General features: G+C 45.7%; 1 protein-coding gene and 1 long non-coding RNA gene across 4 annotated transcripts; one reads left to right on the top strand and one right to left on the bottom strand.

Annotated features, from left to right (window-relative positions):
- The first annotated feature begins 8,903 nt into the window (after positions 1–8,903).
- On the top strand, positions 8,904–99,213 carry GRIK1 (glutamate ionotropic receptor kainate type subunit 1). Of its 3 annotated transcripts, XM_085077611.1 has the most exons (18): positions 8,904–9,106; positions 50,533–50,700; positions 52,960–53,217; positions 55,399–55,580; positions 61,222–61,275; positions 62,814–62,987; positions 65,184–65,327; positions 72,581–72,688; positions 73,359–73,403; positions 75,899–76,012; positions 76,987–77,190; positions 77,569–77,792; positions 80,695–80,813; positions 85,031–85,248; positions 88,569–88,794; positions 91,671–91,921; positions 93,882–94,047; positions 98,758–98,885. In XM_085077611.1, exons 1-17 carry the CDS (start codon positions 8,980–8,982, stop codon positions 94,029–94,031), a joined length of 2,766 nt encoding a protein of 921 aa, XP_084933737.1. In that variant the 5' UTR covers positions 8,904–8,979; the 3' UTR covers positions 94,032–94,047; positions 98,758–98,885. The 3 variants fall into 3 exon arrangements, with proteins under 3 accessions (XP_084933737.1, XP_084933730.1, XP_084933743.1); XM_085077604.1 differs by lacking the exon at positions 93,882–94,047 and having other exon boundaries at positions 8,911–9,106; positions 98,758–99,213; XM_085077617.1 differs by lacking the exons at positions 73,359–73,403; positions 93,882–94,047 and having other exon boundaries at positions 8,912–9,106; positions 98,758–99,213.
- LOC146445621 (uncharacterized) lies at positions 81,720–84,016 on the bottom strand. The gene is made up of 2 exons (XR_014855585.1): positions 83,878–84,016; positions 81,720–83,731 (listed from the first exon to the last, which is right to left on the bottom strand). It is a non-coding gene; the product is annotated as an uncharacterized LOC146445621 (long non-coding RNA).
- Positions 99,214–113,299: the final 14,086 nt, after the last annotated feature.

Raw genomic sequence — 113,299 nt, 5'->3', positions numbered from 1 at the left:
TGAATGCAAATCTACTGAAAGTTCAGCTTCAAGGTGTGTCACTGAGTGAAGGGAATTCTGGTGGTGTCCATCTGTGACACCATTGCCTTCCACCCTTTCCTCCTGTCAGCAACTCTTCCCTCCCCTCAGACACTTGAGATGGAGATAACTGGGATGAATAAAACACCCCAAATCATTATGATAACATGGTTCAGCAGAAATAGGATGTTTCACTGGTTTTTCTGCTTGCACAGGGACAACCACGCTGTTCAAGCATTCACAGGAGCAGAAAACTGAAGGACACATAATGAGAATTTTGTGTACTCTACTCACTTAGTGCATTTGAATCCTCATAATAAAATTAAATGACCCTTATTACCTCTTACCCCCCTTTATTTCTCAGCACAGCATTTAACGCTTTCAGTCATTGTAAGAATATCTGGTTTCTTTCTAACAGTAAATATTTTAAAGTTATAACAGTGATGCTACTAACAATTTATATTTCTTTTTCAGAGAGATGCTGTTCACCACCTTGTACCTGAAAGCCTTTAAATGTTTCTCAAGTTTATTTTTAGGGTGGATTTGGGAAAACCATTCCCTGTATAGTGCCTAACCAGGGGGCTCTGAACGTGACTGAGGCAAAATAATAGAGATAATAGAGATAATAGAGATAATAGAGAATGGAAATAATAAAATGACACAGCCAAGGTCTTCCAATTAAGAAAGTTCAGGATAATAGCAGAGCACATTTTACTGAGGTCATGTGGCAAATGACAAAGTTTTGTCATTGTCTTCGTGTCCTGCAATGCCACTGACATCCCAGTTCTCTAAAATAAATTCCCTATTGGAATATTTTGAGCCTCTCCCCCCTGCAATGGGAACTTCACCAGGCTGACAAAGCATGAATTAAATCTCACCTCTATGGCACATGGCTGGAGGGTGCTTTTGTGCAAGAAAATATTTCTTTTGACATTTCCGATGAAAGGGACTCATTTGGGTTTGTTCTGCAGGTATTTCACACGAGGGCAAAGTGCTGCTTTACCCACAGAGTTCAGGGGGGTTTACAGTCCCCTTTTATAGCTGTGAACACACAGTTCCTGTGCTGCACAGCATCCAGAGTCAAAGAGTCTTCCTGCCACAAGCCAGACCCAGTTTATTTTTGTGTCAGCAGAAAGCTTTGCTTCCTTACATTGCTTAGGATTAAAATAGCCTGGTTGGTTGAGAAAGTCACAGGTTGTTATGGCTGGCAGGTTATTCAGGTAAAAACACCCACAGTGCTGTGCTGACTTCACCAGAAAAGGGAAAGGAATGCTTTTTGAGATTATGGAATGGTTTGGGTGGGAAGGGACCTGAAAGATGATGCAGTGCCACCCCTGCCATGGCAGGGACATCTTCCACTATCCCAGGCTGCTCCAAGCTCTGTCCAGCCTGGCCTTGGACACTGCCAGGGATCCAGGGGTAGCCACAGCTTCACAAATGAATCAAAGCAGGACCCCCTGCAAAAGCCACAAAAGCATCTGAGGGCTCTGACACAAACAGAGCTGAAACTCCAGGCTTTGGTGTTTGTCTCCTTCCATTCCCGAGTCAGGCAGCAAATGATGTTTGACTCCTCGTGAGGCCACGTCACAGCCAGCCTCTCTCTGCCTGGGGCAAACATGAAAACACTGCATGGGCCATGCTCCCAGAGGCTGAGAGCAGCAAGGAACCAGTTCTGGAATTCTGGGCACACATCCTGCTCCCCAGCTCTGCAGCACCATCCCCGAGCTGGGGAGAAGGGAGCGGATTGGGATATTGGAGCAGCAGAATTATTGGGATATCAGAACAGCAGAATGATTGGGATATCAGAGCAGCAGAATGACTGGGATATCAGAGCAGCAGAATTATTGGGATATCAGAACAGCAGAATGACTGGGATATCAGAACAGCAGAATTATTGGGATATGAGAGCAGCAGAATGACTGGGATATCAGAGCAGCAGAATGACTGGGATATCAGAGCAGCAGAAGGACTGGGATATCAGAGCAGCAGAATGAGAGGAGGGAGATTAGGCAGCAATAATTCCTGTGAGGAAACCACCACCCCTGAGCAGCCAGATGGAAACAGGCCTTGCCCCCAGCCCTGGAATTCAGGATAATCACAAATCCAGCAGCAGCATGGCTAAGGACAGAGCTTCCCTCAGTGTGAGATATCACCCCACATATTAATGCTTCTCCTGTAAGATTTGTTTGTTGTTTTATAACCTTGGGGAAATATTGACATTTTTCTCCTGGAAATGGCCAGGCTGCTTCTTGTTAACTTTTCCAGGAAGAAGAAGCTAAAAAGCAAATTTATTCAAGCCCTAAGAAATTGCATTTACAATTTTACCTGTATCACTACTAGACAGTCATTAGTGACAAAATAAATCTTCGGTGATTGCCGAATTCCTGTTTAATTTATGGACATCTTTTTGAAAAATGAAGGCTAAAATATACACAGGTACCAGATAATAAATTATAGATTTGAAAAGGGATATGCAAAGGCATGAATCTGAGCAATCATTTTTCTCTTTTCCCTCATTTAAGATGGAGAATCACCCAGCTACAATGAGCTCTGTATATCACAATCCTGCCTGGAAAACTTTTTAGCTATAATTATTACAAGTAGGAAATACTAAGCTTTGCAAATATTTTCTTCTTATTCTGTGCATTCTTGCACACGGTGATTTTTTTTTTTTTGTTTGCTTTGTGTGTTGATTTGGGGGTTTTTTAACCCAATTCCTTGTCAGCCAGTCTGGTTATCCTTTTTATGTGTTTATAGGGATCTCATCTACCATGAGAATAGTTCCATTGAGATTGTTGTCTCCACAACCTACAACAAATGGAAGGACTCTGATATTTGCTGTGGATTCACTGCATTTAGGGTTTGGGTTTTTTTCCCCTGGAACTAAAGGGTTAAAAGGTGTTTTAAAGCTATGGACAATACTCTGGCAGTCCCTCCTCCAAGGCAGAAGGATGTTCCTCACACCTGGACTTTTTTTAGCAAATGCCCCAACCCTCCCAGCCCTCCTTGACCTGGTTTTAGCTGCACTGGGGAATGTGTAACACAGGATATAGAAAAATATGTATGGACTGTGACAGAGAGGGGCTTCACTTTGGATTAAATCATCCCAGGTGCCCCCAACTTGTCACTGAGGCTCTGAGAAGCTCCTGGGCCAGGGGTGGGAAGCTGTTCCCAGAATTGTGTCCCTGGTGTCACTTCCAAAAGATGTCAGACTCTCATGTTCACATTCCAAGTCTCTGGGTTTGTCTTGGAACACCTCTGGGACAGGGAATTGCTGCTCCTGGTTCTTCTCTGTGCTCAACAGGTTGCTGAAAGTCAGATTTTACACAGGGCACTTCCTCTGTGAAAAAAAAAAAAAAGACAGGAATAGTCTAATTTCAGCTTTGGTCTTTTAATAGAAATACTTTCCACAATTGTGTGCAAGATTTTTCCCCTCTGTCAATTCAAGATTAATGAGATTCAATACCAATTAATGTGGATGCTTCAGAAACTCGTGGAGGACTCGGTGATCTTAGAAGTCTTTTCAAACCTAAATGATTCTGTGATTTATGGGATGTGAGCAAAGGTTCTGAGCTCAACAAACAAGAGAGTGCATATGTAGGTCACCCCTTGTGGAGCTCACACTTCTCCTGCTGAATAAAGGGAGAAAATGAATGTTTTTTTACCTCATTTTGCTGTTGCACAGAGGAAATTTTTAATCTATTTAGAAGATTTTGCAGCACAAACCCTTTGTCCCATTTTTAATCTGGTTTAAGATGGCTTCTCAAGACAATCTGACTTCAGAACACAAGAAAAGAGGTTTTTACTGTCAGAGTCATCAAATACTGGCACAGGTTGTCCCTGTCCTGGGAGATCCTGGAAACCAGACTGGCTGTGACCCTGAGCATCCTTGTTTGGTGGCCCTGCTGGAACCAGATGATCCCAGGGATGTCCCCTAGCTTCAGCCACTCTGGGATCCAGAGGAGCTGCTTGCTTTTGAATGTAGAACCCACATCCCTGAATTTATTGGAAACCTTTATTCATTATGCCATAAAAAAAAGATATTTTTTTCAAGTCAGATAGGAATACAAACATGTGAATGAGACCTACCATCCTGACACAGCCTTCTCCACCAAGAAATTCCAGGTGATTTTCAGAAGGGAACCTGCTAGCCAGAACACCTTAACAACACCATCACTTCCATTTCTTTTCGTCGATATTTTAAATCAGTAATCTCCCCTAAAATATTTACACCTGGAAATGGCCCAGCAAGGTTATCACAGAATTAGCAAAGCTAATAAAAATCGTTGTGCAGGAGCTTATGCCACCATAAATAACATCAGGGTGTTTGTGCACGTTAATAGCATAATCTGAGAATAAACCCAACCCCACTGAGGCTGAAATCCACTGCAGGGTGCACCAGGTGAGGATACTGAGCAGAAAATAGCAGAATAATGGATGAGGGTTTTTGGTCTCTGCCTGCTTTCAGTGCAATATATAATCTGAGGGAAAAAAAAGAGATTTTTGGAGCCCAGTGCCAGCAATTTAATCCCAAAGGGAAATCCCTCACTGATGCTGGTGAGGATGTATTTATTTGGGTTATTTAACTGCCCCATGGTTCACCTTTGGTGTTGTCCCAAGGACCCTGAGAACTCCCTTCCCTGCCTTGGGGATAACAGCAGCTCATTATTTTGGATGGCACTGCCCCAGGGAGGGAGCTTGGGCTCTGGGGTCCCTGGACTGTGTGGCAGCTCAGGATAAGGATCTGACTGATTTCTCATCATTATGGGTGGATTTCAAGTCGTTTTGGCTCGCAGCACTGAAATATGACAGCAAATGGGCAAATTCCATGGGTTTGGGAGATTGGATATTCCCTGGCTGTCCCCACCACAGCTCAAGGGACACTGCCAGCATGGGGCTGGGTGGCACAGGCTGGCACAGGGCCAGGAGAGGCACACAGAGCTGCTGGGAATTCTCCTGCCTCGGGTTCTGTGCACGGGTGTGATGCTGTTAATGTGGATAATCAGGGAGGCTTGTAAGCAGATCCACTTACAGGCATGAAATAATGAAGCTTTCTCTGCTGCTTTGGGGTTTTGGGTTTTTTTTCAGTATTTTTTGCAATGCCTCTCCATTCTTCTGTCCTCCTTGGTCAAACACGTCAAACCAGGAGTGAGTGAGAACCAATTTATTTATTGTGGTGAGAAAATCAGATTTGTATAAATTACATAAGCAGGAGAGAATCAGGAATTAGTGCTGTGAAGGAAGACTTAAGTAACCCAAAGCAATAAAAAATAACTGTGCTGATTAACTTCTCAGCTTGGGGAAGCATTTTATTCATTCCTAAGAGACTACAGAGCTGCCCTACATCAACTGGAATATTTCAGTCGCACTTCAAGCTGCTTAAGAACCACAAAAAAAGTGATCTAGGGATGCTGGCTGGGGGTTGCTCAGTTACAACTTCATGGTTCCAGAGCTGATCATCTCCTCCTGTCTTGGGTCACAGGATCAGTGCCAAGGCTGCAGAGGGAAAAGGTGCTCAGAGGCATCTGAGTTAGTTATTACAGGGCTTTTCCCACAGGGACATTTCAGCAATTGGTGATGCCAGCCCTAATTTTTTGATGCAACGCAGGGAATAAAAAAGGGTTTGGGCTGAAATGTATTATGCTGTCCTGTTTGCAGCAGAAAAGGACTTCCAGTGGGTCAAATAATGGCCTCTCATCAGCTCTCTGCAGAGAGCACTCATGCAGCAACACAATGGAGTGGGCAGAATGTGAATTAGTCAGAACAGAAAAAGCACAAAACCAAACCAAAGCAGGCAGGAACGGAGGGCAGAGGGAATGTGACTCTTTTCACCTCACAGCATCATGCTAACGCCAAAGCCTTCAGCATCAGTAAATGTGTGAGAGGCAAAAGGCAAAACATGCAAGGAATTGGTGTGCAGATGCAGCAGAGATTAATGTGAACTCTGCAGAGGAGAGGCACTTCAGAAACATTCACAGAAATGCAGTTTGTGTTGGGTTTGGGCTGCAACAGCCATAAAAGAACATCCCATGAACACACAGCTTTTAGGATAACAGTTTGTTCACTTCTGTCCAGCACTGAAAGGAGGTCTCCTCATCCTGATTGCATTAAACACTGGAATTGTGCTCATGTAGGATTCCTTTTGCAATTACAGGGGGTGTGTTAGATGAGAAACTCAGTGCAGACACCAGAATATTAAAGAGCTTGGTCCAAAGCCCGGAGCCAATGGAATGGGCACCCCAAGGAGCAGAGCACAGCTGGAAAGGGAATGTTCAATCTCAGTCCCAGCAGGATCACCGGGATCTGAGCCACCAGGGAAGGACCAAGAGTCACTTGCACTCTGTTCTTGCTGTTGGAGCTGGGGAAAACATCTCCAGGCTGAGCTGTGGCCTTTCCCACATCTCTACATGAGTGGAAAAGGGTCTGCAATGCCAGCACCAAGGTGGATAAAGTTAATAAAGTGAAATCCTCTCTTGTTGTCTCTCTTTTGAAATAAACGTGGAATAAATTTAAGTCACTCTTTAGAAATAAATGTGGAAGGAGAAAAATGAGTTAGGACACATTGAAACGATGCTGGCAGAGATTTGGGAAAGTCATTAATTTACCCCACCAGCTTGCTCATAATTAATAGTAACTAATGGCAGAAGAGAGAAATATGCACTGGGAAAACAGGGCAGTGGAATAAAAATATTGAATTAATTCTTCTCCCTTCCTCATTATCTGCACAAAGGTTGTTGGGTTTTGGGTTTTGTTCCTTTCATAAAAAGGAATGTTGGGTTTTGGGTTTTGTTTCTTTCGTAAAAAGGAAATATGGAAAGAACTTCTCATAGCAGAAGTGTTGCCCTTGGTCAGAGGTTGGAGGCTCACACTCATTTCATGGAACTTTCCAGGTTAGTCCAAGTGTGACTAAGCAGAAACAAAGAGAAGTCCCTTCTTGATGGAGGATGTGCCAGGATTCTCTGTGGATAGACAGGGCGAGTTTGCTTTTTCCAAAAATCTCTGGTGTATCGTATATTGGAGAGAAAATGCAGTAAGTCTCTGGCTGAGGAAGGTTTCCAGTGGGTTGTGCTTGATTTGTGGGTTATTTATGGCTTTTAGCTGAATATTGTGGTGGAGAAAAGTCCCCACAGCTTGGGGACAATCAGCTCTGCAGACTAATGTTACCCTGGGTCAGTGGAGCACATCAATGCTGGTTTGCTCAGAGTTTCTCTGAGGCACTTTTAGTGAAAAGGGGACAACTGCATTTATGGGTCTGGGGACATAAATGAGGACAGCACTTAAACCAAAAAGAGCTTTTTAAAATGTGGTGCTTAAACTTGCTGTAATCATGGTGCTCTTTTCTTTGGGAGGATAATTTGTATTTGCTCTCTTATGTGTTCTGGTGCTTCAGCAAAAGTACTTAGATCTTCACATTTCTAAGTTAAAAAATTAATTTCACCTCCTCATTTATATGGAATTCTGTGGAGTTTTGGTCACGTGCTGTTAATAAGAGAGGAAAAAAAACCTTATAAAATAGTTCTGTAGTGCCTTAGACTGGATAGGGTCTGGTAAAAGTCCTGAGGGCAACACAGTTAAAATTTCTCAGAACTTGACCAAGAAATTGAGAAAATTTCCAGTGTTTTTTTCCTTTTTTTTGAAAACTTGTAAAACAAGAGTAAAGACTTCAAATTCCTGTGTAAAGGACTCTGTAACACTGGTGATGTTAATGTGCTAGGTGACAAGAACGGATCATTGTTATTTTATTTTTATTTCTCTTATCCACCTTACCTTTTATCCCCAAGGTATTTATCCCAAAACATGCCTGAGAAATGCAGAGTGGGGCTCTAACTGGAATCCTGGCTGCGAATCTCAGCTCTGGGAACTCCTGCACAGCCTCAGTTGCCCTGTGAACAGAGGCAGCTCTTTCCAGGATGCATTTGAGGTTGACTGGGAGATATAATGTGGATGCTTTCCTTTCCATTGCACTCCAGCATGTGCTGCCACTGCTCCGAGGAGCTCATTTCTGCAACAATAGTTAGAGAGGCTGGAGAGGAATACAAAGTAAACAAATTCAAATTATTTCAGTTTTGGATGTCAGCTGTGCAGTTTTAGTTCTGTTGCTAGGTGGGAGTCATTCTCCTCTGGCGCTGTTTTCTTTTTTCACAGCAGCTCAGGACCCATATGTTTGCTCTGTAGTGTGAGTTGCACTGAACCTTCAAAAACCCGATCAAAAAAATTATTTGAGAGCCCCAAATCACCAGGGGAAAGCGATCTGGTGGTCACGCCAAGGACGGGGGGGGGCATCTCCTGTCCCTGCCTTGGCTGCAGAGTAGCAAAGACACTGCTGAAAGTGCTTCCTTGCCTCCGCCGTGTCCCCAGGGGTGTCCCTCAGCCTGCAGACCCTGGGCACTGCCACCCACCACAGCTCTGCCTCTCTCCCTGCCCCTGTCCCTCTCTCCGTCCCTGTCACAGAATCCCAGAATCCCGGGATGGCTGGGGCTGGAAGGAACCTCCGGAGAGCACCCTGCCGCCACCTGGAGCAGGTGACACTGAACTCTCCAGGCGGGTTTGGGATGTACCCAGAGACGCAGATTCCGCGCCCTCCAGGGCTGTGTCCCTGTCCCTGTCCCTGTCCCTGTCCCTGTCCCTGTCCCTGTCCCTGTCCCTGTCCCTGTCCCTGTCCCTGTCCCAGCGCGCCCGGGCTGCTCCGCGCGTGTGCGCGCCTGCGGCCGCGAGTGCGCGCTCGTGTCCCCGAGTGCGCGCCGCTGTCCCCGAGCGCGCTGAGCCGCCTGGCCCCGCCCGGGGCCGCCCCGCGGGAGGATCCTCGCCGTCCGTCCCTCCCCGCTCCGTCGCTCCGTCCCTCGGGCGCGGGGGGCGCGGGCAGCGCGGCGGCGGCGGCAGCGCGGAGCCCCCGCGCCATGGGCGGGCGGCGCGGAGCGGCGCGGAGCCGGCCCGCCCGGGGGTAGCCGGCATGAACTGAGCATGGCGAGCGGCCTCGGCCCGCGCTGGCCCCGCCGAGCGGCCCCGGGCGGCGCCGGGGGGCTCCTGCTGCTGCTGCTCTGCGCCGCGGCGGGGCTGCCCCGGAGCGCACAGCAGGTGCTGCGGATCGGTGAGTGCCGCCGGGGCGGGCCGGGGGCCGGGCTGGCGCTCCGGGCATCTCCGGGGCCACGGGGAGCTCGCCCGGGCGGGCAGCGGGACCAGAGCAGCTCCCGATCCGCCGATCGGGGCCGGGGATGCTCGAGATACGCGGGAATATTCGGGGATGCTCAGAGATGCTGGGAGATCCTCGGGATGCTCAGGGATGCCCAGGATGCTCAGGGATGCCCGGGATGCTCAGGGATGCCCGGGATGCCCGGGATGCTCAGGGATGCTCGGGATGCTCGGGATGCCCGGGATGCTGCGCTTCCGGGGGTCACTCCCCAAAGTTTCCTCGGTGAGCGGGGCCGGGGGTCCCGGCGGAGGTGTCGGCTCCGGGGCAGGGCGCGGTGCGAGGAGCCCCAAAGCTGGGCGGCTCCGCTGTCCCCGCCGCAGGAACGGCTCGGTGACCACAAAATCCGTGCCGAGGAGCGCGGGGTGTCCCGGCTCGGAGCGCAGAGAGGCGGCTGTGGCGTCCGGAGGGGAGCTGGGAGGATGCGGGACGCGTTAGCTGTCGCTGCCCCGGGCCGGGCAGCTCCGCGGGGCTGCGCGGAAAACTCCGGGAAACGGGAATTTATTTTTAAGTAGAAAACTCCGCACCATGGAAACGGGGCTCGGCTCACAGGAAGCCTCTCTTCCTACAGAGGGTTTCTTGTGTCAGTCAAGCGCGACGGTGAATACAAAGTACGGGAAGAGTTCGGGGTTAGGAGAGACTGTGGGAACGATGTAGGCAGAACGTGGAACGCTTCTGTCCCTGTCTATCCTTCTTTCTCTTGACAAACAGTGAGCAGGAGGCGGAGGGGGAAAGGAAACAAACAAAAAAAAAAAAAAAAAAAGGGAAAGGAGCTGTTTTTGGCTCCCAGGTAGAGCATCCCGCCATTCCCAAAGGCGCGGTCCCGTGCGGAGCGAAGGATTGATGCCTTTTGGCGTTAACCCCGCTCAGCTTCCCCCATCAACGCTCCTCAGACATTGTCCTCAGGGAATGTCCCTCGTGCTCGGAGAGCAAAGGAGCCGATGGCCCGAACATTTAAATACAGGAAGGGTGCAGCCCTTCAAATTGTGGGGCTGGGGGGAGCAAAGCCGGCGGCACTCGGCACCTTGCAGCTGAAAATCCAGTCGTCCATCAGCTCCCGGCTGGCCCCGCTGGCTGTGTGCTCACTGTTCCCCTCTGGAGCCGTGCACACACCGCGGAGAGCTGGGAGATCCCACAAACACAGCGGGAATTCAGGGCCAGGGAAAAACCCGGGGAGGGAAAGAAACCGTGCTCAAAGCCCTGAGCCACAGGCACCAGCGGGATGCTTTGGAAATGCACACAATGCTGCCTTAACTTTCTCTGGCTCAGCGGGAATAGCCTCTGCAGGCAGGAGGAGCGTGCTGGAGTTTAAAGGGCTCCAGTTCAGCCTCAGTGCCTGTGTGCAGCGGGGAATTTCGGCTTCACACTGCCACCAGCCTCGCAGGGAGCCGGGCAGAGCTGCAGGGTCCTCCCTTCGCCGCCCTGAACTGCTGTGTGTGGTGTGCAGAGCCTCTGCTGCAGGGCTGGGGGAAATTCTGGACAGGATTTGCTCTCTCGGGGCACACAGGGATGGGAGCCTCTCGCTGACTCCCCTCTGGTACTTCCAGCAGGACAGAGAGAGCCATAAACCTGATGAGCTGCTCCACTTTCACTCACACCCATCCAGGGGGATGTGCAGGGGAATCAGTGCTCCCTGTGTGTTACGTGGCTGGGAATGCATAAAATATTAAGTGTATTCTTATTGCTGTAGTTATGCTGCCTATAAAGTAATGATGTTATAAAATATTAATCCTTCACATCCGCTAACAGCAGCAAAGTTTCTCCGTGGAATCTGTCACTCTTTGAGGTGGCAGAGAGGAGTAATGGCAATAACTCCTCCAGATCTCTTTGTGATAACACAATAAAACCATCCCCAAGCATTTCTGACAGTGAGGGAAATGCTATTAAGCCATCAGAGTCTCTTCTCCGTGTTTTAGTTAATTAAGGGAAGAAAAGCACTGCCATACAGTGGTGCAGCAGTTTGCTCCCCAATTCATACACTGAGAGTTTAATTGCATTTGCTACTGTCAGGGAGCTTTCAGATTTATTTTTTATTAATATTTTTTTCTGGCTTGTAATAGAAATGAATGGATTGTCTTGCTGGTGTTTAATTAGTTGAGAAAGGATGTGTGAGTGATATGAATTCTAGTTATTCCTCAGCATCTAACTAATGACTCCTTTTCCAGCTCTCTAAACAAAAAAAATGAGGGATGGCAGTATGACTGGTAAAACTGACTCATTAGGATAGAAGTAATGGATTTGGAGATAAGACAGAGTTTTAAGTTTCAGTAATAAAATAAAATGCTGGTGTCTTAGTGGGTATTTCTTCCCCACTCTTGTTCAAAAGCTTTTCCCGTGACACATGAGCTAATGGAGCCATCCAGGGAAATACCATCTTTATCTGCACATTACCCACCAGCCTCTATTATATAAGGTTGTATTTAAAGTTCATGACCCCAATATTTTTTATTCAATTGCAAGGAATTTTCAGTTTTTACACCAAGTCCTTCTTATCTATCCTACTTGTACCACTTGTATGTAATAAATGATCTCCCAGGAAGAATAGAAATGAACTGGAGCAGCTGCTCAGGTGCAGAAACAGCTTCCAAAGACATCTCAGCAACAACAGAATCATCCATTTGTGAGTGCTGGGTGCAGAGCTTCTCATTCCTCACTGGACATCCACTGCAGGTTCTGATTGGGTTATAAAGGTGTAATTCAGTGATTGTATGGGAAAACTTATGGATGGTCATCATCTGAGCTCCATTGTGGGTTAGAACTGAGCAAGAGCAAGTTATGAGCAAAGAACTGGAGTTATTGAAAAGAGGACGTGGCAGTTTCCAAAAAACACCTCTAGGAAGTTGCTTGGATGAATCTCGGAATTATCTCTGAAATTAAGAGCTCCTGGGAATGAACAAATGGGTTGGTTTCAGGGTTTGTAGGAACTGCTCCAGGTGATGAGATAGAAACCCTTCAGTTTGTACCAGAAGTGATTTTCAGGAATTTGTGTGCTTCTGAAAATGGAATATTTAGATATGGGTTCATCCTTTGCGCTCCTTTACTCCTTACTCAAGCCAAATTCCCAAATTCAGCACACTGTGTTTTCCACAAGGCAGGATTAGCCCCATAATATTTATCTCCAATTGAGAAATTTGAGATTTAAACCAGACTCACGGAAGTCAACCTAACCCACAAAATATCAATTCCTAATAAGTCAAAATTTTCCATATAGGTTTCAAAATCTCTGTTGGATTTCCCCAAGCAGGGCTAAGGCTGTGAGTTATTTTCCTGTGTGAAATCACCATTTCCCCCTCATGAGAATGATAAAGACAGAAACCTCAGTAATTTCACTGCAAATCTGCTACTTTTTGCCAACTCTTTTTGAGATTTTGTTTGTGAAGGGAATGATTTTAATACACATCTGAGCTTCATCAGTGTAAAATGGCAAAAACCCTTCTTGGAAAGTCTCTTATGGTATTCGAACATCATGAAAAAAGTTCATTTTCAGTATTTCTTACTAGATGTCTACAAGTTATCCTCCTTTATGATATCCTAGGAAGTGGGATGTATTTTCTCACCAGATGATGAGACATTGGCTACACTTTGCTTGCTGGACTCTGAATGCTCAGTGGTTTATCAATTCACTAGGATAAAACTCACTCATTCATTCCTCATTCTACGCTTCAGAGAAAACTATTTTGTTGCAAATATTTCTAAATGTTTTCTAATTTCTAAATGTGTTAACAAACTAGAGGGTCTGAGTGGCTTCTGTCCTGCACCACCTGCCTCTAAAAGCTGGTGAAGAACAGCAAAGAGAAGGTCCTGAGGCCACAGAGTGGAAAATGAGGAAGAAAGGTTGGATTTGTCCAGCCTGGAGCAGAGCTAGGGTGGTTCAGGCAGTGCTGAGGGAGATAAAAATGTGGAAAATACGTAATAAAGTCCAATATAAAAGTGGCAGTCCTGCATTGAAGAGCACGAGAGGTCCGTGGGTGACCATGGCACTTTCCCTGTCACTCTCTCGGTGTGCAGTCAGCTTGCAGGAAAAGGAAATTCAGCATTTCTCCTCCCTTACGCAAGGTGTATCCTGAGGTGGCCCCGGGCAAACCCTGCAGAGGGGCTGATGGAGGGGAAATAGAACACCCTGCGTTGTGTAACTGTGCTCGGGAGGCCGGGATGCTCCTGAGCATGGGAGAAGTCCTGGGGGCGATGGAATTGCGGGAATTCCGCCCAGGGAGGAGAGTTTTCCATGGGATATTTTCGGTGCTGTTTCAGTGATGCTCCTGAGCACGGGGAGAAGTCCTCGGGGAGATGGAATTGCGGGAATTCCGCCCAGGGAGGAGAGTTTTCCATGGGATGTTTTGGGCACTATTTCAGCCATGCTCTTAAACACAGGGAGAAGTCCTGGGGGCGATGGAATTGCGGGAATTCCCCCCAGGGAGGAGAGTTTTCCATGGGGTATTTCGGGTGCTGTTTCGAGGCACACACAAGCTGTTGCAGGAGGAAGCTCCCTTACAAACAGGATAAAATCCAATTTCTCAGAGTTCCCTCCCTTGCCCACAGCCGGTTTGTAGCGCTCAGGTGTGATAATTGTTGTTTTCACTCCCCTGGCTTCCCCACAGCACCAATTCCACGGATTCAGAGGGCATTTCCCTGGGCACCAGTCCTTGCTGGAGCTCTAAGCTCCTCCATATGGCCCTGTCCTCCCTCAACATTTTCCATTCAGGCTGCAAATACAATCCCAATACTGTTTTTTCATTACAGTCTGTTTTGTATATCCTGGTCAGTAATAAAGCTTAAATCCTGCTCCCCGCTCAATACTTTAAACAACTGCCTCTAATCTTCTTTTCTCAGAAAGGCTTGATTTGACCAACTAAACTATAGATTGTACTGCAGCAGAAGAAAAAAAAAAAATCCCATCCCAGAAGTGATTAGTTTTCCTGCACAGCTTTGGGGCTGTAACCAGCAAGCCCAGTGTGTCCTAGTTTTGAGTGACTTTAGATTTAAGTTTGCACTAATGAGTTTATGATTTTGGGCAAGCTTTGCAGTGGGAGTGTTATTACCCTTCGTTCTCTCTCCCTGCTGAAGGTTTTAGGGTATTATCTGGGAAACGATGAGCTCTCAAATGATGAATTTGCTTTCTCGGGGCAAAATCAAAATTCCGAATTCAAACAGTTTCATTATTCCATTTTGTCATTGTTTTCACTCCAGCTAGGAGTGAGTATCTAATAGGGCTAGTAAAGTCACTTCTTTTCGGTTCTTTTCTTTTCTTTTCTTTTCTTTTCTTTTCTTTTCTTTTCCTTTTCCTTTTCTTTGTTCTTTTCTTCCTCTCCTCTCCTCTCCTCTCCTCTCCTCTCCTCTCCTCTCCTCTCCTCTCCTCTCCTCTCCTCTCCTCTCCTCTCCTCTCCTCTCCTCTCCTTTTTCTTCTCTCTTTCATTTTCTTTCCTTTCCCTTTCTCCTGACAGTGCAGAAGGTTCCTTAACTTATCTTTACAGCTCCACCTGTACTGAGACACTGAATTAGGGTGGCACAAAGAGTGGGAAATGCGAATCATTTCTATGGCCAAAGAGGTGTCAAAGGCTCAGGTTTGAGCTCCTTTTCTTGGCCCATCAGGCTTTTTTTCAGGCACACCTTCTAGCTGGGTTGTTGATTTGTTCCTGTTTTGTTTTTTGGGGTGTTTTTTTGCGTTTGAGCTTTCAGGCTGCCCAAGTTTAAAAGAGGCGAGTTATAAATTCTCTCAGCATGGAGGTTGTTCCCACGTCCTGCCCCCGGCTCTGCACACCCAAACTTGGCCTATTTCGAGGCAAATTCTGTTTGCAGCACACTGATTCTGGCTGGGCTCCAGGAGCAGCCACCCTGCCATGCTGCTGGGTGGCACTGAGGTCCTGCTGGAGGCTGCGTGGGTGGAAGTGACAGTCACTGTGCAAAGACACCTCCAGAAATACAGAGTTTGGGTGAGGAAAGTGCAGAAATCCCCCACGCAGCAGCAGGGAGATGTCCCAGGGCTGCTGAGTCCAGGTGAGACCTGCCTGGGCTCTCAGGAGGAGCAGCAGCACATCAGACATGCTAAAATACAGCCAGAGCCACTCAGAACACTCTGAATAACACAGGCTGCTCAGTTCTGAGTGTCTGGGGCAGAATAGGCAGGGAGAGCCTTTGCTGTGTGCTGGGGATCTGAGGGTTTGGGGGAAAAAACCTATTTTAGAAGGACAACGTCAGGCAGGTGTAAGGAAAGAAGGAAAACCATCAGGAGATGCAAGTTTATTGTCCTCCTCCCCTGGGGAGAGGGAGGAGCAGAGTCCTGCCAGGGTGTTCTGGGTTATAAAAGTCAGGTTTGGTGTGATTCTGCAAGGCAGGACTGAGAGGAAAAACTTCTGTACTCTTGGATGATCTGATTAGGAGGCAGATCCATGGAAATTGGTGCTTTTGGGGTCTTACAATGCACATTTTTTTTCTGAATTTTGGTAGTCCCACAGACTTCCCCATGGCACACAGGTCTGTGCAATTACGCAACAAACCCCAAAAAATGCAGCTCATGCTTTCCCAAAAATAACCTTTTCCGTGCTCACCCTCAGGAAAAAAATACAATAAAAGCCAAAGCCCTTTCAGTCCTGCTTGCCATGGCACCAAGAGCCTTATTCTAGATATCCTGAATATCCTGGGCCAGCCCAGCCATTCCTTCAAGTTCTGGATGAGGGAGGGGCAGAGGGGTGGATTTCAGAAGTAGTTTTCCGTGGAACAGTCCCTTCATTTCCAAGAAAGTGCAAATGAATCCCGATTTCCCTGGAACAGTCCCAGGGGATTAATCTGAGCCATCTGAGCCCAACTCAGGCAGAGCTCTGCCTCCTGAGCAGCCAGGTTGCTGCAGCAACAGAGTGACACGTGTAAAAAACTCTGTTTGATGGTGTCCCTGCCTCAGGGGAGGCTGCTTGGGAGTTAGGTCAGGTTTTTGGAGCTGTACTACACTTTTCCAGGGGCTGTCAGTCACTGCCACGTCGGCCAGGGATGTGGAATGTGCCATGAATAACTTCAGCAATCCCACGTGGATCACAGCTCAGCTGGCCATGGAAATAAAGGAGCAATAAAGGCACCTCAGAATTCCCCCCCGCAGCATGGAGGCAAAATTACAATTTCTGACTGAAAGGTTTTCGCTTTGGTTTGCTTTTGGTTGCTTTTATTTGTCTTGGAATTTGGAAAGAGCATAGGGAATTGGTTAAAAATCAAAGAGGTGATCCTTGGTCGCCTGTTGGAATAGGAGAGGAATGAGCACAGGGCAAGGAGAGGAGTTGGACTGGATGATCCCAGTGGATCCCTACCAGCTCAGAATACTCTGTGATTCTCAGCAAAATGGCTCCACAGGATGCTAAACCCCCAGTTTATTTGCCTGTCCTTCCAAATACGAAATGCAAAACACCACAGTAAAAGGGTGCAGTAAGTGAGGCAGAAATCTTGCAGAATTGGTGTGCAGTTGGGTGGCAAAAGTGGGATTTGGAAGTTGCTCAGTCAATGTGAATATGGTGTTTCTCATCCTCTGGGGTTTCATTTTCAGTCTCACATGTTTACAGAAAAAGTTTGAGTGGAATTCTCTGTAAAGCCCAGCCAGGAATATCCTTGGAGCTGCCCGGCCTGACCCCTGTGTCTCTGCTCCCCTTCTCTCCCTGTGCTCTGTGTTAGAGGCTCAGCCCTGCCACTGAGGCCACTTGCAGGGCTTCCCTGTGAAAATGATGTCTTTCTTCTCCTATCTCTGATCCGACAACTTGTACACAAAAAGCTTTTTCTTCTTGCCGAGCTGCTTCCTTTCAGCCACCCCAAAACCTTATCAGTGGGGCACTGCAGCTGCAGTTTGCTGTCAGCTCTGCTCCCCTGGCTGCCACTATCTCGGGAAGTTCCAAATTGTTTACTTATCTGCCAGGAACACACGCCGAGGGGAGTTCAGGCTCTGCTGCCCAAGGTGCATTTTAAATCAGGGGGAGAACCGCTTCAGATATTTCACATTACATCTCCCGGCTTTATCTGCTGCTGTAAATTATGAGGCTGCTCCATTGAGCTGAATGAAGATTAAATTTTTGAGCAGTGTTTCCTGAAGAATGGAGATTTTTCTCTTTGAAATGAAGAGCCTGTCGTGCCCCAGCGTGGCTGGCTGCTCGCTCTGCTGCCCAAGCCTTCCTCTTTTCCATCGGGGAGCAGGGACTTCCCTGGGGACCACATCCTGTCCCTGATCCGTGTCCTGGCATTAAAGGAACTGCAGATGGAGTGAGGGTGGGATGTGCCCTGAGCAGCAAGGGGTCTAGGGAGCTGTGATCCTTCTGCTGTTATCCTGAAATCCCATGAGGAATAGTAGCTGGGAAAATGGATCTTCCCCTCTGTGCAGCCCTTCCCTGGATGTGGGATACAGGGGTGTTTTAAATAAACCACTGTGGAACACTCACTGCTGCTTTGCCCAGGCTGAATTCCTGGCTCCCAGCTCTGCCATCATGGGGAGATCTCAGCCTGGCTTTGCTCATTCCTTGCTCAACACAGAGCCCTGGCAGGGAGCTGAGCAGGTGCTCCTCTAGAGCAGCACAGCACCCACGGGATCCAGGGTGCAAAACAGCTTTGTGGCCTCTTTAGGAGCTGAATTCAGTCCTGTCTCCTCTCAGGAATGCTCTCCCATGTGTGCTGGGAAGGACATGTCCCAGGGCTGGAGGGTGTTCACATGGGAAGACTCCCCATAGCCACTTCTCCCACGCACCCCAAATTCCCCTGCAGAGCTGCCCCAAGGGAAGGAATTCCTGGCTGTGAGGGTGCTGAGGCCCTGGCACAGGTTGCCCAGAGAAGCTGTGGCTGCCCCTGGATCCCTGGCAGTGTCCAAGGTCAGGCTGGACAGGGCTTGGAGCAGCCTGGGACAGTGGGAGGTGTCCCTGCCCATCTCTGGCTCCAAGGGGTGATATTCCTGTGTTTACACAGATCCCTTGGGTGGCAATCAGGCTGTTCCACAGGCAAAGGCGATTCCAGTTTTCCAGGATGCACTGAAACACTTTGCACAGTGAGATAATCAGAAAGAACAATTCTCTCTTCCCCTCAGCAGCCTTTTTTTCCCTCCCCAGGGGCTGGTGTGACAGCTGCTGCTCTAGGATGACTTCTGTGCTAATTGATTTCTACACGTCCTTGGGAAGGTGAGGAGATCCCACCTTCCTCACTTGGCTCAGAGGTGATCTCAGGGAGCTGCTGGAGGAATCCCTGCAGGACTCTTTGTTCCTGAGGATTTCTGTGAGCACTAAACTGTCAGTGAACAGGGCAGCTGGGCTTGTTCCCAGCACTCCCCCTGGAAGTGGAAAACAAGGATTTCTCCTGGTGTCCTGGTGAGGAGAGGGAGTGGGAGAGCACTTGGGAGGCCAAGTCACCCCTCCCCAATGAGGAAAAATGGGGAACTGTTATTTCCATGGCATGTTCATTGGAATTGATGGTTTTTAGCAGCTCCTAATAAGAACAGAGTGAAGCTTTTAAGTGGGGCTGAGCTGCTCAGTGGTACCAGCTGACTGTGCATCTGCACAGGGAGAACTGGGGGGTTTAAATAATTTAAATAAGGTAATTTAGGAGAGGCAGAGCAAACTTTGCTGGGGAGCTTTAATTAATGCTAAAATCCCAGACTTTTATGTTTGCACTCATCTGCCTGCAACGCCAAGAGTGTATTTTATTGCAGTCCTTAGAATGAGGCTTGATTCCTACGGAGTAGAGTAGTGCTGACAAGCTCATGCATCATATTTAAAACCACTTTCTGCTTTTGGCAGGGCTGAAGAAAGGGGGCACAGGCTTTCAGAGAGTCAAAACATGGTCCTTGCCCCATGGGAGTCACTTTGTTAAAAACCTCATTGGCCACAGGTAGAGCCAAATGAATTCACATCCAGCTTCTCCAGGAAATTTCAGTGGCAGGAGCTTTACATCTAGTAAATCTGACTGCAAAACTTCTTTGAAATCCAAGGCCTTGCTCTTATCTGTGAGTTCTTACAGAAAATCTGTGAGAAAATTGGGTACAAAATCATCTCTGCTGGCTGCCTGCCCTTTGTTTTAAGTGGCAGAACACTTTTCAGAAAAAAAAAAAAAAAAAGAACAAATGACCCAAAGGCTCCTTTAGCTCTGCCTGTGCCGGAGCCAATGGAGCTGCAGCAGTTTATAGTGATGAGGTTCTGGCAAGTGCATTATTCTGGCAGAAGAGAACAGTTGGGCAATTTACTGCAGCTCATCCAAACTGCAAATGAAGGTTCTGTATTCCCTTAGTTTGAGGAAATCAGCAGGAAAAAGCCTCCTATTTTTTTTTTATCTCCAGCTGCTGATTTTGCCAAGGTCTCCCACTTTTGCAGTTTCCTTGTCTGCCCTGCCTGTTCTCCCCACAGCAGAGGCAGGGAAAGGATGCCAAAATTCAGTGGTTTGTAGTAAGAAGCAGTGCTGTTGGGTGTGAGGAATTACTTGAACTGAAGAGCTGGGATGTGTTTTAGCCACAGTCCCTACAAACAGCATCATTATTTACATACAATCCCAGGGCAGCAGGCAGTGAAAGCACAAACCTTTCTCTATATAGGACAGTGTCTTATTCTATAGAAAAATGTCTTATTAGAAAGGGAAAAATATCTTATTATTATTGGTGCTGCTGGTTCTGCACAGAAATATATCAAATGGGGTCAAGTATGATACAATTGTGGTGTCATGCTGAATTCATGGTGCAGCTAATATTGTCACAGCCCTGTTGTGAGTGACATAAACCTGTCACATCTTCAGCAGGGTGATTCATGAGAGGCACGGGAGAATCAATGGAGATAAAAATAGGGAATGCAGTAACAGCATCCATCTCGTCGTAATTTTGCTTGTATTACACCGAGTAACCTGATTAAAAGGGTCATATTTAAACATCAGCTGGCACAACTGCTGAGGAAAGTGAGAGGGGGAGAGGATCAGTGCAGCTCAGCTCTCTCTTCACTGGAGGCAAACCTGTGTCAGGAAATCAAGGAGCAGGGGAAGCTGGAAGTGCCCTGGTGTTTGTCATGCCAAAGGTGTGATCTGCATCCTCTCACAGCTTGGAGTTTGCACTGTTGTGTTGTGGATCATCAGCACGAAATCCAAGAGGGAATTTCCCTCTCCCCTTCCAGAGGTGCTGGTTTTCTGGGATTCAGTGCCTGGAGTAGCTCTGAACTGCAGGCTTGCTGTCTCCTGGCATCATGGGCTCAAGGATCGGCTCACAAAGAGGATAAAGAGAAGGAAATGGAACGAAAAAGCTCTCAGATTTGGCAGGTTGATGATAATCTCAAGTGTGTAGGACTGTGTTTATGCATGTTTTCTAGTGGAACTCCAGTGCTTTCCAGCGTGCAATGTGCTGAAGAGATTACAGGGTGTGGGATTTAGTGCAAGAGCTGTCAGGGAATTCTCAAACACTCTTCTCTGATCCTGGCACATCGTGCTGTGCCCCAAACCTGAGAGAACACCGCAGTGGGAGCTCAGACATCCAGCAGATTGTGGGGATGTGCTCAGGAAACCACCAGGGCTGCACCAGAATGGATTTGCAGCTGACAGGGAATGAAGGATTTGCCCGTTTTCCTTTCAGGGATACCTTTGAGTTAAGACTCAAAGATATTCTGTGTTTCTTGCCAGGGTGAGAAAAAGCCATGACCAAACTGTGAGGGACACAGGGAGTTTCCTGTCCTTGGAAGAGTTAAAAGCTGAGGTGGTGGCAGTGCCAGGCAGGGCCAGTCTGTTCCTTTCACTGTCACCTTCCAGGGTTTTATTCCTTGGAATAAAATCCCCAGCTGGCCCCGTGGAACAGCCAGGTTGCTGCAGATGACAGGATCTTTCCAAGGGGCCATCATGATGGCATTAGTGTTTATCCTCAGCAGCAAGTGGATAAATCACAGCAAATGGGCTTCCCCTCCGAGCTGGAAGCTGCTGGGCTGTTTTTGCCCAGCCACAGATATTTATCTGGCACATGGTGGAATTGCCAGGCTCATCCCAGGGCAAGGATCAGACCCACTGCTGCCTGTGGCTCAGAAGCAGGAGGTTAATCTGCCCAGGTAAATGCTGAAATGCAGTTCTACCTCCACATTCAGGCAGTTTGTTTCCAGAGAACAGGCACTTCCCAGAAATGGTTACATAAATCAGAGGAATTACAATACAAGCATCCTCCGGAGCTTTTTCATTTCAGTTTTCAATGTCAAGCAACGTTCAGTGTTAGAGGTTTGAAAGGATGAAATTAGAAACCCTGTAATGGAGCTTTATGGAAAGATATCCCTCAAGAAAGCTCATTCCCACTCCTCACCCTCTGGTGTTTCGCCCATTACCAGCATGCATGAGTTCTGCATTTAATTTTATCTGCTGTAATCAGAGCTGTTCTCCCTCTCCCTGAGTCTCCTCTCCCCTCAATCCCACTGAACCCTCAGCTCTCAGCATCACCTTGTAGCCTCACGTTCCCTGAGTTAATTATCCCTTGTATCAAACTGCATTTTCTTTTATCCCTTTCAAATTCGGGGCTTTCCTATTTCTCCGAGCATCTGCCTGGATCCACACAAATGAAAAGGATCAGCTGGGGAGGATAATCTTCTCCCTCTTGCTGTTTTCTGTATCTGCATCCCATTTTCTCTGCTCCTTCCATCTGTTGGCTGCTCCATCCCCAAAGGCTGGGAGGTTTCATTCCACTCAGAACTGACTTGGTCCCCAATTTTATTTGTGGGTAGTCAAAAGGCTTCTCTGCTGAGAGGGAAGGGCCAGCTAAGAGAACAGAGGGTGGTGGCTTTTCCTTCTGGAGGCATCCTGATGGGAATTTTTGTGTCCTGAGGGGAAGATTCCAAGGTTAGACAAGAGCAGCGGGAATTTCACAGCTTGGGGTGTGCAGCTGTGCTTTTGGTTGAGCTCTCTCTTCCCTTTGCCAGGAAAGGATGCCCTGAGAGGAGCAGCATCTCCTGATATCCAAAAAAAATCCCATTTTCTGGCTTTGTAGTTTTCCAGACCCAGCACTCTGAGGTCACCCAGTGAGGCAAAGGAAATGCTGGTTTTCCATGAGTAAATGAGAATATCAGGGACAATGCCAGGCCTTCCATCCCACACAAAGCTCCCTCTTCTCCAGCTGGGCTGTCCCACCTGCCAGGCAGGGTTTCCTTTGGAAACAACCTCCTGCCTTCCATTCAGTGCTCTGCTTTCTGGAGCTCTCAGTTTTCCTGTTCTGAAGGAAGAACAGTTGGACTCACGCTCCCTCTGTTTGTCCATAGACAATGCTCTAAAATGTGTATTTCTGCACTTATATAAAGAAGACACAGAGACCTTGTGGGTGCCCAGTCCTCTCCAGCTATATGAATATTTACCAATCCCATCGTTTTTAATTGCCATGCAGGAATTCTGGCAACTGCAGAGCTGCTGAGAATCCAGTTTTTTATATAAAAGGAAGAGCAGTTCTTTACATACTGAGAGCCACGTCAGGAAGCAATACTTGGATTTGTTGCTGTGGGTTTTTTGGGGAAGAGAGGTAACTACAGGAGGAATTTACACTGAAGGACTGCTGAAATCATGAGAGTAGCTTGTGTGCCTATTCCCAAAGGATTAGGGTTTGAAAGTGCATTTTCCAGCCCCAGTGAGAGGCCAGTGCTCCTTCCTCTCCTGACAGAAGATCTGGTGAATCAGTGAAGGAGTGAGTGGGGTTTCCTTTTCCCCAGGGTGGGGGGACTGTAGTGATTCCCTGAGGAATGCAGAAACACTGGGGACACTCCCTGCTGTGTGCCAGAGGATCACAGAATTATTTTGTTTGGAAAAAGCCTCTAACAGAATCAGGTTCAGCCCCTAACCCAGCAGAGCCCACCACTAAACCATGCGTGCTAAAATCACATTTTCTTTCCTTGCCTTTCACCTCCCTGGAAAACCTGTTGTTTCTGCCCTCTGAGAGGTAGGAAATAATCCCTATTTAGCTGTGCCAGTCCCCAGAGGGCTGTGGGGACACACTTGCTTGGAGGTGCAGACGGAGCTGAGCCCAAGAGGTGTCATTAAATCACTGCAGGCTCAGCCCAGGCTGCTGTTCTGTGTCACAGGAGCTTTTCCTGGCTCTGCTCCAAGCCCTGCTTGTATTCCCACACTTGGGATGCTGATAAAGATGCTCAATACCTGTGTAGACAAGCCCTAGCAGGATGTCTGCTGAGCGAGGTGCCAGCCAAGCACGCACTTCCCAAGGAAGCAAAATGCAATTCAGAATGTGAGTGAAATGCAACAGCATCGAGTTTCTATCCCTTAATGGACTAAAGATTGCAGATCAATAGAAATAGAGATGTTTGTGTCACTGGGTGGCCTTGAGCCATGCTAGCAGAGGAGTAAGAGAGGAAACATTGGGGAGCTGCTTAATTTATATCTATTGTAAACAGAAATAACATTTTAGTTTAGGTAGAAAAAGCCCTTTATTGCAAATAGAAATAACCCTTTACTGGAAATAGAAAGAACCCCTCACTGCTCAGGCCCAACAGTTCATTTGTCCAATAGTTCATTTTGATTTCTTAGAAGATTCTTAGAGTTAGCCCACATCAGGGCAGTTGCAGGGTGGATTTTGAGCTCCCCAGTTTCTCCTGTTCCCACAGGGAGTGCTGGGAGAAGGGAGAACACAAACCAGGCTGTTGGCTCGTGGGGCTTCCCAGAGGTGTTCAGGGCATTCTAAAAAAAATCCTCCTTTGCCCTTTTCTCTTTTCCCTTGTCACAGTGTGAGATGCTGGTTTGGACACTCTGTTCCTCTTTGCTTCAGTTGTTTCCTAAAATAAGCTCAGGAAGGAGATCCAGTGCGATGGTAATGCTGGGATGGTTTTTCCCCAGGAAGTTTTTCCCAGGAAGCAGTTTGCTGCTCCCTTTGGTTCAGCCTCACAGGGACTGAAGAAATGCAAGTTTTATTCATGCCTAGCAGATTAAACCCCTATTTATATATTTCAATCCTATGAGCTATAAAGCTCTTTTTGGCTTTTTTCGTTCTTTTTTTTTTTTTTTTTTTTTCTAAGCTTTGTTTTTATCTGTTTTGTGGGGTTTTTTTGAGGTGTCAGTCCCTCAGGTTTGGGAACTGTGCTGGAGCTGTTTGTTGTACAAATGAGAGCACCATGGGGAAACTCATAGAGGAGACACTTCAGACAGGAGCTCACAATCAGTGCTTTTGCAATCTGCAAACACATTTCCTCCAGACCTGTCTGTATAGAGAGGAAAAAATAGTGGCTAAATACATGAATAAAAACCCAAACAGGCAAATAAAATACTTAGTGAGCCTCTAGTGAATATCCATCCTACACACAGACCCTGCACTGATGGCTCAGCACCATCTAATGAGTTTTTACCCACTGAAATGTCACCTTTTTATTTAAACTCCAATAATTTTTATGAGAAAAAGCAGAGAGGAGTGTGTGGCAAGTCACTCAGTCTCTGTGCTCCCTGCTGATGGGATGGAGGAGGAGGAAGGCAATCCCAACCCAAACTCTGCCCCTGTCCCACCTCAGGTGTCTGTTTTTGAGGAGTCTCTCCAGGAGCCCCCAGTTTGTGCCAGGGTTGTGAGAACAGTGGTGCTTTTCCTGAGAAATGGCATCCAGCAATGTCCATCCACAACCTGGGCTTCTCCCAGCTGCCTCCAGGCTAAATGTGGTTACAATTCCCCCTCTGGGAATTCCTTTTTGAGTGTGTGCTTAGACATGGATGTAAGTCTGCTGTCCTCCCAGATAAACATTTATTTTTTTTATAAATAACTGTATCCTGCTGTGGGGGTGTTCACCTGCTAAAACAGAGTTTGTTCTGTTTTAATCATGTGGGAATAAATAATGAATTTGATGGTTTGTTTTCCATTTAATCCAACACCTCCTATTTTCGGATTCCTTAATCAAAGCAAAGTGAAGGATAAATTGCAGATTTATCAGACAGGGAAAGCTTTGATCTGCTGAGGCATTTCCTAGATGCTGGATCAGCCTCGAGGGCTAAACTGACCACAAAGGGAGTTTGTGGGGAAAAAAGAAGCCAACTTGACAGCACTCATTTGTCAAGATCAATGGTGTGCAGCCGTGATGGAAAGCTGGTAACTGCAGGTTGTCCATGTGGAATTGCAGGGATTTTTTTTCTGCTGCTCTCCTCAGAAATATGAACAGTGCCACCAGGACCTGTCCAGGCTGAGAGCTATTATAAGTGGCAAATAAAACGTAATTCTCTGAAGAGGTTTTTGTTGTAAGCATGGATTTGACTTAATAGCTTGAACATTGAAAAATTACTGCAAATTGCATGTCGTGCTTTGATTCTGGTCCAGATATTTCTAAGCAGATGTGGCATTCGAGCAAAAATGAGGTTGTTTGCCCTTTCCTGTGTTTATTTAGTTTTTCTTGCTGCCTTGTGGATACACCCAGTGGGTTTTCCAGAAGGGATGCAGCTTTGCAGACACACAGCAAATTTGGCTCTTCACTCTCAGCAAAGCCCAGGGTGGACTCAGCAGGGGGAAAAAGCAGCCTCTGGCACAAGAATGGTTTTGCTTCTCTTTTTGGGTGTGCTGAGTGCCAGAGGAGAGGGAGGCTGGTCACAGGGTTGGTCTGCAGAGCTGTTTGCATGTGGAAGAGAAAAATTGAGTGTTCTCAGATATGCTGGATCCTGCAGGGATGTTGGCTGCTCCTGTGCCAGTCCTGGGAGAGCTGGGAAGAGTGAGGCCCTTGGAAGGCAAAGCAATGGAGTCATCTGTGGAATAATTTCAATTTTAGCCATTTTGAGGAACAATTTTTTCAAGGAAAGGCTGCCCAGGGAGGTTTGCAGTCCCCATCCCTGCAGGCGTCCAGGGAAGGCATGGATGTGGCACTCAGTACTCTGGGCTGGGGACAAAGTGGGATTGGGCACACCTTGGACTTTGTCTTGGAGACCCAAAGAGTAACTCTGGCCACAGCTTCCTGATGGTTCCCTTCCCTCAGGCACAAATTGAAATTTAAAATTTCAAATAGAACTGAAAGCTGTCAAACTGCAGCTTCCTTTACCAGGCACAGGGTGGTGGCATCAGTGACACATCCTGTGATGTGTGTCCTGCTCTTCCCAAAGGCGCCATCAGCTTTAAGGAATTAATTTTCACTCGGGAGAGCTGATAGCTTTTTAGTGTTATTTAATTACTCCCACCTGCCTTTCCCACCGTGCTCTGTGACCTCTGCAGCACTGACCTGTGTGCGAATTGGATGTGCTGCTGAGAGCAAGAGCACAGCTGGTGCAGAAGGACAAAGCTCACCAGGCTCATGTCCCTCTCATGGTGGAGCAAAGCATTTCTCCAAAAAGATTTTCTGCCATGCAGTGGAAAATACCTTTCAGTAGAAAATACCTTTCATTTTGTAGTCATCACTCTGGAGCGGGTGAACAACCAGGGAGAAAACCTGAATCCAGAAAATCATTGTATAGATGAATATCTGACATGGGAAAGATCCCTTCTGAGAAATCAGGCTTTTCTTCAGTCCTGCTGTGGATGCTTGCAAAGACACGAAAATCAGTGTATTAAGGTACCTGAGGACACATAAAGCATCCCTTTGTTTTCTTCCCAGAGATTTAACATCATTGATTCAGGGCAAATTTGTTTGGACAACACTCCCAGGGGTGCACAGGGTGGGATTGTTGGGGTGTCTGTGCAGGGCCAGGAGCTGGATCAACAATCCTTGTGGGTCCTTCCAGCTCAGGATATTCTGTGATTTTATGACCATCCAGTGCCAAGCTGGCATTTGAAGACAGTGCTGCATCTCACTGGAAAAATCTGGCATGGAACAGTTCAGAGCAGCTCCACCTGCAAGGCAGAACCACAAATGTGATCCTTGATTAGCTGTCACTCACTTCTTCAGCCTCCCTTTCATGGTTCTCCCTTTTTTATCCTGGATGTTTGGCCATGATTTCTGCCTTGGAGAACTGGAATATCCACAGGAGTGGGCTTTGGTGCCGGTTTAGGCAGCCAAGGGACACATTGTCACTGGAGATATTTGTCCCTTAAGGCAATGCCCTTCTTTCCATTTGACTTGATCAGACTGAGGGTTTAAACACCTTAATTTCTTGTCTGAAACACAGGTTGTGAATTCTGCACTCTCTTGATGTGATCCTGTTTCTCTCCCAACCCTTCTGTCACTGCTCTGCTCTGGCTTAGTGGAGTCTACAGCAGAAATACAAAATCCCAGGGAATTCCCTCCCTAAATGTGTGGAGGAAAATGAAAACAGTGAGCCAAAGATTGTATTTCTCCCATGTTGTTCTGATCTGATTTTATTCCTCTTTCTGAGGAACGTGAAAAAAATGAATAAGCCCCAAATTCAATCCCTTCCTTATGTTCTTACCACAGACATCTGAATGTGGTGTATTTTTTTCTCATCTTGTGTTTACTGTGAAACTGGGAAGTTGAAAAGTACGAGATTTGTCTGTACTCAAGAATTCTTCTGACACCCCCAAAAATACAAATTCAACCCCAAAAATGGATTATTTGCTCTTGTGGCAAGATAAGGAATTTCTCTGTGCTAATAAATCCATGACTTTGCATCCTGCTTAATGAAAGGACAAAATACAAATCAGATTGCAGATGATCAGAATTCATTAAAATGTAATTATTTGTGAACCACCCTGAACTGATGCCCCTGATGAGCTGAGCTAATCCTGTGCCACTTTCAACCTGAATGGAATTGAAATGTAAAAGTCAGGACTCAGGGAATGCTTGGGGAGTTTTGGGTGGATGCAAACCATGAAATGATGAAACATTTCCTGGGACTTACAGGCAGAGCCAAGAGGCCATAAAAATCTTTCAGCCTCATAACTTCACTGCAGTTTTTGAACACTTAGAAATTAATGTGATTTTTGTTTTGAGGCTAAGTGTGACTTGGTTAGGTGGCAAACTTTGGAGGGATTTGGGTTTGGATGTGAGCTCTTGGTGTGGGATCAGCACTGTCTGCATGGACAGTTCCCCAAGGGACAGGCACTGATTATCCCTCTTTGCATCCTTTCCTGGTGCCTTTGAATGCCTCTGTGGACAGAATATATACAGAATATAAATCTTCTGTCGAGAATCAGTTGTTTTTCCCTCACAATCTGGGATTGAATAGGAGAGGTAAAGGCAGAGTCCAGGCTGAGCTAATTAATGATACCCTAAATAATGATGGATTGATATCCTAATACAGAGGCTGCTATTTTCCCCTTGGTGTAGAATGTTCCTCTTAAACCTTTGTGTTTCTTTATTTCTTGTGTTCTTTTCCAGCTTGTCAGAGGGCTCCACTTTTATGTGTATTGATAGAAGGAAATTGATTGTTAATCCAGGCTTAACATCTTATTCAGGTCTCTGTGCCAGCAGCCCTGTCTGATCCCTGTTTTGGATCCTTTGGATCCTTTGGATCCTTTGGATCCTCTGTTCAGTGTGAAGGTGGGCTGGGAGGAGGAACAGGGCAGAATAAATGGGTGAATTCTTTCTCAGTGCCTGTTGTGCTGTGAAGAGCAATGTCAGAGGCTCTGCTGACACTCAGCATTTCCGTGCTGATTGATTCACTGCACGGGTGAGATCCTCTGGGCAGGATGGTTTCAGGATGGTTTCAGGGTGCTGCTTCTGAGCAGTGGCAGGGCTGCTAGCAAACCCTGCTGTGGAAGGCAGGAAATTCCCAATTCCCCACACGTTTTCCCACTCCTGCTAGACCATATGCAAGCAGGCAGTTTGCATCAAGCCCTGGTGCCAACTTCCGAGTTGCTGCCTAAACAGGGAGGATTCTGATGGAAGCAGAGAGCTTTCTGATGGCATTCCATGCCCAATTAGGAGCAAATCACTAACGGGGTTATCCCAAAAGTGTGCTTATCCCTGCTCTGCCTCCTCCCTGTGCCCAGCCTTCCCCATCCTGATCCATGGCAGAGCCAGCAGAAGGAGAGCTCTGACCATGTGGGAGTGAAGTGGCAGTGCATAACTCAGCCCTGGCAGCTCTCTGGAGCTCTTCCCAGCAGCCTGGAGAGGCCCTCATGCTCGGGAATTTCATCCTCATCAGCTCCTTGTGGTTCTGCCTGGGTGGAGAGCTCATTGCTCAGGAGGGAAGAGCCTTTCACAGGCACTGCTGGAGTGCACGGGAAGCACAGCACTGCTCTGGGCTCAGTTTTTGGGAATTTCTAGCCCCAAAAACTGGTCTGATGGAGAGTTCCTGCTCCAGCTCAAAACAACACCTCCAGCCAAGATCCAGGTGCCTTTGGATTGGGAGGCCCAGGCTTGGGCATTGACACCTCTCCAGGAAGCCTGGGCCAGTGCCAGTGCCAGTGCCAGGGTTTGAACACTTTTTGGTGAACAAATGCCTCCTAATGTCACATTAAAAACTTGTCATAAACTCATAAATGCCCTTTTAGCCCCATCCTGCAAGTGCTGGCTCTCTGATCTCCTGGAATCCCAAGGGAGCCAGAGCAGGGAATCCCAGGGAATCCAGGGAGGTGCAGAGGCTGTGACCTGCAGCAAAGCAGGAGTCAGGGCTGAAGTTCTGTCACCTGGGTGTGTTTATAGATTGTAAATTTAGGAGCACCACGCTGTCAGCACAGGCAAACCAACCTCTACCCTGACAGCTCGTGGGGCTGTGGCTGTTTGCTCCTCGGCATTTATCCACAAGAATGATGGAGAGGGACTGGGGACCAGGGATGGAGGGACAGGACACAGGGAATAGTTTCCCACTGCCAGTGAGTAGGGATAGATGGGATATTGGGAAGGAATTGTTCCCTGTGAGGGTGGGCAGGCCCTGGCACAGGGTGCCCAGAGAAACTGTGGCTGCCCCTGGATCCCTGGCAGTGTCCAAGGCCAGGTTGGACAGGGCTTGGAGCAGCCTGGGACAGTGGAAGGTGTCCCTGCCCATGGCAGGGGTGGCACTGGATGAGATTTAAGGTCGCTTCCAACCCAAACCATTCCATGACTCCCTGATCTCCCACAGTCATTGTGTGTAAGTCAGGACCCGGAGCTGCAGTGGGAACAGATCCAGGTTTGGAACCAAAAGAGTCAGCTGAGTGCTCTTTGTGAGTCTCTTTGAGTTTGAAGCTCCATTTTATCGACGGGGTGTTTTTAAGCATTCTGAGTGAATGCTCTTGTGTGCTGTGCTCAGTGGCTCCTTGCTATTCCAGGATGGTAATAACAAGGTTTATTATGTTCTTACCCAGCGTGTTGTGACATTATTGCAAAATTATTGTTTTGTTTCTCCTAAACTCAAGATTTTTTTTGTAACGGTAATAATAATAAAAGACGTACTGGCTGATGAATTATCCACCATGTCAGACTGCAGCACAGCGGAGTCTGAAATAGCCGAGAGAGTAAAACAGAAAAATATCTCAATTTACGAGTGAAACACTAACACACACTAAACTTTTGCTGCACTATTCCTCATCTGATTTTTAGTTTGCTCTTCACAAGCAGGCAAGACTCACAATTCTCAGGTGATAAATCTTAACCAGATCAAAGGGATGTTCAGCACAGGCTTTCTGTGGAAAGCATAAGTTGTGATTTTTGTGCAGGTCAGGCTCAGGGAAAAGCTTCTCCTTCTCAGCCTGGTGAGAGATGAATTTCCAAATGAATAAATAATCACTGTTGGTGCACAGCTAGATAATAGCTAACTTCTTGTATGATGTATCAGGTAGAATAATTTGGAATTGAGCTGCTGCTGCTGACCACATGCCATTAGTGTTTTTCACTGTGCAGTTCCTGGGAGGTTTACAACTCCAGCCACTGGAGCATGGATAGGGAAGTGTTGGTTGAAGAAATTCCTAGGTAAAGGTGGGAATATACATTTTCTGTCACTGTGGCAAATATATATGTCTTCCAAAAGGAGCCAGGTGAGGTTTAACATCCCTTTCTGTGAAAAAATCCCCCCTGACATCCAAAAGCGTAACTTATGCAAATCTGCTTCCCTTCCCTTCCTATTCATCTGCCATATGCTCAGTGTCCTCCTTGGCTGCTTCCCTGCGTGCAGAGCTAACAGGAATCCTCACTTTGTGCTGCAGAATTGGGAAGACAATTTAGCTTTGATGAATTCTAGCCGCTGCTGATTGCGGAACATGCACGGGGATGGCTCCCCTCTAATCTCTGTCAGCCCCCAGGTTCCCAGCACGGAAATATTAATCATTATCTCCCCAGCTGCACAGGATAAAGTGCTGATTATGGGGGAAATCATTTTATCAGCGGCAATTGGGAAGGTAATGCTTGGTGTTATTAGGCTGCAATGAAAAGGTGCTTTTCTGTGCTCACATCCTTGAGGACTGTAGGAGAAAAAAAAACAGGGAAACCCACGGGATTTTTCTCCCATTCATCCCCTCCTCTTCCAGCTTGTTTGGTGCCCCAGAACCCTGTGGAGGAGTTTCTTGGTACCCACAGGAAAAAATGGGTGAAGTTTTCTTGCCTCATCCCTCCCACACGATTTTTGTGTGGACATCTCTGCAATTGGAAACTGATTTTCTTAGCAACACTTGCACTGAGCTGAGGTTTGGTCAAATAAGGTGAATTACTGGAGCTGCTGGTGATTGACATTTGCATGGGGCATCTTTTCTGTGTCTGCACTAAAGAAGGCATTTTGAAATGTCCCAAATGGCTCAGGCACCAGATTAAGAGAGACTCAGAAGTGCTGAGCAAAAGTAAACACCAGGAATCACATGTCACAGAGGAAAATGAAGGATATATTAAAGGCAGCTTAATTTTTAATAAGAGTTTTAATTACTTTTCTTACATTATGTCAACATTACCAGAGGAAATTCAAAGCCTCATCTCCTTGTGTGTCCTTTTTTCCAAAAAAAGAGCTACAAAGAATAATTTTTCTCCTCTGCGAGAGTGGAGTACAGATCAAGTTCAGTAAAACTTGTCTCTGATCAGACTGCAATGATTTCTCCAAATGGCTCTATAAATTAAAATATTTGCTCTGTGTTGAGCACCAAGGGAAGACAGATTGTAGCTCATTCACCAGGAAAGGTCAGCAGACCCAAATGAAAATGCAAAAACATCAATTGTTTCCATTCGCTAATCACATATAATTGGTCTGGCTCACCTGAACTAGAACACATTTGTTATTATAATGCATAATTAAAGTTCTTTTCATTTTGCTGCTTTCCAGATGCAATTATCTCTCTTTTAACAAATGCATGGGAAGGAAACTTCCTGTAAAACTGAAGATACATTTGACAAATTAGTATAATTAAGAAAATGTCCCTGAAAGAGGAAAAACTTTCTGAGTACGAACATTGCCAGTTCTCAGTACTTATTGCCTGTCCTTCAGGACTTCCATGTGGCAGAAGAAATTCTGATTTATGTGAGGGATGGAAATGTCCAAATCAGCAGGGCTGAAAGGTGAATGTCTTCGTTCTGCTCTTCACTTTCCAACCTTCTCATACTTTCGTTTTGCTTTTAGAAAAAGAGATTTTTCCTCTTTTTCCCCCATTCTTCACACACAGAGAGGAAGGGACATCGTGGCTTCACAGAATGGATTTGGGTAAAGGATGAGGAAATACCCTCATGGTCCCTGTCACCCAATATTTATGATATTGACTCCAAAGTTTCAGTTCAGTCTCACATTCTGAACGCTCTTGTCTCTTTCTGGTGCATAATTTTGCCTTTTCCTGATGCATGATTACGTCCTGTAACTTACAGCTAATTTTAAATAATGATGTTAAAGTCGGTGATGGGTTAGAGAATTACTAGTATCTTCAGGGATCTAAGATTAAAGATTATAATATTAAGAAAATGCATGCAGTCATTAATGTAATTTTGAAGTGTAAAGCCTGTCTAATCTAATTTACTATATTACAGTATGAGCTATAATTTCGTTTAATTAAATGTCTCTAATCTTTTTGCTAGCTTAAGCTTCGATTAACCAATATTTACTTTATTAGGATAAGATTAAATACTTCACTTCCCAAGAAAAATCTTTAAGAAGTCGAGCATCCCAGTTTCCATTGGAGCAGTGAGGCTCAAGGATACCAAGAGCCATTTCAGGGAACCAAAATGTGCTCCAAGACTGAGCGCAGCATTTCCATAACAAGCACTATTAAGCTGGTAAAATGAATTTAATGGAATGTTGTAAGCACAACACTTTGTAATGCGGAATTTTTAGGGTGTGGAAGGAGGAAATTGCTTTATTCTTCTGTCTCTGTGCAGCTCACAGTGCCTGAGACAGGTTGAGGTTCACCTTGGTGGGTTTCCAGCGCCAAGCAGAATGAATAATAACAATTTCCGTGTGCAAACAGGAGGCACTGCGGGGAGAAAACGCAGCATGACTGGAAGGCAATTTATTGAGCTCCTCAGCGCCGTTAAGTGCAGAATGAAAGTTGCATTTCCAGGCCAGGGAATGCATCAGGCAGGACAGGATGTAATAATGATGAACAAAGGGGAGAGGCAGGCGGAGGCACCCGAGCAGAGCTCTCTCCAGACGGGGCTGCCAGCAGATATTTCATGCGGCTCAGCAGTGATTCCGACTGAAGGCTTGTCAAACACACCTCTGCTCTGCAAAATAAAATGTCCCCGAAGCAATGCCAACAGTTTTTAAACAGCCACCAAAGGGCAGGCAAGCGCCTGGAAATCATTGCCTGTCGCTCAGCGCTGAGTGATGAGCCCAAGGTGGCACAGCTCCCCTTCCCTGAGCGTGGCTGGGAATCCTGAGCACTCCCTGCTCCCCTCATCCCACCTCAACCTGGATTTCCTTTGGAAGAGGACGAGGGGGAGTGGGAGAGAGCACTTTTTCCCCCTCTCCCCTCTAAGAACTCAGCTTTTAACCTGCGAGCCTGCCGGGACGGGAGGCTACTCCAGAGTCTGTGTTGCATTGATTCCCTCATGGCCACATCTCCATGTGCTGCTGGATTGATTCCCTCATGGCCACATCTCCATGTGCTGCTGGATTGATTCCCTCATGGCCACATCTTGATTGTGTCCTTCAGCCTCTCCCTCCTTCCATATCTCACCCCTCCATGCCACCAACAATTGGTTTCAGCAGGAGAACCCTCCTGCAGTTGAAAGGCAGCAGCCTTCATTCTGCTCCCTGATCAAGCCTTACTCATCCATTCACCGCTCAGAAGATGGATTTTTCCTCCTCCTGGGCACCTTGGCAGCTGTCTGTGCACCCTTTTTGGGACGTGGAGGTGATGGGGACTGTGTGCTGTGGTCCTGCTGAGCTCTCACCATGAGTTTACACTTCCTGGGGGATGGAGCATCCAAAGATTTCATTTTCTTTGCTCATGGCAGCCCAGCCCAATAAGAAAACAAATTCCCACACAAACACCAGTCTGCTGCATTTTTTCCCCTTTATTTAGAGGCTGCTCTTCATTCCAAAGGGAACACTCTGTTTTGGGAGCAGCTGTGGGAGCTCAGTGGCAGTGCAAGGTGAATCAGGCTGCTCCTGCCCAGCCCCATCTGGCTGCTGAGAGCACAGAGCACAACTGGGGTTCATCCTGGGACAGGTACAGAGCACAGCCAGCCTTGCCAGCAGGGTTGGGAGGGAGGATGGTGCTGATTCATTGGGAAAGGAGGTTTTGGAAAAGCCAGGGGTGTTAGTACCCCCATCCCACCCCACAGCATCCCAAACAGCTGCACTTGGTTCTTGTGCACCTCCTGGTCAAAGGCAGATAAACAACCCCTGCTGGCCTCTGTCCCATCCAGGGTGCCCAACAAGCCTTGACTTGGTGCAAAAGTTTTTGTTGGTTTGTTTGTTTAAAAGGTGTTTGTTTCCACATCTGTGCTGCCAGTATTTGTTTTGTTTGGGTGTTCTCTGCAGACAATCCCAACCTTGAGAAAATCCTGGAATGGTTTGGGTGGGAAGGGACCTTAAATCCCAGAAACATTTAAATACAACCTATAGAAATAATCTCCTTTTGAAGCCTCTCATGGAGTAACACTTAATGTTTTTTTAAGCCTTACTAATATTCCTTATCCCTCACAATTCTGACTCAACAGACCAAAGCCAGACTATGAAGCGCAGAACAAGTACAAACAAAACAGAGGGATTTTTCCCTCCTGAAAATAAAACAGTTTAAAAGCATTTTCCTGACACTTTGCAGCTCAATGTGCACCAGTTGAGGAGCGTTTACCATAATTGTTTTTGTTTGGTTTAGTAAGGTGTAACCAATGGTAACATGCAGCAGTGCAGTGTCAGATTTGGCCACGGCAGTGGAACATAAATGATCAAATTAAATGGATGTGATTGCACCAAATATTACTGGGATGGAAACAGAAGTTAGAGCAATTATTGTGAAATGAAGTTAAACCCGAAACAGAAATATTTCTGTGGCATAATTGCCACAAATATTTCCATGAAGTAACCTGGATCTTCCACAGCCCTTGTGAATCTCTTGCAGTTCTTGCACCTTACTTGAGCACTTTGTAAGAAAAAAATGCCTTGGTCAATTGCTGAGTTAAAACAGTGCCAGGAATGATGTACAGGAATTTTTAGCAGTGGGCCAGGGGCAGATAAAAGCTGCTGTATGGGATAGAAGTGGCCCAGGGGATATGGGGAGAGGCAAAACCTCCCCGTGACCTGGAGCTGGCCGTAGCTTTGGCTGTGACACTGCCAGTGATGAGAAGTGACAAATGGCCTTTCTTTTCCCTGGACACTCACAAGTGCTGCTCTTTCCTGCTGTTTCCAAGCTCTGGCACGCCAGGAAATTGGTTCCTTGCTGAGTGAGAGCAGTGTCAGCTCCTGAGTCATCACCAGCTCCTTCCTGGGTTTTCCCTGGAAATCTGACACTCAGGACGTGGCCAGAACTGACCTGGGAAGGTCCTCTGAAGGAATTCTTGGACCTGGCATAGACCAAAAGTTGCCTGTGAGAGCAAACATCCCACTGCTGATGAAGCACACTTTGGGGGAATTATCACTTCCTAATGACAATGCCTGAAGAAATGGCATCATATATCATCGTGCTAAGGGTATTTATAAGTATATTTAAAAAGCAGGAGGGGAAGTAGCAGGCAATTTTGCTTCCAGAACATAAGTCAAGTGTGTATTATTAAGCCTAAATAGCCTGGATTAATCAAATGTCATACTGGCACTTCTAATAATGACTTTACATTGCAAATTCCATTACCTAGCTTTACCAGCCAGGAGAGAAGCTACAGAAGATCAATTAAACAAACAGGAAATTACCTTTTTTCTTTATAGTCCGTGACTTTCAGCACTTACAATGGTGCCAAGATCCCGAAAATTAAACAGGCATTTGCATAAGATTAATAACTCACTGGCTTTCTCCCTAAGTCGCTGTGGCTTATTTAGGACCCCAGAGTTATCGAATGTCTGCTGGAGAGGCTGGGGATGATGGGAGCAAATTAAAAATGGCTTAATATGTCAGAGAGGATCCCAGCACTGGAGCAGGGGCTCTGCTGTGAATAAATGCACCTGCAGCATCCCAGGGATGAGTGAGTGAGATCTCAGCAGAATTCCTGAAGTAGGACACTGCCTGCACGTGTTCCTGGGAATGCTTCCCTGCCCTGGAGCATCCCTGTCCTGCACAGGTGTGGCAGTGATCTCCTCAGAGGCCTGGAAGGAAAGTTTTGGGGACAACATGCCCTGTGCCATCAGCAGGGAGCTCCTGCAGGGAGCCCAAGCTGACTTAGCTGCTGCATCTTAGAGGATGCTGCTGGGGAGGAATTTTCCAGCCCTGAGTTTTGCCAGCCTTTGCTCAGGATGGGCTTTGTGCCAGCAGCACCAGGCACAGCAGAGCAGCAGCTCTGGGATGCTCTGAACTCTTGCAGCTCAGAGTTGGGGTGAGGCTGGCTGGGAGCAGCTTTTAGGAAGGCACAGGTTCCTTTTGGGATATCTGGCCAAGGAGCATAGTAATTGCAATAGGGAAAAGCCAGGTTGGCAATTGGAGTGGATTAACCATTTCTGGTGGCTGATTTGCACTTCCACACCCAGCAGGGCCAGGGGATCTCTCTGGACAGGGGATAAATGATGAGGTTGTTATTCCTAGAGCTGCTGAGCAACACTTGGGGGGAAGAGGGAACTTCCTCCTGCTCCCAGTGCTGCTCCTGGCAGGATCTTGGCCAGGTGGTGCACAGGAGATTACTGGGGAATGATTTCCACATCGAGCCTGAGACTGAGCAAAGTGCTGCAGTTCCAGGTGCTTCATCTGGGAATGCAGCTCTGGGTGAATCTCAGGGGTTTCCCCACACCCAGAGTGAATGTTCTTACATCTTTAGGGCTCTTCTTTTGCTTGGAAAACCTCTGTGTTATTTTTGAGCTGCACGAGAAAAATAAACCTGAAGACCTTTATGAAAACACGAACAAGTGGTGTAGAGTTTAGCCACCAAAAAAAAAAAAAAAAATCAAACCACAGTTACCCTAAATAATATCAGAGTAGGTGAGCAGGTCCTTCAGATGTGGATTCTGGGGACAGTGGGCAAGTGCTCTGCACTCTCTCAAAGAACCCAGGAGCACTGAGTGCTGCACTGGCAAATTAACTCCTAAAATAGCAATATGTGCAGAGGGGCTGAAGGGAAAATCTTGCTCTGATTGTTCACAAAAAAGGCCATTCTCTATCACATTCTCCTCTCAAAATGAACTGAATATGTTCCAGGGTATTTCGTGGAAGGCTAAAACACCACTGGCACCAAGCATCTGAAACCTGCTGCATTCAGAATTGGAAATGCATTCCAAGGGAATCTGAAAATTTGGAAATACTCAATTAAGTCATTCTATTTAACAGCTAATCTGCCTTTAAATTAATGATATGTAGGCACAACTTTTATGCCATCTTAATATGCTTTTGTCCTCGTGTCTCCTTGGTTTTATTAAAATTTTAATAACTTTTTAAGCAGTGGAATTACATCTGATATTGACTAAGTTATGGCTAAATTAGAAGCTGGCAAGGCTGGAACCTGACAGTTCATTTCATTCACAGTTCCAGACTTTGTTGTCACGGACTGCCTTTACTGTCCTTAAAAGTAATTATCTATTTTTGGGCTGGAATATCTATCAGCAGTTGATTTGGAGGATAACAGCAAATAACAATGCCAACCTGATTCCAGTTTTGGATATATTTTCACAGGATCTCACACAAGCGATGAGACATAAAACCACTAACGTGTGCAAGTGCAGCGTGGAAATAGTGGTGCTGCAGTGATTTTAAGGCTGTTATTGGTACAAATATTGGGGAAAAACCCAGAAAGGTATTGGTGATAGCAAAAAAAGCTCTGTTGTCCTTGGAATCCCTCAGTGCCAGCAGCTGGACACAGCACAGACTATTGGATTCTCGTGGAAAAGGAGGGGAGAGAGGCAGGGCTGCAGCAGGGATGAAGTTGGGAAATGCAGGAATGATTGTGTGGCTGAGTAATGGAAATTTCAGGGAAGAAGTGAAGGGGAGGAGGTGAAAGTGAAATGAAAAGTGAGAGGGAAGAGATGATAACAGGGATGATGTGAGCTGAAAACCAGGGCGAGGAACAGAACAGCTGAATAAGGGTTTGAGAGGAAAGATTGTGGAAGTTGTTACCACTCTGGGGCTTTTGAGGAAAGGAGTCTCAGTTTCATGCAAGAACAAAGAATGAAATGGAAGACTCAAAGCAATATTGGTTGGGATGGGCTGGAAAGGGAATGAAGTGATTTAGGAAGGAAAATACTGGTAAGGAAAGTAAATATTGGCATTGGGTGACACAACAGTAGTGGGGAATAAATAAAAGTAGGGATGAGAAACAAACTGGTGCACAGCAAGAAACCAAATTAGTTTTTTTGAAACAGGGACCACGGCAGGTTTGGCTGTGGTGTAAACATCACTGGTTTGTGTTTAGGTTTGCTCCCCTGCAGTGTTTTTTGCCCATTTTTTGCTGTCAGGTTCCAGGGTGTGTTACCTGTGCTGGTTCCCTGGGCACTCAGAACTCTGCCTGCCTTTGGGAGACTTTGGGGTGAAAGTGCAAAACAAGATTGGTGAATCTGTGAAAAGCTGCATTTGAAAGCAAGGATTCCTATGTGCCCAGCAGAACTCTTCATTTTTTTTCCCCCCTTCTCGTTCTCTGTGCAGCCTGGATTCAGAATAACTCAAAGAAGAGAATTAACTTCTTTTTAACAAGCTGTCAGCTTTCGCCTTCATTAGTGACAGAAAGAGCTGAGAGCCATCAAAAGCCCAAAGAAATTCTGTGTCAGTCACCTCCTGGGGAGCTCAGAGCTCCTTCAGGAGATAGCAGCAGTGCTTCTGGACCAGCCTGGCACAGCTTCTCCTTCCCCACAGGAGCAGCACCACTGCAGGAGGAGCTGCAACCTTCCCTGGGTATTCCCTCTGACATTTCCATGGATCACAGACTGGTGTTGTCAGTCTTGTGAGCTTTCTGGAACCTTCGGTTTGCACAAAGTTTAGCCTGTGCTTTCAAATGATCTTTTTCTTCTTTTTCTACTCTGAATAAAACATCAATTCCCTCTCCTTTTTGGATGGAATTCCTACTTTTTTTTTTAACACGTTTTATATTGATTGAAGTTTCTCCTGTCTGGCATTCTCCAGTAGTACCAAATGGAGTTTATGGTGAAAAATGCATATTAAACAGCATTGCTGGGAAGGAGGTGCATTAAAACCTCTGTCAGACTGGGGGTTTAATCTAAATAACTCACAATAGTTTGATGTAAGCAGTCCCAAGCCTATGCAAAAGAGTGGAAATTAAGCCTTATAAAACCCCTGATGCTTTGCCTCCTTTAACATAATACCTTTTATTTTTGTTGTTGTGCTTCTTTTATTTTTTACTTAGTGGTGGCCCTCTTTACTTTTGGTAAGTCTACTACTTTAAAATAAAATTATATAATACATATACCCCATGCTTCATAAATCCAAATGCTGGAACATGAAAATAGTTTTTAGAACAACATTAAGGAAGATCTGTCTTTTTTATGTGTACCAAAGGCACCGCAGTGAAGTTTTTAGGTGATGCACCATAAGTTTGCCAGTGCAGCAGACCCCAGGGAAATTATACTATCAATAAAACACATATTTAGAGAAAGATTTTTAAGATTTTTAAAGCTGTGTTGCAAAAAAGATGTAGAGTAATTGTATGATTACTGTTTCACTTTGGTTTTTGGGTGGGGTTGTTTTTTTTTATGAGAGGACTTCAGCTCAGGCTCTGATTTTATGGAAGCAATTTGCCAGAGACAGATTGCTCTGGGAACATTTTACAGCACATACCCATCTTCTGGTGGGATGATCAGGTAGGCAGAGATCTGCATACTCAAACCATTCTGTGATTCTGTGGATAGGAAAATGGAAAGGAAGACGGGAAAAAAGGAAAAAATGAGCAAGGTCAGGTGTCCCTGCCACACAAGGGACATTTTGCAGAAGGTGTGCTCTGCTGGCTGAGGAAATTTCTAATTAATCACCTCCAAGTCTGAATAATGCAAAGGAAGCACTTTCATAACAAAAGTTCCCACGTGAAGAAAAACTTCACTTCTTTAAAAAATAATAAATCTTTAACCAATTTTATCTTGAAAACCCCACTGCTGCTCACAGATGATTTAGATATAAGGAACATCTCCAGTGCATGCATGATTCAAATACTCTTTTCAAATAAAGTCTTTTGATGAAATAAGGGAATTAAACATCAAACTCGACATCTGCCAATTGCCATAGAGTCCTTGGTGGGAGAGCTGGTCAGCTGAGCAGCAGAGAGCTGACAGCTCCATCACTCAGTTCATTATCCAAATGGGATTTTGTTCAACCAGTGATGTCTAAGAGGTGTTGAGAAACCCAGCAGAAAACGCTCCCTAAAAGTGAGAATGGAAACACCAAAAATGTGTTTGGCAGTTTGGATGGAGCCATTCAGCCTCTAGCTGAGCTTTGCTTTTTTTTCCTGGTGCCATGATATAATTTCAGTTCAGGGAAAAGCCAGTCTCACTTTTAGAGCATCAAAGCAAGCCCAGGCCATGCTGTGTTTTAAATAAAAGGACAAACCATTGGTTTTTCCATGTCCTTTTCCTTTTTTGCTGGAAGGCTACATCAGCAATATTCCAAAGCCTTGAAACATGGAAAACACCTTTTTGTTTGTTTGTTTTTGGAAATTCCACTGGTTTTCAGATAGTTCTCACATCTCTCGTTTTCAGTGGGGAAAAAAAAGAGGGGAAAATGAATTAACTTGGGTTTGCATTGCTTTTGTACAATCCCCCTGACTTTTAATGTTTAATGTTTAATTTGATGAATGTCATGGAGAAGTTTAGGTAAAGTTCATGTCACCCTTTCCCAAGCCTCATCCTTGCTCCAGAGGGAAACTGAACAGCAAGAGTTCATTTTTCATTTTTAATTGAAGTTTTAAATTTTAAACGTGAAACTTGAAGTTTTAATTTTTAAATTGGTCATCAGATATGTATAACTCAGGTCATTTTCACTGGAAATTTTACAAATTCCATCTTGTAGTTTATCCTTTCCATCAATTTTCCAGGGAGCTGGGAATTCTCAACAGCATTCCCCAACACATTTTCTTAAAATCTTGCACAACAGAGTTTGCTGCCTGTGAGTCTTGTGGCAACTCCCTCAGTGATGAGAAACTGCACATTCTTTTAGCAGCTCAGCTACTTTGCTTTCCTGCTGGTTTTCCCCCCAGACTTGTGGAATCTGTGCCATCTGGGCTCCTTTGCTGTTTAAAAGGGGCCTCGTTCTGCAGAAGGAGATTTTAAAGATTTCCACCCCTTTGGAAAGATTCCAGTCACCCTCCAGGAGCTCACCAGAAAACACCTGCGAAAATAAACAGTTGGTTGAGGCAACAGGAGTTTGTCAGTCAGAAACTTTCTGATGATCTTTTTAATTTTCTCTGCTCTGCATTTCTTGCCAGTTCTCACACATTGATCGAAATGTATTAAGGACCAGCAGCAATTTCTTATGTTAATAAGCTAACCCAGCTCTCTGCTGAAGCTCTGTTGAACAAAAATGAATTCCAAATGCCTAATAATGTATTTTTACTGCCTTTTCTAGAATTGAAACCTTCAGCCTTGCTCTGCTCACAAAATAATGTGTATGACAAAGATTTAGCCATATTTGAGAAAAACCATCTGTCAGAGTTCACCACAGACAAATTTCATGGAATCATTTAGGTTGGAAAGGACCTCCAAGATCATCAATCCAGCCATTCCCCCAGCACTGCCAAGGCCACCACTATCCCATGTCCCCAAGTGCCACATCCCCATGGCTTTTAATCCCTCCAGGGATGGGGACTCAGCACTGCCCTGGGCAGCTGTGCCAGGGCTGGACATCCCTTTTGGGGAAGGAATTTTCCCAATATCCAACCAAATCCCTCTGCAGAGCCTTCCTGCCCCTCAGCAGATTGGCACTCCCACCCAAAGGGTGGCCTCAGTTCCCTTCTCTGAAATAATTTCGTATTTCAAAGATTGCATTTATTACAGTGCATGTGGAGGCAAAGGTTTGTCTCAGGAAATAGTATTTTGTGCAAGGGAGATGTAATAATCATTAGGGAGCAAAGAATCAGAATGAAGCTTTACAAGATATCCGCATACAGAAAAGTGCAAAATTTCACACTTGCATGTTCTGGCTCTTTCATTTAAAGAAGCTTAGTGTTTGTTCTCCTCTCAAAGGAGTCTGAGGAGCCCCAGCAGCCATCCAGATCCAAATACAAGGGGGAGAGGGCTACACCTGGGGAGGCTCAGCAGGAATTTCTTCATGGAAAAGGTTCAGATATCCAAAACCTGTCGCCAAGGCGGCGTTAAAAATGGCAGATACAACAATTAAGCAAATAAAAAAATCAAATACCAGGGTGGGGCGACTTTGTTGCGGCATCTGATTGTACAGCAGGTTGGGATTGCTCTGGGAAGTGGCTGAACAGTTTGTGCAACACAAAAGTGTGGCAGGAGCCACAGAGGAGATCCTGCGGGAGAGAAATGGAATGGAGGCAGGATGATCCTCAGCTGAGCACAAGCTGCAGGGTAAAACATAAGCTTCAGTCAACTCTTGCAAATAATTTGAGCCCAATGCTGTAAGTGCCTTAAATGAAATCCCTCTCAACAGCAGCCAATCTAAATCATTAAACATATGTCACGTAGTGAGCTCTAATCACCACAAGTGTCGTGTACACAGCATTTCATTTACATGGGGAATGTATTGCAGTGGTTAATTTGCCCATTTTTCAGTGTTCTGTGTCTCAGAAAACACACAGAGCAGGGCTTGTGTTGTCCCTGAGTGTTGTCACATCATTCTGTCCCCCAGCTTGCTGTGACACTCAGAACTGTGGAAGGAGCTTCCCTCTTGTCTGAGGTCTCTGGCCAGGATTTATTGCTGCCTCTAGGGTTCCAGAAAGTTCCAGGTCAGGCAGGAGCATTAGATGATCTACAGTGATGTCCCTGCATAAACAAGCTGCTGAATTTCCTGCCCTGTCCCCAAAACCGAGCCCAGGCAGTTCTGCCTGACTGTGGCACAGCTTTCAGGGTTGGTTTGAGCTGATGGCAGCCTGGTGAGGAGCATTTCTGACTTTGGGGCTTTCAAACTGGACCTGTTTTTAAAAACAAACAAGCAAACAAACGTTTTGCTTGTTAGGGAAAATAAAAACCTGACACAACTCTGTGCGTCCTGCTTAGTTCTTGACTTACTGGAACAAACACCAAAATGCTAAAGAATGTGCATGTGGGGGTGAGTTGATACTCAGGTGAAGATTGGCCTTGGTGCCACTTTGAACAGGCTCAGAACACAGTTCCCAAAACACAGTGTATGGGAAACCTGACCCGAGCAAGGGAAAAATATCAAGTGTCTCCTTCAGCTGACTTTTTCATTTTATTTTGAAATGGAAGTTGTTCAGTCAGGAGATTGATGGTAACACATTGAAATGTTGGCCATTATGGCCATCGTTTGTTTCATCAATTATGGAAATATTTAATTGAATTGAAGCTAGCCTTTACACACTGTACTAATTACGGTTTCCTCTTCATGGCAAGGTTATTTTATGGACTTTTGATGGATATTTCTTTCTTGCAATGAAGCTATGAGGCTAAAAACCCCCTGTAATAGCTATGCTTAGAAAAATCAGCTCTCATATTTTAAAGATATGAGTAACAGTTTAGTAACTCAGATATTTGCCTTGTGGAGCCCGGATATGTTGTGTCCAGGTTTCTTTAGATAATTGTCTTTTTCTTTCTGTAACTTTTTATTCATTTTAACACAGTTTTAACCCCTGGGTAAAAATATACAAGATCAAATTTTCCTGTGATTTTTTTTTCAAAGAACATATCTGACTTCCCTATCAGTAAGAATAATTACAACTAAGAATACCTTTAATATAATAAATGCAATAACTGTGACTCCCATCTCCAATTAGCATTCATAACTCCTGGTGAAGCTGTTCCCAGTGAAGCTGTTGCAGTGGATGTTTCCATCTGAGTGTGATTTCTGCTAAAGGACACTTCTGTGTACACACAAGGTGTAAATGTTAAATATTTCATGGATGGGATTTCTCTGGATATAACATTGCTGGCTCAGGCATCCCCAGATTTGCCCATGGCAGGGGTGGAGCTGATGAAATTTTAAGCTGCCTCCCAGCCCAAACCATTCTGGGATTCTGTGTTCATTTTTGAGGGAAGCACTACAAGAGCAAAGCATTCCTGGAGTTGTTTGGGTTCCCATTCCGTATTTCTCTTGGAGTTGTATAATTTGGCACTTGATGGAAAGTTGTGATCAGGTGCAGCAGACTTTTGTTTACACTTGGTGCTTTAATATTTGCAAATGTAGACGTTGAATAAGACATTTTTCAGACTCAAATGGCCCTCGGTAGATGGAGGAATAGAAATGCTCCAGATTGATAATTACCAAGAAAGCTTTAAATTGCAGACACCTCCAGTAAGTGTCTTTTCAAGAGCCAACCATCATTATGATGAGGAAATGTGGCAGCTCAAAGCACAGGTGCTGATGAAACATTACTCACAAGAGTGGATCTGTTGCAAAATCTGCACCCCCACCCTTTAAGAGCATCATCTCAGATGAGCTCCTCAGACATTACACCTCCCAGGACTGACAATGTGCCTTGGTTTGCCTTAAAACACCTGCTCTGCAGAGGCTGCAAGGTAAATAATGCCCTGGTTAGGGAAATGCCAGCTCATTTTCTCTGTGTGCCTTTCTGATACTGAGGATTTAAGGATGAAATTGCATTACTGACAGTTAAAGAGAGGCAGAATAATGCAGCGGCATGGGGAAAATGTGCTGCTGTAAGGTTTGAAGAATAATAGGAAACTCCTGAGCAAAACCAGCAGATTTCCTCATGTCCCCCAAGCAGTGAAGTGTCCCACCCCAAATGTGTGTCTGGAGCTTCAGGAGAATCCAAAAAATGGATCCAGTGGGAAATCTGGTGCCATTTGGGTTTATATCCTTCCTCTGTGCCAAGACAAGCTAAAGGGGGAGGGATTTATTTCTTACAGTGAAAATCAGTCAAATAATTTATTTCTATGTGGAGCTTTTATTTTTAAACTTCAGGTTTTTCCTTCCTTAATGCCAGGGGAGAAGGTAAAGGCCTCTCCACATCTTAGCAGAATGATTTTAGGCCTTTTCTCCAGAGTAAGAGGAGCGACTGCAGACTCAGAGCAATCTGCCATCAGCAGTTGTTGCATTTGGGATGGAAAGCAAAGCCAGAATTCCCCACAGTCTCATGCAGAGGGTGTGAGAGCAGGAGCTGATGTCATTTTGGGTCCTTAATGCTTGAACTCCTGATTTGGGCAGGATTTTTTGCATGGTTCAAAGTGTGAAGTGTGCACAGCAGCTTCCAAATGGGGGATCTGCTGCAGCTCTGTGCCTTCCTGGCATCCCCCTTGTCCATCATTCCTGGCTGGACAGGCAGCTCTGCCCTCAGGGCAGCTGGAGCAGCTGGAATTCAGAGAGAGAACAGCCAAAGACTAAAGTTAGAGCTTCAGATGTCCTCCCTGCCAACTTTAACCTCCCTGCAGCACCTCCTCTCTGGAAAGGATGTACTTTGGGACAGTCTGTGAGCTGATTTTATCCATGCTTTTTCAGGATAAGCTCCGATTTCTTCAGCTTTAATAAAGACCTTATGTTCCTAAGCATCTTAGAGATAATAGCGCTTAATGGGCACTCAGGAAAAGACAGACTGTAATTTTTAAAGATATAACCCTGACATTTATGCACAAAAATGCAGTTGACTAAATAGCGCTCATTTCAAAGCATTGTCTTGGATTTTGAAATGTCTTTCTATTCCTGGCTAACAGCTGGAGAAAAATGGCTCATCCTGAAGCAGTTTCTTTGCAAATGCAAAATCCCAACTGCTCCATAGTGGGACCATATTCTCTCCCCTCAGGGTTCCTCTCTGGTGTGAACTTTCCAGGGCTCAGTGGAGTGAATCTTTCTGTTCCTAAGGGTCACCTGCTGTCACAGCGCAGAAAATCCTGTATTTATTTATTGCTGCTTCCTGTCAGCATCATCTCTTGCAAGCACTGCAAAGGACAGTGTAAAGTACCTTTTGCAGAGATATCCTCCTGGTTTAACCAGGTGCCTGTGTGAAATTAGGTGGCAAAACCCTTCTGAATTCAGTTTTCCTTGCTGCTGTTTTAGTTGGAGTCTCTATGGCTTCGTTTGGTTTGAGGTGTCCTCAAGTGTAAGGTACAATTGCTTTGTATCTGCAAAAAAACCTCACTATATTTGTAAGTAATCGAGTACTTTGGAGATGGACTCAGATAAAAGCAGTAAATAAAAATTCCAGCAATGCCTGCAGCTCAGTGCCACCAGCCTTTCAGTCCTTGGGCTCAGACACTTAGGAAAAGCAGATCTGTGCAGCAGGGCTCTGAAAAGACTTAAAAATACAGGAGAAAGTAAGTTTCTTTTCCAGTGGGACTATTTAAGTTGTTACAGTGTGGTGGGAGAAATGCTCAGCCGTGAGGGAGTTTGCTTAAAACCCGCTGGAATTGGGAGAAATGTTTGGAACAACCCAAAAGCCATGACGTGTGAAGGCAGAGGGAAATATAAAAAATAAAGGCAGCAAGGACACAGTTATAAAATTTTCTATCAAATCAAGAGCTTGCACCTCCAAAATGATGCTTTAGTTCCTGTCTGGTGTTGCAAGAGATACCTAAATCAGGTCAGCCAGATTTTTTCGCTGTTTATAAAAAAGAAAAGGTTCATTACTTAGAAATTCTGTAACATGAATCATGCCAATAGTGCCTTTGGGAAATATCTCCAGACTCACTAGCTGAAGCAAAATAATTCCCATTGGAAAAGGCGGATCCTTGTATCTTAATAAGCTCAACTTTTTCTATATATACATACACACATGTATTTTTATCCCTCTGCTTTCCAAAAGACTGAATGCACCTTTCTAGAGTGCAGATAATTACACAAACCTGGCCCTGGCTTGCAGAGAGGATGTTTTGGGTAGAGAAATGATTTAATATTTTAATTTAGTGGCTGAAAACAAGGAGGGCAAAGTGCAGGAGGGGCAAGCACAGGGGCTTGGAGTTTGGTTTGAGTGAATTGCATTTATAAATCCAAATTGCAATTGCTATTTGGGATAGGGTTGGGGTTGTTAACAATTATTCCTGAGAAACTTTAATGCACATCCACATAACAGAGTGGTTTATGGGTCATGTGTAAATTAGAGGGAACAGCCAATTTCTGGATAGTCTTACACAGTCGGAGAGGTAACTTTCAAAAGGAAGATACTACTGAACTATAAGCAATAAATTCTTTGGTTCTTTTCTGGTGAGCTGAGTGTGGGGAGTGCCCAGGTACTGCCTCCCAGCTGGACACCACATGGCACAGGAAAATCTGTCCTTTGCTAAGGGATAAGGATGGGGAAAAAAAGACTTGGAGGGCATTTCCAGCAGCAGGAGCTTTCAGTTCCACTGGAACTCTGTCAGAGGGAATTACCTGAAGAGAAAATAAAGTAAGTGCTGGAAGGGAAAAGTCAGGTCTGCCACTGAGCAGGACTCAGCAGTCTTTGGTTTGCTGTGGAGGATTCCCTCTCTGACTGAGGGAGGTGAAAAGGAGGACTCCAAAATTTACAATTTTCCCCATCTAAGTGCTGCCAGCAGCCCAATCTGAAAGCCAGTGATTGTTTTCATGCTCAGCAATAACAGCTTCATTCCTGGAACATCATTTATATCTTGAGTTAACATTGATTTCTTTTTCCTGCCTTCCTTCCCGTGTAGAATGCTGTGGTTAATTTGTTTTTAAAATGTTGTACAGTAATTACTTTATTTAAATGAATCATCTGCCAAACTGGTTCTTCATCAAACTTGTCACTTACTCTGCTATTTTTCTTTTAACCTGGACCTTACAATAAATTCTGAGCTTGGCTGTCACTCATCAGCAGAACAAGGAGAAGAGACTGTTTATGGATTTCATTAGGGATGTATGGATGAAAATACGACAGCACAGCTTGTTTGTGATGCAAATTTACAGAGTAATTCCACTCTTCTTGTACACAAATGGGCCTCAACAGAAGAGTGAAGCTCAAATAGGTGCAGTCCAAGCCTTTTTAATGCAGTATTCCCCAGCTCAGTCACAGGAAGGAATTATTTCCTCCATAAACTCCCTCATGGCCTTTGTCCATGGCAGGGCCTGGAACTGGATGAGATTTAAGGTCCCTTCAACCCCAAACCATTCTGTGTTTCCATGTTTTATCCAGGGCATCTCACCAGCAAATAAAGCCTGAAATCAGAGTTCCTCTCAGTGCTTTTCTGCTCTGTTAATGTGAGCAAAAGGAACTTTGAAGTGTATTGATAGTGCCGAGTTTTGATCGGTTTGCTCAGAAAACACATCCACACAAAACTTCCCCTCTTTCCATCACTCTTCATCTTCTGCCCAGTGAGTTTTGCTCTTTCCCAAAAGGAAAAATTCTGTGGAATTCTGCTAATGAAGTATAAATAGCTCCTGGTTATACATCAATTAAAATTAATCTTCATTTAATAGGCAGTTGATGAAAGGTCTGGAAATAGTTCGGGCCTTAGAATGAGGAAGTGCTTGTGTACATAAAGGTATGAAGGTTGCCTCAAGGGTGGTTGGGTGAAGTAGTTTTAATTAATTTTTATAAAAGTAGGAAGTGATAGGATGCACATTGATAATTTCTGAGGCGGAGGGGATTTTTTGCCAAGATCCAGTGGCAAAATACTCATCCAGTTGGAAGTGGGGAGGGATTGTGGACACCCTTATTTCCAGGTTATCTCTGGTTATCCCTTGAATCCATGACATCCACCTTCCCTGATGGAACAATGCTCTGCTGATTCCAGCCAGGATTCAAGGAAAACTCAGCAGTGGGACCTTTCTGGCCCAAGCCCAGGCTGGCATTACAGCTGACTGGAAAGAATTGTGTTGCTTGGGTGAAATGAGGGAAAGAGAATTGAATTTAACCACTCAACTAGTTGGTATCATCACTGGGATGAGGAATTATAAGATTGGATCTGAAACGACAGGCTTTAGATTTTTTCCCTTCAGGTGATCTGGAGTTTGCAGCTCTGGAAAATCCTGCTGACTTTTAGCATTCCACTCAATGTTTTGGTTCCAAATCCTGCACTTAGATTTTCTTTTTTTTGTTGCATTTTTTGTGTATCACACTCCTTTTTAATCACTTGAATGTTTTATGAGGAAAGGGGAAGGAGTCTCTAAGGTTCTGGTAACTGCACATTGTACATGAGAAATCCATGGAGTGAAGAAGAAAATTGCTTAAATTGGCAGATGGCTTTAGCCACGTTAAGGCATTGCTTTGTGTGGATTCAAGAGATAAAATAATGCTGTTTATTCCAGAGGAGCCATGGATATCATTGCCCAATTGGAATTGGCAGCCTCCAGTGTTTTTATTGCTGGATTAAAATTCAAACCAGGTTTTGATTCCGGTGTTTCCTGATGGTCAACTAATGACTTCACTGTTCCTGCATGGGTGACATCAAAACTGCAGGAGATTGCAGCTCAGAATGCATTCAGATGCCCAGAAATTATAAAGAGATGGGCCTCAAATTTCACAGGGGGAAATGGGGAAACATGTAAGTGAGAAATCCAAAGTATTCTCTAGTGACTTGTGCTAAATGAGTAAATTATACTTTCAAAGTCAAGCACTGAAGCTGGAGATTGCTGTTTGGAGGAGCTATTTTTTTAAAATCAGCTGTGTTTGCTGTGCATTCCTCAAATCCCAGTGCCATGGACAGTGGGAATGTGCAGTTGGCATAATGAGGTCTCTAAAGGCTCGAGGGAGCAGACATCCCAGTCTGCTGTGGCCTTGAGGCACCTTCCCCATCCCAGAATATACTCCAGAGAACCTCATTACACTTCTGAAATCAGTATTGGTTATTTGCAGTCCTCTCCTGGAAAGTTTTCTTGCTCCCTTTTTGGAAAGAGAACCTCCTCCCCACCAGCAGTGCTTTGAACAGTGATCAGGTTTTCCTTGATGAACACTCAGAAATTACTGCTCACAATTTCTTTTTCTCTCTTTATGTGTGGCGATGAAGAGGTGAATAATCCTCATTTATCTCTCTTCCAACAGGAGGGATTTTCGAAACTGTGGAAAATGAACCTGTTAATATTGAAGAATTGGCTTTCAAGTTTGCTGTCACCAACATTAATAGAAACAGAACACTGATGCCTAATACAACATTAACCTATGACATCCAGAGAATTAACCTTTTTGATAGTTTTGAAGCCTCCAGAAGAGGTAATTATCACAATTACTGTGTCAGTTACATACATGGTTTGTACTTTATCCCTTTCCCTAACCTGATCTCCGTTTCTACTCCGGTTGTATGGTGTGTACCAACAGGAACACAAAATTAATCTTTCAAAGGTGTTTGAACCAAGAATCAAGCTGGGCTTGGGCCTGTCATGTGCTTTCTGAATAAAGCCCTGCATCCTGTCTGCATGCTAAGAGCCCCAGATGGAAGGTGGCAAGTCCAAGCCATTTTTCTTTCCAAAACATAGATTTGCCACCTGGAATTCTGCAGAAAAATGATCACAGACTCACAGGAAGCACAGTGGGATGTCACAACCCATAATTAGCACAGATAGCCATTAGTGGTAAATTATTTCTGTTGCACTTTAAGGACCACAGGCCAGTAGTCTCCCTTCCCTGAAATATTGATGCTCAGTGACCTTGAGACAGAAATAAGTTTCTGTGTAAACAACTGCAAGAATTGGAGTGGTCAAGTTCGGAAGCTTTTTGCCTGTTCTTTTTTTTTTTTCCTTGAGAAGGAAAATTATGGCCCAATTTACTCCCATCTAATTGACTTGCAGACCAAAACAGAGAGGAGTAAAAAGTCACGACTTCCCTTAATCTCCATGTGTTCCTTGACCTCTAGGAGGCAAGCTTGAACTTTTATAAAGTGTTATAAAGTGCAGCCCAGTTCTGGAACTGGATTTGCTAAGAGGCTGGAAAATAAAAATGCCACACTTTACAAATCAAGCTGGTGAGTTGTCACCTTTGAAACATCTATGTTACCAAATTTTCCTTGTGGTACTTTAGTTTCTCACTAAGAGTGGAAAAAAAGAGAATGCTTGCATAGAACATCAAAAAGAGCATTAAAATTGCATTGAAATTATTAAAATAGCATTAAATGGCATTTATTGAATTCTTTTTCGGTTATCAGACGATGCTGGAGCTATATGCTATCAAATCTCAAGTGTGGTGGATTTATCATCCGTATAACCTGGGCTGATCCAGTTTTTTAGGTTCTCTGTAGAGTGAGAATCTCTTCTGTGGCTGTTGTGAAATTGTCTTCTCCATTTAATATGTAGGAAGTTGTCAATCTACATGCAAGAAACTCCCACAGACAGTAGTAATTTCTTCTCATCATGAATTATTGCAGTTATTTATGCAATTTGCACATTAAAACCTGTGATCCTTTAGAAAGGCTTCTGAATTAAACCTGAAAAGCCTGTGCACTTTATGCTGTCCGTAAAACACTCATTTGTAGAGTGAAAACAGAAAATAATTGATTTTCTGTCATACTCTATTACAGTCAGAGAGCTAAATATGAATTTAAAGAATCTCAGCTCATTGTAGATGTTTGTGTATTTAACAAATCACTTAATCAGAGTCATTTCTACACTTCCCACCCTTACAGAGAGAGCAGCATTGCAGCTCAGTGCAGGGCTTTGTCCCAGTCGAGAACGTTGCTCAAAACATTGGCAGTAAATTTTACCAATGGACAGAAATAACTAATATTACTTCAACTCCTGTCTGTCAACCTGCAAAGACATGGGAGAGAAAGAAAAGTGAAAAGACAGCTCCAGGCAGGGTTCTTTGGTCTGAGATATGGGCACAAGGAGAAGGGAACCTTTGTTGATGGATTTGGCTGATTTGGAGGGGTATAAAAATGTCAGTGTGTGTCGGTTCTTTATTTCCCTGTGCTGTACTGAGGGCTTTAGGCTGTGCTGCCTGGTTTGTGAGCACAGATGATGGAGAGCAGTGGATCGTGGAGCTCTTTGCTGCTTGTGTTGTGCAGCAGCTGAAACGAGAGCAGCTCAGGAAGGTGACAGTCACAGGGGTATCTGCTGGCACTCCGGGGACACATTTCCTGATGCTCTGCCATGGAACTTCATTCCTGTGACATTCCTTTGGTGAAGCCAGAGCCAGAGAGCTCCTGGTTCCTTCAGGATAAAATCGTTCTGAGAGAGGCAATTCAGGAATCCATGATTTTCAAGGTACCCAGCAGAGAAGGGTTTGTTTGTAGGAAGCAGGGTCTGGGATAGAATGCTGATCAGTAAAGCTGTTTTCAGAATCACTGAGGGTAGAAAAGATCTCTGAGCCCATCGAGCCCCAGCTGTGCCCCATGCCCACCTTGTCCCCAGGCCAGAGCACCGAGTGCTGCATTCCTTGGACACCTCCAGGGAAGGGCACTCAAAACCATAAAGGCAATGTTTAGCAGCCCTTTCCATGAAGAAATCCCTGCTGATGCCCAGCCTGTTGTCCCCTCAGCGTGTGACCAGCTGGCCCTGGGCGTGGCGGCGCTGTTCGGCCCGGCGCACAGCTCGTCGGTCAGCGCCGTGCAGTCCATCTGCAACGCCCTGGAGGTGCCGCACATCCAGACCCGCTGGAAGCACCCCACCGTGGACAACAGGGACGCCTTCTACATCAACCTGTACCCCGACTACGCCGCCATCAGCAGGGCCGTGCTGGACCTCGTGCTCTACTACAACTGGAAGATTGTCACTGTGGTGTACGAGGACAGCACGGGTGAGTGGCGCTGGGCTGCGCGGCCTGCGCTTCTGGACGGGGAGCTTGTTGTGTTTCAGTTTGTGGCTATTTCTCCTCAGCCTGTCCCTGGCACCACTGAACACTCTGGCACCATCCTCTGACACCCCTTGGGGATATTTGTGTGGATTGATGTGATATTTGTATGGATTGATGGGATTCCCTCTCAGCCTTCCCTTCTCCACACTGCCCAGGCCCAGCTCCCACAGCCTCTCCTCATAAGAGAAACCCTCCACTCCCCTCATCCTCTTTGTGGCCTCCATGGATATTCTCCAGTAGCTCCTAGGTAAATTTTCTGGACAAAATACGAGAGGTCTTTTCCTGTCCACCCCATGGCCAAATTGGCATTCCAAAACACCAAGTGCTGTGTACCTGCTCGGCTACGAAAATGACTGATATTAAAGAGATTTCATTTGCAGAGGTATTTACAAAGTAAATTAATCATCAATCATCTGATTAACTCGGAGTCAGGAAAGTAAACATGTCAGCTTTGATCATTATAAATAGTCCTTGGATTTGGGGTTAGAGTGATGCCAGTTAACTCAAGCTCTTTTTATTTCTCCTCTCTCACGTTTGACACCATTCCACCACAAGAAATAAAAATATCTTGGCCAGATCGGAGCATCCTGGTCTCATGGCAGATGTCCCTTCCCATGGCAGGGGTGGCACTGGATGGGCTCAGGCTTTTGCCATGTCCTCCAGAAAAAGAGCTGCAGCTTTTTCCACTGCTGCTTTGATTTCTCCAGGACATCCCACCTGGGCTCCATGTCCACTTCATGGGGCAGCAGGAAGCACTGGGCAGTGCAAGGTCCCAGTCTGATGTGACCAAAGGAGATATTTTAAGGCACACAGTAATTTCTTCCCCCAAAAGGAGAGGGAGGTGGGTTGGCAAATCCTTTCTATTTTTCTGCTTTTCACCAACACTCACACTCAAGTATTTTTTGTTGCTGGGAGGACAAACACCAGCTCTCAGTGCAAGGTGTGGATGAGATGAAAGGTTTTCGTATTCCCAGGCCCATTTCCATCACCACAAGCTCCAGTGGTTTCACATTCCCCAGCTGGCTCCTGGCCAGGCCCCAGCTCCCAGCACGTGCAGCAATTTCCAGCTGAATGCTCACAATGTTTAATATTCTCCATTGATTGTTGATACTTGAAAACCTGCAAGGAACAGGCCCAGCCCTGCAGGCAGGGGAGAGCAGCTTTTTTCCAAACACATTTCCAGTACTTGAGTGAAAGCCAAGAGCCCTGGACTCAGCAACCCCTCAGAGGGAAGAGGGATGCCTTGTCTTGCCTTAAATGTGTCATTCAACCAGGGCCATCAGCACCCCAGACAAATATTATCCCCACTCCCAGCAGGAGAGGCAGGAGTTTCTTCATTTTAATAATTTGTTTGATTTTTGTCCATGAAGTGCTCCTTGCCTGTGTTCTCTCTGTCTCTTTGCTCGTATTTTTAAGGCAGCCTTTTACTTTCCCTCAGCAGGAGATCAGGAGTTTTTTGTGGGTGAATTGCATTCATGGGTAATGAGAGGCTGTAATCACACACCTCAAAGAGCTCTTAACTATCTTCCCTCGGTTCTGGAGGCAGTACAAATTACACAGGAGTGCTGAATTAGCCAGTGGAACTGCACAGTGTTTAAACACTTGGATGACGCTTTGGTTGAGCTCCGCTGACTTCAGCTGAGGTGTGTAAAGCTGTGCCAGCTGAACACAGAGCCTGAGAAATCACGGTCTGTGTTTTAAGGACCTAGAGCTGCATGTCAAAACATCCCTCTAAGATGTCACAGCTGCTGAGTGGCATCAGGCAGGGAAGGTAGGATGAGGTTTCTTCCATTCTTGTTGTTTGGTATTGGAATAATAATAATGAGCTGCCAAGGAAGAAGCCTTATGTGCTTCATGTGTCTCAGTTTGAACACACTACAGTATGTTTATATTGTATTACAACAGTGCAAACACATCCTGTAGTCAACCAGTTCAAAACACCTTTCAGAAGATTTAGATGTCGAAGCCAAGTACAAACATGGGAATAAAAAGCTTTAATAATAATAGCTGGGAGGCTGGCAAACTCATCCCTAGGGAGCGTGGAGTGCGTGAGATCCTGTTTAACTGACAATAAACACTCGTGGCACAGGATGCTGAGTTGCATCATTGCCTGTCATTTTTCAGGTCTAATTCGCCTGCAGGAGCTCATCAAAGCCCCTTCCAGATACAACATCAAAATCAAAATCCGGCAGCTGCCCTCTGGGAACAAGGATGCCAGGCCTCTGCTGAAGGAGATGAAGAAGGGCAAGGAGTTCTATGTGATATTTGACTGCTCGCACGAGACGGCGGCAGAAATCCTCAAGCAGGTACTGGGGAGGGGGAGGCAAAGCGCAATGGGCCCCAAAATCTGTCGGCATCTCTGGTTCCAAAGGCACTCCCCAGCTGGGACAGAAGTCACAGCAAAAGGTGCAGCAGCCCCAGGGCTGTGCAGAGCCCCTGACATCCCAAGAGCTCCATGGATATCCCACAGGAGCAAACAGGCTTTTCTTTTTGACATTCCAGGTTCTGCCTGACTAGGGAGATCACTTCATTTGTTTCAGCTTGGTCGGGTTTAATCGATAGAGTTGTTATTTCTTTCCCATTAAAAAAAAAGAGCCAGGATCTGAAGAAAAAACTATCCTTCAAAACAATAAGAGAGGCTGTTGCGTGAGAGCTGACCCAGCCTGAGTGTGAGATTTGGGCAGCCACACCAGGCAAGGACAAACAGAGCCTGACATTAATGGGCTGGGACATTCCCAGGGGCACACAGAGAGTGGTGGGAATTAGAATTTACTGGTGTCACTTGCTGTATATTCCTGGACAATCAAAGTCTAAAGCACTGGCTCCTGCAGTTCCTTGCCCTGCAGGAAATAATTCCAAGCAAGGCATACATTGTGATGTCAGCTCGCTTCTTGCTGCACCTGTAGGGATGAGGGAGGATTTATTTTTCCTGCCAGTCAATCTGATAGGATTCCCTGATCCCACAAGAGCACCAGAGAGCTTCCACTGACTAAATGCCCATAAAGGTTCCTTTCTGCTCCCATCCCAGCATGTTTTACTGAAATATCTTAGTTCTGCAGCAGCACTGTCTGGGCAGAGGGAGTGGGCTGTCCCCCCACTCTGCTGCCTGCAGGGCTGCCCAAAAGCATCCCCACATTTGGCTGCTCCAAAAGGAGATTTGTGGGGGAACAGTTGACAACACAAGTTTTGAAGGACCTGTAAGAGGAAGGTGCAGATGTCTGGCACACTGCAGGTGGCACAAAGCTTCCAATATGCCACACTGAGCATGGAAAAAACCCCGAAAAACAAAACCTGGGTGTCAAAGGAAGAGGAGGGAGTGCTGAAAGATGCACTAAAGCAGGGCAAAGCAGCAGAAGAGTTTGTGTGGGATATGGATCAGCAAGACAAGTGGCAGGCTGCAGATACAGATAATGCTCTCCAGTGCCTGAAAACTGAGAGAAGGAGGGGGAATGACAGTGTGGGAGAAACCAGGAAAATTGAGAGAGGTACACCTGTGGGTCAGCACTGTGGGGGAGGAAACAACATAAATATAGGTTAGAAAGAAAGGGAAAATGGCTTTTCTATGAGATGGTTGTGTGGCTGAGTGAGATGCTGGCAGCAATAACTCAGGGGTTGAGTTCCTCCCTGCCAGAGGCAGCAGGGAAATGTGCAGGCGTGGAGGGCTCTGAATTCCTGTGGGGCTCATCTGATTGCAGGTTACAGAGTTCACATCCCCATCCCAGCACTCACAAGCCCCGTGTCATTGAACCCTGAATGGAAACAAGATATCAAATGCTGGAGGAATCATTTCAGAGCAACTCTGGGGTAGTAGCAGAGAATGTTTTTGACTTGGCAAACAATCCGGTAGACGCCACGGGAAAAACAGGTGTTGTTGTTAAATTATGCAAGATTTCTAAGAGGAGCAGGAATCAGGGTCACCTAAAGCTGTCCCCAAAGCAACTCTTCCTTGCCTGTTTAGTGTATTTAAGTCATGCAGTAGGTGTTTAGTAGCCCATGGAGCAGGAAGAGGCACCAGCCATGGCACTGCTTGTTTCCCAGGGAGGGAGGTGCCCAAAAGCTCTTCTGGGAGCAGAAGGATTAGCTCAGAGCTCTGCTGAAGCTGTGCTGGGAGTGAGTGCACCAGGGTACCTCTGCACTGCCTCCTCCAGCCTTTGCTTTACAAAACACCACAAAAGACTGATTTTTTCTGTGATACAAGTCCAATTTCTGCTTATTTATGGCTTCCACTAAAACACCATCAGGCCACACTTCCTTGTGTGCACAACAAGAGCAGGCGAATCAATAACCTAATTTAACCAAAATACGGAGCCTGCATACAGCCGAACAAGCTATTCCCTAAACTCCCACATTTTCCCTTCTCTCTGCCATGCTCAGAGAGCCTGGAATTCCCCAGTCCCTGACCAGCCTGACAAGGCCTGCCCCTCCTTTGCTGGTTATGACATTTATCTGGAATATTTGGTGGACATCTGGATTCAACAAACACTCCACAAGTAAATGAAGTCTGGCTGTTGCAAATGGCAATCTGCTGTATGCACGAATCCTGCAATTTATCCTGCACACTGTTTGGTCTGATACTGCCTTTTGCATGAGGAACTTGGCTGAAGAGGTCAAACTGTTATGGTTCACCCTCAGTTTGTTCCAACACACCAAAGGTTGACACGGATTTTACTGCTAGGCAAACTCACCTCTTAGAAATTACATCCCTGCTAACCTTAAATTACCTACTCCTTCCTTCACACCTCCAAAACACATTTGAGGAAGTGTACTGTATATTTAATCAGGTTCAAGGCTCTCACAGAGCATTCTGTAAAGATGATGTGACAGACAATGAAAAGAATCCTGAATTCAGTTCCCACAGAAGGATGAAAACAGGGTGTCACCATGGTGCACATTGCTGGTACAGTAATAGATGTGAGAGTGGGAAACTTCAGCGCCTGAATTTGCTCCTGCCAGGAACTTGGCAGGTAGGCTGGAGCCCACTCCCTGCTAAGAAAAGGCAGGATAAGCTCTGTTCCCATTTCCATGAGGAATACCAGTGCAGATCCCCCCGGTGCCCCCATTTGGGGGAGAAGCAGAGATGTACTGGCCTGGCTGGTTCTCCTCCCCTTCCTGATATTTATAAAGGGTTTGTTGGTGGGGGACACCCTCTTTTGGCCCCCTGGTTGCTGCTGGGATGGCTGCTGTGCCTCAGAGGGATGCAGACGTTCAGGGAACTCAGTCAAGGCCAAGTAAAGCTGTCTGTGTGGACTGTGTGCTCAGTGTAAACCTCTGACACTGGACAGAGAGGTGAGGAGGCAGAGGGGCTCTTGTTCACTGTGCTGATCTTAAAAAAACAGTGGGGATAATTAATTGGATAATGAAATGCATTTAATGGTCATGAAATTAAATAACAGAGTGAGGGCAATGCAGAGTGAAAGCAAGCAGAGGATCTGGTGCAGCTCCCACTAATGCACTTCCCCATCATTCCAGATCCAGCTCGCCTCGAAGGGAGACTGACAATGGATCTAAATGAGGCAGGGAGGTTTTTGTAAGTTGAACAAATGCAAGTTAGAGCTGGGATGTGACTCAAGCCAGGAGCATGGCACCCGAAAGAGATTTTCAGACATAAGAGAGAGTATTTTTATCCAGTTTCTGTCAGCTTGCCATATATAATTTGACCACTGATACTTTCTTGGATTCGTGTTGTGGTTCATGACCCACAGCTAAAAGTACACAGCTGCAAAGGACAAGGCCAAAGCTCCTGATCTGGAATAGATAATTGGAGATGGAAGTGTCTTTATCTCCCATTGTCCAACCATATCTGAGTTTGGCTGAAGAACAAATTTTATACAGGGAAGGCTGGGCAGGAGTTGTACAAGGAGAATATTTGAGGCTGATTTCCCTAGTTTACATTCATCTGAGTTCCACTGCAAGTAAAAGCTATTATTATTTAAATAGGACATTTGTATCAGGTGCATAATTATTTACATAATTACATGCAAAGTTATTTAAATAGCAATGTGCAATGAAACCTCTTTGCAGTTTCCTGTGGGCAGAAATACAGACAGAGATGTTGCCTTCCCTTCTCTCTGCTGGATTCCTTCTCTCTTTATGTTCACCTGCTCTGAGGAAAGCTCTGCCAGGTGCTTCAGGGCTATCCCAGCCCGAAATCCATCTTTGGCCCAAGCAGACTCTTATGGTCTCCCTCCTGGGAGTTGCTGGGAGCTGCTTTTGTGGTTCTGCTGTGCTGCAAACACACAGCAGAAGAGCCCTGAAAACTCCTATTTACACTGACAGGAGCATCCAAGGGATTAGGGACTGGGAGTTACTCATGCTTTGGGGTGTCCAGCATGATTCTCAGCATTCCTCTTGCTTTTGCTTTGATTTGATTCCATCTCCTGTTTTCCTGCACCAGAGCATTCAATCATCCTCCAGTGGGAGTTTTACTTAGCAGCCATATTACCCTTAAACAGAAATAAATTATTATTACTGCAAAGTCTGTCTGATCCACTGATAAAAAAAACCCCTGTTTAGTGTCTCATGTACATGTCCCAGGCATGTCTAAGTGCTAAATAGCTGTTAACTAATAATCATCCTTAAGGACTGAGAGAGGGGAGAACAATCAGCTGAGGCTGTTTTCCTCAGGGGCTTCATTTCTGTCTGTTTTGCACCACCATGGACTGACTGCAAACATCCTGGAAAGGACCAAAGAAATTTGGGCATCTCCTGGGCTCAGAGCACATTTGTTTAAATTGGCAGCTGCTCTGAGCCCTATAGGGTCACTACTGGGCTATTTCAGCACAGTTTCAGCTCAAAGGAGATCTGCAGCATAAAAATCCCATAAAATTGGCACCTCCTTCCCTAAGCCACAGAAATCCAATGGCTCCAGGGAGAGGGACTGAGTCCAGCCAGGTCAGCTGGGAAACACAGCACACAAAAGTTCCCATGGATGCATCCATGTATTGTTATCTGTGCAGAAACAGGGAAGGAACAGCAGCCTCCAGCTTATTCTACAGGTAATAAAACAGCTCCAAGAGACAGAATAGAAGAGGATTAATAAAATCAGAAATAAAAAAGGAAATTTTGATGTGTAAATCCAGTGGAGCATTTCAATAAGATACTTGCCTTCTGGCTTGACTTTTAGTGGCTGGAAACGGATCAGTTGTTTGTGATTAACACTGAGATGGTTTTATTATCTGCTGCAGCTCAGAAAGTTCAGGGTTTTCCTTCTTTTTTTTTTTTTTTTCTTTTTTTTTTTTTTTTAGTGTGAGGAATTGCCATACACAATCACTCAACTGATTTTCAGAGGCTTCTGCCAGGAAAGGGAATTTTGGCCAGCCAAATCCCACTATTTCCCCCTGTCCTTCAAGCAGCTATTCAAGCACTGCTAGTAGTGTCCTAAAAGAGTATTAATAGCAGATTTGTACATTGCTGTGCTCAAGACTGGATGGGAGTTAACCTTTGTGTGTTGCTGTTGTGGTAATGAATTCCTCAGTGCTTCCCAGTTGATGATTCCTCCTCCTCCTCCTCACAAGAGGAAACTTTTGTCTTTCTGTTTTCCTCCTTTGCTCCTGAGCCCTCACCAGTGTCTTATTCTCACCCGGCAGCAGAATACAAAAACTGCACCTAAGCACTTCTCCCTGCAAGCTGTGTTGTCTGCTACTAAATTCCTTTTTAACACTTCCAGCCTGCAGACTAAAGGATTAAAAGAATCAGCTTCTTGTTATCTCTAGTAATTTTTCTTGTCCTGGAAGTTTTGCAATCTTTAATCTCTTTGCCAAGCAGAGGTGATAAAAACACCATTTAAATACAACAGGATATTTTTGGCTCCTGAAGAAAAATACAGGGTTTATTGCAATCAAGCTCTCATGTCGTATAATGTGTTTAACCCTTGCTTTTCAAAAGGCACTGCAGCACACTGGGAGCTTTCAGAGTGAAGAACATTCACCTTTCCATGTCTTCCCACAGGTCCTCTCCATGGGAATGATGACAGAATACTACCACTACTTTTTTACAACACTGGTAAGGAACACGATAAAGATGGGGGAGTGGGGGTGGTATTTTCTCTGTTGCAGAAAAGACAGCTAAAATTTTCCCTTTTTTCTAGATCTTTGTTGCCATTAGTCAAGGAATGCCCTGGAGAATGGGTGCTAACACTCCTTAGGAATATCAGGACCCCCAATTTTGTAAAGAAGCTGTTTGGCCACTTTTCTGGAGCTGGCCAACACTTTAATGCCCTGCAAATTAATTGCAGTATGGTGATTAAGGAGAAGCCATCAGTACAGATGGACCAGAGTGAAACAAAATAAAGAATGAATGGCTTTGCACCATGGGCACTGCTGGTTCATTACTGGAATGTTTAAATTACTTACAAAACAACAAAATCACAAATGGATAAAATCACTCCGGAAATTTTTTAATAAAAGTAAACCCCTAAGTTTTCTTTGATGGTCTGGATTTATAAATACTTACTTCAGTATGCTTTTCCTATATTTTAACTTCTGCACTATATAAAAATATAACTTAGTTTGTGCCTAAGGTTCATTTGCATTGTAGACTAGAAAGACAGCAAAGAATTAATATTGCTGGAACAGTCCTAGATGGCTGGACTACATCATGTACATGAACTTATTCTTTATTTCCTCCCCAAATCAAATTTTATGTGGAAGTGACAAATCGTTTTGGATCCAATAGTCGATTCGTTAGAAGAGATGCTCCTGATGTTTGGAACTTGAAGTAGCTTGAAATAGTTCTCTTTGAGAAGGAAAATGGGGAAAATTTAGGATTGACTGTGGAACTTACGATTTTATACAATAAACAAGAATCTACCATGCAATGGTCACCAGCAGCAGCAGTGTGGGAGATGGTGCAGAGCATTTCAGAGCAAGCACTGAGCTCTGGTGGTGTGGTGCTGGGAATGTTTTGGGTTTTGGTAGCAAACCGTGAGCAGCTCATTTCTCGTTTTCCTGCTCTGCTGGGATCAGGAAATGTGTTGAAAAGCAGCTCCAGGCTTTGAGGAGCAGTTCTCACACCTGCACTGCCTGAGCAGCACAGCTTGGCAGGGTTCCCCATGGATAAGTGCCCCAAATGCCCATTATTTCCCTGCCCAGTGAATGCCAAGCTCTGGAGCACATGGAGTCAGTGTGCACTGATGTTTCCATCCCACAGCCTGGCTGGAGGGCCCCTGGGGGGGCACAGCAGGCAAAATATAGGATTCTAAGCAAGCAAAACGCAGTGCTTGCGACGTCTCTTGGAATTTTCCTTCCCCGAGCTGAGAAGGAAGCTTGACACTGGCCAGCTAATCCCTCATGTTGGCCTGTCAGAGCTGCAGCACTGCTGTAAATTAAAATGTGCAGGTTGCTTGCAAAGCAGCTCTGCTGTGGGGAGCTGATCTTTCTGTTCCAAAAAGCAGCTGTGTGTTTGTCACCCACCTCACACAGCTTCGGTTCGATCAGGTTTCAAACAGGAGCAGCCTTTGAGGGCAGCCAGGGTGGGCACAGGGGAAAACCGCACGTTTTGCTGTAAAAATGGGTTTGTTTGTGTTCTTGCTGGTGCTGTAGGACCTGTTTGCACTGGACCTGGAGCCCTACAGGTACAGTGGGGTGAACATGACGGGCTTTCGGCTGCTCAACATCGAGAATCCACACGTGTCATCCGTGGTGGAGAAGTGGTCGATGGAGAGGCTGCAGGCTCCCCCCAAACCTGAGACAGGGCTCCTCGATGGCATGATGACAGTAAGTGAGCAGCCACAGCCACACAGCCACTCGGGGAGGGTGGCAGAGGGACAGTTCCCTGTCACAGTGTCACATCTCGTTGTGGTCAAAAATCCAAATGGTGCCTTGCTCCGCCAATTGCCTGCTGCATGGAGTGGAAAACACACCAGAAAATAAATACCAGAGCAGGTACAGGATTTATTACCTGCAGGGGAAGATACCACAAGTGTGGGAAGAGAATAGCATTTTTAAATGGGCAGAGTGCCCTTTCTGTTCGTTGCCAGCTCTACAGAAACTCTGGCTTTTGAGACATAATTTAAAGATAGATGAAAGGTATCATCAAGCCAGGGAATTAGGATTCCTGCCTGGCACTCCCCCAAGAAGCAAAGGAAAGAATAGGAGCAATTACATGGACAACACGACTCCATTCAGTTTGGCAGGGTGAGGGGTTGCCATCTCTTTGTAGAATAGATAATGTATCTCATGTACTGAGTGGAGCGTGAAGCGGGAAGAAATAGACTTTATTGCAGATGATTGCAGAGAAAATTCGGAAATGTCTTTACATCCTGAGGAGAAATGCATTAAGTGTGCTGTCCCTGGCATTTCACACCCCAGTGCTGCTTTGGGTGGAGTCACTGTGCTCACTCCTACCCACAGCAGGGAGAAAATTGTCCCTGGGAATTCCTGATGGGAATTCACACAGAAATCACCCAAATATAAAACTGGGAAAAGCAAAGTTCTCACCACTCTTCTGCTCTCCTTGGTGTCCCTGACTCTTTCTCTCTCGTTTGCATCTCCATAATCTCAGTGTCCTTGATGCTCTGGCCCAGCAGTGAGGAAAGCCTCTCCCTCCTGGCTATGATATTTCAATATTCCCGGCAGGTTCCATTATGGCCCAGTTTGATGGAGAGCTGCACCACTGCTGTATTTCATGTGGCAATCAGGCTGTGACAGCCTGCACAGTACACGGAGATCAGCACTGTACATCCTGTTATTAACTCAGGATTTATCCCTGCTGGCTCATGCTCTGCTGTTTGCCCTGAAAGCAGCTTGTGGGAAATGAGCAGGGCATGACCGAGACAGTTGTGAGTTCCCACCCTGCTGGATGCCCAAACTGAGCAGCAACGTGAGGACAGAGGGGCTTTCTCACCAAGCAGCCCCTCCCAGGCTCTCATGGCCTGGGAAACAGGCAGATCCAGTAAAATCCAATCCTGAGAGCCCAGTCCAATGGAAAAACAGGTCTGCTGCACTGATGGGAATATTTCCATTGACTTTGAGGGATTTGGGGTAAGTCCTTTATTCCCTGAGTGTGGCTGGAACAACTATTTGTTTGGAGACGTTTCACAGTGAGAACAGCTGGTATTGTCTCCTCCTGCTTGACTCATCACTCACAATGTTTTCTGATTTCACAATTTGTTCCCATTGTGGAGCATTATTTTGGGCAGATCCTGCCAAGCACATCAAGACCAATTCCTCTTCTGCACGATCTTAAGATTCGTCCTTAAATTCAGATACATTTGAGCAAAACCCTGCAATGCTGATAAGACTGATGCTGTTGTAATTTACTCAGGTAAATGGCACAGATGAAGAACCAAATGTATTAATTTCCCAGAGGAATTGCATGGAAAAGAAACAGAAAATTGATCAGCTTTGTAGTTCCTACAAAAGAGTCCAGTTTCTCATCTGCAGAATTACTGCAGATTTTTTTTTCAGGCCCTTGCTTAATAATTCATTAGGTTTACCTGGAAGGTAATTTGTGCAGCATCATTAAGGGAATCACAGCCATTCCCACCTCACATGAGAGAAAACCAAAGCACAGTGCAGGTGAAGGTGAGACTTTTCTGAAGTGACAAAGTGAGGCAGAGTGCGTGATCTCAGTTTGAGGCCGCGCCTTTAAACCCACAAACCCACTCTCAAAACAACACAGATGCACAAAGAGCACCCCGTAATTTTGGTGTCTGAATCTATTGGAGAACGTTCAAGAATCTAAGGGTGGAGTGAGAAGTTAGATGTGTGAGTCCAACTTCATCCCCCAGAAACACACCTGAGAAGGGCAGCTGCCCTGTCCCTAGGACACCACCGGGGACATCTCGAAAGCCGAGATCCTCGAGGGCAGCAGCTAGCTGGGCAGGATGTGGGATGTGCTCTGGTGATCAGAGGGATTGGTTAGGCAGCAGAGGAGCCCCGGCAGGCACTAACCAGGCTGTGTTGTTGCAGACGGAGGCGGCGCTGATGTACGACGCCGTGTACATGGTGGCCGTGGCGTCGCAGCGAGCGTCCCAGCTGGCCGTCAGCTCCCTGCAGTGCCACCGCCACAAGCCCTGGCGCTTCGGGCCGCGCTTCATGAACCTCATCAAAGAGGCAAGTGCACAACCTCTGCTGCTGATGCTCAATAGCATCCTTGCTTCTTCCTTGGTTCCCCTGCTGCTCCCTGTCCTTGTCCTTGCTGTGCTCCTCTTTCCGTTAATTCCTCCTCACTCCATGCTGATTTACAGGCACTGTGTCCTCCATTCTGGTTTCCAAAAAACTTTGCAAAACCCTAGGTGTAGCAAAGTCTCAGACTGAAACACTGTGAGACCTCCCAGGTTTTTCGCTTGGCTAATGTTTGTTACAGATGTTGATAATTTCTAAAAATATGAGGTAACTACAGCTGTTGTTCTGCAAACTGAAAGCTCTGTCCTTGCATCACTGTGTAATTCCAGTTGTTTTGCAGATCGTTTGATCAGTGATCAATATCCAGAAAACACTGCAGCCAGTGTTTGTAAAGAAGGAAATTGCTTCCTGAAGCAGAGGAGGCCACAGAGCTGCTCCAGGGCTGGAGCCAGGCTGGGAGAGCTAGGGGTGTTCAGCTGGAGAAGAGAAGCTCCAAGGAGAGCTCAGAGCCCCTGCCACTGCCTAAAGGGGCTGCAGGAGAGCTGGAGAGGGACTGGGGACAAGGGCTGGAGGGACAGGACACAGGGAATGGCTTCCCACTGCCAGAGGGCAGGGATATAAGCAAAAGCCTTTCCTCTTCTACTTCTGAACCTCAAACTAAATAAGGCAGCATTGCCACTCATACAATTTCTGGTGCATTTGAAGAATAAGTATAATGAAAGATAACAAAAGACTTTGTATCAATGAATGCACTGGCAGTGATGCCCTACTTATTTTGGGGGATGCTGAGCATAAAACTCAGGGTCCCTGAAGCCTAAAGCAGACTAGTTTGCCCAAGAGTACCAGATGTACCCCAGCAGAACAATTCAAAGCCTGAATTGTGACACAGCTCTCATTTATCATGGACAAGGAGCTTCTCTTGCATGGAGTAAGATATGTGAGCTAATTACTGATGGCCTTGCAGATAGAGCCTCTCACGGTCAGTAAAACACTGATTTAAATACTCTGAGAGTCTTATCTTCTGTGTCTGTTGTAGCCAAAAAAAAAGGTGGTTGAAAGCAGAGGATAAGGTTTGACAGGACAGTATTGCATTTCCTGTAAAGCCTAGAACAGGTATTGGAAACTGAATTGAAAATACATTCGAACTTCCCTACTTCATGTTAGGATCTGGTTCGTTCAACAGGGATAGAGGAGCTTTATAAATTAGGAACCAGTGAATAGGGATGGAGAAAATAAAGGCAAGGAGGCAGAGTGATAGCTTGGGCCCACATGAATAGAATTCAATTTTCCTGTTTTCTGATGTGGTACTGACATTCTGGGAAGGCACTTTACAGCCTGATCTAAAGACAAATCTTCTGTACTCCAGTCTAAATAAGCCAGTTTCAGACAAAGAAGTTGCCTGCAGTGATTCCTGCAGCTGCTGGAGTTAACAAGTGTTTCAGTGGCTCCCTGGTGAGTTTTTGCATCTTATTCTGGTGGTGAAAAGAGCTGAAGTCACCTGTGGGCTATGAAATGTCTGGGATCGAGGCTCTACAACAGCTCATTAAGGACTTTTTAATGAAAAGGAAATCTTAGTCAGAAGCTCATGTCTCTCGGTGAGCCAATGTCATTCACAACTGAAGGATGTCCCAATCTTTGAGCCCTTCTGGAAGCATCTGCTGGGAATGTCCCTTACCTGTGCTCAGAGGGAAAAGGAGGTTGTTGTCTTTCTTCAGAGAGGGAACAGGGAGAGAAAGGATGATTCCACCTTCCCTGAAGGAGAAATTGGTGTAAACACAAAATGTGTTTCTAATTGAATGATCAGATTCTGGTCATGTCCCCTTTAAAGCATAAGGCCCCAGATCATGATTGTTTTCCAATTATTATCAAAACCAGTGTGAGCTCCCCTCATTCAAATCCAGCCACAATTAAAAGAACAAGTGCATAGAGAAGGGCAGAGACACAGATTTGATTTTGAGTGACTGTTAAATGCCCTCAAGCAGAGGCACAGAGAAAAATCTCAGTGACTGAAAGTGAGCTGAAGAGATTTCAGCTCATGTCGTGTTTCTCACAAGATCCATCCCAAGCACTGAGACCAGGAGTGAGAGTCTCCAGCCGGCAGCAAAGGCCAGGATTAGGAAAATGAAGTCCCTGAGGAAGCCTGCTTAATTTCTCACATCATTTTTCCTTCTTAAAGGTTTAAAATGAGACCTTGATTTCACTTATTTGTACACAGGAAGGGGACTGTAAACATTAAGCAGTTTTTCAGGCGTCCAGCACTCTGTCCCTGATCTCTGGGTGACTGTTTCAAGAGTAAATATAATTAAAAAAAAAAAAGAATATTCAGTCCCTTCCTGTGCAAAAGGGCAGCAACTGATTCAGCATCGAGGTGAAATTTTGCCACATCTTTATTATTCTAGGTTGTTATTTTGCCTGCTTTTTGAAGCCACAATGATGATTCAGAGTGTTGTACTTTGTGCTCTGCTTATGTTGTTTATAAATGGCTTTAGTGCATTTTCCTTCTTTACAAAATTAAAAGAAAAAAGACCCTTACCCTATACACAGAAAAGTGTAATTCCTGGAATCTTTCCTTGTGAGCTCAAGGCATTCAAGCAAATGATGGCCTGGCTCTGTAGAGAAAGAGGCAGGCAGAGACACAGTGAGGAGCTGCAATTTCCAGCCACCACCAAAAAGAGCTGCACCACAGGGAAAATATCCCGACTGATACAAAATCACAGGGTGTAATTTCCAGGGGATTCATGGCAATAAGTAATTAAATCCAAACCAAAAACCTGGAACAGCACTGGAAGGAGAAGGAGCTGGAGGTTTTTCATTCCACTACAAGCAGGAATTCAAATTATGACAGAAGGGAAGGCAATCCATCTGAAGAGGTATCAATCAATTTGTTTTGTTTCCAGTTGGCAGCATTTCCAAAAACAGGAGCACAAAACATCTTGTAAGAGAGCAGAACATTTCTGTTGCTGAATGGTCTTTTATTACTAGCAGAGTCAACATGTAGGAGTATTTTCCTGGGACTCAAACCCTGCAGAGTGGAACAAATAAAAAGGAGAGAGCAGTACAAGGCTCTGATGCCAGAAGAGTTAGGAATTCCCCACCTGCCCTGCTCTCTGAGAGGGGCTGAGTGGCAGCACAGAAATCTCTGTGTCTGTGACTAGGAAAAGATGAACACATTTTGCTCCAAAACATGAGATAAAATCTCTTCTGCTGCATCTTTTCCACTGCATTTTAACATGGAGCCATGACAGGGTCTGTGGGCATTCAGCTCTGGTGCTGCAATATTCAGTTACATCAAATTAAAACAGTTGTTTCCTTTGCTAGGACTCCTCTCACCAGCTAATTTAATATTAACACATGAGCCACTCTCACTAAAACAATCTTTTTTTCTTTGTTTCCCTTTTCAAAAACTTTACTTCTTGTCCATGAAGTGCATTTCTGCTCTGAGCCTATTACTGGCTGTTCCTTTGACCTGAAAACTCCTAATTAGGAGAGCAAACAAAACAACTGCCTGACCTGCATCCCATGGTTCTTTATTAGAAAATAAAGGTCAGCTTCCCAAGGAGACAATGTATGGCTGAGGGTAATGTCATTAGGGATCCTTATTCTGAAATCAAATTTCAAGTGGAAAAACACTCATTTATGGAATGATCTATGCACAGACTGCAAAATTACTGCAGGATGGCTTGCTGAGCATAAATACATATTGAATTTATGAAAATTGATGAATTATCTGCAAGGCTCTGATACTGTGATATCTAAAATCAAAACAAGCTGTTTGACAAAAAGATTATATATGTTTTCTTCCCTTCTGTTGTTAGCTCATTAAATGTTACCTGGGCAGTAGATTTGTTTATAAAAAATGAGCAACAACTGGTTAAACCCCCTGCTCAGAACAGGCCTCCCCAGCCCTCATTTCCATTCCAGTGCTGCTCAGTGAAAGCCCAGGACTTTTCCTGGACCTCTTCCAAGTAAAGAGACTGTGGAGCAACCATAATTCTGAGTTTATCTCAATAGATAAAACCCTGTCCTGGCAAGTGCTGAAATTCTCTTTATTCCATCAGTTCTGCCAGATTTGGAGCAGGATAATGGAAAAGTCCCCCTAACTCACTGTATTCCATAATCCTGGAGGATCTCTGTTAATAAGAGGATTAATTGTAAGAGCTGACAAGTTCATGTGTGGCTCATGGCACACGATGATTTCCACTTCAAGGAGAAGCAATATCACTCTGACTTCAATCTGGCAGCCCTCTCTGCAATTCCAATAAAGCAGGGGCTTTCTCTTCCAAAAGGAAAGAAAACCAAGGGAAAATTAAACTGTTCTTGCTCAGTAGAATTTTGGGTATTATTTTTCTATTTTAATTTTTATTATTATTGTATTAATTATTGATATTTTAATTTTGTCATTATTTTATTATTATCATTAGTCATTATTCGTTATTAATTATTGATTATTCATTATTATGCTGGTGTATTGTTATTTAAGGCTTTGGGAGATTTTGTTACATAAGTGGCCTGAGGTGTTCTGAGCATTGTAGGTTTCTTTAAATTTTGTTCCTAGCTTTCTTTAATTTTTCATTCAGCTTTTCATTCAGAAATTTGGGAATATCAATTCCTTCACCCCTGTAGCTAATTAGGAATATCCCACTCAGGATATTCCACGAGTCTGTGAAAAGTCTGGAAGGAGCTGAACAGATTGATTCTGGGATTGAACTGTTGATTGGCTCTGGCTGAAGCTCAGGCTGCTGCAGGAATTGATCCAAGCTGATGAAGTGGAAATTGATACAAAGACCATATGATAAGTGTGAATTGACAAAACTCCTCGGCCGTGTTTGATCTTGGAAGCTGAGCCAGCTTCATTCTTCCTGTTATTATAATTTCCCATCAATCTATTGACAGGGGTTGTAATAGGAATATTTCAGCCCAGAATTCAGCCTGTACTTTACCCACAATCCTCATTTTTTCAAGCAGTAAAAGCAGGAAGTTTCACAGTTCTGATGAGGTTGTTTTGCACATTTTGGCCATGGCAGATGGCTGCTCTGTCCACTCCCTTCTCAAGGCTTAGTAAGAAAGGGTCTGAGCAGCTGCTGGTGGTGATGCTCTTGTGGTGAATGACATTATCAGATTCCCATTCAACTCGTATTATATCCTGTAGCATTCAGTGTGTTGCCAGAAACATGGAAATTGCTATAAATCCTGTGTGTGAAAGGGTGAAACCTCATCTCTGTGTTACACTCATGCAGCTCCTGGCTCCTCAGGAAGTTCTGCTTCACTTCAGTTTGTTAATTAACGAGAACTCTGCAACTGCTGCTTTCTCTGTTTCTGTTTAGAAGGAATAAAAATCAGAAATTAAATTTAGAATTCAGATGGTATTTGAAGCGTGTCCCTCACCATTAGGGCTTACAATCCCATCAACATTTAACCCTTCTGAAAACACTGCCTGGCACCTGTTTGTCATTGAAGTCCCATTTGGGTCATTATGTGGTGCTCTGAGTGGGACTGAAGTTGGACAAAAGCCCTGTGCACTTCTCTGTACCTTCACATTTCAGCAGCTTGTAACTCCTTTTCCTTTTTTTTTTTTTTTTTTTAATATGGAGATAGAAGCACCAAAGCCTATTTTGAAAAGTGAGATGCATTTCACCATATAAATTTTTTTTCCACAAGAATGGAGCTGGAGGCTCCTGCTGCCATTTCCAAACACAACACCCTGGGTGTTTATTCAGGATCATCCCCCATTAGCAGGGAAGCTGAGCGTGGGATATGTAATCAATAAAAACAGGAGCAAAGCACCCTCCCAGGAGAATTTGATCTCTAAAGATCAGATTTGAAAAAATGTTCCATCTTTATGAATAAGTCAGAGTAATAAAAAGACAGGATGGAAAAAGAGGTACAAGAAAGTGAAATTCATTCAGATGTGCTCCCCCCTGCTATTTTGATGATATCAGTGTAATAGATAAATAATAAATAACCCTGCAGGTGTTTTGCTGTTTCCAGCAGAGACATTTGTATATTCCCGAATCAGTAAGATGGAAAATCTCCCAGCAAGTTTGTTGCATTTATGCTTTTCCATTCTTATTTTACTTAAGTGTGTTTCAAAGTCCTGCTGTGTTTCCACAAGTTCCAAATGGACCAGATTTGTCTGAGACATGTGGTGAGAACTCCCCGAGATTAAATCCTGCAGATTCAGGGCTGCAATTCAGATTAAACAGGAAGGAGAGACACCAGTCTCTAAGTGTGGTGATTTTTAATGCAGCTTTCCTTCTGTCCTCTGTCTCCAATAAATTAAATGAAGCAAGGAACGATGTGTGGTGGGAAAGCTTGTAATTTAAAATTACATGGCTGACACACACGAAGGAACAATGCCATCATTTATCCTCAGCTCTCCTTGTATCTTTGACGAATTTAATCTAACGGGGGAGCTCCCAAAAATAGATTATCACAATTGGCTGCACTTTGAAACCCATCACTTTGTTCTACAGATCAGCACCAGCTCTGGGGACAAAAGGGGGAAGGAGAGAGGGAGGTAGATCTCATTTGAAGGAAAATAGGCTGGGTGGGAAGCTCTCAAGACACAGAAAACTGGAATTGTGGAGAAAGTCCATCCTTGCCCTTGATCCTTGTCCCTGAAGAAGGTTCCCCAGAATGGGGAATCCTCCTGGCTGTGCAGGACAAATCCACATCCAGGTGCCAGTGTTGAAAACAAGGATTAGGATTCCCTGGGTTAGGATGGAATAGGAAAGTGCTGCTGGACCACACCTGATCCTTGTGACTGTGTGCTGTCCTTCAAACCAGGGGTGACACTGTGCTCACACTGCAGAGCTTTCCTGAGCTCTCTGGGCTTTTCCTGGGAGCTCCAAGTTTCACCCCCAGAGCCTGGACAGAGCAGACTCCTTTTTTAATTCCTTAGTGAATTCTTGTGCAGTGCAGAGCTGCCCTGTCTTTGGGCACATGTAATTCTCTCTCTTTATTCAGTCTATTTTTTTTTTTATACAGTACCAGACATATGTAAATCAATCTATATAAACTGCCACAGACTGGTGCCTGCTTGCAAAATGCAAAACATATTGGGGAGAAACTAAACAACAAAAAAAGGAGGTTTTGTCAAAGCAGCGAAGCCACATATGCTTAAAAAAAAATAAATTCAGCAGTGATTCTGTGCTGTGGTCTATTGAAATGGCAAAAACTGCTGTGGGTTCAGAGCAGGTTGTGCTGGGTGCCACAGGGAAGGTGTGTTTGTGTCCCCACAGGCACGCTGGGATGGCCTCACCGGCCGCATCACCTTCAACAAAACCGATGGGCTCAGGAAGGACTTCGACTTGGACATCATCAGCCTCAAGGAGGAAGGCACGGAAAAGGTAACCAGGTCTTTTGTGAAAAAACACAGCAAAACGCTAATTTGATTCCTCAGCTCGAATCTCCTGGGGTTGGGGTAAAAAATCCCCACTATTCTCAGATTATTTGGGTCAAAGTTATAGCAGAGCTGCTAAGATTAGGTTTTTATTTCACAGCGTGTACCGTGCATTTTGAGGTATGGGAGAGGAACCTGGGGCAGGCAATACTTTTCTAATGGAAAGAATCATTTTACATGCACCTCATTTTCCATTCTTGCCACTGGAACTGTGGATGGTAAATTCATATAAAGAGATAGATAAATTTCTATAGATACGCACAGATAAATGTGACATGACGAGGAGAGGAAAGAAGGTACTTGACTAATAACCTCAACAAAGCTGAGATGTTGAGAGTTCTCCAGGTTTTTGAGGTCGGGTTGGTTCTTTTTCCCTTTCCTCAGCCCTCAGCCAGCGATCTGGGCTCCCTCAGGGCTGCCCTGAAGGTGGCAGCTGTGGGTGTCCCCAAAGCCCAGCACAGGTGACAGCAGCACTCCTGTGTGCGCTGGCTCGGCTCTGCATGGTGATTGCTGATGGCTTCATTGAGACTTTAACTGTGATTGCTCCCACACAGCTCTCCAGACGGGTTCTCTTTCCATCTTTAATGAAGCACTCTGTTTGTTTTCCCTGTCCCAAGGCTGCTGGCGAGGGTTCTAATCATTTATATAAAGTGTGGAAGAAGGTTTGTACACAGACAGGTGATGCCAAAACCTTTCAGGCTGGGTCTTCACACTCAGCCTTTTGGGTTTTGACAGGGGCTCTCCTGTTGCAGTTTAGAGACAACCTTTGAAAGCAGGAATTTTCCTCCTAGGATAAGTTTATCTCCACTTGAGACACTGTAATTCCAAAGACTAAAAAGACCTTGGCAGGATTCAGCTTTTTCACCAAAATCAGGGGGAGTTTAATTATTATTTTACTTCTTGGGGGCTGTGCTTTTCCCTTCTTTGAGTAGAGGCCCCTGACTGCAGCAAAACCAGTCCTTTCCTCAGGTGCTATCCTTCCTGATTCACCTAAAATTCACCATGAGGCATAAAATTATGCTGGTTTGGATGTGTATTGGCATCAGCTGCAAAGTCTGGTTTAATGTGCAGGGCTGGGGGTGTCTTTCCCACACAAAACCCTCAGCGCTGGCAGCGTTCAAGCATTATTGCCTCAAAATTTGGATGAGTGTGTTATTAGCTCCTTACAGAAAATAATAGAGATGATTAAGTGGGTGCTGTCATTCACTAACACAGGGAAATTGGAACTAAGCTTGTTTATAAAAGATGTAAATTACCGCAGGAATCTCATCCCTCTTTGAACGTAAGGTGCTTAAAACACAAAAGTGGGATTTGGAGCCCTGCTCCACGCACTGCTCCCCACAGGACTTACAACCCCTGCTTGCTGCTCTATGAGGAGGAGATAAAAACTGCACCCACCGAGTTTAAAGTGTTCTGCAGTCATGAGGCAGAACATTTTTACAGTGCTTGGAACTGTATTTTGTGCACGGTTCTCACGGATCTCATTGCTCCACACCCCTCCCTCACACACAGCTTGAAAAGGTTTTGGGTTTGTGTTGTTCTTGTGAGAATAGACAGGTGTAAAACACCCTCTAGAACCCTTTCTGTGTTCTTATGAAGTGAATATAACCGAATAGCCCAGATTTGATCAGCAGTGGACCAGGCTGAGGCACAGAGCCCTCTCCCCTCGCTGCTGGGGAATAATCATCCCCCTGACACGCAGGAACACTCTTCCTTTTGACTGCAGGCACCTCGTGTTCTGCTGCAGGGATTTAAAGCAAACTACAGCTGGTTCAGAGCATGGGCTCACTAGGAAGGGCCCATGACACCTCTCAGACTTGTCACTAAACTGCAGAGCATCCCCTGGGTTCCCCACAGCGATGTCCCACCCTGATCTCCTCCCTCAGGCCAAGGCTGTCCCCACATGTGGAGTGATCTCCTGGTGTATTCTGTGTGCTCTGTGACTGTGCTGCTCCCTGCTCTCATGGGTGTTCTCCTCTCTCCCTGCTGCCAGCAAACAAACACATTCCGAGTCAGTAAGGTGGAGCAGAAGGGCTCACCCACCCTGGTGCAAATCCAGGGACTCTGGAGATTTACTGTATTCCTGACACAGGCTGTCATAATAGCCAACATTTTATCTCCTGTGTATTTTCCAGATCAGCTTCCCAGCCTGATCTCGTGTTGGAAACAAAGGGAATGACTGACAAATGCTTGGCATAAACATTTTTTTTTAAATGGCATGGCTGACCCCATTAAGAATTTGGGGGGAAAAAAAAATCATGAAAGGCAAAAGCAGTGGCACCCAGGGACACAAACCCCGAGTTTGCTTGAAATGGCTGTGCTCTCCACAATGCACAGCACAAAGCAGTACTGCCTGAGCCAGCTCCTCGCCTGGAGCTCCTCACAGCAGCCCTCAGCCATGAAAATCCTAGGGCAAAAACACTGGAGATGCTTCCAGCCTGCGTTTAAGTTAGGTAAATGCTGATCTGAATAAATCAATGTTGTCACAATTTCTGCCCCCACAAGGCATAGAGACAAATCCGCTGAAATCACAAAGATCTTTCCCTGGAGGCTTTGGATTGGGCAGTAAATACTGGAAGATTTCACTCTCTGGGGCGAGGAAGGAATTTGCCTTTGGCCACAGATATTTGCTGAACAAACACTGCTTAGGGTGTGAAATGGTATCACCTTGATAGCTCTGGCATATCCAGGAGTCAGGGAATGACAGAATAATCTTTGCTAAACCTGCTGGAGGCACAGGGGAAGCAAAAGGCCAGTTCATCCATCAGTCTGCTCCAATGGAGTTATTCAGGCTTTTAATCTGTTCCATCAGAAGAGAGAGCTCTTGCCACGAGTCTCAACTCCGCCATTGACAAAATTTTAAAAAAAAATCAGAAAAATAGACATTTGACATTTTTTTTTAGCAGGAAACAAAGCCAGTTGGCCACCCCAGCACTGCACTGCCAAGCCTTGGACTCTTCCTCTCATGGGTTTGCATTTATGCATTTTGCAGTTGTTCCCTGAGGTTTCTGAATCAGCCCTTTGGTGTTGCTGCCTTTCTCTGAGCTCCTGCCTTTCTCCAGCACTCAGTCCCTTCCTGAGGTGACCAGAGCCCCCAGGCCAGGGTTTGGGGGTTCAGGGGATCAGGACAGCCTCTCAGCCACTCTCCTCTGTGCAGATTGGGGTCTGGAACTCCTACAGTGGCCTTAACATGACGGACAGCAACAAGGACAGGTCCACCAACATCACGGACTCCTTGGCCAACCGGACGCTCATCGTCACCACCATTCTGGTAAGGCTCCCCAGATCTTTAGATTTAGCCTCAGAATCTACACACACATCCATGAGATTGATTCAAAAACACCCCACTGCCAGTGGAAGACTCCCAGGAACATCTGCCTGTGGAATAGTTTCTCCATTGTTTCAGAGACACAAATGCTTTGTAGTCAGGGCTTATACATCCTTCTTTTTTACTGAAAATGAGACAAAAGGGCTGAAAGAAAGGGGCAAACAGCAGACAGACAGATTGAGTTACTGTTCTTACTGTGATGAATGCAAGAGGTGTAGCTGGGTATTCAGGAGCTGCTCTGCCTCATGCTTTCCTCCTGCCCAGTAATGCCATTTCTTTTTCAATTGCTCTGCCTAATTCCTCAGGAGGGGGGAAAGAGCTCAAAGGCTCCCTTCTACACTGCTTGTCCACAGCCAGAGGTGTTTTACCACATTAAACTGCTTGCCCAGATCTTCTTCTATCCAAAATCCTGTAAAAGGGGAAACAGCAATGTACTTTGCAATCTGCCTGTGCTCTTCTCCATTCCCACATGTGAATATTTGCTCAACTCACAGCTATTTGCTCCATTTGAAGATATTCTTTTTTAATAAACACTTACTTTTCAAAAAATAGAAGTAGTTAGGTTCTGTTTCTGGACTTTTTTCTGTTATTTAAGGTTCTCTCTCCTTCAGTATCCCTTCCTGTCCCATGGAGTGGGACCTTGGGTCTGAGTTTGGAGCTGCTGAGTGCAACTGGAATTAAAGCTCCTGGGAGCTACAAATGGTCCATTCCACTGAAAATCAGGGCCCTTATGCTCAACACTAATTCATTCAGTGAGTTTGTTAATAAACCTAGAACAGCTTTAGATGCACACAGAAAATTGCTGGTTTCCATCTTCTTGCAGAGCTTTACAAAAATATTACCATCATGTAGAGAAGCTGATCTGTTCTGAACCATCCTCACATCTCTCACTGCCTGTCTGCTGTCTTTTCCTGCAGGAAGATCCCTATGTCATGTACAAGAAGTCTGACAAGCCCTTGTATGGCAATGACAGATTTGAGGGCTACTGCCTGGACCTGCTAAAGGAGCTGTCAAATATTTTAGGCTTCATCTACGAGGTCAAACTCGTTTCTGACGGCAAATACGGAGCCCAGAATGACAAGGGAGAGTGGAATGGGATGGTCAAGGAGCTCATCGATCATGTAAGACACTTCTCTCTTTATTCTCCTTTCACCTGGGGTATTTTATAAATGATTTTATAAACCACTCTGCCGTGGTTTTCAGCTTTTAGAACCACTGGTCTGTCTGTTTTGCCACCCATTGAGTAGGAATGTCAGAATGAATGGTTTGCATTCTGACACAATGGTTGCAATGGTTTTCCCTCTGTGTCCCAAATGTCCCCCTGCCTTGTAAAAAGAGTAAACGGGCTCTCACACCCCCCAAAATACCCTAGAAATGTTGAATGTTGTTGGTTTTGACCCAAATTTTGGTTTATTTTTTAAAACTTGAGGAAGGAATGGAGGGAATTGCAGTGGGTTTGCTGGACATGAAGGTGAGCGTTTTCCCTTTTGTGTGTGCAGAAAGCTGACCTGGCTGTTGCTCCTCTCACCATCACCTATGTCAGAGAGAAAGTGATTGATTTCTCCAAGCCCTTCATGACGCTGGGGATCAGCATCTTGTACCGGAAGCCCAACGGGACAAACCCTGGCGTTTTCTCCTTTTTAAACCCCCTGTCTCCAGATATTTGGATGTATGTCCTCCTGGCCTGCCTCGGAGTCAGCTGTGTCCTCTTTGTCATTGCAAGGTAAGCCCAGGACACAGTTTTAGATTCACCCACAGCTTCTCCTCTCGTAGGTGCTGGATGGGCTCTGTGGAGTTCAGGGGGTATCAAACCATCCTAAGGGGTTTATCCAATCCTAAAACCTTTCTGCAAACTCTTGGTATTTTCTCAAGTCACTTTTGCGTATTGCACTGAGGTTTTGTTTTCCTTAGGGGCTGTTCAAGAGAAATATCCAGTGGATGCATCAGGAGGCTCCACCCCAGCAGATACGTGCTGAAAAGCAGTTTCTCACTTGCATGTAGGCATTTCACTTTTCCACTCACGGTGCACACTGTTCAAAGTTGGAAAAACCCAAAAGGTGAACCTAGTTTTGCTGGAGGTCCAACCTTAGAGGTCTTTTCCAACCAAAATGGTTGTGTGAATTAGAGGAGGAGAGGTCAGGGGTTAACATCCAGGGGTGGCCTGAGGTGAAAGAGGAGTTTGTCCCTCTCTGGCAGCTGGGGACAATTAGTCCTGACTTCCCACAGGCTTCTGCAGGGGCTCAGTGCACCGTAAATAATAACTCTACTGTACACAATCCATGATCTCATTCATGACTAATCTTAAATCTGCTCCACTCTGACAGACTGACTGCTCTGCAGTTCTGTGCCAAGACTGAAAACATCCCCCAGCCCTCTGCACCTCAGAACAGGGGAAGGGAAAACAAATGCTTTCCTTGAGCTGATGTCTGAAAGTGCCTGGTTAGATTCAGATACATCGTCTGAAGAAGTGGAATTGTGTTCATGTTAATTTAGATTTATATCTTCTAAGCTAAGCTGTTCTTGCAGCCCACATTGAGACCTGTCCATGTCCCCAAATACATAAGATTTCTGTAAGATTTGCAAAGTGTTTCAGCAAATATTGGTTGCTTTTAATAACCGCAGGAACCATCCACTTCTTAGCACTGCCACACTAAATGAAATGGTTAAGCACATTTTGACAGCACTTCCTGGAAAAAAAATACTTGGGAATAATTTTCACAGACTGGTATAATCCTCCTGTCATTTCTTTCACCTTTCCAGCAGTTGAATAATTTCTCATTTGTCTTTGAGCCTTACGTAGCCCTGTCATTGTTACATTAATTTTTAAACTCAAACACTGAAGCTTTTATCACAGTGAAAGGTTGCAGACTGACAAAGCTCTGTTCCAAGTACACTGCCAGTGGATGAACGAGGTGTTTCCTGCCAAAATCTCCCTTTGCTGCTAATGCCATGTCAGCTGTACTGTTACGTCAGTGAAGGTAGAGCCAAGCGGTTGAGTCAATAATGTCACACAGAGCCCGTGGAAAAAGGTGCTTGGGTGACCTTCAGCATCTCACCTTTGTCAGGAACCTCAGCACAGCTGCTGCTGAACAGGGAGAAAACCATGGGAAAAAAGGCCAGGAAAATAGAAGGTGTGAGCAGTGAAATTCAGCTGAATTGTAAACAAGAACTCAGCACAGCAATAGAAACACGAGAAGAAAATCAGCGTTTGTTTCAAGGTGGAAAAGAGACTTATACCCTACTAACACATTGAAATACATACCCAGGGCTAGAAAAACCTTTCTAGTGTGGAAGAGAGAGCTTTGCTGCCAGAATTTCATAGCCCCTTTCCAGCAATGGCTCTTTTGCTCTTTCAGTGATGGAGACATTTGTGTCCAGCTCTCTGAATGTGGTGGTTTTCTGAAACCCTGCAAAATCCCAGCCTTGGGCTTCCCAGGCAGGTCAGGCAGAGGGATTTACTCTTCTTACTGCCCTGTGTGAACACTGTGGGGGGAACTCTTCACTCCTGGGGCTGCTGGCCACCTCCTGGTCCTAATTCAGGGTCTCCTGCTAAGGATGTGTTTCCCTCTGTGTGCATGAGCTGAGTTGGGAACAGTCTGGTCACTCCACACCACCTGCTTCCGTTATTCCAGCAGAAGTCTGAAACACCTAACTTGGGAATTGCTTTTCTTTCGATGGGTGCATGCAGAACTGTTGTATCTTGAACCTGAAAACTTTGTCTTTTGTCATGATTTTTGGTACTCTCGTTCTGGGTATTGTGCAGCTGATGGCATCCTAAGCTACATCCTCTCCCAATTAACGGGCTCATTATTACCAGCCTTCATTACTTCAGCTAAGCAAGGCACTCTGCTCGCAACCGTGCATAAATTCAATGCTTAATTGTATTGTTGCAACAGTAATTAGAATGTGTTGGGCGAGGTTGGCAATTAAAGCTCCGCCAGGGAGGGAGGGAGCTGCACCGCGGAGCCAAAGCAGTACCCCGAGGAGAAGCAGTCCTTGGGGTGCTCCTGCCAGGAGTGTGCCTAGTCCAGAGTCCTTCCAGGGAATCCCTGGGCAGGTGCCTCCCAGCAGTGCCCATCTCATGTCCCTTTGGGAGCTGCCGTGGCTCCCGAACGCCTCCCGGAGCTGCCCAGAGCAGGGTGCTGAGAGCTGTGGGGTGGCTTCCTGCATGGGCCACCTGCCCAGAGCGGGAATCCTCGCTTCCCTGCCAGCTCTGAATATCCAGGGATTCTGGGAACGCTGGGCACCTGCTGCCTGCAGGGAGAGCACGTCCAGCTCCCCCAGACAGCGAGCGGCACTGCCTTTGGGGCTGCTGCTCCTGCCTTGTTCCCCAAACGCTTCCCAAACTCCGCGGCTCCCGGCGGTGCCCTGCCAGCGGGGTGGGCAGGGAGGAGAGGAGGAGCAGCCCCAGAATGTGGCATCCCTCGGCTGCACAGCTGCCTCACAGCTGGCACACCTGGGGCGGTGCCGGGTGTCCCGGGACAGCCCTTCATGCCGGGCTCTTTTCCCGTTCCCTGCGCTCTCCCGGCCGTGCTGCTCTGCTCAGCTCAGCTCAGCTCAGCTCAGCAGGTTTGCTGTGTGTCCTCTGCTCGATGTTTACAGACTCTTTCTGTTGACTGCCACAGGTTTACACCATATGAGTGGTATAACCCCCACCCGTGCAACCCAGACTCAGATGTGGTGGAAAACAATTTTACTTTACTAAATAGTTTCTGGTTTGGAGTTGGAGCTCTCATGCAGCAAGGTACACCGGTTACACTTCGTTGTCGCACACGTCCCACAGTCTGCTCAAGGGCTTCTGTGCTGGTAAACTCCACCCTCTGTAAATGCAGCATGTACTGTAAAACCTGATCTCGCTGGCTCAGAGTAGCAGAAGGGAGGAAAGCTATGTGCCACTGCCACAGGGGAACCTGGGCAAGCCAGAGCAGGAGGAAGGAGGGCAAGCTTGTGAGAGGAAGGGGAGCAGACAGGGCCCCACGGGAGTTGTGCAGCTGAAATGCAAATTAATTGTAAGAGGGGTATGAAGTGCTTCATGCTGACGTTGACTTTATTGGTGTAAGAGGTTTGGCAACAGGAAAATGTTGGGCTCCATCCCAACACAAACAGCCTAGAAGAGCTGTTCCAGCTGCCAAACAAGGAAAGATGCTCTTTCTCCAGAAGGGTCATTAAGTTTGTAGGCACTTGTCAAACACATTGTTTGAAACCAAAACCAAACCAAACCCTTGTTTTCTATGGCTTTTCTGCAGGTTTGAGTCCCATCCTTCTGTAAATGCATCCAACCATAGAAGCCTTAACTTAACCCAGTCACAAACCCCTGTTGCTGATGATTTTGGAAACAGCTGACATTTTACTCAGATGCCAAGGAGGGGCAGCAAAGCTTACTCCATGTGGGATGTGAAATAGATCTGTGTACTAAACACATTTGTTTATGGCATTTATGTTCTAAGGTTTCCAGTTAAATCACTTTTCACCAAAACCAAGGTCCACTGAAAAGAGAGAAAATGTTTTCTGACAAACATTTCGAGTTGAATCAAAGCTGAACAAAAAAGACCCCACCCCACAACAACCAAAAAGGCAATCCAGAGGAAAGCCCTGAAGTATCTTGGTATTAAATTCCTAAACATTTAAGTAAGGAATGTAAAACCACCTCTGCATTCATACAGGTACAGTTTATTCTTTCCTCTTAAGCAGACAGAAGTAGCAGTAACAAAATTTAAAAAAAAAAAAAAAAAAAGGATTTTTCCCTAGATATGGTAGAGAATAAAGTTCGTGTTTATCTAAGATGCACCACTTGCTTTTAGTAGTGCATTATTGTATTGAGAGGATATAGAGCTTCCCCACAGAAATTGCTTCGAAGGAGGCTGGATGAAAGAAGAGCATTTCTGCTTTGTTTTGGAGCTTTTTCTGTTTTGTTTTCCTTCCAATTTCTCAGTAAAACACAGGCTGAGGTTTTACAGTATCAGGCAGGTGTGTGTATATAACTGTGGTTGCCCTGTGTGTGAAAGTGCCCCAGGATTTTGTGTTCCCATGTCCTGCCTTTTTTGGAGTTTACCATCATCCACAGCAAACTGTGGGATGCAGTGTCTGCTCGTTACCACTACCTTGGGTACATGACAGTCAGCCCCAACCAGACTCTGCTTGTCTTTTAAGAAGATTCAAAACCAAAAAAAAATGAAAGAGAGAAAAAGAAGGAAAGAAAAGGAGAAAAAAAAAAAGCCAACCCAAAAAACATTTGTAAGGCAACACAAATGTTTCCATGTGCAAACTTGTGGTGTGATTGTCTGTGCATCATCGTCACGTGAAGAGTTTGGACATGACGTGAGTGGTGGGGGAAGTCTGGGTCTAGCGTTGCGCTCCTCCTCCGTGGCAGCAGCTGCTCGTTATGCTTGATTGGAAGCCACTTGTGATTAAATTTGAAAATGTGATGATCAGACTTTCTCTTTTCTACAGAGCGTGAGCAAAGTCTGGATCAGGATTGGCTGTCATGTCTGCCATAAAAAGGCACTAGAGAGACTTCAGCAAGTATTGTCTCTGCCCCCGAGTCTTGCTGGCAACATTTTGATTTAGATGCTGCTTCCCCTGTTTTTCCCCTGGAAGTCTCAGATGTGTTATGCATCCTCTGAAAGCATCCAAACAGGGCACATTTCATCCAATCCATTCAGGGAAGCTGTCACTGTCACAAAGGAAAGCTGTCCCTCAGCTCAGCCAGGGAACGGGACAGGGCAGGAGAGTGCCAGGGTGGGGAGGGTGGGGATGGAGCAGATCCTGGGCTGATCCCACGGTGTGGGCAGCAGGGAAGGGGAATTCTGCCCCTCTGCCCTGCTGAGGTGAGACCCACGCCACATGCAGAGCTGCCTCAGCCCTGGGTCCAACAGCACAAGGACCTGGAGCTGCTGCAGAGTCCAGAGGAGGCCACAGAGCTGCTGCAGGGCTGGAGCCAGGCTGGGAGAGCTGGGGTTGTTCATCTGGAGAGGAGAAGGATCCAGAGAGAGCTCAGAGCCCCTGCCAGTGCCTAAAGGGGCTCCAGGAGAGCTGGAGAGGGACTGGGGACAAGGGATGGAGGGACAGGACAAGGGGAATGGACTCAGACTGACAGAGTAGGTTTAGATTTGATATTAGGAAGGAATTGTTCCCTGTGAGGGTGGTGAGACCCTGGCACAGGTATCCCAGAGAAGCTGTGGCTACCCCTGGATCCCTGGAAGCGTCCCAGGCCAGGCTGGTCAGGGCTGGGAGCAGCCTGGAACAGTGGAAGGTTTCCCTGCCCATGGCAGGGGGTGGCACTGGGCAATCTTTAAGGTCCCTCCAGCCCAGGCCACTCAGTTATTCTCTGATAAATCAATGCCTTTTGCTGGAACTGAGACACTGGAGAGGTGAACAGTGGAATAACCATGGCAGGGTCAGAAGTGGTGCTGCCCCACTTGGCTCAGGGTTTGCTCTGAGCTCCCCAAAGCAGTCACTCCATGCAGGGTTACCAGACTGTGAACTGAGCATGTTGTTTCCCACAAACCATGTTTGCTGCAGGAAGTCACAGGGAGTTTGGAATCTCACCCCACAAATGCAGCACACAGGGATTTTCCATCCACTCCTGAGCAGTGCTGGCAGGTTCCATGAGTGTGTCACAGCGTCAGGAGCCAAGTGTAGGAATTCCATTTGTATGGCTGCCTAAGATGAAAAGCAAGAATTCTGTCAGGATGACCTGAATCAGCACAGCTTTTGCAGTTCAAACCCAGCTTCAAAATAGAGAGCAACAAGGAAATAGTTCATTGTATTAAAAAACAAAACAACAACAACAAAAAAAAAAACTTAACCTGAAAAGCAAGAAAGTACAGTGGAACCCCAAACACAAACCCAGACAGAGCTACAGATCTGGAAACAACTCCATTTGGACTGGAAAATTTCAAGGGAGATTTCTTGCTTTCAGACTGCTCTCGCTGTTTGGCAGTTCTGTCAACACACTCCAACCCCTGGGCTAAGCTTAGCTCTGACCTTTAAGAGACTCAGCTCCGTGTTTACAAAGCCAGCTTCAATCTGTTTGCTGGTTGGTGGGGAAGATTTTACCCTTTTGGTCTCTGCCCCAAAAGTCATAGCCAGAGTTTTTGCAAAGTCGGAAAAGGTTCTCTGTAACATGTTGAAATTTCTTGCAGAACTCATCGAATAGCTGGGGAGACATAAGATGTCAACGTGTTTTTCCAGTAATAAAAATACATTTGTCACATCAAAAGCTTCAGCCCTGTGGCTTGAATAGAGGTTATCTGAGCTGCTTAGAAACCTTGCCAGTGCAGGTAACAACATGCTACTCTGTGGGGATTTATGGCAGTGGCAGAGACCTGCTGAAACCTCTTCAGCAATAATGAGTGTTAAATACACTGTCAAAACTTTGCACGGCCCTGCAGGTCTGAGGGACATGTCCATTGACCCTCTGATTTTTCCAATGTGAAGCACACATTTACAGGAAGGGGGTTGAGCTGAGGGTCACTGGAGGGCAGGGAGCTGTATTGATCTCCCTGTTTGTGCTGAGATGTGTTCATAGGATGCACAGGGCTGGCTCCTCCTGGGAGCTGTTCCTGTCAGGTAGCTTGTGAGCAGAATAGTGTTTGCTAAAGAGCTCTGGTTACAGAATTGATTGCAGTGTTCGGGCACAAAGGGATTCCAGGAGCAGACAAAATTACCAGTGTAGCTTGCTGGGGATGTACAAGGTTAATGTCACAAGGATGGTTAGCTCAGAGAGGTAAGGGGCTTAGACCCAAGGATAATTCCATTTGTCATGTATCATGGCACACATCCCCTTCCCAGTGTGTTACCATTATAAATGTCAGCTGTGCATCTGTGAGATTATTGTTGAAATCATTTTATCATGCTACAGCTCATAAAAGCATTCTGTGCCTAAAACCAGTCTGTGGTATCAGCAGTGGCATCTTTCAGCCTCATTTTAACGTGATTGTTCTGATGGTGTTGTAACAGGATCAGAGCTGATGCCCAAAGCTCTTTCCACCAGAATAGTTGGAGGAATATGGTGGTTTTTCACCTTAATCATAATCTCATCCTATACTGCCAACCTGGCTGCCTTCCTGACCGTGGAGAGGATGGAATCTCCCATCGACTCGGCGGATGACCTGGCAAAGCAGACCAAGATCGAGTACGGGGCTGTCAGAGATGGATCCACAATGACCTTCTTCAAGGTAGGGCAAAAAAAATAGCCTTTGATTAGGGCAAAAAGAAATAGCCTTTGATGGGAGCCAGGGCATGGGCATGGGGATCTTCTCCTCCAGCTGGGATCCTATTTCATTCCAACCCCCTCACTAAAAAGCAGATGGAAAACTCTGGAAGCCACATTTGCACCGCAGTAATTCCACAGTTTGTTTGTCCCTTTTTTTAAAGCTCCACAGTCAGTATTTCCCAGACTATCAGCACACACCTGAGCACATCTGTATATGAAACACAGTTTTCTGTGGCTAATTGTTTGGTAGATAACTGTGATAATCGTGGTTTGGTTTTTTTCCCTTCATTATTAGTATTAATTACCTAAAAAATGGATAATCTCATAAAATGTCAGTGTAGAAGCCAACAAGCTCTAAATATAGAATACATGCACAAAAATCCTGTGACAGAATTAATTAGCAGCTTCGTCAGCAGTCAGCAGGGAAGTCGGGCACAGGATGAGCTGGGATCAGGCTTTTCCCTGTGGCAGCTGAGGATGGTGTTTATGGAGAGTCACACACACAGAGACTTTGAAGGGGATGAGGCTCTGTGGGGAAGCAGCACTTGGGGCGAAACAACATCTGTGTAATGCACAGCTGCTCCAACCTGAGCCTTCCACAGCCACCAGCCCTTCTCAGGGAAAAGGGATAATGGCCATCCAGAGAAAACTTCAAAACCTGTTGCATCTATGTGTTTATAGAGGAAATAAATCCTGAAGTTCAGAACAAATTTCCCAGGCTTGTTTTCCGTTTTACACTGATTTCTTTTTGCACCATTAATCCCTCCGGCAGAAATCAGTAAGCTTAAAAGCGTGTAAACCTCTAAAAGAAAAATTTCAGACATGGTGGTTAAATATTTATACACTGCATGTGCCAGTTTGCTTGTGCCTGAAATAGATGTGCACACAAGCACAGGGGAAGGACAGCGCAGAAACAGGATGGATTCCCTGGCAGAGAGAAGGTGACACAGTGAAAATGCGTGAAAAATGGGATGTATCACACTTGTAAACACTCACAGTGTTTTATAACAGGTGTTATGACCTTTATTATGGAAGCCTCTCCAGATCCTCACAAGATTAGGCGTTCTTTGTCCTGTCCAAAGCTTGAAATTAAAAATCCTGCAGTAGGTCTGAGTACCTTTGCTCGAACATTCCGGACTGTGCCTCTTTCCCGGGAGCTGTCCGGTGCCCTGGAGTGCTGAAATGCTGGGAATAGGGAGAGGGAGAGGAGCCATCAGCGCCGAGGGCTGCGGCAGCAGCAAACACACCCTGAGGAAGGAGGATGTCCATCCCTGCAGGGCTGGGGTGCACAGGGGGAGGAAGGGTCTTTATCTCCAGTGCTTCCTGTGTTGCAGGATGGGATTTGTCAAATCAAACAGTGCTAAAGCCAAGAAATGCTGAGGGAAACAAAGATTTTTTTCAGACCAAGGGTATTTTAAAGCAAACCAGGATGTGCTGGGTTTTCCTCGAGGGGAGAGGAACAAGGCAGTGACATGCAGGACGTGAGGGGCAAAGCCCAGATGCTTCTGGTTTTCAGGACTGTAAGGGACACACGTGGGAAAAAGGATTTCTGGGGACATCAGGCACAGGAAAAGATCCTGGCACAAAGCAGACCCTAAAGAGCTTTGATTTAGGACTTTGTGCTCACGGTGGCAGCAGGAAGCCCCTGGAAGATGAGATTACACAGTCTAGCGAATGGATGGGATGGGGATTGGGAATCATATTAGAAAAGCAAGGTAGTTCCACTGCTTTTCTGAAAGCTCTATTTGCATTTATTCAAGCTTGCATACTTTTCAGTTAGTGGTGTCTGTAATGCATGTAGTAACCAGTGATTGCCTACTGGTTTGGAATGCCTGACACCAGTATCCTTGTTACAATATTTCCCCCCCCAAAAAAATTATCCTAAAGATGAAATATTTTTCGAGGAAGTTTCTGCAGTGACTCTACCTTTTAGCCAGACAGCGGGGGGCAAAGAAAACAAAAGCAGTTCAGATTATTTGTGGGGGGAAGATGGGGTTCTGACTTTGAAAGGAACCTCAGAGTCAGCCTCCTCGCTGTGCACAGAACTCAGATCTGGCCAGAGCAGATGAAAATACCCCAAAAACAGGGCATGGGCAGCTCAGGACACCTAAGCCTTCTAGGAGGGAGAGGCAGCAGCATCCCAGGCAGCCTTGCCCATCTGTGGGAATGGCCAAATCTGGGAGAAGTCCAGCTGAAGGCAACATGTTTCCCATCCCCAAGCAGTGACATATTTATTTCTCCAGACTGCTGCCCTGCTCTGTTTCCAGCACATCCATAAATCTTCCATGGCTTTCTTGCCCCTCCGTGAGAACAGATCTTAATCCTGTGCTGCAGCTTGTGCCAGCTCCTACCTTCTAAAGTGCAGCTGTGTTTCCACTGAAATTAATGAAAATTCAAAGGCCACAGTTTGGCATAGGATTTATCCTGAAAAAAAAGGGAGTTGGCAAGTTGAGAAGCCAAGATCTTTCTTGCAAACTCTTCTGAATAAGGAATACATCCTTCCAGTAAATTCCCTGTCAGACTCAGTCTGGTGCATAAACATAGCATCAATTTCAAAAATATTCCCAAGTGAGCAGTAAAAATTATTTCTACTTGTAAAGAGCCACTTAGCCGCCTTTAGAGTTTAGTGGTATCCTGTGGCTTGCCAAGCTGAGTTGGGATTTAGGTGACATTCACAGATACTGGATTTACAGGTGAGGCATTTAAAGCCCGAAGAACCAGAAAACCAGCTTCTCACAGGAATCCTCCAGAAGCTGAGGTTTAGAACTGAGCCTGGAATCAGCTGAGATGGCTGTAGAGCAGAGACAGGGCCAGAGGAGATGCTTCCTTCAAGCCCTGTGGCAAAAGGATCACATCCTTAAGTGTGATTGCAATGGAAAGCACAAAGCAGGAGTTGCTTTGTTTGTTTCTCAAACTTTATCCCTGAAGTACGTGCCTTCTAGGCAAGTGATCCCAACCCAGCAGAGGCAGATGAATGCTTTGTGCACCCGGCAGGCAGAGTGGGGTGTCTGAGGGCAGCAGTGCCCAGCTGCACTGGTTCAGCTCTTTGGGTGCTGGAAAACTTCAGAGCACTTCACAGCCAGGCAAGTAATGAAGTTCCTGGCACTGCAAAGAAAGTGGGGGGAAAAAAAGAGATTCCTCATCATAAATCCCAGTGAGGGATAAATGCTGTGGGAAGGAAACCCAGATGTGACCCCAGCATTGAGGCTGAGAAGGCTGAGGAGCATTTGGCAAGTGCAGTTGGGGTGCTGGTGTGATTCCGTGCCTCCTTTCCCTGGCCAGAAATCCAAAATCTCGACGTACGAGAAGATGTGGGCGTTCATGAGCAGCAGGCAGCAGACGGCGCTGGTGAAGAACAACGACGAGGGCATCCAGCGCGTGCTCACCACCGACTACGCCCTGCTCATGGAGTCCACCAGCATCGAGTACGTGACCCAGAGGAACTGCAACCTCACCCAGATCGGGGGCCTCATCGACTCCAAGGGCTACGGCGTGGGCACCCCCATCGGTAAGAGGCTGAGCTGTGGGGAGCACACCCCAAATGGCCCCTGAGGGAAATGGCTGGATCACTCCTGGGACCTCAGAAACAGGACAAGGGAGAGTGGATGCGTAGTGACAAACCCAGGGTTAGGGGGATATTGGGAAGGAGTTGTTCCCTGGGAGGGTGGGGAGGCCCACAGAGAAGCTGTGGCTGCCCCTGGATCCCTGGCAGTGTCCAAGGCCAGGTTGGACAGGGCTTGGAGCAACCTGGGACAGTGGGAGGTGTCCCTGCCCATGGTGTGCACTTGTGAGCAATTGGCACTGGGGAGTCACATTTTGTCCTGGAATTGTAGAACCACAGAAGGGTTGGGGTTGGGAGGGAACTTAAAGCTCATCCAGTGCCACCCACGTTCCACTACTCTAGGATGCTCCAAGCCCTGTCCAGCTGTGGGTTGGTTCATCCATTCCCTGACAAAGCAGGTATAAACACGGGAAAAACACCTCTGCACTTGGAACTGTCATTCTTTGTGGTGCTGAGCACCTCAGACAAGTTGCCACACACATGACATTCCAAGTGTATTTTTCCATGGGATGTGTGAAAGCAGCCTTGGCACCCTGAGGAAAATGATACAAAAGCTGAAGTCCCCAGGAATGACAAACTTGTGGCAAGAGTTTCCTTGCAGTTATAAAACTTTAAACCAAGAACAATGAAGGAGTAATTGGAGCAGATGGCAATCCTCAGAGACAGTGCAGCCATTGGAAATGCAGCTGTGAAATATGTTTATAAGATGTTTCTTGTATGAGAAGTGTACCCTTATTTTTTTCTGAAGGAAAACCTGCAAAATCCAGGGGAATAGATATCCCCAAGCACTGTGGCAATAATCCAGTACCATCGAGCACCTCATAAACAATTGATTCCATAAACAAAATAAACCTTCTGCTGTTCAGAGGGACCCCCAAGGCTCTGTTATTTCTCTCAGAGCATTCAAGAGTATTGATTGCAGGGAAAATAAAAAAGACAAAAAAGGCTTGTCTGTGACCCTTAACACTGAAGTTCATACTCCACTATCACTGCCAGTGCTGATGCAGGTAATTCTGGCACTAAAGCTCTTCCCAGTTCCTTGGGAGACTGCTAAGGAAGTAGATAAATGCATTTCTTGGCCTAAGAGGTTTGTTAATAGCTCAGAGGCCATAACTAAGGCACTGAATATTCAAAGAGGTGTTCAGATGGATTTGTGGGTGGCTTTAGAGCTCTCCAATAAACCACCACCAACACAGCTCTCCAGGCACGTTTGACAAACTCTAAAAGCACACACAGAAATACAGAGGTGCCTGTTCCCCTCCAGATGAATTGTGGTGATCCTGATGGCAACATAAACATCACAGGAAGGAATGAACAGCCCCACAAATCCTCCTTTGTGACTCTGGCTGCTTCACTTCACCCCCCAGCTGTGTCCTTCCAGACAGGGGAATGGATGAGTCCTGCAGTCTTACCCATTCCAGGGGACAAACCTCTCCCAAGGCAGGATCAATTCTGCTCTCTCTTCTGCGAGGCACTGCTGCTTTCAGTGGTAATAATTCACTTTTCTCTGCAAAGCCAGTGTTTGGAGGTGTTTCTGGCCCGTTTCCTGTGCTGTTATTTTTGGGTCTGGAACAGCAAACACACAAATCAGCCATTCTTACAGCAGACACGTTTTTCTGTCAGAGCTGGCTGCCTCAAGCAGTGCTGGTGTCTGGCTTCCCAAATGGGTTTGGGATAGTCTGCCACATGTCTCCTGGCAGCTGTGGTCACAGCATGGCCCAATGCTGGCAGTGCTCTGGCACAGCAAACGAGGAGCTGCAATGTTCCTCACGCTGCTTCTCCTCAGACAGGGCTGGGGGACAAAAGAAATGGGAAGCAGGGAGGGACACGTGGATTCATGGGACAAGTATTTTTAATAATGTCCTGCACAGCAAAATAAGGAGGAAAGCTGCAGCTGTGAGGCTGAATTTCCAGGGCTATTTCGATGCACAAGGACACAGGAGAGGTGCCTCAGTGAGATTTTTCCAAAATGCCTGTGTCTGTGTGTGCCACATGATCCCTGGAATTGTGGCACACAGTCTGTCTTGAAACTTGGTTTGCCTTTATCAGGTTGAGCTTGCAGCACCTTTACCATGCAGCAAAATGTGACTTTTGGTGAAATGGCAGTTTAGGAAAATTTGCGAATTGCAGAATCACAGAATGGCCTGGATTGGGAGTGACCTCAAAGCCCATCTAGTGCCACCCCTGCCATGGCCAGGGACACCTTCCACTAGATCCTGCACACACATCATTTAGTGAGGGATGGCCTGCAAACCAAAAGCAGGAAGTAGCTGCTACTTTCACCTTGCAGGGCCACTGTTGTTGCAAATTACAATAAAGAAGACTCATTCACACAGTGTTCTGGCAAGCTGTAGGTAGCTGAGGTGGAGCTGTGGGTGGTGCAGGTGTAAATGAGAAGGGAAAGTGTCTGAGTGCCTGTGGATTTACTTTTCTGGGGCAGCCACTCATTTCCATGCAGCAGCAAAAACCAGCAGATGCTGGAGTCGTAGAAGGGATGCAAAGCAGAAATTCTCCAAGGGTGCTCACAGCAATATCCAAATATGATGTGGAGGAATGTCTTAGCAAGAAAACCCACTGCCAAGGCTTAAATAAACCTCACTGGGAAACCCTAAAATCATAATGAATTCTCAAATAACTGCACCAGCAGAGCCTTCTGCTTCCCAGTCCCCAGGGCAGGTACCAACAGATACTCCCCTCCCCACCTCCAGCTGTGGAGAAAACCAGCCTTCCTGGCTGGAATATCCTGTGCTCAGGGAGCACTCGTGCCTCAGCCGGCAGCAGCTGCTCGCTGCCAGCCCTGCCAGGCCTCGCTGTCCCCGCAGGGTCCCCATACAGGGACAAGATCACCATCGCCATCCTGCAGCTGCAGGAGGAGGGCAAGCTGCACATGATGAAGGAGAAGTGGTGGCGAGGCAACGGCTGCCCCGAGGAGGACAGCAAGGAAGCCAGCGCCCTGGGCGTGGAGAACATCGGCGGCATCTTCATCGTGCTGGCGGCGGGGCTGGTGCTCTCCGTGTTCGTGGCCATCGGGGAGTTCATCTACAAATCCCGCAAGAACAGCGACATCGAGCAGGTGAGTGACCTGCCAGTGTCCCCCTGCTCCTGCCTAGTGTCCCCTGCTCCTGTGTTTGGGTGGCTGCAGCACAGCCCTCCTCGCTGCGGGGCAGATCTCGTGCTGCTCAGCTCTCGCCAGGCGTTCCTGGCTCTAATGGCAAATAATTTATTAATAAGGACAGGGAAGTGCCTCACCCACGGTCCAATTAGTGCTGCTTAGTAGGGCAGTGCAGAACAAGGGCAATTAATTTCTCAAACAGTTTCTACTTGAACTTTAGGACTTTGAGAATAAAATTACATTGGAAAGGAATAAAACACAGCGGGGCTGTTGGTTTTTTATATGGCATCAACACGAGCCCATTGAGTAACACAGGGAAGCAAATCCCAAGTGTCATTTTCCTCTTGCTCTAGAAAGCATCTTTTTTCAGAGCCAGGGGTTTACAAGCTGTGCTGAAGGATGCACTTCGAAGGAGTGAGAGGTGATGGATGCCACTGTAAAGGAAGATTATGGAGCCAAAGAAATTCTGGTTATAGCTCCACTGAAGTGTAATGAGCAATTTAAAAGGGCAGAGGGAAAACAAAGGAAATGCTGTGTGTAAATCATGCCTTGAGCATTAGAGCAGTTGGTGAGAAAAGATCAATCATGAAAATCGAGTGTAAACAGCCATTTACCCAAGCACCAGCCCTGTGGAGGAGGCAGGGCATGAGCAGGAACTGGGAGAGTGTTCCTGAAGCTGTCACCAGCCTGTCCTGTCCTGGGGCACTTGGTTCTGACTCTGTCCTGGGCCCCTGCTGTGGCCCTCCTGACTCCTCTTCACTCCAGCAGGACTTTCCTGAGGGACAATGGAACCCCACTCTGCAGGACCGGGGTGGCCCCTGAATCCCCAAAGGTTCCCATTCCTTACTCCAGGCTCCCAGAGGAGGCTCATACCTCCCAGTGGGTTGTTGAAGTTCCCTTTGCACTTTCAGGTGGGAAAGGCAGGAGCTTTTCCATGGGGCATTCCCCATCCTCATCCAAGGTGTCATCCTGCAAGGGTGGTGACAGAAATGCCAGAAATGGCTGTGCAGGCAAAGGACCTCCCCGAGGGCAGCAGGGATGAGTGGGAGGAGAAGGGAACATTTTGAACTCACTCTGGGAGGTGGTTTACATTTAAAGCAGTGTCACTGCCCACAGAAAACAGATGCAGCTCATGGAGCAACCCCAGGACATGTCAGTCAAAGTGTCCCTGGTTTGGGATGAGGCAGAGACAAAGGATTAAAGTATTTGCATATATTGCAGCTTTCTAATTAGTACTTTGGCCCATTTTAGCACAAAATGCATAAAAAATGTATTGGTATCTTTGTTTTGTTCATGTCTCGGGAGATCTTTTATTCAAATACATTTTGGAGAACAGTTGCAGCGAATTAAAATATTTAGTATAATTAAAATGTTTCGTTTAAGTGCTAACATGGTGCAGAATATCCTGGAAACCTTTCAGGAGTCTGTGAAAGGCAGTCCCTCCCTGAAGCCAGGACTCAAGCAGCCCTAAAGATCAGGAATGTTCATTTAGTGAGCAATGTGTGGGGTGAATAACACAGAGTTCAGGGCTGCACACACCCCAGTCCTGCACCTGCACTGCTGCTGCACAGCAAGGTGTTGCTTAATAATGAAGATCATTAAGTGAGTTAATGTGGCACGTCCTGCTTCTTTTCCAGAAGCAATTTCCCAGAGAGCCCAATACCAGTGATTCTCTCAGTTTTCTCTGGGATTGTTTTCTCTTTTCCCTGGTGAAATAAGCAGCTTAGATGGGAAGTGCTGTGCAGGGTGTGTTATCACTTGGCTCATCCAAAGCATTGTCGAATACAACCTGTGACTTTTCTGTTTCCATAACTGGAGTCTCTTTTGATTTCAATGCCTTTTGAATCATTCTCATGCTTGTTTTCAGTTTTGCTCGGTTCCTTTATTTACTGTCTCCATTTCTCTTCTCTTGCATGCAAAGGCCTTTTGTTTCTTTTACGGACTGCAGTGTAAGCAACCCCACCCGTCCAACTCCACCTCTGGCACCACCTTATCCACGGAGTTAGACTGTGGCAAGTTAATCCGGGAGGAGCGAGGGGTCCGAGCGCAGCCCTCCATCCACACGGTGTAGTCAGGACAGGAGCAAGGTGTGTCCGGGGAGGGCAGCACTGACACAGGGCACAGCACTGACACAGGGCACAGCACTGACACAGGGCACAGCCTCAGAGATCTAAAGCAAACAGCCAAAGCCCCAAAATCGGGGCAGTTTAAATGCATATCGTGGGGATAATTACACCGCGGCCGGCAGGGAGCCCAGCAGGTTAGCAGCCTCTCAGAATTATCACAGCCTCTCAGAATTATCACAGCCTCTCGTGTGCAATTGTCATCTTGTCATGTCCTGGGGTAATTCGCCTGCTGCAGGTAAGAAAAATGATTGACCTCCTTTTCGTCTCCTCCCCAAGCCGAGAAGAGCATCGACAGCCTCGTCACTGGGAGCAGGGTGGAACATTTAGCCTGGTCTCTGCTGCTCCTCAGGAACTTTCCAAACACCCTGCAGGCCTCCATTAACTTCCTGAACCCCTGGAACAAGCAGCCAGAGATGTGGAGTTGGCATCTCTTATTCCCTGTGTCAATATTTAATGAATTTTAATCCCTCCATTTAAAATTCATTAGTCAAAGCCTGCAAGTCACTATCACAGCTCAGAATCAGATCTATCAGTTAAATTTCATGCCGTGTAACCATTAAGAACATATTCAACAGGAGCACCCTCAGGCAAAACCCGTGCAGACCATTAACAGAGCAACTCCATTGTCTTGTTTGAGCAATTCATGATGTTCATTTGTAACACTGGAAAAATTGGGATATCAATTTATCCCAGACAGTAGAGCCCTGGCATGGCTTTGCATACTGAACGCCTGGTGGGATGTTTTGTGTGGGAGGCTGGCACTGGATGTGTTTTATACCCTGGAAGGACAACACTTGGATTTCCTCCAGGCCTCAGCCAGTGAGGAACTGGCAGGGCAGGGGACAATGGACTGGATGTGGTTTTGCCACCAAAAACCAGATGTCAACAATTGGAGATGCACCAAGTGCATGGAAATGCCAGCTGGTGGGATGTCATGAACTGCAGCAAACCTGTGTTTCCAAAACCTTTTCTCTGTATTCCATTGTATCCCAGATTCCCACCAGTCTCACCAGCTCCTCTCTCACCCCTCACCCCTACATTCTGTTTTCCTGCCCTGTGGAGTCCCTGCTCATCAAACAAGCCATGGATCTGTTTTCCTGAGGGCCATTTCTGCAGGCAGGGACTCGTTGGGATGGATGCCTTCCCACCCCAAGTGCTCCTTCCTGAATTGTTTCCCTCTGGCTCCTGAGGAAAACCAGAGCAGGCAGTGCCCTGGGATTTCCTCTCAGCACTGGGACAATTCTGACCCTGCTGGCAGCAGGCTGGAGTGGTTTTGTGGCAAAGCTGTGCTTCTCACAGCTGAGCTGTACCAATTCTCCTCTGCTCATCCGTGGCTCGAAGTTTATGCTCCGCTCCAGATGCTGCAGAAATTGTCTTGCTCAGAATGGTCTCTTAACTTGTTTGAATGAGGCCTCAAAAGCTCTGCTTCTCCATAAAATGCTCCTTCTTGCCAGCAAAGACCTGAATTAGGTCCTCTGAACACCTGATTTAGGAAAGCACTTTTTATTTGCAGTTTACCAGTAGAAGAGACTTAAAACTAATTAAATTCAGCTTCTCTTAATTCTCAGAGGAGAGGGAAGATGTGTAATGTGTTTATCTCCCATCATTGCTCCACACAGGAAGTCCTCTGGGCTGCAGCTTGGACTGGTTTTGTAATTGTTCCTTGGATTAGTGCAGGATCCAGGGCATTTCTGTCACTTGCTGGATAAACATTTTCCATCTGCCAGTCCCAACAGTCCCACTGGCAGTGACAGCCATCATTTCCCTGGATTCAGCCATCCCCACAGGCTGGGAGCAATTCCTGGGGGAATTACAGAGCAGCTCCATCCAAAAAGAGCTCTCCAAAGCCATCCCTGGTGTTTGGAGGATGTGGGAGAGCAGCTCTGCTGGTTTTTCCTTGGGAACAGGGCACAGAGGAGCAGTTCCTGGAAGTGGGAAGAGTTCAGTTAAACCATAGATTGCTGTCACACTGTTGTGACAATCGCTGCTCAGTAGACTCTGGCAGGTTAGAAGAGTTAATTTGGGGATCTCCTCCTGCCATGGTGACAGAATTCTCACACAGATTCTCAGCGTGCCCCAGCAGCAGTTTGCTCATCAGGAAGGTCTATTTTGGATGTTTTTTGCTTCTGTGCACAGATAAATCACTTTTCTTTCAGCACAAGACACAGGTCAGTGTCCCAGCTATGGGTGCAGGAGAAAAGTCCTGACTTCTGCACTTCCTCCTGTGTCCCTGAGCTACTCAGGAGTTCTTGCAGAATGAAATCTGCCCCCCATCCTTTGATTTTCACAGTTCTCAGGGCTTCAACACAGCGCACTGTGTTTGGGGCAGCTTTTTATTGTTATTTTTATTGTTATTTGGTTGGTTTTGCGAGGCATTAATAAAATGCAACTAAAATATCCCCAGTGGTAGCTCAGCAGCAGAAGCAACAGATTGATAAATCCTGACTACAGCTTCCTTTTTTTTCATTGTTTCTACTTATTTTACGGATGTTTTTTGTTTTGTTTTTTTTTAAATTCTGAATCTCTAATTCTGCTAAAGCTTAGCACAGACCTCTGCATGGGAGAGTAAGGAAGGATTTGGGACTTGGTGACTAAGCTTCAACAGCTGCTGAAATGACCAAAGGGCACAGAGAAAGAGTCTCACATCACACACGGAGAGCAGAACCTGTTCTGTTTTTAAAGGATGACATTTCCTTTTACATGCCATGGCCTGCAGCATTTTGACACTGCCAGAATGAGAAAGTTAAGCTGGCTGAAAGCAAAATGTTAAATTCATTATTAAGTTGTAAAAGGCATCACTCTGTGCCTACTCTGCTCTTGTTCTGTGCAGACCTTCGAGTGGACTGAACAGTGTGGAAAAAAAGGGGGTTTAAAGCAGCCCTTTCAGTCTGGATACCTGGATATGAGACAAAAGAACAATGTATTATTATCCTTTTAAATCAAATTTTCATGTCAACATCCCCTTTTTGAAGGCTGCTTTGCAGGTGCTTCTCAGAGGGCCATGTTGTGGAATTCCCTTGTCCATGGCTTTCCTGTAAATCCCACACTGTTCTGGCTGAGGGTGTGCTTGCTCTGGAGCACTTTTCCCAAGAATATCTGGAAGTGTTCCTGATAATATTTATTTTAAAATTCCAGACAGCTGGAAGTGGAACCACTGGGCGCTCCACAAACCAGATACTATAAACCTCCCAGCAATATGTTCTGCAGATGCAAAATGATCTGCATGGGGCTGTTTGGTGGAGATGAATGTGAAAGGCATTGTGATTATTGCACAGTCTGAGTAATAGGAATCCGTTTGGAAAATTAAAACACCAGCCTATTAACAAGGCAGTAAAATGCACTCTCTCATCTGCAGAAATCATCCCTGTCTGCACTCTGCAGAGGCTGATGCCTCTGATTAAATACAACACGTTAGGAGGTTAGTGAGAACCACGGGGACAGAAAATAAAAATAAGCCTGGTCAATGCTACAAAGGGTTAATAGGATCCTGTCCCTGTTTACCACGGAGCTCACGATTCACTCTGTAATCCAGATTTAAAAAACTCCATTAAAGCTGAGATCGTAGAGAGCAGTAATCCAGGCCAAGTCAGCCACTCAGAGCATTTGGGTTTATTAGTTTGGAAATCAGCAGTGCTGTGTCCAGAGGGAAGTCCTGCTGGAATTCCTGCATTATTTTGGCAAAGGGAGGGTTTGGCACACACAGGACCCTTAAAATTCACGCCCACACTGGGGCACTGAGGGCTGCAGAGCCAGGCTCACACTCTTTATTCAGCTCCATGAAGGTAAGGTGCTTAAAGCTTTGTTTCCCACTGCTGCCATCACTTGATTTTGTATGGAAATCATCTATTCAGATATATTTGCATAGAACAATCTTTGTTTTTGCAAAGCCAGATACTTCCTCTTAAAGGCTCCTTGTGTTTCTTTGTGTTATGTGTAATTATTCCAGCTGTGGATTTTCAAAGATGTTTCCACTTACCCCAAAAGTCTTTGTGAACGTTGTGATGGTGGGAAGAACAAAGATCTCTTCTTTCTTTCTAAACCATTCAGCTCCCTTATTCTTGTGGTAATTATTTCCTTTCTTCAACACACAATATTTGAAAAGATCCTTTCCAAAGAAAGAAGAAGATTGAGGGCTGGGCTGTATTTTAGAAATGTCTGTTCACATCATGAGGGGAAAATAACAAAACCACAAAGAAATCTTCAAAAACTCTTCTTTGTTTTCTCTAGCACACTCATGGGTTTTTGTGACTAAGGTACATAAGGTCATATAAGGTCAGGGGGAAATTAAAAGGGTAAGTTTTGGGATGCAAAACCACCAAAACATGGCAAACAGGCCTGTGGAGAATTTCAGCAACATTCATAAGCAGCTTGAATTAAGCCAAAGTTAAATTAAACTTGGTGGAAGCTGAGTTAGGCAAAAAAACCCTGATGTGTGCAGTTACCTGTTGTACCCTGGGGGTTGATTTCTGGCTGGGCTCTCCTGTGTGGGCAGTGTCCAGTGCCATCCCTCCCCTCTCCTGGGCAGTGTCCAGTGCCATCTCCTCCCCTGTCCTGGGCAGTGTCCAGTGCCATCCCTCCCCTGTCCTGGGCAGTGTCCAGTGCCATCTCCTGTCCCAGGCACTGTCCAGTGCCATCCCGGGCAGTGTTTAACGCCATCCCCTCTCCCCGCAGTGTCTTTCTTTCAACGCCATCATGGAGGAGCTGGGAATCTCGCTGAAGCACCAGAAGAAGCTGAGGAAGAGGTCGAGGCCGAAGGGGAGGCCATCCTTCCCCAGCATCCTGACGTGCCAGCAGCGGCGCTCGCTGAGGAAGGAGAGCATGGCCTGAGCGCCAGCAGGACGGAGCCAGCCTGCCTGCGGGCACCGTGGGGCACTGCTGGCCTGGGGACAGCAATTCCTGCTCCCCACAGGCTCTCTGGGGTTCCTTTTTTAATCTGGAGGAGAAAATCCAGCAGCTGCCATGCTCCCCCAGACTGATGTACTCCCGATCCTCCGGGAAGCGGCCGGCTCTTCCTGCTGGGCTGGATTTCTCTGCTCACCCCATCTGCATCTCTGTCCCCTCCCCGTGCATCGCTGTGTGTGCTTTCTAAATAAATCAATAAACAACAGACAGGGTTCTTTTTTCCAATAGTCTGGCAGTGAAACTTTTCTTCTCCCTTCTGAAGCAAAGCTGGCAGCTCTGCTGAGCACAGTTGTTTAGAAAGCAAGACCCAAGCACCAAAGTGAAAATTCACACCATTAACTCATCATCTGGGGCTACAGAAATGCATGAAATACAAAGGTGTCCAACAGCAAGGCTTTTTTATTCTCTGTGGTACTGTAAGGAACACTCTGCAGGCTCTTTTCTGGGAGAAACTTGCTTTCCACCGTCTTTTCTTATTCAGTTTCTTTTAAAACGTGATTATTTGGTAATGTCATAGCGTCAGGTGATATCATCAGCAGGTGCTGGTGTTAAAAAAGGAAAATAAAATTCCCGTAAGGAATGATCAGTGAGCAACACTGAGACAACCTCACTGCCATATCCTCCAGAGCCTGATGCCAACAAAGCAATTCTTGACTTGGAAAAGAAAATATCTTAGAAATTAGGGCTGAGAATATTCAATTTATAACAAATCCTGACCACAAAGGTGGCAGAAGTTCTGGCCTGGATGGGGTGATCCCTCTGTGGTGCAAGAAGGGAGAATTTCAGCCTGAATTTGGGGTCATCAAAGCCTTATTAGGGACCCCTTCCCTCACCCATGGAGGGTTGAGCTCTTAAAGAAGGATATTCATCCAATTAATAAAGCCTGGTTTTGACAGATTTAGATTAATTCCTGTTTATTTCCTCCCACTTATTTAAAAAAATAATTGTTCCATGCAAGTGCTTGCCAGGCAACACAAAACTCCCTGGATTCTTCTTTTCCTTCCTTTGAAAATAGGAATTATTATTGCAGTTTTCCAGCATTTCCTCTGTTTGGTGTCCTCCAGGAGCTTCGGAACAGTGGGACAGGGAAGAGCAGGGTCTTTTTAAAGGCCTTGAAAGGTCTTTTTAAAATGCCTCCAGTGGGAAGCTGGAAGCTCAGTGGCTGCTTTTGGGAAGCTCAGTCTGCTGCAGAGGTTGGTGAGCAGGAGTGAGGAAAAGCAGCCCCTGGCTGAATCCTAGAACAGGCAGCTTAATTCCTTTGTGTCATCATCGGGTCGCTAAAAGACCTGGCAGACCCCCAGCACACTGTCATGCTTTTAAAGCAGGTTATTGTTGAAATAATGATTGAGAAGCAGGTTATTATTTCTCAGTGGGTGTAACTCTTGCTCTGCCATCCACAGCCTTCAGCTAAGGCATTTTAAAATGACTTGGTTAAAAGTGCTAAAATATTTACGACCAAGCCTTTTTTCATTATTGTTTTTTCCTGTGGCTTAGACCTTGAGATTAAAGAATTCCAAGTTTAATTTTTAAAAATCTACTCATGCTTACCTGAAATGAAGAGACACCACTTTGGTTGCTTTTCACAGTGGTACATGTGGGTGTAGGAACAGGAATGACTGCAGTGACCTTCTCTCTGCATCCCAGCAAATCCCATTTTCCTGCCTGTTTCCCTGCATGGCAGCAGAAAAGCCTGGTTAGAGACCAGGAAAGCCAATGCTCTCATTAGATCTCTATCCTGGCACCCCAGGATGTTTATAAACAGAAATACAATTGTTTGTCTATTAATAGAAATATGGTTGTTTACAAATAGAAATACAGTTCATTAACAGGGCAACATTTGTTTCTAAACAGTGATACATTTGTTTATAAACAGTTATTAATTTGTTTATAAAAATGAAATACAATGTTGCTGACTGCTGCCGACTGTGTTTCAACCCAGAAATGCCCTTTTTTCAGTGTCGGCTGATCTTTCCCCTACACTCTCTGGGTTTAGGAAGGATTGGTTATTTAGCATCCCTTTCTTCCTTAACTCTCCTGAGAAAGTGGGAAGGCTTGGTAAGAAAGAAGGAATGTTGGAAATATCTGAGGACTCTAAGAGCCACTCAAGGCTCTGGTTATCCCAAAGAATCACAATTCTGGAAACACCTGGAGCAGATGATGCTCTGAATCCCAAGGAAGTGTGTCCACAGCACTTCCCAGCTCCACAGGGGCTCCAGAGAAAGGGGATTTTATCTCCACACATGGTGGGACACACCTTTAGCCAAGGCTTGCAAAAGCAGTGAATTCTCCACAGATGGAGGTGAAACTTTTCTGCGTTCCCTGTTTTCATTTTAATCACCTTTATTCTGCAGGGAAATGGAACATGGTATGAACACAGGTATCCCTAGAAGCTTCCAGTTCAGAGCACCAGGCTGGTCAGAGGGATGGAGCAGCTCTGCTGGGAGAAAAGTCTGGGAGAGTTGGGGTTCTTCAGCCTGGAGAGGAGAAGCTCTGGGGTGACCTAATTGTGACCAATGGAAAGATGGAGAGAGACTTTCTCCAAGCACCTGGAGTGCCAGGACACAGGGAATGGCTTCCCACTGCCAGGGGCAGGATTGGATGGGATATTGGGAAGGAATTGTTCCCTGGGAGGAAGGGGAGGTCCTGGCACAGGGTGCCCAGAGAAGCTGTGGCTGCCCCTGGATCCCTGGAAGTGTCCAAGGCCAGGCTGGACAGGGCTTGGAGCAACCTGGTCTTCTTTCTTCCAATAAAGCAGCATCTTTTGAGAAGGCAACACCTTCAATGTCCAGAGAGAGACAAATGCATTGCCTAACAAGCAACCAGCCAGAAATGCTGCTACCAGTGTTCTCCTCAAGCACAAACCCCTTCTGCAGGTCAGCAGGTTTGTGCTTTCCTAATTGCCAGTGCAGTGCTTTTTCACAGCCTTGTGGCTCCGAATGGAAAGGGAGGCTTTGCCACGGAAGGAATGATGTCTTTAGCAGTTAATCTCTCTAATCACAAGGTTTCCTAACTGCTAATCTAGCATTTTGCTATCCAGCAGGGATTTGCTGTGCTCAATCAGCTTGCCTGGCAGATTAATGCCCTGCTTGGGCACAGCCCGGCTTGGCTGCCCTGGCAGGGCACAGGGATGGGGAAAAGCTGCATCCTGCAAACCTTCCCAGATCCCACACTCTGCAGGGGCTGAGGCTGCATTTTATTTCTCACAAACACTGCACCTCTAGCCTGCACCTCTGCCAGAACAACAAAATCCAGAGGTTCTGCAGCCCTGGAGGGCACAGAGGATGCACAAGGACACAGGGATGTCACCACAGGAAGTGCCCAGCAGTGACTCCTTTCTCTCCTGCTTCTCACACTTGTTTCCTGCTTCCCTTTCCAAATCAATGGAACATTACTTCTCTTTAAAAAATTCAGCACCAGATTCATGATTGATTAAATAATCTTTCTCTGCTGATTAAATTGCTCTAAGTGCCCCTAGGGGATGCTCTGAGGGTCGAGGAGAGCTTTTCCAGCATGCTGTCACTGTCCTGACTTTTCCCAAATTATCATCTCCCTTCCTTCAGATGGAAATGTCACCCCAGTCAGAGATTGAGCCCTGCAAGGTGATCTTTGTTCTCCTCCAGACCCCGAAGTTATCTCCTCATTTCAGTGCACATCTGGAGCTTGAGAGCTGCAATCCTTTCAGAAGGCCCAGTGGTATAAAGCCAAATTTAAAGTTCATCTGACTAGTGAATTAAAGACACTGAACTTGCCCAGCTATTGATGGCTGAATTACCTTTTTCAGTGCCTGTTTTCACCATGCAAAATGCCTACCCCCTCCAGGCCCAGAGCTGCACTGTGCACACAGAGCTGGCATTTCAAGGGTCAAGGCTTGCTCAGGTAGGAAGGAAAATGAACTGGGAGACAATCCCAGCACTTGGTGACAGCTGGCATTATCAAAATAAAATTGCTTTAAATAAATTCCTACCCAGCGTGACCTATTTGCCACTTAATTATCTACAGGCTAAACTAGGTAAATACTTGGCCTTTTGTTCTGTGCTGCTTCTATTGATTTTAATGAGACCCAGTGCTGAGGGAGAGACATTCAACAGGAGGGCTACATCCATTATTTATTTGCCTCTCAGCTCTGTCTCTGTGGGTTGTTCCAGTGTGTCTACCTCAGTGAGTTGTTCCTCCTCACATCCAGGAGTTTTTAGGTGATTGAAAACTGGAAAAGTTGCCTCTCTGCAGCAGAGGTGAAAGAAAATACTCCAATATTCCATATTTGTGGGCTTTCCCTGCCATGGAGCCAGGAGAGTGAGGCTGGATGGAATTTTGCTCCTGGCTTTTCCCTGGAGATGGACCCAGAGCCCAGCAGGGACACTGCACAAGGATGCCAATGCCCCTGGAGGACACAGGAGCACCTAAACTGGAGGCAATTCCTCAGCTACTCCTCATCCTCTCTCCTGCTTTTAATTACTGTTTTTAAGCTGCGTGCATCACACAGTTTGACTCTTGGTTCCAATGTCTGTCAAGCCTTAAGCAACCTGAATTACCTGAAACTCATCCCTAGTGTTTAAATGTAGATTTCAGGCAGGTGAACAATTAAGTCTGACAAGCGACATAGTTCTGTTAAGAAAGTCAGACAGCACCTTTCACTCTAAGCCTCATTTCTGCAATTATTCCAATCTGGTTTTTTCCAGCCTAATTCAGCCAAGGCAAGTGCAGGAGGTGACTTAAAGTGTTACCTGCATTTAGCTGAGGTTAACAATTCCCAAAGTTTCCAGGAGAATCTGCATCCCATTTGAGATTGATTCACTATTATTTGGCAGGCTATTTGGGCAATGAATTGCTGACATTTTGCAAAGAGCTATTTGATGATCTAATGCAGACTTAAAGCATGGCCTTTGATTTATACAAAATGCACAGAAAGTGGGCAAAATGAGGGGCTGAACTTCCTGCATTAGTCCTGGCTGATTTTTTTCTGCTTTTTTCACCTCCCAAGTTCTCTGTGGGGAGATTTGGGGAGATTTTTCAGGTACAGGTTTGAGCATCACCCATTCTGCAGAGCTATTTCAAAATGTTAATAAACGATGATGCTGATCCAGAGCCAAAGCAGCAGCAAGATGTGCCAATCTTGATATTAACAGATGATCAATGTTGATTCAACTCAGGCAGTGTTGGGGTTTGTTTTAATAAATGGCTGCAATTCTACATTTGCTTAGGAAATCCAGCAGCAGCTTTGGGAGGCAAGGGTTGTAAAGGGGATTTTCCCTTCAAATCTGACCTTCCAGTGCTATTGAAAAGAGAAAAATAATTTTATATAGATATAAATGATATATTAAAATATATATTTATATATAATAATTTTACATATATATATATATATATATATATATGCAGGACCTTTCCTGCTCTTTCTAGACACATTGCAATGTCCTATATAGGAAGCCAAAATTTTGGTTTTATAAGCCAGAAATTGTTCTCTTTTACTCAAATCCTGCCCATCCCATCCCTAACTGGAGTCCCAACCCTGAGCCTTTCCCTGCAGAGCAGCTGAGTAAATCCTCAAATCTGCAGTGCTGTCAGGCAGAAACAACAGAGGAACTTCCACAGGAGCTTTTTTTCCAATTAACACAAAGAGGTGAAACCAAATTTGGGGTTTGCAACTCAACCAGTGGCCCAAGAAAGCCCTGAAATAGCCAACAGGGCACAGGATTTGTACAGTCAGATAAAGTCTGAGGGGCACTAATTATTGATAGGAGTGTGACTTCCCATCAGCACTCAGGGGCTGAAAAACTCCTCCGTGAATTTCATGGAGAAGAGATTCCTCCCGAGGTTTGCTGTCTTAGTTTGGCTAAATCACAGAGACTGTGATTGATAACAGCCTCTCAGAAATTCAGCCCTTTGAACCTGCAGGCTGCTCCACCTCGGAGAGAAGCATGAATTTACAGCTTTTCATCAGGAGAGGATGCATTAAGAGCCCCCAGGTTTCTCCCAGAGAATTAAAATGTGCTTTTCTCTCACATCAGCTTCTCAAGCACTCCCCATTTACTGCAGCAGTGAAACTGAGCTGCTCAGGCTTTGCAGCAGTGAAATTCTGCCCAGGCTGTAGCCAAGTCAGCTCCCATTTCCACTGCTGAGGAGGGAAATCCAGAGCCAAGCAAGCAGGTGACAATTCCCATCTGCTTGGGATGGAAAGTGCCAGCGAAGACAGAGGGAAATCCATGCCAGGAGTTTCCACGGGGTGGGAATTGAGCAGTGATCCATTCCAGAGGAAATCAGCAACCTGGCCAAGGGCTGGATTTGTGAACTGATTGGAATTCTCCTTATTTGAATCCCTAAGCAATGAGGACAAAATCATGACAGACACCCCAAGGTGAGGGATGTGTGCTAAAGGCTGTGGATTTTACATCACACAGTGAGGCTGGAACAGAGCAGCGCCTGAGAGAACACTTCAGCATCCAGTGGTGTCACCTGTTTGTGGGAATTTGTCCCACAGAGATGTGGGGAAAGGCAGATTTAAAGGCTTTTCTGGTGGCTGAAGCTCTGCCAGGCAGGGTCTCTCTTTAAGGCTCATCCATTGGCATTATCCAGGAATATTCCCCACCCTATGCCTGAATCCCTTCAGTGGGACACTCCCTGGGAGAGCCTGGTCACCAAAAATGCACCCAGGGCTCAAAGAAATGTTCCTCTAACTTTGGTAAAGGTGAGGAGGGGAGTTTCAAAGAGCAAAGGCATTTAGACACCTTCCCAATTAATTTTTCCTTTGTTTTCAGAGTGATTTAAGCGCAGCATAAATGTGTCTACAGGCAATAGCTTGTACAGGCTCTCTGCTGGTGTAAGATAAATCACAAATGCCCTTTTCCTCTCCAGGTTCAAAACATGCAGATTGCCAGCAAGTAACCAAAACAAACAAACAAACAAACAAACAGAAAAAAACCCCCAAGAATAAGGATATGAAAAGCACAAATTGAACTGCACTTTTCTTTTACATTAATCATTAAAATCTTTTAAAAGTCATCAGAAAAGGAGATTTAAAGGCAGCTTTTCTGGTTTACAGATGCAGTAGTGGTTAGAAGGACCTGAATATTCCCAGCTAAAAGACTTTACACCCCAGCATATTCGTGACATTTATCTGGCTATAAACAAACACCCACTGAAGAGCAGCACGTTATCCTTAATTAAACAACAACAGTTGGATGGGGGAGGGAGCAGGAGAAGGCAATAATAGACATTTAGTTTAACTGGGGAAACGTGAAGGGACTTGCAATGCAGCCACAAATCCAACCAAGGAGTCAAAACCACAAAAAAAAATTAAATTAATGCTCCAACCACTAAAGCACACACAGCACCAGGATCAGCACAGGGGCAGTTGTTGGAGGCACCACACAGAGAGCTGGGAGATCTGGAGTTTTAACAGAGGATAAAATGGATTTGTCAACCTCAGAGCAACATGGAATAGTTTGGGTGGGAAGGGATCTAGGAAAGGATCATCCCATTCCAGCCCTGCCAGGGGCAGCCACAGCTTCTCTGGGCAATCAACACATTTTTCTTTTTTTTACAAAAAATAAAATATTCTTTAAGCTTTGTTCCCACAAGTGCAGCTGGGTCACAGCTTGTCCAGGGAAGAGCAAAATTCCATAACCAGGATTTCCAGTTCCTGCTGGTGCTCCTTGGTCTCTGGCACATGATGGACCAGTAATAAAAGCAACAACTGTTTTCCCTCCTTCATTATCCTCCTTGTCCCTCTACATTCATTTCCCCCTCCTCGTTACTGAAAAGCCACATATCAATTCCTTTTTGAAAACCTGTTTGTGTTTTATTTGCTGAATGGAAGCTTTCTTGGGTTATGTGCAGTGCATCCAGAACAACTGAGGGCAGTGAGCAGCTTCCAAAAAGATGATGGAAAACTATTACAAGGAAAAAATGCACCTTTTTTTCCAAAGTCCAGGTATTTATCCCCTGTCTTCCACCATGCAGAATATTTCTGAAAGACACTAGGTACTGACAACAAAATTGTGTGTTCACATAACTTGTACAGCAGCAATGCTCAACGTCCTTTACTCAGGAAATTTATCATAAATTATCAAAAGACACAGAGCAGGCAGAGAAAAGTCCTTAATAATACAGAAAGCAGGATAATAAAATTCAATAAAGAACAAAAGTTTTAATTTTCCCTTTTCAAAAAAAGAACCTCACGTGATTTAACACAGAAGTTTGATGTGTTGGATAAGACATTCTGCACAGGTAGGTGGGAAAGTTAAAAAGTGGCTTCAGAAAGCTCTGAATTGTTGTGCTTAACTCTTACAAAAAGTTCCAAGGCCTCAGATGCAAATTTGGAAATGGCTCACTTGGCACAGTGTCTTACAAGGGAGAGTAACTTCAAATTAAAGCTTTAATTAGCACAGCGTTTAACAACGTTATTAAGTTATCTTTTGAGGGAAAAGCCCTGGAAAGCACAACCTTAATGTAGCTGAGGGAGCCCAACTCCATCCATAAAAAATGGGAAGGACACAATTTATTACCCTGAAAAGCAGGGGAACATTTGCTTCAGTGCATTACAGCAGGAACTTTAAATAACATTTCTGGCAGTCTGCAGGATGCATTTTCAGAGCAGGTTTTTGCATTAGCACATCCCTGGATAGAACCACCCTCCCCATTCCAGGCTGTCAGCGATTCCAGAGAGTATTTCTGCTTCCAGAGAGGTGTGAGCAGAAATTAGGGACTTTAAGGCTCATTTCCAGGTACCTGGGGAATGAAAATCCACACTGGCCTCATCCCACTCAGTTGTTCATTACATCTCCCTTTTTGCTGGATCTTTGGGATTGGTGGGAAGGAAAGGGGATGTGTTCATTCCTCGGGATGTGTTTATTCCTCAGGATGTATTCATTCCTTGGCATGTATTTATTTATTCCTTGGGATGCGTTTATTCCTTGGGATGTACTCATCCCTTCAGTCCATAATTCTGTGAGTGACTCGGAGCATTTTCTGAGCTATCTGGGACACAACTGCAAATCCAGGGAAATCCAGCAGGGATCCAGGTGATCCAGCTCCAACAACAAGACAATAGCTGGGAGCACAGAACTGCAGCAGGGGAATAACATCGTGGAGTGAAGGACATCAAATCAGGGTTAGGAAGGCTTTGCACTAATCCTGTGTTGTAATGACAGCTTAAAAATTGGGTACTTTGATGAGTTTGGAGATTGACTGAAAGCTCTTTAATTTGGCTTCGCCAGTATTTAATCTTTTAACTTTGCATTCTTAATCAAAACTCCAGGCAGATCTTTAATCTTGTCCCAGGATTAGAGGTCCTGACCTGCCTCTGGCTGACAGCTGCTGCCTCTCCTTTGCCTTCTCCTTCCCACAGAGGCATTCCTGACCTGGGGACAAAAAAAAAAAAAAATTAAAAAACTTAATGAATATCCCTTAGCAGAGATCAATAGGAATTCTCCCTTTTCAGTGAAGAGTTAAACTCCATCAGAACCTCTCTGTGTGTTTCTTTTAAAACATTCCATGGTTCATTTTCAATTCCTTGCACTTCCCATCACAGTCCTGGGAACACTTCATTGTGTTGTGATGGTTATCCTGGTTTATCTGCCCCTGAATTATTCAAATTACTTAAACAGAGGCAAAGTCTATGGAAAAGTAATTTCCTGAAGTTCAGTGGGAGTTTTGAACTGTTCTCGACTGAGTTTGATGCCAGTGAGGCAGAATTAAACTTTCCTTAATCTGGATTGTTTCCTTACAGAGCACATGCAGCTGGATAGAACAGCAAAAGTTATCTGGGGCTTTATTCCGAGGAGCAGGGAAAGGTCAGAAGGAAAAAGACATTTTCTATGCAGATCAGCAAATCAACACCAAAAAAAAAAAAAAAAAAGCCTCAGTGAATAAAAATAACATTTCCAGTGTGGCTTCTGACACCCTGATTTTTTGCAGTATTTTGCCACATAAATGTCATTCACAGAACACAAGGATTAAGATGACATCTTTCTCCCTCCCTTGAGGTGGACAGCTCAGGATTAAGAAACGTTTTAGAAACATCCCTGAAATTATTAAATCACTGTTTTAAAAACAGTGTGAAGTCGTTTTAAAAACGGTGTGAAGTAATTTTAAAAACTGTGGGGAGCAATGACCAATGTTACATCACTCTTCCACGTTTTTCACGTTGCCTGAATAGCACACAATAGATTTTTTTAAGGGATAAACACCAGCAGAAGCATATCAGCAAAAGGGCAAGGCTTGTTTTTTAAGACAGGTGTCTGTGAGTTACTAATTTTAACAATACCATCCGTACTCCAAGGCTCTGGGAGATGCCAATTTTCCCTGAGGTGTTTTTCCTGGAAATATCTGCACGTCAGGGAGTTGCAGCACCCAAATGCCAACCCACAAGATCAACCCCAAACTCAGTGGTGTCCTGGTCCCTGGCACATGAGGGATTTGACTGAGAGATTTCCCACTTTGTCACCCTGCAGGCAAAATCCCAGACATAGGAATGGAATCCTGGAATCCCAGAGTCCCTGGGGCTGGAAAAGACCCCTGACCCCAAGCTGTGCCCAATGCCCACCTTGTCCCCAGCCCAGAGCACTGAGTGCCACAGCCAGGCATTCCCTGGACACCTCCAGGGGCAAATACCTGGAAAATGGAATTACCAACATTGGCAGCCCTGAGCCTTCCTCCCCTCAGTTTATTTTTCCCCGTGGGTAATCCAGTGAGCAAAGAGCATTTCTGGGATCAGAATCCTGATCTGCAGGGCAACAGAGCAGGGGAAGGGTGAAGCAGGATTAATGTGCTGCCTTGTTTCATGGCTTGGTTCCATCCTTGTTTCAGGCTGCATCCTCAGAGTTTTATAGCCCAGTGTGAAATGCACTCCCTGGGCTGAAGCTGAACTCTTTGATTTTAAGATGGGGCAGCAATAGTTTTTGATGGCTCGAATAAAGGATTTTTCAAAGCTATTTTTGAGATTGGAATTATACCCAGGTCATTTTCCCTTAGTAAGAAAAAGCATTTGGAGTGCTTGGAAATTTCTCATCACTGTAAAGCAATAATCACCTTTGAAATTACGATTTTCTTTTTATGACATCACTACCCTCTTGCTTTTAACATTTCCATTTTAATACTGCAGGAACAAAGACCTTCCGACATATTGTTCAAACAAAAAGCTGTTTTCCAGTCTAGCTTGTAATTTGTCAATCAAATTAATAACCCTCAAACCACTTTTATTACTGAGTCTATTTGAGGAGTTTTAAAATGATAACTGTAATTTTTGTAAGGTTACTGAAAAAGATTTGCCACATAGATGCGAGCTAACAAGTTTGGGTTTTTTTAGGCTGATGAGGGATAACAGATACAGGAGAATTTCCTGATAGCACCTGTGTGTTTACAAGTATTTTATCTGTGTAAGCAGATAAATATGAGCTTGGAACTTCTTCATTCTTCATTAAACACAGTTAATCTGGCACAGCATTCGTGTGAAAGATCCCACTGCTACATCTCAGCAAAACAATGAGACAATTAAACACCTATTTTATAATAATTAAGCATCTATTTTATAACAATTAAGCATCTATTTCATCTCAACTCATTCCCTGTAGGCAGAGTTCCGTGGCGCCAGCTGAGAGCTGGAAGTGGTGCTGTGTGAAAGGTGTAGCAGCAAATCTTCTCCTCAGAATTTTAAAACCTCTTCTCCTTTAGAAATAAGCAGTACAAGCTCCTGGAACTAATAGCACATTTAATATTTAAAAGGTGCTTTAGGCCAGGCCTGAGCAAAACTTCCTGTCCTCTCCAGCTGAGGTTTACTCACAATGGACAAAGCCTTGGGAAACGGTTTATTATTATTATTATTTTTACTGTTGTTCTCATTTCTGTCTTGAATTCATGCCCATGAGATAGGATTGACTCCAGGACTGCAAAGTTCCATCTGGAATGCCTTGTTTTGGAGTTCAGACCTGCACTGAGCATCAGGACATCACTGATGGAATCCCATGTGCTGCGTTTGCATCACCAGCCTCTCAGAATTAATGAAGGTCTCAGGCTGAAAAGCTGTATATTGAAATTCATCTTCTGCATTACTTAGAGTAGAATCCCAGGATAATTGAGGCTGGAAAAGCTCTCCCAGCCCATGGATTCCAAGTTTTGCCCAATGCCCACCTTGTCCCCAGCCCAGAGCACTCAGTGCCACATCCAGGAATTCCCTGGACACCTCCAGGGATGGGAACTCCAAACCCCCCGGGCAGTTCCAAGGCCTGAGCACCCTTTCCATGCAGAAATTCCTGCTGCTGTCCAACCTGAGCCTCCCCTGGCACAGCTTAAGGCCATTCTTTCTAGTCATGCCTCACTATTTCTACAAATCGTTTAAATTCCCTTTCCCGCTGGGTATTCCCGGGGGTTTTAAGCCGAGTTTGGATGGCGATGCTCTCCCGCAGGAGCAGCCAGGCAGCAATTCCCAGGATCGTGCTGCCATCTGTGGTTCCAAACTGGAAAGGAACCGGCAGGGACACCTTCCACTACCCCAGGCTGCTCCAAGCCCCTTCCAGCCTGGCCTGAAACACTTCCAGGGATCCAGGGGCAGCTACTTCTGCAAAAAATCTGAGTTTTTATTAAAAAAATTTAAATCGTGATAAATTTCCATGAAAATAAAACCAGCAAAACCTCTTTTTTTTCTGTTTGGAAAATAATGGAAAAGTCTTTTCCTCATGTGGAAACCCCATGATTTCTCAATTTCTGTTTCCCAGAATCTGACACATCGTGGTCTTATTTCCTTTGGTGGCCGTTTGGGATTTTTCATTAAACAGAGAGGCCAAACAAAGGAGCTCCTTATTCACTTCAGTTCTGACAGAAATCCCAAAAGCAAATGAGCCTTTTCTGTTGTGCTCTGTAGGCATTACAAACACAGCCCTTAAAAGGCACCATCCAGGCAGGGATTCCAAAAGCAACCCAAAAATACAGGGAAGCAAGGCAGCTGATTTCCACCAGCCACCCAGACTAAATCCCAGCTCCGCAAACAATTCCTGCACAATTCCAAACATCTGCAACCCAGCTTTTGGCTGGCAGTCTGTGAGACATCAGCAGAGCTCAGATGTGAAATCCCAGCCCTAATCCAGCTGGTTTTTCCCTAACCCCACGTGCAGCAAAGGATCAGCCTTAGCCCACTGCCCTCCCGTGAAAACTCCATGGGCTTTTTAGGATCATGGGATGGGATGGGATGGGATGGGATGGGATGGGATGGGATGGGTTAAGGGTTCCCAAGTTCATCCAGTGTCCCCCAGCTCACCCCGGCAGGGACACTTCCACCATCCCAAGTGGCTCTGAGCCCCATCCAGCCTGGCCTCGGATGGATGAGCAGCTTTTGGGGATATCCCGGGGATGTCCCAGGGTTGCCCCGGGGATGGGAGATGGAGGAGCCGCCCTGGATCACCCCTTGGCCGTGGGAGCTGCAGGACCTCTGCGGGCTCCGGGCAGCTCGGAACGAGGAGCTGAGGAAGAGGAGTCAATAGATGGTGCTCTTCTTTCACGGATGTCACAGCGAGATGCTCCTGCCGCTCCATTCCCGGCTATCCACTCTTCCCTGCTGCTCTCCGGGCATATGGGGCGAGGATTCCCTGTCGGGGCGGTTTTGGGGTGTCTGTCTCATCCTCCCCTGCAGCTGCACAGCCTCCTCTTCCCCCCGGGTGATTCTCCCTCCGAGCAGCTCTGCCCTCCCAGCCCCAAACCTGTGCACAGCCCCCTGGGAAGGAAGGAGCTGTGCAGCTGTAAAATATTAATAATGTTTATTTCCGATCTATTAATACCTTCCTGAGACAGCACAGAGCCGGCAGAGCTGATAAAGTTTCTTTGCTGCACCACAACCCTGAGAGGGGAAATATCCCACTCAGAGGTGCCATCCAGGAGCTTCTTGTGCCTTCTGGGATGGAGAGAGAACATGGAACTCGCCTAGGGTCTCTCCATCTGTCCCGTTTACTCCCCTTGGATGGCACTTTGCAGCTGTCTTGGGCTCCAAGCTGAAACTTTATGAAATCCAAGTGCGAATTTGCCCTGGCAGAGCTCACCTGTACTTGTGCACCTCTGTTTGCTGGGAGAGCTGGGAATGCTCACCTGGAGAAAAAAAGGATCCAGGGAGACCTCAGAGCTCCTTCCAGAGCCTAAAGGAGCTCCAAGAGAGCTGGAGAGGGACTGGGGACAAGGGATGCAGGGACAGGACACGGAATGACTTCCCACTGCCAGAGGGCAGGGAGAGACAGGACTGCCTGTTCCTTAACTTCTCCAATTCTCGTCTGGAAGAGCCTCAGTGCTCAGAGCAAGAGAGCACTGGGGAGACTTATCAAAAAATAAATAG

The sequence above is a fragment of the Lichenostomus cassidix genome, chromosome 1 (genome assembly GCF_008360975.1).
Source record: "Lichenostomus cassidix isolate B80296 chromosome 1, HeHo_3.0, whole genome shotgun sequence".
NCBI classification, from domain to species: domain Eukaryota; kingdom Metazoa; phylum Chordata; class Aves; order Passeriformes; family Meliphagidae; genus Lichenostomus; species Lichenostomus cassidix.
The sequence above is the reverse complement of the archived record's forward strand: the minus strand, read 5'-3'. Positions and strand labels throughout refer to the sequence as shown.

What these genes read in the sequence shown, in the direction of transcription:
- GRIK1 (XM_085077604.1), top strand. Translation starts at nt 8,980, where the DNA reads ATGGCGAGCGGCCTCGGCCCGCGCTGGCCCCGCCGAGCGGCCCCGGGC. An exon ending in TCATCGTCACCACCATTCTG is followed by an intron (nt 76,013 to 76,986) that starts GTAAGGCTCCCC and finishes CTTTTCCTGCAG; the next exon opens with GAAGATCCCTATGTCATGTA. An exon ending in GTCCTCTTTGTCATTGCAAG is followed by an intron (nt 77,793 to 80,694) that starts GTAAGCCCAGGA and finishes TGACTGCCACAG; the next exon opens with GTTTACACCATATGAGTGGT.